General features: G+C 40.1%; 3 protein-coding genes across 12 annotated transcripts; 1 reads left to right on the forward strand and 2 right to left on the reverse strand.

Annotated features, from left to right (window-relative positions):
* Positions 1 to 16,671: 16,671 nt before the first annotated feature.
* LOC131459431 (aromatase) lies at positions 16,672 to 29,585 on the reverse strand. 5 transcript variants are annotated; one of them, XM_058629267.1, is made up of 12 exons: positions 29,333 to 29,585; positions 28,114 to 28,255; positions 26,133 to 26,211; positions 24,280 to 24,856; positions 24,043 to 24,193; positions 22,770 to 22,924; positions 22,053 to 22,217; positions 21,165 to 21,279; positions 20,919 to 21,030; positions 20,020 to 20,182; positions 17,210 to 17,451; positions 16,672 to 17,126 (listed from the first exon to the last, which is right to left on the reverse strand). In XM_058629267.1, the coding sequence occupies exons 4-12, from the start codon at positions 24,473 to 24,475 to the stop codon at positions 16,863 to 16,865; spliced, it is 1,563 nt and encodes a 520-aa protein (XP_058485250.1). In that variant the 5' UTR covers positions 24,476 to 24,856; positions 26,133 to 26,211; positions 28,114 to 28,255; positions 29,333 to 29,585; the 3' UTR covers positions 16,672 to 16,862. The 5 variants fall into 5 exon arrangements, with proteins under 5 accessions (XP_058485250.1, XP_058485249.1, XP_058485247.1 ...); XM_058629266.1 differs by having other exon boundaries at positions 28,114 to 28,261; XM_058629264.1 differs by having other exon boundaries at positions 28,114 to 29,115.
* Positions 29,586 to 30,041: 456 nt separating this feature from the next.
* gldn (gliomedin) lies at positions 30,042 to 35,178 on the forward strand. Its single transcript, XM_058629262.1, has 10 exons — positions 30,042 to 30,780; positions 31,490 to 31,541; positions 31,622 to 31,639; positions 31,772 to 31,870; positions 32,559 to 32,750; positions 32,846 to 32,962; positions 33,240 to 33,323; positions 33,411 to 33,536; positions 33,683 to 33,833; positions 34,162 to 35,178. The coding sequence occupies exons 1-10, from the start codon at positions 30,259 to 30,261 to the stop codon at positions 34,625 to 34,627; spliced, it is 1,827 nt and encodes a 608-aa protein (XP_058485245.1). The 5' UTR covers positions 30,042 to 30,258; the 3' UTR covers positions 34,628 to 35,178.
* Positions 35,179 to 35,729: 551 nt separating this feature from the next.
* On the reverse strand, positions 35,730 to 77,984 carry dmxl2 (Dmx-like 2). 6 transcript variants are annotated; one of them, XM_058629269.1, is made up of 55 exons: positions 77,600 to 77,984; positions 70,748 to 70,873; positions 70,454 to 70,525; positions 70,254 to 70,332; positions 69,912 to 70,056; positions 68,463 to 68,529; positions 68,197 to 68,369; positions 67,397 to 67,577; positions 67,122 to 67,305; positions 66,138 to 66,356; positions 65,778 to 66,049; positions 65,393 to 65,662; positions 65,034 to 65,263; positions 64,398 to 64,606; positions 64,124 to 64,245; positions 63,627 to 63,716; positions 63,052 to 63,160; positions 62,837 to 62,956; positions 62,521 to 62,748; positions 61,992 to 62,278; positions 61,703 to 61,875; positions 60,947 to 61,598; positions 60,533 to 60,862; positions 59,861 to 59,980; positions 59,489 to 59,624; positions 58,361 to 58,471; positions 58,079 to 58,248; positions 57,409 to 57,506; positions 57,133 to 57,298; positions 56,348 to 56,612; positions 55,843 to 56,045; positions 55,283 to 55,678; positions 54,519 to 54,701; positions 54,121 to 54,417; positions 53,828 to 54,019; positions 53,611 to 53,687; positions 53,172 to 53,302; positions 52,511 to 52,756; positions 52,005 to 52,193; positions 48,789 to 48,976; positions 48,555 to 48,688; positions 48,386 to 48,471; positions 47,513 to 47,714; positions 47,158 to 47,275; positions 45,665 to 45,730; positions 44,258 to 44,344; positions 43,632 to 43,753; positions 43,396 to 43,534; positions 41,338 to 41,398; positions 41,064 to 41,191; positions 40,847 to 40,924; positions 39,524 to 39,615; positions 39,373 to 39,425; positions 38,524 to 38,741; positions 35,730 to 37,723 (listed from the first exon to the last, which is right to left on the reverse strand). In XM_058629269.1, exons 1-55 carry the CDS (start codon positions 77,684 to 77,686, stop codon positions 37,514 to 37,516), a joined length of 9,387 nt encoding a protein of 3,128 aa, XP_058485252.1. In that variant the 5' UTR covers positions 77,687 to 77,984; the 3' UTR covers positions 35,730 to 37,513. The 6 variants fall into 6 exon arrangements, with proteins under 6 accessions (XP_058485252.1, XP_058485251.1, XP_058485256.1 ...); XM_058629268.1 differs by having other exon boundaries at positions 48,789 to 48,979; XM_058629273.1 differs by lacking the exon at positions 52,005 to 52,193.
* Between the last annotated feature and the right edge of the window lie 65,054 nt (positions 77,985 to 143,038).

The raw sequence follows: 143,038 nt of genomic DNA on the forward strand, positions 1-143,038 counted from the left end.
AAAAAAAAAATCCCATGACCGTTGTCACTCAGCCACTATCTGTGCCGGTCACATGAACTTCGGCCCGGTTACTGTTTGACTTCCTGCACCAATCATTAAATGGATCTGAACTGTTTACAGTCATTAACGTGTAAATGGGATAAGGGTTTGAGAGCGTACAGTTCTCATGCACTTATCACACCACTAAAGTGTTTGTTTTCTCCTTGGTTGCCGTCCCGTTTCATCCTCCTTTTTAAGGGTGGTGTTCCACAGCAGTTGGCATTCATAATGTGTGCATTACTGCCTTCCTCTGGATTTAATCATCCAATACTCCCCACGGGGGCGAAAGAAAGAGAGGAAGTGGTATTATGGTAATATTCAGTGTGTTACAAAACACTCACATGATTTAGAACGCACTGCCATTAAGCAAATACATAAAATGTAGGATTACTTGGAGATAATAAATGTCACCGGGGCCAATTTAAAGCTGTCTGTAATGAAACAAATGTCATTTAAATTGAACTCACAGAACGCTCCACATACACAGGAGTGGTGTTCATGTCCGAGGTCGCCCCGCGACATTCCCGCACTGCACACAGGAAGTGTTTTGTTTGATGTCAAGGCGGATGGAGGCAACAGCAACATTGCGCTAGTAGAGTGAGGCAACTGCAAACAGGTGAGAGTGTGAGTGAAAACACAAGAAAAGCTTCCGCAATAAAAAGATTCACAAGTGATTTTTGGTGGGATAAACACACCCGGCCCCACGCTGCTGCTGTATACACACAAACGCTCCTTCAGTAAGGTCTGATAGTATTGCTTGACAATTTGATCTGTTTTTCTTGTGGTTTTTATCCACTTTTTTGATTTAGTTTAGTTGTTTTAGATGTATCTTATCGCCTCTTGTGAGCTTCTATGCCTCTTATTTATTCTTCTGTACAGCACTGTGGTTGTTTTGAATTGCTTTACAGATACAAAGTTGGATTTGGAACAACAACCAAAGTCATTAAAAGTTGCCCACTGCACCTTTAAGCACTAAGAATGGAAAACATTGACTACGTGAAAGGTTTGAAAGATGCCCTTCCCCTAACTCTGTCTGCAGAACTTTTAGTTTAGTATTTTGTTTGAATTTTTTGATAAGATTTAGTCAAAAATGATATATATGAAAATATGATACACACACTGATTATTTTGCGATGTGATTCGCGATATCAGAGGGAACGGTAACTTTTTTTACATCATTATTCCTATTTTCATTAAAAAAAACATATTGAAAAGGATTAATGTGTGATATTTGTACAGCTCTGTGAGAAATGAAGATGTTCTCTTCAGTCTGTAGAATAAGATGTAAATTGTATTGCAATTTCAATAAAATTTGGATTAATTGCTCAGCCCTACACAACACAACGGCCAAAGAAAATGCTCTCATAGCCTGTAACGTCTGCGGAGAGCTGCACAGCAGTGGACTCAGCTGAATAATGATATGCACAGAACAGATCATTGACATCAGGTTCTGAAACTAGTGATCGAGACTACGCCTCAGGACGTTTTTTATTGCTGCTGTAAATCAAGTGAGAAGAAGAAGAAGAAGCTCATTTTCTAATATACTGTCATTCAAACTGACTTCTTTCTGCACCCTGCAGGAACACGCCCCCTTCTGGCTGACCTTCACTTTCCATCCTGATACCCAAGACTGTTTTTCTATACAGTCCACTGTCAAAACGCAGTTAAAAACCTTGAGTCCGAGTCCAGACGATCAATACTACAACAAGTGCAAATAAACTCACTGTTATTTTTCCCGAGAGAAGTAGAATGTAGGGCATCTGGACTGAGTTGTGAGAGCTTGGAGATAATTAGAGGTTTCTTCTTCAGTTTCTTACTTTTTTCTTTGCCACAGAAAAGTAGAAAAGTACATACAAATAAAAAGATATAAACTGCAGGAAGACAGTAACAAAGCAATCACTGCTGATAACATGATGTACATGTATAAAAACACTAAATAAATAAATACTAGTACTTGTATTTAGTTTTTATAGTTGCTTGTTTTTTTATTCTTGCCACATTTATTTATTCTGGCCGTGTTTCTGTTATTTATTAATTTATTATATTGTATTTTGAGACTTCAAAAGTGAAGCCTGGAGCACTTTTATCTTTTATCTCAGTCATTTCCAAAGACTGGGTCATGGGAGATTTTTATTTATTTATTTACTTATTTATTACATTTTGGAGTCCCCAAACAAAGCATTAGATAAGATGTTCTTCTTTAAAAAGTTGCACCCTGTAAAGGAACTTATCTTTTTTTTTTTTACTTTTATTTTAAGTATTATTATGTTCGTCATGTCTGTTGTTGTTGTCATTGTCTTTGTCTCGTCCTTTACAAGAAAACAGCGAAGGCGCAGTCGTCTGACTTGAGTTAAGGCCCTTTTTTAAGGTCCCAACTTCCCAAGGTGAACACAGTGAACAAAATACAAAAATTAAAAAAAAAAAAGCCAGATATTTACAAAAATATATCTAATGAACAGTTCTCCAATAACTCTTAATGTAACCAACAAACCAAAAAACAAAACTTGCAATAGAGATCTACCCACGGGTACAAAGTGACTTGACTTGTCCTGTTTATATTCAGTGTGTCTGTGTGTGTGTGTGTGTGTGACAACATAAAGCTCACATACAGAAGTGTGGGAGCAGGTGGGCGGGCAGTTGGTGGTCCGACAACAGTTGCAGGCTATACTGTCTCCCAGGTGTGGAGCTGACTGTTGCTCAGCGTGAACACCGGGCACCAGATGGCATTAGCCTGCCTGCCCGCTGCCCACAGGCAAACTCATCTTTGACACTGTGTGTGTGTGTGTGTGTGCGTGTGTGTGTGTGGCACTGCAGCGATGTAATAAAAAGACACCAGAAATCACAACAAGCTGAGCTACTTTGTTCCCTCACAATAAAGCGGTGTCTTTCGTTGACCTGTTGTCAAATGTGTATGCTGTGTGTTTGTGTGTGTGTGTGTGTGTGTGTGTGTGTAGAAACACTGACCTTGTTGGGACCGGTTGTCCCTATGGAAACCGAAATCCGGTTCTAATGAGGTAGAACCTCTTTTTTTCTGAGGAGTTTTTGGTCTAGGATCTGAATTGTGATGTGGTTAAAAGTTAGGGTTAGGCATTCACTGGTCAGGGCTGTCAATTCAGGGTCCTCAGAAGAATAGCTGCTGCACAAAGGTGTGTGTGTGTGTGTGTGTGTACACGTTTGCCCTGAGACAGTCTGCTCACTTTTCTACAAGGTCCAGAGTTATGAAAAAACAGTGAATTATTAAAACAGAATATGATTCTCAAGCACAGTGCAGTCCCTCTGGCAAGAGAGTCGAGGTTTCAATAATTCATTTTATTGATACAATCCATATAAAGCCATCGTCATAATCTCCTCTAGTTGCCCTGTAAGTTATTAAAGTTGTGTAAACTGCCAAGTCTATACTGTGTCTCTGTATTGGACGGGACAAAGCAAATACTCACATGAACTATTGGGGAAAGAGAAATTCATGTTTCCACTTCACTTAAAGTACGAAGAGTAAGTTTGAGTCTTGTATTTACTGTAGTTTTTTTATATTGAAAGTTATTCTGGAAAAACGGGCAAAAGCACTGACTCACAGGACGTTTTCTGTAGAAAATGCCTCGTAAAAAATAGTGAACTATATTTTTATTTGAATTAAAACAAACTTATAAATACGGCTCCATGCACTTGTTCCTGAGGTCTGATCGTAGTGACGTTAAAGCGCGCTCCTCTCATCAGGCTGGTATGAGGTTTTTGTGCCAGTGAGGGCGTCGGATCAAAGGCAGACTCTCACTTCACATGCTTTTCATGTGGTCCACTTTGCAGAGTCAGCCCATTTGTTTCTCGTTGAACATCAGAGGAGAGTAATGGTGGGGCACATTGGAGGAACATCTTCTTCTTCGTCTTGGGTCTCACGTTGAGGTTGAAAGTGTCACGTTTGGTCCAGCAGCTGATGCCGAACAGATGCTGCTACTTCTCTTTCAACAAGTGTTTTTTAATTTCTTTTTATTTTAATCTGGTGGTGACCAGCGTTTCCTAAAACCTCAAAACTGTGTCAAAATGATAATAAATCCAAATATATTCAGCTGAGATTAAAGTCAGAATTCTTACTTTTTTTCCCTCAGAATTCTGACTTAAATCTCAGAATTCTGACTTAAATCTCAGAATTCAGACTTTTTCCAACTTTTTGCTTGCGTGAACATGTCGCCTGCGCTACGCTCAGTGTTCAAGGGTTTATAAAGTATTTAACATGTGTATTATGTTTTAAATAACATCAAATTAAGCTGTAATTCATGAATTAAATGCACAGTACAATGCTTGGAAATTGCTCTTTGGCTGTAAAAATAGTCATTATGCACACGTTTGCGCAATAGTTCTGCTGTGAATTGCTTCACATCTTTAAAAAAAAAAAAAATGGTCCCAACAAAAAAAGATATGTAAACTGAAAAACATCCACAATTCTAAAGTTTCAATTCACAATTTCACTTCCTCTTTCCTTGCACTGGTTTTGCAGAGGCAGACAGAGCAGAGGACAAAGTGAAATTCTCTTGTATGATGTGTGTGTGTGTGTGTGTGTGTGTGTGACACAGCAACACTGCGACCAAGAAACATTCACATCAGCAAACGTCACGCGGCGTCTTCTAAGGAAAAATGTGTCATCTACACTGTCAATGCAGAGAGAGATGAGATGAGTACATTGCCAGCTTCTGCGACATGTTTCCATGGAAACCGAGGTTCTTTTTTTAAAATGAAGCGATATTCCAGCAGGGGACTGAGACAGAGAGACATTATGGCCACTGGCATTTGAGAATTTTAGCACAACATAATGTGGTTCCTTCTGTGTGTGTGTGTGTGTGTGTTTATGGGCAGTGGACAGCGTGTAATCAATCACGTTGTCATTTAGAGCAGGAGGCCGGACAGTCTAAAGTCTATTTTTTTTTGTTTTTTTGCTGCGAGGCTCCGACGCTGAAAGTTATTTTAAAAAGCTGTCTGGCATCCTGCCTCTGTAGATCTGTCATGGAGCAATAGAAATAAATGGAATGAGATGGAAAGAACACATCATGTGACAACGAACTCAAACCACATATGAAGAACCGTGGACTTGCAGAGGAGGAACAGAGACGGGCGTCGGATTCTGCAAGGCAAGCTGTTATTACGTAATACTGTCAGAAGACGGAGTTCTGCAGCTTTTGGAAAAAAATGTCTTTACCTGTGAAAGTGTGACACAAGATATTTTAACTTAAAAATATGCTGAGCGTGATACAGCGTATCTGTGTTCAAAGGAACAGACACGCGCGTGCGTGTTATCTCCATCCCATAGGCAGCCACAGCTGACTCAGCTTTAAAACACAAGTGTTGTTTAATGCACACACACACACACACCCACACATACACACACACTCACAGTCTGGTTTCCATGACTTCAGGGGACGTTACACTGACTGTCATTCATTTCCTAACCCTAACCCTAACCTTAATCATAACTACTATTGGCCGAAACCCAACTCCAACACTAAAACCAGGTCTTAACCCTCAAAAAGCTCATTAAATGGGTGACAGAATGTGAGGACCAGCCAGAACTTCCTAAAATGTCCTCACTTATTATGGTTTATTGATTTTTTGGTCCTCACAAACACACAGAGTGTGGTCCATGACTTCAGAGGACATGACTTTGGAGACATTTTCTAACCCTAACCTTAACCGAACTCTAACTCCACCCGTGTCTTCACCTTAAAATGTGATAATCTGCGTTATGGAGATTTTCTTTAATCCCCGTAAGGAAGACAAGTCCCCATCATGTGGACAGATTTACTGTTTTGCATTGCATTGTTTTAGTGAGATAACACAGAGACTTAATGCGTTCTCAAGCCCCTTAACCTTAACCCTAACCATCACAACTAAATACCTGACCCTTAACCCCAAATCCACGTCTTAACCCATTAACAGCCCAGTTTAATGGTCCTCAGAAAGATACAAGCACAAACACACACACATACACACACACACACAGAGTTTTGGACATCTATTCTTGTAAGGACTCGGAATTGTTTACCACTGTACAGTTTATATAAAGATTTATCCCTAAAGTTAACCAGTTCCAAATGTTTCTGCCTCATTAGGACCAGGTTTTTGGTCTCCATGAGGACTCCTGGTCCTGTGCACGGTCAATGTTTATGACTCAGACTTGCAGTGAAAGTTACCACAAATGTATTCTGCAGACGTCTGATCTCCCACAGTTTTGGAGTCAGCAGAATCTCATTAGCTCAGCGTGTGGAATTCTCGCCTCTTTATCCAATGTAGAAATATAAAACACTTTTATTTACAGTAAACACAGAGTGAAAACTTTCCAGTGATGGTAAGAAACTGTCGTGTTTTCTCGTGCGTGGCCTGAGAGTAAATATTCCCAAACTTCTCCAGTAATAGCTGCTTTGACTGCGAGTGTTTGACATTTTCAGTGAAATACCACTGTGTCCAGTGATGTGAGGATGACAGTGATTGACAGTTTTAGGCCTTTACGTGATAATAAAAGCATCACCCTGAGGCTATTTTTATACAAGTCAGTGCTATTATTCATGGTGTTACACTTAAGTCATTTATTGTTTTCTATAAATTTACAATTTAAAGCATCCACTCTGTTCTCCTCTTCCTTTTATTGGCCTCCACAGAAGAATGATTTTATGTTACCTTTACTTTTACCTGATGAGATATGACTTTGTTTTATGTAATGTATGAGATATTCAAACTTTATCATTTATACATTTTATAATTTTGTTTTAAGTTTAAGAAGATTATTTATAGTTTGAAAAATAACAATTTATTTAATTGAATTTTTTATTTTATTTTATTAAATTATTAATTATTATTAATTCTAATTTAATTTATTTTAATTTTTAATTGTAATGTATTATTATTATTATTATTATTATGTTAATTCAGTGAAAATACCACTTACACATTTAATTTAATTTAATTTAATTTAATTTAACAATGTGTTGTGTAAGTCATTATACGTCACTTTTTAATGTCTCAATTCTTAAGTGGCATCAAGCTTTACATACACTTTTGGATTATTGTTAAGAAGAATATTTTCCTCATGAATTTAAGAGAAATATATTTAATAAAAGACTGACATATAGACATAAGAAAAGAAAGTCAGTGAGAATATAACAATTCATTTGTGATGTCCCACCTACAAAAATACGAGGATGTGGTAAAAACAAACACTGAAGGTGAAATTGTAGCCGAGGAGGTGAAAAATTCTCTGTTGCAGATATTGATTTTCCTGCAAAAGAACCTACAGACTTCAGATTGAGACGTTTCACTTTCTTGCATCACTGACTGAAAGCTGATAAGAAAAAACTTACGAACCAAAGAACTTTACCCAACTTTCTCTGGGTTTTTTCTTCTTCAGTGCTTTCATCTTTGTTTCTCTTTCCTGTCAATCACACACAATCAGTGTTTGTTTTGGGATTTGGAGCTTTGTTTAGAAAGGTCAAAGTGAAGCATCATGTTTTTTCTGACACTGAGCAACTGATATTTGCTAATATCAATTATAATTTTATTTTTTTTTAAGGTGCATGTATTGGAAGAGGTAAAAGAAAACGTGTGTCATGTGCTGCACTGCCCTCTGCTGACAATGTGTTGCAAATACAAAGAGAATTTGTTTATTGATGTGGTTTTCAAAGTTGGAGTTTTCTTTAAAAGGGCAACATTTAAAAATTCCTGTTATGAAAATGTATGACTTTTCTGAGTGATTTTGGACGACATACTATACTATGACTTTTCTGAGTGATTTTGGACGACATACTATACTATGACTTTTTTGACTGATTTTGGACGACATACTATACTATGACTTTTTTGACTGATTTTGGACGACATACTATACTATGACTTTTTTTGACTAATTTTGGACGACATACTATACTATGACTTTTCTGAGTGATTTTGGACGACATACTATACTATGACTTTTATGACTGATTTTGGACGACATACTATACTATGACTTTTTTGACTGATTTTGGACGACATACTATACTATGACTTTTTTTGACTAATTTTGGACGACATACTATACTATGACTTTTCTGAGTGATTTTGGACGACATACTATACTATGACTTTTTTGAGTGATTTTGGACGACATACTATACTATGACTTTTTTGACTGATTTTGGACGACATACTATACTATGACATTTTTGAGTGATTTTGGACGACATACTATACTATGACTTTTTTGACAGATTTTGCACGACATACTATACTATGACTTTTTTAAGTGATGTTGGACGACATACTATACTATGACTTTTTGAGCGATTTTGGACGACATATTATACTATGACTTTTTTGACAGATTTTGGACGACATACTATACTATGACTTTTTTGAGTGATTTTGGACGACATACTATACTATGACTTTTTTGACAGATTTTGGACGACATACTATACTATGACTTTTTTGACTAATTTGAACGACATACTATACTATGACATTTTTGAGTGATTTTGGACGACATACTATACTATGACTTTTTTGAGTGATTTTGGACGACATACTATACTATGACTTTTTTGAGTGATTTTGAACGACATACTATACTATGACTTTTTTGAGTGATTTTGGACGACATACTAAACTATGACTTTTTGACAGATTTTGGACGACATACTATACTATAACTTTTTTGAGTGATTTTGGACGACATACTATACAATGACTTTTTTGACTAATTTTGGACGACATACTATACTATGACTGTTTTGAGTGATTTTGGACGACATACTATACTATGACTTTTTTGACTGATTTTGGACGACATACTATACTATGACTTTTTTGACAGATTATGGACGACATACTAAAGTATGACATTTTTGAGTGATTTTGGACGACATACTATACTATGACTTTTTTGAGTGATTTTGGACGACATACTATACTATGACTTTTTTGAAAGATTTTGGACGACATACTAAAGTATGACTTTTTTGACAGATTTTGCACAACATACTATACTATGACTTTTTTAAGTGATGTTGGACGACATACTATACTATGACTTTTTGAGCAATTTTGGACGACATATTATACTATGACTTTTTTGACAGATTTTGGACGACATACTATACTATGACTTTTTTGAGTGATTTTGGACGACATACTATACTATGACTTTTTTGACAGATTTTGGACGACATACTATACTATGACTTTTTTGACTAATTTTGAACGACATACTATACTATGACTTTTTTGAGTGATTTTGGACGACATACTATACTATGACTTTTTTGACAGATTTTGGACGACATACTAAAGTATGACATTTTTGAGTGATTTTGGACGACATACTATACTATGACTTTTTTGAGTGATTTTGGACGACATACTATACTATGACTTTTTTGAGTGATTTTGAACGACATACTATACTATGACTTTTTTGAGTGATTTTGGACGACATACTAAACTATGACTTTTTGACAGATTTTGGACGACATACTATACTATGACTTTTTTGAGTGATTTTGGACGACATACTATACAATGACTTTTTTGACTAATTTTGGACGACATACTATACTATGACTGTTTTGAGTGATTTTGGACGACATACTATACTATGACTTTTTTGACAGATTATGGACGACATACTAAAGTATGACATTTTTGAGTGATTTTGGACGACATACTATACTATGACTTTTTTGAGTGATTTTGGACGACATACTATACTAGGACTTTTTTGACTAATTTTGGACGACATACTATACTATGACTTTTTTGATTCATTTTGGACGACATACTATACTATGACATTTTTGAGTGATTTTGGACGACATACTATACTATGACTTTTTTGACTAATTTTGAACGACATACTATACTATGACTTTTTTGAGTGATTTTGGACGACATACTATACTATGACTTTTTTGACAGATTTTGGACGACATACTAAAGTATGACATTTTTGAGTGATTTTGGACGACATACTATACTATGACTTTTTTGAGTGATTTTGGACGACATACTATACTATGACTTTTTTGAGTGATTTTGAACGACATACTATACTATGACTTTTTTGAGTGATTTTGGACGACATACTAAACTATGACTTTTTGACAGATTTTGGACGACATACTATACTATGACTTTTTTGAGTGATTTTGGACGACATACTATACAATGACTTTTTTGACTAATTTTGGACGACATACTATACTATGACTGTTTTGAGTGATTTTGGACGACATACTATACTATGACTTTTTTGACAGATTATGGACGACATACTAAAGTATGACATTTTTGAGTGATTTTGGACGACATACTATACTATGACTTTTTTGAGTGATTTTGGACGACATACTATACTAGGACTTTTTTGACTAATTTTGGACGACATACTATACTATGACTTTTTTGATTCATTTTGGACGACATACTATACTATGACATTTTTGAGTGATTTTGGACGACATACTATACTATGACTTTTTTGAGTGATTTTGGACGACATACTATACTATGACTTTTTTGAAAGATTTTGGACGACATACTATACTATGACTTTTTTGAGTGATTTTGGACGACATACTATACTATGACTTTTTTGACAGATTTTGGACGACATACTATACTATGACTTTTTTGACAGATTTTGGACGACATACTATACTATGACTTTTTGATTGATTTTGAAACGACATACTATACTATGACTTTTTTGACAGATTTTGGACGACATACTAAAGTATGACATTTTTGAGTGATTTTGGACGACATACTATACTATGACTTTTTTGAGTGATTTTGGACGACATACTATACTATGACTTTTTTGAGTGATTTTGAACGACATACTATACTATGACTTTTTTGAGTGATTTTGGACGACATACTAAACTATGACTTTTTGACAGATTTTGGACGACATACTATACTATGACTTTTTTGAGTGATTTTGGACGACATACTATACAATGACTTTTTTGACTCATTTTGGACGACATACTATACTATGACTGTTTTGAGTGATTTTGGACGACATACTATACTATGACTTTTTTGACAGATTTTGGACGACATACTATACTATGACTTTTTGATTGATTTTGAAACGACATACTATACTATGACTTTTTTGACAGATTTTGGACGACGTACTAAAGTATGACATTTTTGAGTGATTTTGGACGACATACTATACTATGACTTTTTTGAGTGATTTTGGACGACATACTATACTATGACTTTTTTGAGTGATTTTGAACGACATACTATACTATGACTTTTTTGAGTGATTTTGGACGACATACTAAACTATGACTTTTTGACAGATTTTGGACGACATACTATACTATGACTTTTTTGAGTGATTTTGGACGACATACTATACAATGACTTTTTTGACTAATTTTGGACGACATACTATACTATGACTGTTTTGAGTGATTTTGGACGACATACTATACTATGACTTTTTTGAGTGATTTTGGACGACATACTATACTATGACTTTTTTGACAGATTATGGACGACATACTAAAGTATGACATTTTTGAGTGATTTTGGACGACATACTATACTATGACTTTTTTGAGTGATTTTGGACGACATACTATACTATGACTTTTTGATTGAAATTGAAACGACATACTATACTATGACTTTTTTGAGTGATTTGGGACGACATACTATACTATGACTTTTTTGACAGATTATGGACGACATACTATACTATGACTTTTTTGACTAATTTTGGACGACATACTATACTATGACTTTTTTGACAGATTTTGGACGACATACTGTACTATGACTTTTTTGACTAATTTTGAACGACATACTATACTATGACTTTTTTGAGTGATTTTGGACGACATACTATACTATGACTTTTTTTTACAGATTTTGGACGACATACTAAACTATGACTTTTTGACAGATTTTGGACGACATACTATACTATGACTTTTTTGAGTGATTTTGGAATACATACTATACTATGACTTTTTTGACAGATTTTGGACGACATACTATACTATGACTTTTTTGACAGATTTTGGACGACATACTATACTATGACTTTTTGATTGATTTTGAAACGACATACTATACTATGACTTTTTTGACAGATTTTGGACGACATACTAAAGTATGACATTTTTGAGTGATTTTGGACGACATACTATACTATGACTTTTTTGAGTGATTTTGAACGACATACTATACTATGACTTTTTTGAGTGATTTTGGACGACATACTATACTATGACTTTTTTTTACAGATTTTGGACGACATACTAAACTATGACTTTTTGACAGATTTTGGACGACATACTATACTATGACTTTTTTGAGTGATTTTGGAATACATACTATACTATGACTTTTTTGACAGATTTTGGACGACATACTATACTATGACTTTTTTGACAGATTTTGGACGACATACTATACTATGACTTTTTGATTGATTTTGAAACGACATACTATACTATGACTTTTTTGACAGATTTTGGACGACATACTAAAGTATGACATTTTTGAGTGATTTTGGACGACATACTATACTATGACTTTTTTGAGTGATTTTGAACGACATACTATACTATGACTTTTTTGAGTGATTTTGGACGACATACTATACTATGACTTTTTTGAGTGATTTTGGACGACATACTATACTATTACTTTTTTGACAGATTTTGGACGACATACTAAAGTATGACATTTTTGAGTGATTTTGGACGACATACTATACTATGACTTTTTTGAGTGATTTTGGACGACATACTATACTATGACTTTTTTGAGTGATTTTGAACGACATACTATACTATGACTTTTTTGAGTGATTTTGGACGACATACTAAACTATGACTTTTTGACAGATTTTGGACGACATACTATACTATGACTTTTTTGAGTGATTTTGGACGACATACTATACTATGACTTTTTTGACAGATTTTGGACGACATACTATACTATGACTTTTTTGAAAGATTTTGGACGACATACTATACTATGACTTTTTTGACTAATTTTGAACGACATACTATACTATGACTTTTTTGAGTTATTTTGGACGACATACTATACTATGACTTTTTTGACTAATTTTGGACGACATACTATACTATGACTTTTTTGAGTTATTTTGGACGACATACTATACTATGACTTTTTTGACAGATTTTGGACGACATACTATACTATGACTTTTTTGAGTGATTTTGGACGACATACTATACTATGACTTTTTTGACTAATTTTGAACGACATACTATACTATGACTTTTTTGAGTGATTTTGGACGACATACTATACTATGACTTTTTTGAGTGATTTTGGATGACATACTATACTATTACTTTTTTGACAGATTTTGGACGACATACTATACTATGACTTTTTTGAGTGATTTTGGACGACATACTATACTATTACTTTTTTGACAGATTTTGGACGACATACTAAAGTATGACATTTTTGAGTGATTTTGGACGACATACTATACTATGACTTTTTGACAGATTTTGGACGACATACTATACTATGACTTTTTTGAGTGATTTTGGACGACATACTATACTATGACTTTTTTGACAGATTTTGGACGACATACTATACTATGACTTTTTTGAAAGATTTTGGACGACATACTATACTATGACTTTTTTGACTAATTTTGAACGACATACTATACTATGACTTTTTTGAGTTATTTTGGACGACATACTATACTATGACTTTTTTGACTAATTTTGGACGACATACTATACTATGACTTTTTTGAGTTATTTTGGACGACATACTATACTATGACTTTTTTGACAGATTTTGGACGACATACTATACTATGACTTTTTTGACTAATTTTGAACTACATACTATACTATGACTTTTTTGAGTGATTTTGGACGACATACTATACTATGACTTTTTTGACAGATTTTGGACGACATACTATACTATGACTTTTTTGAGTGATTTTGGACGACATACTATACTATGACTTTTTGATTGAAATTGAAACGACATACTATACTATGACTCTTTTGAGTGATTTTGGACGACATACTATACTATGACTTTTTTGACTAATTTTGAACGACATACTATACTATGACTTTTTTGAGTGATTTTGGACGACATACTATACTATGACTTTTTTGAGTGATTTTGGATGACATACTATACTATTACTTTTTTGACAGATTTTGGACGACATACTATACTATGACTTTTTTGAGTGATTTTGGACGACATACTATACTATTACTTTTTTGACAGATTTTGGACGACATACTAAAGTATGACATTTTTGAGTGATTTTGGACGACATACTATACTATGACTTTTTTGAGTGATTTTGGACGACATACTATACTATGACTTTTTGATTGAAATTGAAACGACATACTATACTATGACTTTTTTGAGTGATTTTGGACGACATACTATACTAGGACTTTTTTGACTAATTTTGGACGACATGCTATACTATGACTTTTTTGACTAATTTTGGACGACATACTTTACTATGACTTTTTGTTTGATTTTGAAACGACATACTATACTATGACTTTTTTGACAGATTTTGGACGACATACTAAAGTATGACATTTTTGAGTGATTTTGGACGACATACTATACTATGACTTTTTTTGAAAGATTTTGGACGACATACTAAAGTATGACATTTTTGACAGATTTTGGACGACATACTATACTATGACTTTTTTGAGTGATTTTGGACGACATACTATACTATGACTTTTTTGACAGATTTTGGACGACATACTATACTATGACTTTTTTGAGTGATTTTGGACGACATACTATACTATGACTTTTTTGAGTGATTTTGGATGACATACTATACTATGACTTTTTTGACAGATTTTGGACGACATACTATACTATGACTTTTTTGACTAATTTTGGACGACATACTATATACTATGACTTTTTTGAGTGATTTTGGACGACATACTATACTATGACTTTTTTGACTAATTTTGAACGACATACTATACTATGACTTTTTTGAGTGATTTTGGACGACATACTATACTATGACTTTTTTGACAGATTTTGGACGACATACTATACTATGACTTTTTTGACTAATTTTGAACGACATACTATACTATGACTATACTATGATAGTATGACGACATACTATACTATGACTTTTTTGACTAATTTTGAACGACATACTATACTATGACTTTTTTGAGTGATTTTGGACGACATACTATACTATGACTTTTTTGACAGATTTTGGACGACATACTAAAGTATGACATTTTTGAGTGATTTTGGACGACATACTATACTATGACTTTTTTTGAAAGATTTTGGACGACATACTAAAGTATGACATTTTTGACAGATTTTGGACGACATACTATACTATGACTTTTTTGAGTGATTTTGGACGACATACTATACTATGACTTTTTTGACAGATTTTGGACGACATACTATACTATGACTTTTTTGAGTGATTTTGGACGACATACTATACTATGACTTTTTTGACAGATTTTGGACGACATACTATACTATGACATTTTTGAGTGATTTTGGACGACATACTATACTATGACTTTTTTGACAGATTTTGGACGACATACTATACTATGACTTTTTTGAGTGATTTTGGACGACATACTATACTATGACTTTTTTGACAGATTTTGGACGACATACTATACTATGACTTTTTGATTGATTTTGAAACGACATACTATACTATGACTTTTTTGACAGATTTTGGACGACATACTAAAGTATGACATTTTTGAGTGATTTTGGACGACATACTCTACTATGACTTTTTTGAGTGATTTTGGACGACATACTCTACTATGACTTTTTTGACTGATTTTGGACAACATACTATACTATGACTTTTTTGAGTGGTTTTGGACGACATACTATACTATGACATTTTTGACAGATTTTGGACGACATACTAAAGTATGACATTTTTGAGTGATTTTGGACGACATACTATACTATGACTTTTTTGACAGATTTTGGACGACATACTATACTATGACTTTTTTGACAGATTTTGGACGACATACTATACTATGACTTTTTTTGAGTGGTTTTGGACGACTTACTAAAGTATGACTTTTTTGGCAGATTTTGGATGACATACTAAAGTATGACTTTTTGAGTGATTTTGGATGACATACTAAAGTATGACTTTTTGACAGATTTTGGACAACATCTCTGATTGCCTTGTTGACGATGTAAATCTAAATTTAAATCTTATACTTTATTAATCCCCTTAGGGAAATTATTTCTCTGCATTTGACCCATCCTAGAATTAGGAGCAGTGGACAGCCACACTGAGGAGCAATAGGGTTTGGGTACCTTGCTCAGGGGTACCCCAGTCCTTTTGACCTGGTGGGGACTTAAACCTCCAGTTACAAGCCAAGTTCCCTTTTCACTTGGCCATGGGCTGCAAAGAACATTACAAATCAGAAGAAACTGAAATAAAATTCAATTTAATAAGTCAATCAGTATGTAAATAGTAAATGTGTTGTAAATCCACCAGATGTTTAAAAATATACAAATGAGAAAACACCCAAAAGACAACAACACACAATATTGAAACAATAATTTATTTAAAGTATAAATGAAAACCTTTAACACAGTCTACGATGCTCTGGGTGTTATAAAAACCTAGCTTTGTACATTTATGAGATAATATAATAATATAATAATAACAATCATGTATATATGTACAGTGTATGTTCTGAATAATCGTGCTGAAACACCCATCATGTTCAGTAACAGAATCAGTGCTGGAGAGTTTTCCAGCTTCCTCTCTGTCTGGGTAAGAATCTCATGCCCAGATGTTGAGCCTCCTGCGGATGCTCGATGGGCTGTTGGGACAGGTTGTTGGTCTGCGGGAGACAGTCCAGGGATAAGCCATCATGGAGGCACACTGAGAACTGCGAGAGCAACGTCACCAGGACGGACTTCATCATCACCATGGAGATGTGTTTGCCAACGCAGGAGCGAGGACCCGAGCCGAACGGCTGGAAGTGACGACGAGGGATCTGGAGGTACATTAGATGGAGGCAGACAATAAAAGACTATTTCAAAACACAAGACGTGGGCTGTTTGTTCAACTTTTTCTTACATTTTTCTCAAAGTTTTCCAGGCTGAATTGGTTTGGCTTGCAGAATAAGTCTGTGCGGTGCATGCGGCCCGTGTTGAGGATGATGTTTGTGCCCCTCGGTACCCGGTAGCCATCGATGACGTCGTCGTTCAGCGCTCGCCGCATGGTGATATCCACCACAGGGTGGAAGCGCAGACATTCGTTTATGAAGCTCTCGAGCACATGCAGCTTGGGAAGATCTCCATTCTGCAGCTGTCGCTCCCCTGTAGTGAGACAACGGTGATTAAGTTAAAAATGAATGCCATAATAAAAGTTAATGAAGCCAACCCTGAATACCTTCATGAAACTCTTTTATTAACCTGGTTCAGCGAGATGTTGATTCAACATTTTACAGATTTTTTATATAGAATTTGTTCCTCACTTGTTACCACATCCAAAGACATCCAATGACATTATTTTTTGACTGATTGTGGACGACATACTATACTATGACTTTTATGACTGATTTTGGACGACGTACTAATGTATGACTTGTTTTGTCAATTTTGGACGACATACTAAAGTAAGACTTTGTCAAATTTTGGACGACATACTAAAGTAAGACTTTTTTGTCAAATTTTGGATGACATATTAAAGTATGACCTTTTGGTCAAATTTTGGATGACATACTAACCTTTGACTTTTTGGTCAAATTTTGGACGACGTACTAATGTATGACTTTTTTGTCAAATTTTGGACGACATACTAACCTATGACTTTTTGGTCAAATTTTGGACGACATACTAAAGTGTGTCTTTTTTTGTCAAATTTTGGATGACATATTAAAGTATGACCTTTTGGTCAAATTTTGGATGACATACTAACCTTTGACTTTTTGGTCAAATTTTGGACGACGTACTAATGTATGACTTTTTTGTCAAATTTTGGACTACGTACTAAAGTGTGTCTTTTTTTGTCAAATTTTGGACAACATACTAAAGTAAGACTTTTTTGTCAAATTTTGGACGACATACTAACCTATGACTTCTTTGTCAAATTTTGGACGACATACTAAAGTATTACTTTTTTGTCAGAATTTGGACGACATACTAACCTATGACTTTTTTGTCAAATTTTGGACGACATACTAAAGTAAGACTTTTTTGTCAAATTTTGGACGACATACTAACCTATGACTTTTTGGTCAAATTTTGGACGACGTACTAAAGTGTGTCTTTTTTTGTCAAATTTTGGATGACATATTAAAGTATGACCTTTTGGTCAAATTTTGGATGACATACTAACCTTTGACTTTTTGGTCAAATTTTGGACGACGTACTAATGTATGACTTTTTTGTCAAATTTTGGACGACGTACTAAAGTGTGTCTTTTTTTTTCAAATTTTGGACAACGTACTAAAGTAAGACTTTTTTGTCAAATTTTGGACGACATACTAACCTATGACTTTTTGGTCATATTTTGGACGACATACTAACCTATGACTTTTTTGTTAAATTTTGGACGACATACTAACCTATGACTTCTTTGTCAAATTTTGGACGACATACTAAAGTATTACTTTTTTGTCAGAATTTGGACGACATACTAACACTAAAGTGTGTCTTTTTTTGGTCAAATTTTGGATGACATATTAAAGTATGACCTTTTGGTCAAATTTTGGATGACATACTAACCTTTGACTTTTTGGTCAAATTTTGGACGACGTACTAATGTATGACTTTTTTGTCAAATTTTGGACGACGTACTAAAGTGTGTCTTTTTTGTCAAATTTTGGACAACGTACTAAAGTAAGACTTTTTTGTCAAATTTTGGACGACATACTAACCTATGACTTTTTGGTCATATTTTGGACGACATACTAACCTATGACTTTTTTGTTAAATTTTGGACGACATACTAACCTATGACTTCTTTGTCAAATTTTGGACGACATACTAAAGTATTACTTTTTCGTCAGAATTTGGACGACATACTAACCTATGACTTTTTTGTCAAATTTTGGACAACGTACTAAAGTAAGACTTTTTTGTCAAATTTTGGACGACATACTAACCTATGACTTTTTGGTCAGATTTTGGACGACATACTAACCTATGACCTTTTGGTCATATTTTGGACGACATACTAACCTATGACTTTTTTGTTAAATTTTGGACGACATACTAACCTATGACTTCTTTGTCAAATTTTGGACGACATACTAAAGTATTACTTTTTTGTCAAATTTTGGACGACATACTAACCTATGACTTCTTTGTCAAATTTTGGACGACATACTAAAGTATTACTTTTTTGTCAGAATTTGGAAGACATACTAACCTATGACTTTTTTGTAAAATTTTGGACGACATATTAATGTATGACTTTTTTTTGTCAAATTTTGGACGGCGTACTAAAGTATGACTTTTTGATCACATTTTGGACGACATACTAAAGTATGACTTTTTTGTCAAATTTAGGACGACGTACTAAAGTATGACTTTGTAGCTTAACTACACAAATAAAGAAGAATTACGTCCTTTCTGACATGCACCGTAGTTCCCCGATGTGCTGGGAAAAGGGAGGAGTGAGTGAAAGAGTCTTTTAAATGTTGGTATACCTACATGAAGGGAGAATTTATTATTTTCATGGCTCTTGTCCTATTAGTACTAATGTATCCAATAAAAATGCAACTTAGAGTATTTTTAAAAAAATGATTTACACTACTACAACATTGAGTAGTAGTGTAGATTCTGTACTTAATTTTAGTTTTAAATGTCATTACTATGGTGGATAAAACATAGTCTGTATTAGACATAGTAGTAGTCGTGTTTTCAGGTTTGGTTTCTCACCCACAACGGTGTCGATCTCTCGCAGCAGCTGCAGCTCCACGTCTGGATGCTGTTTGAGGAGCAGCAGCATGAAGAAGACACTGATGGACATGGTGTCAGGAGCGGCGATCACCATCTCCAGCACACACTGTGTCACGTTCTCGGCTGACAGCTCACCGTGGTTCTGAAAAAAACACAAGCACACACTTGTGGATAAGTCGACGCCTTCCATGTGGAAGACGAAGTGCAGGAAACTTCCTGTTATGATATGTTATGTTATGTTATGTTATGTAGAGGGACGCCAAATTCAAAATGGCAGTCTTCCTGTTGAGTTTTTGGTCCCAACAGACTTTATTGTTCGGCTTGGACTGTGACATGTTTCCACCCAGTTTCGTGAAGTTTCGATTTGGTAGAGATGGGAATCCATATGGGTATCAGTTAGTATCGGTCAAAATCACTGGATCAGATATCAGACAGATGCAAATGTAATGTCCTATACTGTATATCACATGCTTCACTGTGCACAGACTGAAAAAAGGGTAAATAAAAATCAGCAAAAGCATTTTTAGCTGAGTCATGTTTGGGCTGTTTATTTCTTCTTTTTGGGAGATAAAATATTTGTTACACAGTTGGAGAATTGTGTCATTGAAAAATGTGTTTCATACGTTCATAAATGGTCTAAAATGACTGTGTCGGACTAATATCGATAATATCGGTAGCTACACAAGTTTGTGATATCGGTATTGGTATCGCACACAAAAAAGTGGTATCGTCCCATCCCTAAAATTTGATGCAACTTCATTTGGCTGATTTCCGTGCCAATTTTCGTCTTTTTTCACCAACGTTTCGGACTTCAAAAATGCATAAGAATGGAAATAATAATAATGATTCCATGAATTCAATTTGATTCTCACTCTTACCTGTGCAAATATGAGCTCTGTGGTGAAGTTGATGTTGTCCAGTTTGTCTGCCTGATCCACTTCTCTCCTCTTCTGCTCTACGAGATCCTCTATGGCATCGTGCAGCTCCTGGCTGTGAGAAAACAGACACATACTGCATTGTTTTTTTTTGTTGGGTTAAAAAATAAATAAAAACACTGGGCTTGTTCATATGAAGAAACACAATCGGTTGAATAACCGAGTGAGAAATAAAGAGAGGAGACTCACACTGCTTTCTTATTCCTCTGGTGAATCCAGGCAAACTTGAAGTAGATGTCGGGTTTGATCAGCACACTCTGCCACGTGTCAAAATACTTGTGAATCTTCAGCAGCAGCTCTTTCTCTGCACACACAGAGTTTACAGATGCATCAAAATATGCAACACAGGAGTTGACTATTATTAATACAAATGAAACATACAAAATTGTGTTCATTATAGTTATGTTATTTATGCCAAATTAATAATTTGACATCAAATCACAAAACTGAACTAGTATTACTTTCAAATCTGGTGATACTACACTTCAAATGAAAAATAACAAAAACAGCAGACATTGCATTGGCTGCACAGCTTTGGTTTTTAAAACTTGAAACAGATGTGCAAATGTGCACTAAATGTGCAATCTTCAACTAAAAAATAAAAAGAAATAACTAAAAGCTAATTAGATGTCTAATATGTCCATATGAGCTTAGTTTACTTATGCTAAACAGCAAATCACATGGCTGTAATGCATTTAAACATGTAGGTGTGGTCAAGCTGCCCTGCTGAATCTCAGTTTTTCATCTACTGGGAATCTCTTGGGTTTACAGAAAATGGTCTAAAAACATAAATATCCATTGAGCAGTAGTTGAAAATGCATTGTTGATGCTGGAGGTCAGAGGAGAACGACCAGCCGGCTTCAAAATAACCTCACTCAAAACACGTCAAACCTTAAAGCAGACGACCACGCCGCATGTCGCTCCTGACACTTTATGTGTACCTAATAAAGTGCAAATGCACAGCAACTAAACAAACTGCAGCTAATAAACTAAAATCACACAGTGTCCACCTGTGTTGAGGATGTTTCGGTCAAAGCAAAGACTAAAGTACACACACACACACACACGTGTACTCACCATCGACAGGAACACCCAGGAAGAGTCTGTTGGAGATGTCGACCACGGTGCAGCGCAGCAAACTGAGCACGTCCACGTGACCCAGACTGTCCAGGTCGTCCAGGTGAGTCTGCGTGGACGAGACACAGACCTCCACTGTCCTCTGCAAACCTGGACCTGTGAGAGCTGACACACACACACACACACACACACACACAGGACCACCAAATGTTTAAAATCAGTGAATAACTGGATGGACTAGACTATAACAAATTTAAATGAGGTTAAAGCTACACACAAAAAAAAAAGAAAACGGTTGGGTATAAAACCTAAATTAATTTAGTTCAGTCAATCTGTAAGTTATAAAAAGACAACCTTTTTCTTTTTCACCTGCTGCTTTAAAAATCCAATAATTAAACTTAACATCTATCTAAAATACATACTGTTCAATCACGGAATGAGTTAAATGCAAACTTAAAAATGATGTTTTAATCCAAATCTTTACTTTTGTTATCTTTGTTTCCTTAATTTTTTTGTAATATAAAGAGAAAAAGAAGAGAGACATTGACATGAATATAATAGCTAAATAAGCAGAAAATGTCAAAATCATGGCATAAATTTGAAGTTTAAAGACATTATTAAGTTCACACCTCTTTCCTACTCCTTTCAGACACAGACCACTGGTGTGGTTATATTCTCTATGTTATAAATGATTTATTTATATTTATATGCTGTTACCTTTGGTGAAGTAGAAGCGAATCTTCTTCCACAGAGTCATGTTGTTGTTGAAAATGACGCCTCTCTCGTGCATGCCGATGCAGCTCAGTCCCTGCTCGCTCCCAAAACGTGACGAGTAAAGTCCATTCTTCAGAACGTGGTGCACAGCTGATGGTCTAATTGTAAAAAAATGTACAAAAAAACAAACAAATTGTGAATCTACTCTTGGACTGTTTGACAGCTTCCTTTCTGAGAATTAAAGCTGCAGTGTGTAACTTTTCGCTGATGTTATTATTCTGCCTCTGTTTGTTTTTTTGTGAACAGAAATGATTATGACATTATTTGTGACTTTATCTGAATAAACAACACTTTCAGGCCCGCCTCTGTTTGTTGGAACATTACACAAATCACTTCCTATGTGCAGCGCTGTAATGTCGCCTGGTGACGCGTGATCTAAACACCTCTATACTGAGAAACACAGAGAGTCATGTGGAGCGGATACAATTACTGTACTGCCTTTTAATTAGTTTTTACAGCGGGTTTGCTAATTAAATAAAATAAAATAACTCAACCCAATTAACTACATAACAAATTATGAATGAATGAAAGTGCTGTATCAAAAACAACCTTGTATGAAATTCATTTACAAAGAAGAAAACTATTCACATTTTCGCTACAATTTTAGTTAGTTTTATAAACATACAATTGTTTCAGTTAGTTATCTTTTTTAAAAAAGTAAAGAAATATTATTTCAGTAAACGAAAATGTTTCAGTTTCCATTATTTCGTTACTTTTCGTTACCTATTAAATAACCTTGGTGTGTACTCATTTGACAGTAGTTTAAAGCTCCAGTGTGTAACTTCTAAAGACCTAAAGTTCAAAAACAACCTGGTGGAAGTCAAAATAAAAGCAGACATGAAGTGAGCTTCTGCTGTGAGTGACAGAGATGGTGCAGCTTTGTCACACACTCACAGAGACGGTCTGCATGAGGAAGAAACTGTTACATGTAGGTGCTTCTTGGGTGTTTTTTCAGCCAAGGAGTAAAATCAGTAACATCAAACTTTCTCCACTTTCTGAAAGAACAACTCTAGGTCCATATTCCAAGTGTTTGCTGCCTTCTCGCTTTTCTCATGTAGCTATTATCCTTCCACCTGTGCATCAGTGGTGATTTAAACATTATGTGTGCAGCGTGGGAATGTAACGATCGAAACACGTGTGGAGAATGTAACCAAAATGTAACAGATATTCACTTATATTTAAAAGTTACGCACGTCAGTTTTAGCAGAGAACCAACCTGCTGATTACGAGCGTCTCCTCTCCATTTATCCACACTCTGACGATGTCTCCATATTTGTCGTTGTAGTAGTTGCTGGCTGTGCCGATACCAGTCCACAGGAATCTCACATACGACAGAAGTGGCCCCAAACCCAGGCAGAAAGAAGGACCTGTTGTGGGAAGTGACAGTAAGTATAAATCAAAAAAGAAAAAGAAAAAGACACTTCCATTCAAATCTGTGCTGTGTCTACAGTACCTGGGACGCTTTTCTTCTCCGTGTGGCTCCACGCAGCCAGCAGGAGACACACGAGCAGCAGTAAGGTTCTGGTCGCCATAGCGACGCCCGGTGACCCCGCTGCAGTGACATTGGGGGACATGGAGACCAGGTCTGAAGCCATGGCGTCCAAACCTACTGGAGTCATCGCCAGGTCACACGCAGGCATCAGATCCATGAGAGGAGAGATTTTTACAAAACAAAACGTTGACGCGCGACCGCACAAACCCAGAGACTGGTCCAAAGTGATGGAGGCTACCTTCAACAAGCTCTGTCTCTTTATGAGCAGCCCGAGCTGGTGAGCAGCCAGGTCAGGGCGAAATCAAAAGTCACAACACAGGAGGGAAACAGTAAACAATTCACGTCTAACCTTGAGGAGTTTGGATTTGATCCAGTGCCCTTGAGGGAACAGGAATTCCTTCCACACGGACGTGTTGTGATGCAGCTTTGGAGCGAGATTCGATTTATGGAGTGTATTTGACATTTTGATGATGTGAAGCACTCCTGTACTACTCCTTTAGAACATCAGAAGAATCTGGCGGAGGCACCTGCACGGTCACTGATAATGAAACTATTTATGTCATCGGAATCTGCAAAATGTCTTTTTTTAGATTAACATTCATGGGTTAGACAGGGACCTGTCTGTCTGTCTGTCTGTCTGTCTGTCTGTCTGTCTATCTATCTATCTATCTATCTATCTATGTAACTAGATAGCTAGCTGTGTCGCTAGATAGATAGATAGATAGATAGATAGCTATGTAACTAGATAGATAGATATGTAACTAGATAGCTAGCTAGATAGATAGCTATGTCGCTAGATAGCTAGCTACGTAGCTAGATAGCTAGCTATGTAGCTAGATAGCTATGTAACTAGATAGCTATCTAGCTAGATAGCTATGTCGCTAGATAGATAGATAGATAGCTATGTAACTAGATAGCTAGCTAGCTAGATAGCTTTGTCGCTAGATAGCTAGCTATGTAGCTAGATAGCTATGTAACTAGATAGCTAGCTAGCTATGTAGCTAGATAGATAGCTATGTCGCTAGATAGATAGATGATAGATAGATAGTTATGTAGATAGATAGATAGATAGATAGATAGATAGATAGATAGCTATGTAGATAGATAGATAGATAGATAGATAGATAGATAGATAGCTATGTAACTAGATAGCTAGCTAGATAGATAGCTATGTCGCTAGATAGCTAGATAGATAGCTAGATAGATAGATAGATAGATAGATAGATAGATGGCAATTAACTCTTTAAAAATATACAATTTGATTTGAATACAAATAGCTATCTAGTTATCTGTGTTCAAATCAAAGTGTATATATGTTTAAAGAGATAATTGTTTATACTGTAAACAGCATAAATGTTCATAAAAAAAAATGTAAAATGTATTCAGTAAGTGAAAAGAAGGCAGGAACTAAAAGGTTGAAACGTTTTCCGGCTGCTTTTTTAAACAATTCTGTATTCATGTATTCATTGTATCTGTACTGTATTGCATTTATGTTATTGTACTATTTTACTTATTTCACATTTAATCTACCTTTCTAAGACATCATTATTTTATCAACCGCTTTATTTCTTTTCTACTCCTTTTATGTCTTCTCCAGTTTTGTCTATGCGCTTTTAAACATTGAATCCATAGCATATGAAAATTATTATTGAAATATTTGTTCGCCTCTGCCAGTAGATGGAGAACCAGAGCTGTGATCCATGAAATTAGATGTGCCAGGTTTTCTGCAGCCAAAGCTCATTTATTGTTATAAAAACAAAATCATCAACATAAACCGACTGTTATGAAACACACACTGTATGTGGTTCACTCACTTCATGCTGCTGCTGCTGCTGCTGCTGTTGAAGTCAGGACGTTACGTCATAATATCCACGGCACTGATTCCACTGCATCCTGTAATCATGAGATAATAAGTGTTTAGTGACAGATGCATATTTAAGCTAAAGAGAGAAAGAAGAGCTTCAAGGCTCTGCATCACACTGCATGCAAGAGGAAATACAGCAGGTGGAGTTACAGCTACTTTTCATCATTTCTTTAACATGTTCTATGAGTTCATTCTGAATTTGGAAAAACTGCTTTCTATTTTAGTGAAGATGGAAACTGCTACAATGATGAAATTTGGATATTATAGAATTTAACGACTGTTTTATAACTATGTCATCTATTTCTGGATTTTGTACATTTTTTGATTTACAAATTGTTGTGATCAAACAACTGTATGACTCTGTTCTTTGAGCAGTAGAATTCACCTGTGAAACCTGTCTTATTGTCGACATTTGGCTATGTTGTACATTCACAGATGTGAAAATGCACGTTTTATAATTTATTACCTTTATCTTTACTGTCTTTGCTGCTGTGACACTGTACATTTCCACACTACAGGACTAATAAAGGGTCCTAAGGACTAATCTTATCTTATCTTTGTGTTTTCGACCTGTTTGCAGACATCTGTCCTTACACAAACTGAATCACTTCCTACACGGTAACGTCACAGGGGGACACAGAGTGGAGCTGATGGACTTAATCAACATTATATGAACTTGAATTTGTTTATATTTAAAAGTTTACACACAACAGCTTTCGATTATTATATCAACGTACAATATCAGCTGTGCAAACACGCTGTTATTTATGTAACTATAAATGTGTTCATTAAAAAAATGAAAAGACATTTTCCACTTGGTGACAAACACCACGTCACATGACTGTGTCTCTGCCTTTGTTCCCTTCGCTCTCTCTCTCTCTCTTTCTGTATAAAAGTCTCTGTGAATTCACTCGTCGCCCACACTCCAGCCCAAGAATGTGAGACGCTCAAACGTCCGACTGTGTGCCGAGGCTCTACGTGGAAATCCAAGCCGCGTACGCTGCCTTTCAGGCTGCAGATTGTTCTGCGTGATTAAGCAGAGATGGCCCGCATTGTTCTGCCCAGAAACAGAAGTTAATGTAACCTTGCCTCTGACCTCTGTCTTGTGGTCAACCACATCTTTGTCTCCGCTGCATGTGAGGAGAGTTGTTCCAAAAGTGAACAAACACGGAGAACAAGAAACTAAAGAGGAGTTTAAATGTCAAAAACATGTGTGACGCCTCAACACGTTCACATTATTAATGTATTAATAAATGTGGCATATTCTGCCAATGTGTCTTTGGTGTGTTTAAATCATTTCCCTGTTGTGGGACCAATAAAGGATTATCTTATCTTATCTTAGGTATATTAACATACCATATGATGAAGTTACAGGGCAATGACATGTAGTTTCATATACAGTGAAAAAGTTTGTTGTGTGAAGAATTTTTAAACTTTTAAACTTTATTTTTTTCATTACTTCAGTCTATGTTTTACTTTAATTTTTTTGAATTTCAATAATTTTAAAGGGGAATTCTATTAGTATAGTATAGAGCCAAACTGAAAAGAAAAAACTATTTAATGTTTCCAGAATAAAGTCATAATATTACAAGAATAAAGACATATTATGAGAATAAAGTTGTAATGTTATGAGAATAAAGTTGTAATGTTATGAGAATAAAGTCAATTATTAATCAAGACAATCAGCTGCAACCTGTGACAAGATGAGAAACTTTTAAATTTAAAATTAAATTAAATTAAATTAAATTAAATTAAAGAAAGAAAGAAAGAAAGAAAGAATATTTGATCCTCAGTTTGAACTTCAGGAGGTCATTTTGACCACGTCTCTGTGTCTAAATGCATCCACCATGTGACTCCCTTCACAGGAATTTGCTTCGATAAGTGTCTAATAAAGTGGCTGAGAGATTAAAGGTATTTAAAGATTCTCTCACAGACTGAGGAGGCAGGTGGGAGGATGAAAGTCTGCAGGAGGACACGTCAGGTCATCTGCTCGTCCTTGGCTCGAAGCTGCAGGACAGATGTGGACCCATCGGCCGCGCGGTGAGAAGACAGATAAGGCTCTTTTCCTCGCAGCTGCATCTCAGGGAGGAGAACACACAAGCAGAAATATCACAGGAACAGTGCAGGTGGAGATGATTTTGACCTATTTACACATTTGGTTAATTTCAGTGGCGTCTCATTGGATCAGCCTTCCAGAACACGCTGATAAAATCACCTTTGTTGTCGGTCTCATCTGCGAGAGCGTGTGAGCGAGCGAGCGGGAGACAACAAAGGAACGACCTCGATGCTCTGAAGACTCTGCACGCACGTGCACGTCTCCTCTTCTGCTCAAGCCATTCAAGCCATTCATCTGTCAGCAGACAGTGACCTACAGCCTGAGGCAGGAACACACACACACTCCAGAACTCAGCACCTGAACAGTGGTGGTGCACGTCCACTTGGTTTCCTCTCTATCTCATCTCCCCATGTACTTTTTTTTATACTATTTTGTGACTTCTTTAGGACCTTTTTCTGATTCTATTGAGGAAGAACCCAATTTCTGAGGAAATGGTTATGTTGTTATGTTGATATGTAAACACAAAATTCAAACTTAAAGCTGCGGTGTGAACATTTTGGTGATTCTTTTGTAGTATGTTATTATTCTGCCTCCGTTGTGAGCAAAAACCATGTAATATAATTTGTATGATGTGTTCTTCATCTGAAAACAACCCTGTCAGGCAAAACTATCAGACCTGACTGAGGGAATGTGTGTGTATACAGCTGCAGAAACGTTTCACTCTCTGTGTGTCTTCCTCTCACTTTATGTTATTAGTTTCTACTCAGTGTATTTATTGAATACTGTTGACCTTTTGACCTTTGCTGTTCCCACTGCCTGTGTTGACATGGAACAATTCACTTCCTGTGTGCAGCTCGGCAATGCTGTCCGGCACGGACTATACTGAGAAACACAAATAGAGTCGAATGGAGCTGACAGACTTAGTGTGAACTCAGGTGACGAGTGTTTGTTTACATTCAAAAGTTACACAATCATTTTTTTTGAAAGAGCTTATAAAGCCGTCATAAAAACATTTAAATACAGTTTAGAACAACAACAAAAAGAAAGACATGTATAATATGAGGTTGGGTATGAGAATAACCAGCGACACCTACTTTACATGCAAATCAAAAGAGGCCAGCGACAGCCACCTTTCACCATGAATAATCCTTAAAACGCCCAGAGATGTTCCACTGTCGCGTTTCTGGTGAAATGTCATGTTTTTGTCTCAAATCAAAGCGATGGAAACGAGTCATTGTTGGATTTGCCGAATGGAAGCTGTGAAGATGTGACAAGGAGAGAAAGAACTGCGACTAACAGAGAAGAAACAGAGGGAGGGGTTACAGAAAAGAGAAGACATGAACACAACGTTTGATAGATGTGCAGTTACTTTAAAAAATAAATAAATAAATAAATAAATAAATGATGAAACTGTTCAAAATGTCCTGTTATTTTACTCCAAGCTCTCTGTGTGTAACTGTCTTTTATACATAGCATAATAATGATGATGATAAATCAATGAAAACTAAATGTGTTTGTTGTAATGCATGCTTTCACATGTTATGTTTTTGTCCTGCTTTGTGTGTGTGTGTGTGTGTCTGCCCACGGCGGTGCAGTAGAATGGACTGTGATGAATATAAATCAGGTGACTGAACAGGCAGGGGTTTCTTTCCAGACAAGCTCAGAAGATTGTGTAATGCCCACTCCTACGTTACTGGTTTGCATGTGCGCACGGACACACACACGCACACAAAAGCCCTTCTCCACTGGGCGAACAACACATCAACCACTGTATGAAGACGTCTGCCTTCAGACCGACCACCCAGCTGGAGGCCAGAGCAGCGACGCTGGACCTGGACTTGAATATCAGCAAAGTGTCTCCTTGTTGGATTAATTTTGGCTTTCATTGGTTTGAGTTGAGTTTTGGTGGCAGCATCTTGGACCACGAGGTGATACAACCTGGACGTTCTCTGTCCTGAGTGAGTTCTCCTCTTCTTCTTCTTTTGCATTTCCTGCCGTGCTGCAGCTATATCCCCTGTGAATGCTGACAGTGGTAGGAAACCCTCAGAAAAGAGGAGGTGACGTGGTTACCATGTGGATCCCGACACCGAGCATGACTCTCCCTCAGCGGGTGGTGCTGTATGGGACATGCGTTGTGGCATTATTGAACTCTGTGGGCCTCCTGGTGCTCTTAGTCCAGCAGAACCAGCAGCAGACCTGGCTGGAGCAGACGGAGGCGAGGCTGGTGGAGGTGGAGCAGAGCTCGTTGGTGGAGTTCCTCCAGGAGGTGCCCAGGGGAGCGGCGGGGTTACGAGCAAAGGCTGGGGAACCGGCGCAGAACCAGTACCAATACCAGTCCTCCAGGAACAAGAGGAGTGAAGGGCTGGAGAAGGAGTTCCAGCTGGAGGATGCGCTGCCGCTGCACCCGGACATCAGCCAGGAGGTGACGGAGGAAGAGGAGAAGAAGATGAAGACGAAGCATAAGCATCGACACGGCCAGAGTCACCACAAGGCGCATGTGCAGGACGACATGATGATGATGATGACGTACTCCATGGTCCCGGTGAGATGAGACACCTGAGGAGGAGAGACAAGCAGCACATCAGCCATTCACACACTTATAATCTTACAATCGGAAAATATTCTTTAGTCTTCAATAATTTTGAATGTGTTTATATCTACACTTTTAAATGCAACCTGTTCATTTTACTTACTGCATTGTATAAGGTCAGTAAATGTAACCTCTTTTGGAGTTTAATTCTGCAAAGTTTTAATAAAAACAAAGCCCTAAATTATCTATGAAATGTCCAAAACAGTCAAAATGAACTTGGACCGGAACTTTCCAAAGCAACTTTAATTGAAAAAAAACCAAAAAACATAAATATCCACATAATGTACATGTTATCATCTGGAATGAAAAATTAACATTTTTAAACCTAAATGAACCTACTCACATGTAGTACCTTCATTGCACACTAGGGGGCTGCGGCCCGCTCTGCTTTAGATTTACACGCAGGAAACATGACTGATATTGATAACCACGCAGTTAAGGGTCCAGGATGTTAGAAGTAGTGACATCTAGTGGTGACACTGCAAACTACAGAGGCCTTCACATACCAAAAACCACAGTACAAAAGTGCATTTATAAGTAAAAGGCTTATTCTAAAGCCACAAAAAACATCCCTAGTTAATTTTTAACTAAAGTCGGCAGGTTATATCAAGACTTGCTAACTGCAGTTTGAATTAACTTAACATTTTCTCTCTCCCTTCAGATTAAACTGTTGATCGACATTTGCAACAGCACCAAGGGAGTCTGCATCGCTGGTATGTCTGAGGGGTTTACTCTGAACTTTAAGTTGCTTATGTCCAATAAATTAATTTTTCATACTTCTTTGTTGTTGCAGGACCTCCAGGACATCCTGGTGAGTAAAAAAACAAACCCACCACTACCGTGTGTCCCTGTTCCTGTTCAGTGACCCTTTAAGCTGTCAGCCTACTGTACGTTTTTATTTATTTAATAATTTATGTGTGTGCGTGTGCGTGTGTTACTGTAGGTTTGCCTGGTGCTGATGGTCTGCCTGGCCACAATGGGACTGATGGCGTCCCCGGAATAAATGGACTGCCCGGGGCTGATGGGAAAAGGGGAAAAAGAGGTAAGAAAAAAGTGAGGATCTATTCTGTTTCAACTCACCAGACCCATTTTTTTATTTTAGTGATACCAGAGGCAACACTGGCCTTTTAAGAGAAGAGAACGTCCACTGCTGGTACAATGTAAGAGTATAAAAGGGGTCGAGAGTGACCTTAGGCTAAAAATCACTGAACTAGCTCACTCTCTCACACACACACACACAGACTTTCATTCATCAACTGTAAAAGTAAGTGTAGTGCATGACGTTTAAGTCGAATTGTCAAATGATGTTTACATTTCATTAAGAGAGAGGCAACGTCAACAAAAGAGTTGCACACCATAGCTTTAATCAGAACCAGAACCAGAACCCTAGCCTTAAATCTAACCATGCACATCTTAATCCTAAATTAAACCTGTCGGAAATTTCATTTTTTGGAACCAGGTTTTGACCCCTCACTGGTTTCTACCAGAAAATGTCCACAAACTCACACGCACACACTTTCAATTTATGAATGGCTTGAATGACTGAGGAAGACCAAACAGCTTCCTCTCACATTCTCAGCTGATATAATTCATCTCTGTGGTTTTGGGCTTCAGCTGAACGAACCGGGATGTTTTCTCCCACATCACTCTGTCCACAGCAGATGGTGTGATTCACCCCGGTCAATGGATCCATTCATGTTACAATAACAATAGGGAAATGTCCACCACAGGAGAATCTGGTGACAAAGGAGAGCCTGGGGAGCCTGGGGAGCCTGGCGAGCCTGGAGTGCCTGGAGAGCCTGGGGAGCCTGGAGAGCCTGGGGAGCCTGGAGAGCCTGGGGAGCCTGGGGAGCCTGGAGCGCCTGGGGAGCCTGGAGAGCCTGGAGAGAAGGCAGAACCATCCAATGATGTCATTACTGAGGGTAAATAATTATCTTGGACATTTCTGCACCCCCATCTGTGATATCTTCGTGATACAGCTACCTTTGAATCCCGATGTCTGTTGTTTTTTGTGCAGGTCCCCCTGGCCCTCCAGGACCTCCGGGACCCCCTGGACCCATGGGTCCTCCTGGACCTCAAGGACCTCCCAAAACAAGGCATCACAGAGCCAACCTTCATGCTGCTCAAACCCTGGGTGAGAAGTCTTTCTTTGCCAATTATCTATCTTGACTATTGTGGAAACTCTGGTTCCTTTGATCAAACTGAGCTGATTGGTTTCCCATGTTTCTGGGAAATGTAGACATTCCTATCTCTCATTAAGTTAGTGAGCTAGTCAGTCGGGTAGGTGGGTAAATCTTCTCACAGGGTGTCACAGACCAAGACAACAGAAGTCTTTGAAAAATTAAACATACAATTTATCCCAGGCACAAGCGTGAAAGCTAAACAACACAAGATTAATTTGTTTCCGACAGGGCAAATACATGCAATTCCAAATGATGAGACGTCATCAGTAAAGGAGGCTGAGAAACACCACGCGAAGCCTATGAAGAAGAATGGTATGTGTCCAGAGAAGAAGAAGCACAATATGGTTTAGACGTAAGCATCTAAAAGCTTGTTGTTATTTCATATTCTCCCCGCTCTAGAATGCCTGATAAAGTCTCTGATCAACCCCAGGAATGTGACAAAGATGGAGACCACATTTGGCACATGGATGAAAGACACCGCTCTGCTGGATGACGAGCGAATATGGGTGGCAGAACATTTCTCTGGTAGGTGCTTTGCAAAGGGCCATCAGCGTGGCTCAATCATCCATCCATTCTGTTTATTTTTGAATGGTCATAGGAGGAGCTGAAGCAACATGCACGCTGGACATTTTATTTTATTTTTTTAACATTTTGGTTGTTCTCCTTTCCAGGTCGAGTGGTGAAAGAGTACAAAAGCATCGCCTCCTTCCAGAACAACAGCAGTGACGTTGTGGATGTCAGAAAGTTCTATCAGGGCTGTGGCCACGTCGTCCATAATGGTTCCCTATATTACCATATAGCCGGTACTTCCAGCATTGCCAGGTAAGTTGAAATACAGCATCTTATGAAGACGATAACTCAAAAACAACATGAGGGAATCCTTTCAAATGTGGCACAAACATTGTCCGGGGCTCAAATGCAACAGCAACATTGCACTCGTAAATTGAATACACAAAGATCAGTGACAAAAAGTTGTAGAAGTGAATTCTACTGCTCAAAAAAACCTGCTCGTTCAGCAGGTCCTGATGATAAATGCTTCTGGTTCCCGCCCACACCTGTGCTGCCTGTGTATACATGCAAACGCTCCCTCAGTCAGGTCTGATGTTGACGACGACTGGGAAGTAACTCTCGTTTCTTTGTTGGGTCACAGATTTGTCTTCGACACCAAGAGGCTTCACACTCTCAGCATAGACAACGCGTTGCACCACAGCCTCGCCTACCTGCTCCACAACTCCAAGACCTACTTCAAACTCGCGGCGGACGAGAGCGGCATGTGGCTGATCTTTGCCTCGAGTGTGGACGAGAGCATCATGGTGGCCCAGCTGGACCAGAAGACCTTCTCCGTCACGTCCTACATAAACACCACCTACCCGCGCACCAAGGCGGGCAACGCCTTCATCGCCTGCGGCGTCCTGTACGTCACCGACACCAAGGACACCAGAGTGACGTTCGCGTTTGACCTGCTGAAGGGGAAGCCGGTCAACATGACCTTTGACCTGAGGCCTGCGGGCGGAGTTCTTGCAATGCTCTCCTACAGCCCCAAGGACAGACACCTGTACGTGTGGGACCACAGCTACGTCAGGCTCTACGTGGTCCACTTCATCTCTGATGAGTGACGCGGACACGCCCACCTGGCATGACCACCTACTCCTTACTCCGTCATTAGAAACTGCTCATATTTAGGTTTCTTAAGAGAAAGGAAACATATCAATCTTATTTTTCTCCCGGAAATCGTCCAATATAAAGACTGCTGTATTTATGTGTTTGCAACATACATGTGAGGTTTTAAATTAACAGTGTGAAAACGTGTGTTTTCTATTAGTATTATGTATGAAATGAATTTAAAACTGTAGTGCGTAACTTTAAATATAGCTGGAACAAAAGACTAGTGTCAAATGAGTTCATACCACCCTGATTTAAGATTTAAGTGTGAAACATTTAGGGGGGTTTATTGACAGATGTATGTCTGTAAAAGTGTATTATCACGTATAAATTAAGGACTCTAGGCAAGGGTCTTGATTTACAGAGCCACCATCTTGTGCTACCAGCCCAAAAGGGACAAAACAGTTGGAGCTGGTGTTTTGCATTTTGAAGTTAATGTTCACTCCATAAAGATACACACTTGACTTCAAGTCTATCAGTTCCGCATAGCCATCTCCGTTTCCCAGCATAGTGGTGTTCAGATCTTGTGTTGAGATTCCTGTGCCGCGCACAGGAAGTGATTTGTTTCACGTCAACATTGCGCTAGTAAAGCAGGGCGACTGCAAACAAGTTGGAGTACGACTGAAAACACAAAGAAAAAAAACCACAAAATGATTCAAAGAGTGAAATCTACTGCTCAAAAAACTTGATTGTACTTATAATAAATAAATGCTTCTTGTCCCCACCCGCCTCTGCACTGCCAGTGGGTACACACAAACGCTCCCTTAGCCAGGACATCCTTTCTGTTGACAAAAAAAACAAAAGAAAGGTAGAAAACAACAAAAGTTACGCACTGCAGCTTAAAATCTAAGCTTTTTATGATTGTCTGTCGTACGCCATGACATTATTGTGTGTATTTGCATGACACCCAGTATATTCCCTTTTATGAATCTTTTTATACAGACATGCGTGTTACATATCCTATCAGATAAACTGTACATAAGTCAGTCTTGTTATCCCTGATCACTCACTCGTCAAGTCAAACAAACCAAAAAATAAATAAACAAGTGTCCAATCTTCCTGATGAAATAAAAAGAATTTATTCACTTTACAAAGGTAAAACTCTGACCATGACCTGTTCTGTCACACACCTCCAGGCTCAAGTGCCCCAGTAAGTGTCTTCCCGTGATACTGGCTTCTTTTGCATCATTACATGCACACACACACGCACACACACGTCAGACATCAGTAGGACCACTGGTAAAACACAAAGGATACATACAGTACACGTAGTTGGGAAGGAGGGAGAGAAACACAAATCTCTTTTAATAAATACCATACATACACTTAACAAAAGGTACAACTAATCCAGCTGGTATGATATGAAACCAAAAAATAAAGAAATGCTTTTTATGTTTGTACAAGCCGTCATGGTACTTATGTGTATTTATATTAGGTCATTTATATATATATATATATTTATAATTCATATATTAAAACTATTTCAAACGTTTTTACTACTAGGCCAAATAAAGGCAGACATTCATTTGTATATAACAGTTCCTTCTTCGATAACCTTATTTATGTGAAATAAACCTTTTTTTTTGTTAGTGTCTCCAGAGTGTGAGTGCAAATATCTATTCCTTGTGGACGAAACAGTTAAAAACAACTAGCGAGGTAAACACACGCACACACACGCACCTTACGTACAGTAGACTGTGTTGCACGTCTCCCAGTCAGATACAGTAAAACCCCTTACATTCCTAAAATAAAAAGGCAATAAGTTAAATAGTCTTACAAAGGAAGGGGGCGAGCAAACGGATGCAAACACATAAATAATTTAAATAAGAAAATTAAAAAAAAAAAAGAATCTTGTGCAAAACGAGAAGTAAACCTTTGTGTTTCTGCCCTGGGTGTTTAGGTGTTTAAGGTGTTTGGACCAGACGGATGAAAACATTGAAATCACAGTCACAGGAGTTAAAACACATCGTCTTCCTCACAACAGGAATGTTCTAGCAGTGACGTCTGCCACACAAACAGGCATTTGAGGGCAGGTGACACACACACACACACACAGCAGAGTGAACACACACACACACACACACATGCACATCATGACCAACTCGGGCCGGGTGGAGCCGACACCAGGAGAGGCCAGAGTGAGTGATGGGGCAGCCAGTGACGTAGAGAGGGTGGGGTGTGGTGTGTGTGTATGTGTGGGGGGAGGGGCTCACCGTCAACTCTTCGGTCAGGGCTGAAAGGGGGTGGGGCCAAAACCATTGAAACAAAAATGCAGATTCCAACAACTCGATTCACACCGGAAACCACTGACTTAATTACAAACCACAGTGCTGGTTACAGTAGATGCTAAGAGAGTTCAGCTGTGGGCACAAAATGACAACAGTTACACACCTTTTTTTTTTTTTTTTGCTTTTTTTCTTCGTTTTAAAGTTTTGCTTGAGCACTTTTACAGAGCACTATCAATAGACCTGTGATTGCACCGCGTAACGAGAACAGGACATGCATAGCTTCCCTATGGACACACTCTAAGTAGAGGATTCTTTAATAAAATGACAATAAATCTAGCTTTTTTAAAATCAAGTATAACTTCTGCTTGTTACTTCGCTTTCAGCCTTTGGGGAGAAAAAAAAATAATTTGCAGCTCCGTTTCTCATTCGAGGGGGAGGGTTTTTTTGTGAACCCGTGAACACTGCACGCTCAAAGATGCCAAAAGCATGGTGCTCTTTTCACCGACTTGTCCCTTTATACTATTAATGCCTAGTGAGTGTTACATAAGCTTTTTATGTGTCATCTTTTTTTTGTCCCTTTCCTTTTTGGACCCTTGACGGTGGAAGTAGCCGCTACAGGGCGTCGACCAGGCTGCTGGGGATGTTGTAGCGGTCGGGCAGGACCCGCATCTTCAGGGTGCCGTCCGCGCCGCAGGTGAAGATGCGGTTGCCGGGCCGTGTCTCCACCTGCATCACACCGGCGCCGATGTTGCGGAAGATGGACTGCTTGGCATGCTCGTTGCTAAAAGAGTGCATGAGGCCGTGACCAGCGAGTTTCCACACCTGGAGACAGAGAAAGCATGAAAACAGACGTTACAAAATGTTAGTTTGTTTTCCTCCCTGTTTCCCCTTTGTTTTGTTTTGACTTTATTCATTCTACAATCCAGTAGCTCACATAAAAAATACATTTTTATTTTAACATTCAATAAAAATGCTTTAATACTTTCTGAAAATAGTGACATTTTCTGGTAACAAATGTCTCACCATGACCAGTATTGTACATTTAACACATTTATTAACGTTTAAGTCACAGCTGCTTAATGTTAACAGCATTGGTAATTATCAAAATCATTTTTTATGTTTCTGTAATGGTTAATACGCCAGTATGTAGGAGCTCTTTAACCTGCTTTAATGCTAAAATAGACTTATTCTTGTCCATGAATTTTCAAATTTTCAAATGGTAAAGCATCATTATTATTTCTTGTTGACAATGTCAAATTATAGGTATTTACTTGCATTCCTGAACAGCAAGATTTGTTTTAGTGGTTGAATATCATCCAATCCCAGCTCAAATTTGGGTATAAAAAGGTGAATTCAGTTTATAACATTTTTAGTTTTTGAAAGATTTCTAAAATATTGATGTTTTCTAGTTTTTATGAGAGGTGGTTAAGCATTGTAGATTGTTGTTTTATTCCTTATTCTCTGAATAACTGCAGTCTATGTCCTATATTTCAATACTTTATTCATATTCTTTATATAGCTTTGACACTCAGTGTGCAATCAAAGCACAACTGTGTCGGACTCCAAATCCAGTTCCATCAGGTCAGTGAGTGAGTGAGTGAGTGAGTGAGTGAGTGAGTCACCTTCATGTTTCCCTCAGCAGACCCAGTGACAAAGAAGTCCTCGAAGGCATCCAGTGCGAGGGCCTTGATGGCTGAGTCATGGGCCTGGAAAGTGTGGAGCAGCTGCCGCTGACGGATGTCAAACAAGCACACAAATCCCTTTCTGCCTCCGGTGATTAACAGCTGCTGCTTGGGAGCGTACTGCAGCACAGTGGCCCCGTTCTCATGGCAGGGGAATGCTGAGTGAGGGGGTGGGCGGGCGGCGAGAAATGTGACAGTGGATTACAAATCATGATGATGATGTTTTTTTTTTTTTATTATTTTCAGTTCAATTTCAATTTCATGTAAAAAACCTGAAGCTAAAGATTATAAATTCTGAATTTTCACAAAAATATGGCAAGAAAAGACCATTTTCCCAGCATGTTCAGTGCACTGTATGTTTTTAACTGCATTTTAAACCCCGTGAATGACAGAAAAGTATTTGAACGTATCAAATTGTGTTCATATCTTTTGCTTTTTTCCAGATATGAATGTTTCCTCTTAAAGCTGTCGTGCACATCTTTTAAAGATAAAACACACGTCTGTTAAATTCAAACCACCGAGTTCACACAGTGCTAATTAAAGTCTATCAGCTCCACGCCACTCTCTCTCTGTGTTTCTGTTCACGAAGACCAAACACAGGCAAAGAAATAAGATAACCAACAAGAGAAATCGCCAAAGGTAAATAACCTCAGGATATCTGGTGATTTTTATACAGTTTTCTACTAGATCTTTAAAAGTCCGTGTGTTTCATTGAATCACTGAATCATTGATTAGTTGTCTCACAAAAAAACAACAAAAACAAATGAACGCAGGTTTGTGATTGCTTACCATGGACCATGGTATTGCTTGGTGAAATCAGAGTATCCCACAGGCAAACATTTCTGTACATAAATGAAGAACAGTATCAGGCAAGTCTGTATCACCAGTAAAAAAAAAAAAAACAGCAGTAGTGGAGCAGCAGCCATGTGCAGATTCTAACCTGTTATCATTGGACTGGCCAGCTGTGGCGATGAGGCTGGAGGATGTGATAAAGGCAAAGTCACCGCAGGTCTTTGTGTGGCACTGCCAACTCTGTCGGGAGGAACAGGATAAGGATAGGGATAAGAAGAAGAATGAATATCTAAGTTAGGTTTCAGATCATGTAAAATTCAGTAATATTATCTGTTCTGAGACACTCGGGGGGGGCATTTCCGTTTATATTCAGAATATAAACGGAAATGCACCTGTAATCTAACTTCCTGTTCAACAAACTCTAGAGACCAGGGGTGTCCAGATCCGATATTGATATCGGTCCGATATCAGCCAAAAAACATGAATCGGACATTATACACATTATATGTTGGATGCATGTAGAGCCCACATGATCACAACAACAGCGTGGGTGTGCTACTGCTATTTCAGAGGTTAAATATTTATTTCTTTAACCTCTGAAATCAGAGGCTACGAAGCCGCACAGCGAGTGCGAGTTAGCCGTTAGCACCATGCTAGTTCGTCCTGAGGGGATCTTCTAAAACAACATTATTTCATAAACCAGCGCCACCTGTCGACTTTCAACAGCCTCCCTTTGTTAATAATACCTAAAAAAAAACAGCCATGCCAACAGCGTTCTGTGTTTTAAATGTGTCCTGAAACTACACACGGAGCTGAGTACGTCTGCGGGGCCGGGCTCCGGGTTTACCTGCGAGACGAGTCACTCACCCTGTGTGGGTTGGGCTAATCCAAAATAGTGAAAACAAGGGGGGTGTTCTCTGAAGACACGCTGTTACCTGTGAAACACGGGTGCTCTGAAAACACCCCTATTAGCACTTGGTACTTTCCTCCTGATGAAAATTAACCACAGACTGTAGGAAATTATGGCAAAAAATCGAATATTCTTATGATGAAGGTTAAAACTTATGTAACCCATTGGTTAATAATAAATGGGTCAGTTTTCTCATACCTACTGTTGCTGACTCTTGTTGTCTGTTTAAGTAATATCACTTGATCAAGCCGCTTCTTACATTCCACACTACAAAATAACATTACATTACATTACATACATACAAAATAAGTAATTAAAGTATGTATGATTCGTGCTGATATTGTATCGGATCGATATGGGTATCAGCCAATACTCAAGGCTGCAATATCGGTATCGTATCGTACGTGAAAATTTGTGCTCAACAATCTTGAATAAAGTGAGCTTTTGTGTTTTTACATTCTCATCCACCGTTTTCTAACATGTATAATGTGAGGAAACACGACTTTAAATGTAAAGACTTCTGTTCAATTTGTGCACGAGAGAGGCAGGAAGTGACCTCACCAGATAGGGTTTGGGGTTGGAGGACGTCTGGTTGACCTGCCAGAGACTGAGGAAGCCCTCTCCATCAGCAACTCCACACTACAAGAGTAACACAGAGACATTTTTAACGCTCACAATACATAGACAAAACACAGGCCTTGTTTGTGTGTGTGTGTGTCTGCAGTATCTGTGGGATTGTGTGTGTATGTGTTATCAGAGTCCGTGTGTGTGTATCTACCTTATTGCCCTGGGAGTTGAAATAGAGGCGGGTGACTCTGGCATTGCCTGCTTGTCTGAAGCAAATCAGCTGCTGAGGTCTGTTCCACTCAAACATTCTCACACTGCCGTCCTGAGCCCCCGTCAAGTCTGACACAAAGTCACAAGCGCGCACACACACACACACACACACACACACACACAAACAGAGAGGAAAATTGGGACAAAAGAACAAGGTAAATGGGTGGAAGATAAGAGAAACTGTAACGTGCCATGAACTCACTGCGGGCACTTACAATACTGATATATGGGGTGGGATGTCATTCTCTTCACGTTGTTTAGATTCCTTTTCATAATCTGAAAAACAAGAAGGGAAATTCAGTCATAGTTAAGGTTTTGCAAACTCTAAACTATGGAAACCACTCAACCACTACCCCATATAAAAAAACAGCAAAACTGCTGGACTCCTGCTGCCTTGTTTGGTAAGTTTGTGTCACTGAGGTAAATCCAAACAAATATAGTCACAAAATAAACATTTTACTAACTGGTGGAGACTGCCTTGATAAATTGATAAATTGCTGATTTTCTTTGGTATAAGTAGTTTATAAAGGGTCACAAATGTCAGTTTGAAATGTAGTTCCCCGACTAAAATGAAAGCCAATTTCTCTGCTCTCACTTCAGTTTGACAGTTCATTTTTAACATTTCAACTGCTGCTGCTGACAGTGTTTACGCATCATTTCAACAAACGTGAGCATTCTTCAAAGACTTTAGCCTTTTTCAGTTCATCAACATTTCTGCTGTGATTAGATTTGTCCAGTTTATCCAAACATTTTGGTCCCAGTCCCGCTTATAAACACAGTGTGAGTGGGAGTTGATAAATGTTACATAATGGCTGCATCATTATGGTGTTTATCATGCAAAATCAACAGATATTAACACTAGTAGTCGGGGCCGTGTCATTCTGCAGTAGACAATTGTGCTTGTAATGTAAACTCAGGGTTTTTGGACTTTTCTAAAGGACAAATACAAGCCCGTTCACTGCCCATTGTCAAGCCTATTCACGAGCACCTGTATGATCCCTGTAAACAGCCCGTTCACATGTCTCAAAAGTACATTTAATACTTAATTTTTCATTGACAAACAGAAAAGATCTAGGAGTTTCCTTCTATTTCAAGCGTACGCTGTTGGTGTCACATCCTGCACATGACTTCAACAGCTGGGATCTTTAATAACACACTGAAGGAACCCATCCCTCCACAATAAACTGAACCTGTACGACTCCCACTGTTCTGTCTCGCTCCGTGTATCGTGCTCAACATTTATCAACACGGCTGGGACATGGAGAACCCAGGCTGCGAGTGCATGTGACGCAGATCTGCACCTTGGGTCGCGGCCTGTCCTTTGCCGTGAGAGCTGCTGCTGCTATCTGTGTTTATGTGCATCCATCTCTGCCATGGAAACACACCTCCTCCCTGTATCAGCCCGCATAGACTCAGCAGGCCAGCTGTTTAGTCGACTCAGCTCAGTTTGGTTCAACAATGACAAGAATTGAAAAAAGGCACACTTCTTTCTGTCAAATGTGCAGGCGGCTGCAGATCTTAAACGTAAGTGGTTGAGTGCAAATCCTACGGTTAAGGGTTAAACTTTACATTAAAAGCTACTGGGTGGTAATACAGCAACAGCTGAAGTTTTTATTATGGACATTATCACATTTTCTGAGGAAATCAAAGTGTAAAGTAATTTTTAGCTGGTAATCTCCTGCATACAAGCTCTACAAGAGAGCTTAGTTCCCCCCTAGTGGCAATAACTAAACACTGCATGGACTGCTGGACTTGATTGTGTGTTTTTGTTGGAAGTAGGGCAGCATGATATGGTCCAAAAAAACCAAACATGTAATGATCATTTTATAATTGGTATAACTGCATTTTGTCATTTTAAGGAGAACATTTTTTGTATCTGAAGTGCAAGGTTTGTAAATCCTGCAGCACAATGCTGTACCGTCACATATTTCATTTAATTAAAAACACTCAGAATGACCTAGTTTGAAGTTGCCTCGTATGGTTCTCCTGTAGGTTTGTGTTTTACAGGGAGAGCTTCAGCAGCAGAACTTGCAGCAAATGGCAATAAACGGCAAATAAAAATAAATACAACACACTGGCTAACTAGTATTACAGAATTGCCTTAAGAAATTAAAGCAGCAGTGGTTACAGTGTAAGAATTGTTCAGTTACCTTGAAAACAAATATGGATTTATGTAGATATAAAGTGTGTTGGGGAACATTGAATACTCAAAAGCTACTGTACATATTCTATATTAAATCAAATAATTGCAGTGTAACAGAGTAATTACGTACCACGCTGGCCCCCATGCTGGTCTGCCCGCTGCCGAGCCATGGCATGGACGCAGAGACCGGCATCTGTGGCGGCGCAAAGGGGACAGAGCTCGTCTGCGCGATGTTGGTGTGAGACGAGCGATGGTCTGCGTCGTCAGAGCTGTGAAACAAAAACACAGCCGCAACACGGTCACTCGGAAGGTCTTAAGAAACTACCGTTAACTGAATCGGCCACAGAACTCTGCTCTGAGTCTGACCTGCGGGACTCTTTGTCAAATTCCTCTCCTATCCAGGTGTACGGCTGGACAGCCACCAGATTGGACACGTCCACCTCCTGGACATCATGAGTGGAGGCCAGCACTACCTCGTTAGAGTTGGCCTGAGGAAGAAAAGAAGCACGGAGGAGGAAAAAATGAGGTGTGTGGACAGGGCAATATCTGCAAGTTGTCTACAAATGTCATCAATTCAATTGCGTTCAATTTTATTTGTATAGCACTGAATCACGACATACATTATCTCAAGGCACTGTACATAGACTCCATCATGGAGAGCAGAGAAACGCAACAATTCAGAAACACTAGGCAAAAAAACCCTCCTTTTTAACAGGAAGAAATCTCTGACAGAACCAGACTCAAAGATGTGCGGCCATCAGCCATGACCGGTTGGGGGTGAAAGGAAAAATGGGGGACAGAGGAGAGGAGGGGGATTGAAAGGGGGGAGAGAAAAGACAAAGGAAGAAGACAGAAGAAAGAGACCAGGAGCAAATATACAACAATCGTATCAAGTTCTGAGTCAGTGATGACGTGTTTATAGAACTACAGTGTCATGTATACAAGCATCATATGACTGTAATGTCCTAATTTTAAAATCATAAACGACTGACCTTATTGATGGCAAAAGCCATGATGATATCAGACTCCTTGTGAATGATTTTAGCTTTGCCTCCAGGATACCCAAGATCTGCCTCCACCTGGAAAAAGAGAGGGGAAACAAAAACTACAAGGTTTACACAAAGAAATCAAGTTTTAGAAAAAAAGAAAAAGTCACAGGTTTTCCTCTGCCTTCATAAATCAATGCCCAGAAGCCTAGGATTTATGAATACATTAGATTCCATAATGAGAAAAACAGAGTCAAATGATCACTTGATTTGGGTCATTGTGTTGCTCTACAAAAAAAAAATCCTCAACTTCTGTTCAATTTTGAGTTCAACCACATTCCCAAAGACAGAGCGGGACAATCATAGGAGAAAGCAACATGTGGTGATACACCGGACAATCAAACACCGACAGTTCTGACTGTTGATTCGAGTTTCCTCACTGACGATTATCCTTCATGATTAGCAAGCTTCCCACAGTCCTGACAGTGAGCATGCAAGTTAGTAATAAGGTCTACAGTACACAATGTGCCAACTCTCTTAATGGGAGTCTTTTTTTTTTTTGCATTTGGTCCGTCAGAATCAGTCCAGCTACAAGAGAGAAAGGAGTGAGAAATACTGGTAGCTTTATGTTATTATTAAGCATTGAACGTGAGGTTATGTGAGTGGATACAAAAGGTGCCCCGTTGAAAGAAAAAGGATCAGACATTAGATCTTAGCGGAAGAGAGGCTTGAATAGATTTCATGGCAAAAGAAAATAAAAATAAGTTGCCAGTGGAATCACGTTCAGTCCAAGCTGGAGAGGAGACAATAAGAGCTTCACTTAGTTATCTGATACCTCTGATCAGAGCTGGGTATATATATCAATATCAGGAGATAAGATAATGTCATATTGCATCTGTGAAGTCCTGTGAGAAGCACAAGAAGAAAACTTTTCACAAGCTCAGAGAAAAAAGCTTGTATCCAGCTTTATATCGGGATATATCTCATCTATTAGTATTATTATTATTATTATAATAAAAAAATATTATTATATTAACCCATAGATGCATAAGTGGTACACTGAATCGTGTACTCAGATTCAGTGTAAACACTAAACCTGCAATGAGAGGTGGTCGAATGTCAGTATCACGATGAACAGATCTTATCCGTCTATATTTGCTAGGACCCCGCGGGCAAAACCGATGGAAAGCAGCAGTGGCACACATGCTATGCTTCCACTGTGAACCAGACCGTAGTCATATTGCCCAGCCCCACCCTATTTTAATAAATATAAATATATACAGCATATAAATAAATAAATGAATGTGACGCTCTTGCTCCTTCAAACTTGGCTTTACAGTGACTCCTCTGGACAGGCAGACAGCTGGACAGACAGAGCCAGGGCCTGTGGGCTGGTACAGTAAATGATACTACCTTATGGGGATGGCTAGCTCCTGCTACACCATTTTGGCTTTTACGGTCCACATGGATCTCTACAGACTTCACAACACAACACAACACAACACAATACACACAGAGGCAATATAGACACACAACACGGCACAACAGAAAACACATGCACAAACACAGGAAGAAAATAAATAAAACATGAAATGAAAAGAAAATGAAACATATTGACAGGATCTTTTGATGTTCACACTCGGTGATAAAAGACTCATTAGCATGGAGCAGCAGTTGTGTAAGGACACGTGAGCCGTGGAGCTCACTGCTTCAGCTAACTACCAAGAGATAGTAAAAATAATAATAAATAACGAATGATCTGAGATAAAATGCAGTGTGTTTTGTCTAATTCTGGACAGGCTGCTACAGCAACAGTGTGCCATCAAAGTGACACAGTCATGAATTGCTCCAGACATCAGAGAAGTGTTCTGTTCCTGATTAAAGATGTCTGCAGGAACAGAGCAGCGATAACGGCAATAACAAAAAATAGCAACAGAGATAACTGCTGAGTGAGCTCTTTTCTGTTCATCACAAATGAGCGTGATGGATTTAGATACATGGGTACAGACCTGGGTTCTTCATATACTTTATTTAAAGATCAGTGATAACATACAAATAACATAAGAACATTTTTTTGCAAAAGATTGTATCAATTAGTGGGTAGTTTCTGTTTTCCACTTGTGTGGATAACACACTGTAGATGTGATATGGACACAAATAAATTAGAATTTATACTGATTATAATTTTCTAATTCAATATACTTCATAATTATGGAATGACTTTTTAAGTTACTGTCTATACATTTGCTCTTTATGTGTCTACAGTCTGGAAAATATGTCAGGGAGGTTTATTTGGTTAATATTAATAGTAATATATTACTGATCTGCCCATTTTGGCTGGGCATATGTTCTATTCATAATAACTTTAATAACAATAATTATTAAAATAAATCAATATAATGTTATTTTTCAAAAACACTAAAATACCTTTAAAAAAACAACATTAAAATTATATTCTTGAGTTTTTGACAACACATTTCTTGGCTGCAAGTATCTGATTAAAATCATCAAGATGGGTGTCATGTTGTCTTAGGGTTAGGCCACCGTGCATGTTAAATAAACTGTATATGCTTTATTAATCCAGTAATTCATGTTGATTGTGGCACTAACACAGGTTAAAAGATTAACTTACAATGCTTAACAATTAACTTTTCAACCTCCAGTAGATAAAAAGCTTAGAAATTGTTTTAAAATTAATATTTTATACTTTTAATTTGGAGCAATACAGTGACTTCCTTAGAGCATGTGAGCATGAATAAAATAAATAAAAATAGGAACTGATGAGCCTGTTAAATAAAAATAATGGCACTTTCAGTCAAAATGAATGTTAAGATGAAAAGTAGGCAGAAAAAAAAGTGGGGAAATACAAAAGCACACGTTTCCTTGCGTCTCTGTGAGCCACTGACCTCACACTGCTTCCTTTTCTTAGTAAAGATGTAACGAATCAACGTCTCTTGTAGAACTTCCTGTTTGACCAGGAAGTGCCAAAGACGCCGGGCTGGGAAGGACTGGTGGTTCTTTGTCCTGAAAGAAAAAAATATAGACAAAAATATGTCAATCGCAAATGATTACGCACACTTAAAAGTTACTCTGGTGTCATGTATTGCCAATAACACTGAAAGAGAGTTAATGGTATGAATGTATATTCTGAATTTTAAAATAAAGCCAAATTTAGATGTATTATATGTCCTAAATGACCCTGACCCAGCGTGTCGTGATGTATGTCTATGTATTTGAATATTTTTATTTTTTAATACTCACTTAAAGGGTGTGTTGTCTGGCTCCAGCATGGCCTTGTGCCGTAGAATGGCAGGGCCACCTCCTGCGCTGAGGTCAGTGGGGTAAGTGTTAATGTAGTTGGGAGGCGGGCCGTCAAATTTGTTCATTCGCTCCAGAAGAAGCTGCTCCCAGTTCTCCAAAGTCTTTAGCACGGCGTTGCAGAGAGGGGACGAGACTGGCAGGTCTGAAACATAAAAGGTAGAGGAGGTCCAGATAGAGAAAATGTCTTCAACCGAAAGTCCAGAGCATAATGTGTAGCAAGTGTTACGATTCAATGTGTTATATATATAAACCTATGATCAAATGAAAAAATAAATGCTCTTTTCTCATTTCAGGTGAAAAATAACACGGGCCTGCAAAAACAAAGAATTCAAAATAAAGTGCATAGGTTGTACATTTAAAAAATAACTCTGTAAAATGAAGTGTGCAAGTTAGTTTAGTAAATGAAGCTACTACACTTTCTTCTCTTGTCTCTTCCTGGAGTGTGAGTGTAATTTTGAAAAAGCTGATCTGAATTCACTGGTTTGCTGAGTGGCATCGAGTGACAGTGTAATGTAATTGGTCTGCATTCACTGGACTCGGTGCCATAAAGGCTTGATAAAAAAATCTGTGCCAGTTAAAATACAACTGCTCTATCAAAGCATGGTAATAGTCAATGACTTATGATGATCTGTCCAGTTCATGATCGTGTCTAAATCCAGATCTGGACCACGGTCAGCCAATTAGTGACTTTACACAGCTACAGCTGCTGTATACAATCAACATCAACAGCAATAAATTGTTTTTTTTATGTATATTTGTTCAAATGATTCTCAAATTAAATGTTTTTTTGGGAGGAAAAAACAATTACATTACCTGTGAAGTCGAGGCCGGTCAGAGGCAAGAAGTTCTTGACATTGTGATGAGCCAGTTTCACCATGACCAGGCGGATCAGAGCCCAGCTATGTATCACACAGACAGACACTGAGATTAAAAACTGAAGTTACCAAACACCTGACATGAAAACAAAAAGGCTGGCTTCTACCTGTAGGAGTTGGGATCAGAGTGCTCCGTTATCTGCGTGTCAGAAAGGAAGGCGTCGTCGTCGTCTTCGTCATCTTCGTTTTCGCTTTCATCCGAGTCATACAGCACATTGCTGTCGGACAGCGGCAGGAAGGGCTGAAAGGAAGCAAATAATGGAGTGAAAGATGCGGCCTGAAGACTGCGATTGACAGATCGCATCAGGAGATTTCATATAGATAAACGTTCCGATTCTTACTTTGGCCACAAAGTAGTCCCACATGCTCAGCTCAGGAGGAATAAACTTCTCCCTGTAGGTGGGTCTCTCCATGGGCACAGGAGGAGGGTTGGCCGGCGTCTCCTTTACGGGGCGTCCAGGGACGAGCATCCTCATGTTGAACCTGCGCCTGTATCTGTCCACGTCCTCTGCTGGAGGCTGAGGGGAAGCTACTGGACCCGGAAGGAGAACGGAGAGTGAGTACTTATGAAAAGGCCAATTTAGCAGCAGCAGCAGCAGCAGCAGCAGCAGCAGACAACTGCTGTGAATAAGCCTGAGACTCAGTGTCACTTCAGGACGGTTGAGAAAAAGGGACCTGCTTCCATCCCACACCGCACACAGAGCACAATAAACGGTAAATCCATGTTAGAGCTGAATTTCGGTGCATTGAAAAACAATCACTCCAGTCGTATAACTGTCTAGCGATGGCTCATCCACTTATTTGGGGTTCGATACGATACAGATATCACAACCTTAATTTTCTACCAATACCAATATCAGTCCAATATAGTCATTTATCTCTTTTAAACAACTTGGTTGTTTTAAGGACTTTAAAGCCAAACTATGACCAGCAGAATCATTGGCACTGGTCAATTATTACTTTAACTTAAATTGGCCAACTGTTACACACTATTCTCTGAGAAATTCTTAGTCTTTAATTGTGTTTCTAAAACAAAAGGGTTGTTTTGTTTTTTGATGGTCTTTTAATGTATAACATAGTTTTCACTGCAGACACAAAATGCAGATTGATACAGACTATACGATTGTTTTAATAAATATAATATATTATATATATATATATATATATATATATTTAATAAATATATTAAGAAATGGAATTTTGTGTGTCATTTGTTATTATAAAACTTTTATTTTATCAGAAGATTGGCATTGGCATCAGCCAAAGAGCTACTCATATCAGTTGATCTCTACTTTACAGTCTGTAGCCTGTGTTTCATAAAGCATTTATGCAATTTTTTGTTTTTTAAGACTGTGTCAGATTTTACTTTTTCCCCCCGATACCGATATTCAGTATCAGACTGATATCGACAGTAGTATCGCATCTGCTGATCCTATGACTTTTTAATGGAGTCATCGCACAGAAAAGAAAATACACTTGGAAAAGAGGAGATGCAAATGCACAAATACAGACATTTAGGATGGAGACACAGTGCAAGACACACTTGGGTTGTGCACAAACCTGCGCCGTGATCCTGAGTGACTATTTCTGGCATCACACCAGACAAAACAAGACAAGACGCAAACCAGAGTGGAAAGTGCAGTTAGACACACACATACTACACAGACCATTACACCGAGTCAGTTCATAAAAAAATACACACAGAAAAAGGCATCAAACAACAGAGCCTTTGTTGAGCGGTTGTGTGCTAAGCAGGTTGTTTGTATCCACAGCCTTTGGAGGAGGGCAAACACAATGAGATCAGTGAATGTAACATGTTTATTGTGCTTAAAATGGCTGTTAATTTGAACATGACAAGGAGGCGTCAACAAATGAACGCCTGTAAAAAGGCTCATTTATGCTGCTTTTTGAGTGATAAGCGATATCAGATGACGATGCCGTCGCTGTCCGCAAGAAAAATAAATAAAAAAAGAAAAATATTAATTAAATGTTGAACATCCTCAGACTGATATATACTGAAGAAAATTACATCATGCCATATATTGTTATTGAATTATTGCCCAGCCTTACTGTCTACAATAAGAGGACGCTCCTGACATAAACCTGGCTGTACATTTCCACTAGAGGGCAGTCCAGAGTAGCAGGTTTTTGCCAATAACAAAAACCGTAGCTATAAACTTAAGGAACATGTGCACATAACCGGAGGAAAGACAAGCAAAAGGCATAATCTGTTCCTGTATTCGCATGTTACACTGAGCATAAATGAGCCTCAGGTTGTCTGTTCGTGACATGCATGTAAGTTTGCAGCAGTGCTAAAAAAAGGGTAGAGTCTTAACATGTAAGTAAATGAGTCCTATCAACAGGCTGGTATTTAAAATCCTCCTCTCATCCAGCTCTTCAAAAGGCTCTTGGCTCTGTCGAGAGCCGTCTCTAACTCTATACTGATACGGAGTCTAAATGCCAGCTCGTATCTTCCTCCCACACAAATAGTATAAGCATGGATTGCTTTGGACTAAGAAATTATGTAAATTTTATGTCAAACTCGGAGAACAGCAAAATCTTCTCAGGAAATGGCTTATTTTCTACAACTTCTAACTGGATAATCAATTCACACGGGAGCTGTTATCGGTCTATAATGTGGCCATTACCTCTCACTACTGTTACACAGTTAATCCAGTTTAAATATCTAATGCTAGAGAACAGAACTAGTTACATTCTACAGTAGGGCTGTCGCGATTATGGCAATACTGCAGTTCATCACAGCCAATCTCTGCACCACTTTTGACTTTAAGGTTTACTTCAGCTCAGCTTTGAGTGTCTGTTTTGTTTGTGTTTGACTCCCACCCCTCTCCCTGCAGTTACATGGTACGCAGCGCTGCAGGCAGAGCAGCTGATCACAGACGGAAGAGAAAATAACTTGTTTTTTTTAAATAATAATGTTTTGTATCAGGTTCAGTCACATTAGCTGGACCTTTGTTTTGTGTACCTTGTGTAACTGTGTGTATCGATGATACTGCAGATGCCAAGGCTTTGACCAAGCAACAGCACACGAGGGACATCACAGCAGTATAAATAAAAGTTTAGTTTTAGTAAGAGAACAGACAGTACCGCCACAGCCCCACTCTACAATGGGATTTCATGAGTGTATTAACTTCTCAAGTTGTACCTGGTTTAGTGTCAGATTCGCATTTAGCTTGAGAGGGTTGCTCAGCCTTCGCTTCTGAACAATCCTGAATAGGCCCAGCAGTTGCTTCAGTGGTACAGCAGAAATGACACAATGGGATGAGCACAGGTGTGACATTACAACACAGACATGCAATGCAATATACACACACGCTCACACTCAGACAACACACAGCTGCTTGCACCGTCATAACACACAGATGACTGTCTTCATAGCATTAGTGGGCTTAATTGTTTTGTAATGGACATTCAGTAGCAGCTGCACAAAAGAGAGAAGGCTAAGTCAAGCATCTGCAACAATGCAAACCTGTAACAATTACCATGCACTGCAATCCTGCAAACCAGCACTGCAATCCACCAGCCCAGTTACTCACAGCTGGCCTTAGGTGCTGGTGCCACAGTGCCCGACCCCTCTCCCCTTGAAATGGGAGGAGGAGGAGGTCGTTTGGGGCGCTGGGTTTCAGTGGGGATGGGAGTGGGGTTTGGGGTGAGGCTGCACTGCTCAGGTCTTCCTGTCTCGTCGTGAGACTCCTCTGGCCTGGCTGCCTCAAAGTCAGCTGGCACTGGGACACAGGGCAGAGGGCAAACTAACACAAAAGACTACACAGCAGCAGCAGCAGCAGCATCTGAGCATCAAAAGGACAGGCCTAGGTGAATATCTGTGTTTATATGTAGATAGAGACCTAAGAGGGATGACCTTCAGAGGCGTCTGAGCAGAAATAGGTCAGGATGTAGAAAGCCAACAAATGGAGAGGAAGACAACAGGTAGAGCAGAATAAGGGGTGAAGGAGAGGTGATGTCTAGATCATGGAAAAGACATAAGAAGACAAGGACATGATGGAAATAAAGATAAGACAACAACAAAATGATTATTTTGTACCTGGTGGGGTCTCAAGCCTCTTCGGCCTAATAATGACTTTGGCCCCTCCTCCAAAGACAGCGGCCCACATGCGGTTGTTGAGAGGATGTGCGGCCAGACGGAAGAGTTCATTGCTGCTGTGCGTGCCCAGGCCGTGAATGAGCAGCGCGAGATAAACAGCCACGACCGCTTCACACAGCAGGACGTTGAGCCTTGGTTGGTCTTCCTCCCTGGCAGACGTCAACAGAGAAATCAGGGACGACACACCTGCAGACAGAACACAGACACACACAACATGGTTTGTGCAATAGATAGATAGACCAGTCTTTTGCAAAACAAAACAATATCTCTGCACAATATGGAGCACACTTATACATTCGCATGGTGGCATGATCTGTCTCCGTCTTTCTGTTTCCTTCCCTGAGGCCATGAAGCTCTGATTATAGAACACCATCTGCCACTCTGCATAAACACAGACTGCCAATTTTGCTCTGCTAGTCCTCACCCTCTGCCTTTCATACTTTTCAAACATATATTTGATGCTCAGACATTCTGTCCATCTGCGTATTCTATGTGCATTCTGGAACAGTTTTATTGAATGAATAAAATGTACAAACAGCAACTGATGGTACAGATATTTACTCAAAAAAACGAGTAGCTGTCTAAGCAAGAGTCTTGTTACCTGGCCATTGTGCAGGAGCCGAGTTGGGAGTTATGTGTTCTTCAATACTTTCGGTGCGGAGTCGTTTCCTCTCACTGAGTAACAGACCTTGGTAAACCATCCCTGTAAACTGGTTGGCCTCTGTCTGGCTACTGCAAAGCCAATAACAGAAAGGTAGACAAGGAGTCCCAAACAGAAAACAAACAAACTGTACATATTCAACATATTGGAAAAAATTCTCATTGGTTTTCATTCCTACAATTAAATGACACAACAATTTATTTCTCGGTTGGTTTGTGGTTCTTTGCATCGAGCAAGTTTCCCCAAGCTACCAACTTTTAACTTCCCACAGGGAGAATGTACTCTGGAGACTGAATAGTGACAACACACTCCAAACTAAAGTATTGTAAGGTATTTTGTTAGTATCTTGCAGGCAGTACTGAAGTTGTGGCATGATTACCTGTAGCTGTGGCTGTCACACAGTGCCTGATAGATGCAGGCGGACAGAGAAGCGGCTAGTGTGTGTAGAGCATTCACCTACGAATGAAAAACAGACATTATTATTATTATTATTATCATTATTATTATTATTATTATTATTATTATTATTAATCATTAAAAATGAGTAACTTCACATTCGGTTAACTTGAATAACATTTTTAATTTTAAATTCTGACCCGCTCATCGATGATGTCGGGATGCGGCGGTGCCTCCATGAGAATGGTGGAGTGGAGGATGTCGTGGATGTGGTTGCCGAGGTGGAGAACGGGGTTCGCTATGACTGTCTTGGTGGTGGCGATGCAAGCTGACAGCAGAGGCAGTGTAGTGGGCAGAGGCAAAGGAGACTGCAGCTGTTTCACCGTGGTCTCCTACAGAGTGAGACAGGGAGAGGATTGACTTTGTTGAACAGAGATTGTTTACGTGTAAGCACATAACACATGTATAATATAACAATGGCGTGCATGGGTACCTGCTGGCTCTCCTGCAGAAGGAAGAGAAGCTCCATGCGAACTGAGGTGACTCCTCCTCCCTTGGCTCCATGAAGGCTACAGTAGGACAGAAACACTCTGAGCAGGGCCTGGTTCTTCCTCAGCCACGCCTTTCGCCTCTCGGAGTGCTGCTGCTTCGCCTGGAGGCGACGTCTCTCCATTTGGTGACGCTCGTAGGCCCCGGCCTCTAACTGCTCCAGGGCCTCATCTGATATGTCTACTGATGCTGTATGCTCTCCCCACCGCTCCACCTCCGAGTCCTCCTCCTTTCCTTCAACCTTTGTGTCAATGACGACATTTGTGGTTATAGGACAAAAATGCATGCATATAGAATGACTATGTAAATGGATAAGCAACATGAAGTAATTCCAAAGTATACCTTGTAGTTGCAGATCTTATGCATGGCAGCTATTTCCTTCTCCAGCCAATTGTAGAGCTGAAAGCGGAGCTTCCCACCATCCACCTCAAAGCCTGTGGCCAGTGTACGCAGCTCTGTCATCAGGATTTTCAGACAGGCACGGAACTTTAGCTGCTCCGCTATCACGTCCACCTCTGACTCGCCCTGAAACACATACAAGTGAGTTAAAGGGACATGTTGAGGATTTTGAGCTAAAGTCACACACACTAGTCCAATGTCAAGCCAATTCAGCTAATTTTATAAAAGATATTACACCTAAATAATACACCAAAAATTGTTCCAATAAAACTTATTTCAAGGTTCAACCTTGAACCCTGAACCTTGAAATAAGTTTTATTGGAACAATTTTTGGTTGCAAAACACCTCTATATCCCAGGTAACTGTTGACAGGAACTAACTTCTACAAATCCAAGGCTACTTGGATCACATGTCTCAACAGATTTTTTTATTTTTTCAGGACAGATTGTAAGTTGATTTTTAATATTCAGGTTTTACCATTATATATATGCCGTCTACCTCAGTCTACTTCCGTCATGCAATACTATCAGACCTCATTGAGGGAGTGTTTGTGAGTATACAGCAGCAATGCCTGAGACAGTAAACACTACTATATTGAAACACATAGAGAGAGCAGTGTGGAGGTGACAAAATAGACACCATCATTCTATTTTGATTCAAATATTTGCAGTTGTGAGATTTTGAGTGGATTCTAGAATAATTTCTACCTGTGAGTCTGCTTTCTGTAGTTTAGACCCAGCACTCTCTGGACCTGCATCTGCTTTGGTCTCAAACTCTGGTTTCTTCATGTTCAGACCATCATCTTCGTCATCTTCATCATCATATTCCTTATCATCTCCCCACTCCAGATTCAGGTCATCCTCCTCCACCTTGACCAAAGGCTGGCTCCAGTCCAACCCACCCACACTATCACTTCCTCCCCAGGCAGGGGCAGGGGCTGCTGGTGAGCCCCAGTCAACACCTCCCTGGGTGCCATTCTCCAGGGGCTGGGTTGAGTTTACATTGGCCTTGGAAGAAGCTTTGCTGAGAGGCGAGGAGCCAGACTTCTTGGTGACTTTGGGAATCTTGGATAGCACTTCCAGAGCCAGAACTGGACAGCCCACCTGCAGAAGATTCAGATACGATATTGAATATCCAATTACAGCAACGTTGAGTGTTTGTGTGTGTGTGTGCGCCACAGCATCCAGGGCAGAGAGGAGGAGATGAAAAGGAGGCATTATATTAAGTAGAAGTAGAAGCTAATGCATAAATTACTGATGCAGCCCACCTTGAAGTGTGCATTGGCAGTTGTGAAGAACAGTTTGCGCTCAATGAGGTTGATCTCGTCCGCGCTGTTCCTCTCAGCCGTGAGGCCCACGCTTGTAGTTGTGCCCTCTAGGTTCGCGAAGTGGCGACGGACGATCAAAGGGTGTGTCCTCAGGTAGTTATAGAAACTGAACACCACAGGGTTGCAAGATTTCACCATGTCATCTAACACACGGTGATGAAGAGACAGTAGAGAGAGAGAAAAAGAAAAAAGGACAATAAGCAATTATGTTTCAATGGATTCCACATCTTTTGATTGAGTGTCACTATGTGTGTTTGCACTGTTTCACTGGAATAGGACATAACTTGACCCAAAAACACAGTATAGCACTGATTTGTTCCCCCATCTGTGTTGATCATCTTCCATTTGGATCACAGCTTGAACTAAACTGTATAGCACAAACACGCTCACTGTCACACTCCTGCTGATCACACAACAGCGACTAAACCATCTGCAACCAACTGACCAGGATGCTCATCATCCTCTTTGGGGATTCGCTCCAACAGTGTGTCCAACGCTCGGGTGTAATCCTTCATAATCCAGTAGGATATGCTGCGCAGGAATGGGTCAGGGTGAAGTCTGGAGCAGTGGTAACCGCTTCCGTCCCGGTTACAGCCCAGCATCTTCTCGTAAAGGAGGCCTTGGCATGTGGACGAACTCTCAAAGTCGGCCTCGTACAACCTTGCTACTATCATAGCCAACTGGAGATCCTCCATCTTCTCCAACAGCACCTACGCAACAGGGAGAAGAGACTGGGTTAATAACACTGTCGTTTGTACAAGCAATGTGTACACTTATGTAAAGCCTTTTGAAATATCTATATCTTTTAAAAGAGGTAAAAAGTAATTGCCACTGGTACCAATACATACAGCTGAAACACCACAAGCTCATCCTTTCAGCCTATAATGAAAGGATCCTTTTTTGCTATCTCCATATTTTGACTGTGTGGTAGAGAAACCACAGGCCAAGGAAAACTATGCGGGATTTTTATGGTTCTTATCAGTGTAATTTAGACTTTGGCCCCCGGTGATTTAAAGGCTGCAGAATACTCTCTCAGCAACAGATTATCTGCACTGTTATTGATGTGGTGATTTACTCTCGCTCACACACCTCCCCAATCTATAGTGTACTTCAGCTTGTTTACACTGTGAGAGAAATGAATATTGAGGGTTGGTGCACACACAAGAGAGAGAGAAATACATTGTGTGTCTTATGTGTTGTTGAATGAAGTATGCGTGTACGTGTTCTCACCTCGATGGCGTCTTTGAGTGATCCCGCCAGAAGAAAAAACGCAGCGGACTGTTCAAAGCGCTGCTTTCCCAGCAGTGAGAAGGCATTTTTCAGAGCTGCCTTCCGCCAGCGGTCTTCAGTGAAGTTGTTCTTGAAGAACTGAGTCATCTTATCATCGTGCTGAGACCTGGGAGAAGAGAAAAATCACACAGCTCACAAATCCCATAATGGTGTTCTTTGAATAAAAACTATGGCTCAATTCAAAAATAATTGTGCGTTCAAGGAAGAGTGTCTGACCTGAAGAGCCCCCACAGCACAGCTTTCTTCTTCATGGCCAAGTAGAACAGAGCAGCATCTAAAGGGTCATTGTGTCTCTGGAAGGCAGCTTTACCTAACTGATTAAACGCAGACATCATAAATGAATCAGGGAATTAAATTTTAGTTATTATTATCATTAATAACCATTGGCTACTTGGCATTACCTTTTGTTATTGTCACATAAAGAAAATATATTTTTTTGTCCCGGCCGGAGGAGTTGCGTCATTATTCTGGCAACCCATTAGACTTGTAGTATTACAACCGAAACCCAGACGTTCATTATAAATGTAGAGTACACTGTAAGCTTAGCTTGATCGTACCGGGAAGAACGATTGTCACCAGATACAGCGAATGTCACGATGACTTTGACTCTTGCAAACAGTGCAGGTCGAAATGCAGTGTCTGCATAAATGACAGAAACACTTAATACGAACACTCAACTTTTGAACTGATTCAAATTTTTTAGACAATTTTTTGCCGAATGGATTCATTGTACGATGCTTAAGTTTTTAGAGATCAGTATATCAGTGTGCAGACATATTTTTAGACTTTGCAAAGCTGGTATTAGTCCTGACCTGGCAGGATACACAGTAAAATCATGAGGCGATAGTTTTCTATATATTTTTTGAGTCCAGCTTTGTCCTAGTACCTTCTCCACCAATTTCCGCAGAGTGTTGATGTTGCGGACCCACCAACCCACTCCAACCGCTCTGAGCTCGGACCATTGTGGGTCGCCTCTCTGCATGGCTGGAATCATGTGCAGCTGTTCCTCTTCTGCCTCTGAGTGGAAGGCCCACGCAAAGTGGCATGTTGACAGGCCTGGGAGAGCGACAGAGGATGAGGGTAAAAAGGACATCTCTATAGTTCCGAAATTCATCATAACAAATTTGGACTGTATTGAAAAATATTGAACAGCAGTCCTATGTTTTACCCTGGTGGAGCAACTGCATGCGGTAGAGAGGGGGCAGAGAGGTGAGCAGGCAAGTGTGAAGACGCATAGCCAGGAGGTACCTCAGCCCGCACTCATCCAGAGCCTCACCACCTATTCAAACACACCATCAAGGAAACATCAGCTTTGTTACTTTTATTCCACAGACAACACTCTTAAAAGGCAGTCGGACAGCATATACCTTTACAATTCCAGTATCACTCGTGTTCATTCAATTTTGTCAGAGAGAGTGTGTCTCTTGTCCCTGAACCTTCTCACCCCGCCCCTCCCCCCCCCGTGCTTACTAAGGTCTGGAACAAGCTGCTAACATCTTCCTCTCAAAAGACTAAATAAATAGAATGGAAAATTGAAGAGGAAAGACAAAAGATAATGGAAAAAGTGCTGTGTCTGTTTACAGACAGTTACAGAGGAACAGTATAAGCTCTGTTGTTTGTATTAATGAAGATTTGATGGCTGGAGATAACTGTGAGGAACACACAATCAAGGAAATGATGCTTAGTTTTGATGTCTACAACCTTAAGTCAACTTTAATACAACATTACCAAGGGCAACATCGGGTGCTAGCTCATTCTACAGGTACAGTTTTATTACACGTCTTTCTTTGAATAAAAACAATAATGAAAATATTACTTTGTTCATCCACATCCACAAATAATGATAAATCAGTGTCCTGCTCAGGCATATCGGAACACTTTAAGGTAACAGCTAAATGTAAAAGCTTCATCTGCAACAGCAACTGTCAAGTTGATTTAATTTAATTTAATTTAATATTTTTACAATGAAATAGATATCAGCTTTAATCATACAATAAATACTATAAATAAAAACTGTGTGGGAAGTTGGAAAGTTGTAGAATATAGATGCAACTGTGGGGGAAATAAAAGCATCAGTGTGTTTGGTGTGATATGAAATATAATTTGAATGTGGAGATAATTTATCCTTAAAAAAAAAAAACACAAAAAACAAACAGACACAACACTCTTTGACCTCAGTTATTCTTGGTACGATATTATTATTCATCTACCCAATGTCATACAATCCACTGTACATACTGTACCACAAATGCATGATTGTAACTTGTGTGACTTGTAACGTGCAAGCATTGCTAACCTGTGTATTGCTGATCGGCGGAGTTTGTGACCTCAGCGCTGGTGGTTGCAACGGTATCAGCCAAGGCCACCAAGAACATTTGCTCCAGTCTGGTCAGCCCTGGTAAGCTAGAGTGCATGAGGTGACTGGACAATACCTGGGCACACAGGGGAAACAGGTAAATAAAGACCAGTGACAAGAAACAGACCAGAGATGCACTGAATTATCGACCAATATTTTACCCTGTTCACCGTCATCGAACTATTGAGTAATAAAATTACTGTTGCTAATTCAGATATTGGTCTATATTTGTAAGTTTTACATGGTTATAACTGTAATATTACAACTATCTTTGATTTATTTTTAATAGCAAATATGAGAATAAATCAAAACCTGGGCATGTTCTGGTCCAAAGTAGGTAGGTCCATATTGAGAGAGGTTAATAACTCGAGACCTCTTCTCTGGTTTGTCCGTGGCAAAGTTGACAAAGTCGTCTGTGGTAACCGCTGGTAACTGTTAAGAGAAGAGGAAAACAGTTAAAAGCATCAGTGGATTACATCTGTACGATCAAACTCTTTGGGCCTGATCAGGGAAATCCAGAGAGATCTGATGACAAATGGACAGAGCTAAGTCCAAGTGTCCACACTTCCTGTGACCACGTGTGATCGGACTTCACATCTGCGGAGTGTATGCTATACACACTGAAGTCGTTTCTGTTTACAAGAACGAAAATTATTCATGTGATTCATGTGTTTGGCTGTTCAGATGTAGCAGGTTTCAATGTGTCTGTGCAAGTGAGAGGAAGAGATGGAGAGGAAAAGAGGGGGAAGGAACAGTGCGAATAAACACTATTGTAAAATAAAATATTATTTTAGCCATTAGAAAAAAAGACATTTGTGTTTAAGAAGTGTTAATATTGAAGCAGTGGCTGCAAATAACTCAACATATGGCCCTGAGAAGTGTAAAAATACTGTAAAACTTAAGACCTATACATTGTTGTGCATGTGATCAGATCATTCAAGAGGGATGTTGATACCAATTCTGATTAGAGTCTCTGAAACCTACCTGGAAAAGATCAGCATACTGGTCCTCTGCGGATTTCTGTGCCCTCTCACCATCAGCCACCGTGGATCCCTTCACAGCTTCTTCTGCTCCCTTGTATGAAGTGTCGACATCTGCCAACATGAGCGCGTAGAGCGGCAAGGGAGGGATGGAATTAATCTCAGTGTAGTCCCTGCCTCCATCGCGGCCAGCCACAATGGTGTCTTTTGCCGTGCTGCCGGTCACGCTGATGGTGCGGGACAGATGCCTCCTGGATCCACCCTCACCTGCCTCCACATCCCTTACTATGGCAACTTCCCCAGCAATACACTTCACCAGGTGAGCAAGGATGGCCTATGAAGAGAAAAGCCACGCATTATACAGTGTATACAACTACAAGTCCATTGTTGTGTGTTTAGTGACTTCCGAGTGACTCACCTTTGCACGGCGAACCTTGCCTAGGTCCATGAGTTCTAAAAGCTGGGTGGGATGATACTGCGGTAGGGTGGGCGAGAGGGAGTGTGCTGCTTCAAACAGTCCCCCTTCCTGAAGTCCTGCTGGGGCACGAAGAGCCTCATCCACTGCAGCACTCCCTTCAAACACACTCTTTGACCTGGCTCTCCCTTCAAAGACTGAGGGGAAACCTGTGCTTTGACCTCCAGCAATATCTGCAGATGACAGGTTGCCCTCATCTCCCTCTCCGGGCTTCTTGTCCTGATGCCACTGGGCATAAACGTGCATTTCACAGTCCATACCCACCACCAGGATGCCGTCCCTTACCCAGGACAGAGAGACTGGCAGAGACGGTGTACCATCCACTGAAGACAAGAGGTCCACAGATCGGAGCAGGATCCATCGGGAGCGGATACCCTGTTTGATACTGCCCCCTAGAGGAAGGGTGATGACAGCCACCCCCTCTTTGCTGCTAGTCTGCTCATTGACCACGCCAGAGATACGGCCATACATGAGAATGTTGGATCCAACCCCCACAGTGAGGATGTGAGATCCGTCCTCCTTTGACAGCCAGTCCAGATGCACATAGTGCTTTATGTTGGGGGAGCTATGGTCTCTAGTCATGTACAGGTCAGTCCTGGCAATGAAAAGAAATATTATTAACTTATGAGACACCAAAAGTGGTTAACATAAAGTGGCAGAGAGAATATGATACAGACAGTTTGGCAGAGCCCTCCTGACCTGCTGTAGACGAAAAGGTTGGAGTCCACGCTGACTCTCGGATCTAGAGTGGATGTAGGTCTGGCATAGTCGTCCAGGTGGAGCGTTTGCTCTAAAACCCACTCAGAGCCACCGGTAGACTCGCACTCGTAAATGGACACATGCATTGAGAAGTCCTTTACAGAACCCTGCAGCTGAAGACACAGCAAGAGTGTGTTGAAAGGTGCAGTTTCTTAGAATACATCAAACTTAAAGACACCGCAGACACTTGTAAGCAGTCAACCAGGCACTGCAGGCTCTAATGCCATACCTGTCCTTGTTGTTGCTGCTTAAAGGCCACCGCCAGTCTGCCAGTGTAGGAGCAGGACACAGCTACGGGCCGCCCGGACACACACACGGCACTGTTGTTGTCCTCCTCCTCATTCATCAGAGCCCAAGGCTCCCATCGGTACGCCCGGTTGTCGTGCTCATCCTCACTATATCCGTCATCGCCCTCCACAGCACAGCGCCAGAAACGCACGCGAGAATCAGAGCAGGTGGTGACAATCAGGTACGGAGCCAGGCACACGGGGTAGATAGACGAGGAACTAAGATGACCTATCGGAAACAAGAAGGCAGGAGAAGGATAAAGTCAATACGGTTTAGTGGTTTTTTAACCTGCAATTTCTTGCAATAAACTAATTTCTTGGCTTCTTGTGACAAATACAGTTTTATTTCTGTATCTTTCTGGCTTAAAAGCAGTAGCTTTCAGATTACATTGCTAAATCATCTGATATTGTCAAATGTTGGGGGGAAAAAACTTTATTTAGCTTTTAATTTAACTGTGTGCTTATCCGAACCTGCAGACGGGGTAGCTCTGGTAACCTCCACCCCATGGGGCAGGTCCAGTCGCTTGCTGTACACCAGCTTGGAGCTGAGGATGAGTTTGCTGGCTGATTGCAAGTTGGCTGAAGAGGCCGATCGTGGCAGAGGTCTGACAGGAGAGGTTTCAGGAGACGAGTCAGGATTCGCGACTTGATTGGGAACCATTAGCTGACTCTGGAAGCTATAATCCGGGCTTGGTTCATCTGGACAGAAACATAGGATTATTGTAGCTAGCCTAAAGCTAAAAGCATCTAGATAAAAAAAAAAGCAGGATAATTACCCTACACTTACCAACACAGGCCTGCACAGACTGGAGATGTAGATGCCACATCTGCAGGACAGAGTTTCTGTTGAGATCCTTTTCTATCACCACCAAGAAGAACTTCTCAGAGAAGGGCGCGGGTTGATAATCTGTATGTAAGTAAAATTAAATTCTTATATATTTGTTTTAATAACAATCAGGATTAATAATGTACATGGAATCAAAAGTACACAGAGTGCTGTACCTTCACCACAAGGAAAAGCCGGTGTGTATGCATCTGGTTCCTTCTGAGGCTTGTAACCTAGTATGAAGTCCTCTTGGAAGACATGCAGCAGCTGGGTATTGGCGCCACACTGGATGCACATGAACACATGATACAAAACATGTTACTATATCTGCTGAGTAAGGATGACTCAATATAGCTTTTCATGTCTGATACAATACCAATATCTCAACCTCAAGCTACCTTCCAATACCAATTTCAGTCCGATACAGTCATTTAACACTTTTTAAACTATGAAGCTGTTAAGGATTTGTGCTGATGCATTTACAACCGAGCCATTTCAAGCAATAACATAGACTCCAACTGTGTTCCCTTACAGAAGAAATAAACAGTCCACAACATGACTCTAAAATGACGCTAAAATGCTGTTGCTGATTTTCATTTAGATTTACAAGCGATATATAGGATGCTTGGATTGTATCGGGTTTTGCATTTTGACCAGTATCAGACCGATAGCAACTATCAAATGGGCTCATCAATACTTCTGACGAAAAGCTTTCTGGATTCCAAGCTCAGCCAACTGTAGAAATCCTTACCTGGTTTGTGATGACATCCAGCTCTATGATACATCCAGGTCTGGCGGTGGACTGTTGGCTAACAATGTTGAACACTTCGCCCACCAGTTTCTAAACAGAGACACGTGTGAAAACAGTTAGCTGTTAATTTGCGTTAAAGTGTACTACACAAACTTTTTGAAGACTGTGTACACCAGCCACAAATGTATTGGATGCATGGCTGGTGTACACAGTATTTTGTGTTTTGATAGCATGAATAAATAAAAGGCAGCATTAAAACAACACAATTCAAAAGGCTTGCAGACGATGAAAAGCAAGCCTATACTAAAAACATTTTAGTGTGACATGTGGCTATATTAGATTTGTGGCCATAAGCCTGCTTTCGCAGCATTTATGACTGAGATTCACACTGAGACATAAAGATATTGGTACATAATATCCACTGAACAGAGACATTAGAGTGGAGAGATTATCACACCCCAGTGAGCAGTAACATTGTATTTTGTGGGTCCACTCACAGAAGTTTCAGGATCTGACAGCTCATCCAGTAGTTTTCTTGCATCCACCACTGCTTGATAGAGACGCAGGTTTTTGCCATCTGATGCAACGAAGCAGGCACTGGCACTGTTACAGTAAGTTCCTGAGGGGCATTGAATATACCGATTACTTTTTGGACCATAAACACAGAATGATTCATAGTCATGTGCCAAAAACATGTTATAATAATTCAAAATATGGGGTTCAGTGCTCAGGCAACAGAGAAGCAGGATCTTTGCTTTCTGGTGTGTTTACCGAGTACAGAGCTGGGTATCAGTGTCGGCAGCCATGCAGCGTTGCTGAAAGCAGAGGTGTGGAGAGAGTTGATGCGGGCCAGTTCGGAGACCCCTCCAGTGCAGGACAGAGGTCCGATATGATCCACCCTCCACAAGATCAGCTCACTGTAGATGGCGTTGGGGTCGTGGAAGGTCCTCGTAGCTGCGTTACGAAGCTGCTTCCTGCTACTGCACAAGTAAAATACAGGATCAGAATTCATCTGTGGCTTTTCAACCATACACTCATGGCATATTCTTTTTTTCATCCTCATTCTCGAGCTGTATTAACACATACAAATACCAACTTATAAGCACTTTGTAGCCATTTGTGAACCATGTGTGTTGAAGGGTGCACATAATTGACAGACTCTTCTATGACTAGGTATTTGGCTCTGACACAGCTGATGTACCAAAGACAGAAGGAAGTAGTTAACTTCCTGATTGACAAGTTTGTTTCTCAAACCTAAGAATTTATTTGTGTTGGAGGCAATTCTGCTATTGTTTCTCTGGGCATTTAAAGACAAAGAGGGTGCAACGCCAAGTCCCAGTGACCATGAAAATATGCCTATCACGCTCATGATGGTTTTTTTTTCTCTGACTTTCCTCTCTCTTATACCTGCGTAGTCCCCTTGGTAGAGGAAAGGTAGGAGGCTGCTCTCCCTCCATACTGCCAGGAGCTGAAGGAGGTGTGAGCAGCGCATTGTGATGAGAGGACGTCAGCAGCAGTGGCAGCACCGTGTGGCAGGCTTGGTCATTGAGATGGAAGCGGTGGCCACAGTACCGGAACTTGTGCGAGACGGTCAATACGTTCGAGAAGGCAGAGCGCTCTGCAAACGTCACCGCCCACTGCACACAGACGGCATCAAGGAAAGTTTAGTAATATACACAAAAATTACAAATACACATCTGCTTCATTTGCAGTGAAGGGAACACACAAATTACAAGCTCTAAACTTGGTTTTATACCATCTTTTACCTGGTTGAGAGATCCATCAACGTGCTTGGAAACCATCATAACAGCAGGACTGATACCAGGCCGTGGGTTGAGAGCAGCAGCCAGTGCGGGTGAACCCAGGCTAGCGGATGCTGAGGCAGAATGGGCCACATGTTGGACCATCCTTCCTTGCTCCCCAGACGCAGCACTCTCACCCTCAGTCAAAGTGCAGGCGTACATGAGAATGTTTTTACTCAGTGAGTTGGCATCGCCTGTGGGAAATGCCACTGGGATCCGCGAGGAGAAGGACACCTGGTGGGAAAGTTAGAAGGAAATAAAAGTTGTTCAGACAGATATGACATATTAGATATTGTATGCGAGTGTTCATCAGTGAACTTAAAAGGACCGTTTTTGAGTTTCTGCTGACCTGGACCTGTCTGAAGATTCCCTGGTTGAATTCATCTAAGTACTTCACGTGCCAAACCAGGAAAGAGCCGTCTGTTGGGTGGATGGTGAACAACATGTCAGGGCTCTTGTTCCACTCTAAGGTCAGATTCTCCAGCTTCCTCTCCAACAACATGGATGGCAAGGGCATGCTGGAGCTAGATCCCGGAGAGGATGCCTTGGTGCTTCCCTGCTCCCCCGGCTCGCCCTCTTCACCGTGTTCTGAGGACGCTTTCTCCGATATGTCATCCAGGTCTATGGAGCCAGGAAGAAATGTTTTAATATGATTATGCTTAAACTACAGTGATAAGGAAATGTGTGTGAGCCTGGGTGTGGGTCATACCAAAGTCAAACTTCATAGGGGATCCCTCAGAGTCCAGGGGGTCCTCCGCAGTCTGGTCCAGCTGTTGTTCGGAGAACTTTCGGAGTTGCAGCATAAAGAGGTCCATAGAAGTTGTGAAGCTCAGGTCCTTATTGTTGAGCCAGTGGACCACGAAGCCTCCGCCACCAGTGCCATCATCTGGATTGAACACTGCAGAGTCAGCCAGTACTGTGGGGATATCTGAAAGAGGTAGAACGACGCGAGAACAATGTTAAATAAAATATTATTTGACCTTAATTTGTGGCCAACTGATGTCAGTAGCAGTATCTATTTCAGCTAAATCACTCCTTTTCTTACAAAAATTACACTGCAATAGACCAATGCTCAAGTTAATTTTAATAAGATGAATATCCAGGTTCTCTTTTATTAATCAAGGTGTTTTTAATACATTTTTGCATGATGTCATTGCAACAGAGCAAGACCTTTTCTTTTTCCATACAGCTTTTTTGCACGTTAATATTTGCAAACCTGTACTTCATCAATGTGAGCTTCCACAGTAGCACTGAAAGTCAGTTGTCAAGGCTGCAACAAGTACATAACTAACCTCATAATTGTTAATATGACATTCAAATATTCAAATAAACAGCCAAGCCATTTAATGTGGATCCTGGAGCAGTGAAATGCTCCAGAACCAAGCAAGTCCTCCTCTCTACAGTGCTGGCAGGTATTTATTTTTATTTTTATTAAGTAAAGAGAAAATTAACCTCCAAATTATTCGCAGTTTTGTGTGTGAAAAAGCCTCAAGTCGTATTCATTTATGAAAAACCATCAGTGATGAAGAATTTAAGTCATACTTCTGAGTAAGTTCTCTTCAGTAGTTTGCAAGAGGCGAAACGTCTTCTCACTGAACTCAAAGCAACTCCAGTCGCCACAACGAACTACTAAAGATGTCTCCCTGAATGACTGAGAACCTTCACACACACCTTCTCAATCAAGACAGCTTACCTGTGTTGGGGTTAATACTGGCAGAGATATGGAAGTGACACAGCGCATTGGCATGGTGGGCGATGTGGCGGTGAGTGTGTGTGTCCTGCGTGCCCAGCTGAGAGGGCAGCAGCAGCTCATTGTGTGCCACCAGAGCAGAGGACCGTCGCCGGCCCCGGCGCAAATGCTTCAGGTGGTGAATTGACTAAACAAAGCAAAGCACAACAAATAAAACACCGAGAATGAAGTACTTGGTTATTTCACATCACAGAAAGTACATCCGTCAGTAAACGAACCTCCAACGCATGCTGGATCTTGTCCTTATTACCAGCCAAGCCTGGCAGGCTGGAGCTAAAAGAGTGTGTGTTCTCCGAGATCTGTGCACCGAGCAGGCTGTCCTCTGGTAGCAGGGTCTCCGACCACAACCTACACACGCCATCCTCGCAGGACGTCAGCATCACATTGCACACAGAACCCCTAGGAAAAAAACAACAGCAACATGGAATAATCAGAAATAACTTACTCAACACACACATGCCACATAGTCTTTAGAGATACTTTCTGAGGAAAAACAGTCATTTAGTCCTTTTTGTAATATGGAAGTAATATTATGGTATGCGATCTTATTTCATGAAATAACAGCTTGGTAACAATTGAAAATGGAGGAGGATTCATTTCAACTTAATCAATTTTGATTTACAAACACTAAAATGTTACTAATGGCAGCCTTGAGAAAATCTCATTACCAAGCTATTATTTTGAAAATAAATGGTATGACTATAATATTACCCATTACCAAGATGTTGTTGTACTGTAACGTCAACTTTTACCAACAAAATTACAATAGAACAAAGTTCATTATAGATATAAGTCGACTACAAATTATTCAAACATAAAATTCAAATTCTCATTATGTGCACTGTAACTAGGGTGGAATATCTGTGGACATGCTCTTGATGACTATGCTAGATGTGATGTTAGGAGAAAAAGGCTTTTCTAAGTCAAAAACATATATATATATCATGTCATGCTTGAGTAGAAGCGGTTAAGATATTGATGTTTCAGTGTGCATGACAGTGTGAACATGTTTTCTTACTTGGGCATGTACTTGCTGGTCTTCCTCCATGACATACCAGTGACAGAACGAGGATGAGCCAGGTAAACAAAGGAGAAGTGAACAGACGGAGGCTTTTTGTCGGACGGGTCCTGTACCACCACGGCAGATCGCCAGCCCGTGGTAGGATACCACACCTTAAGCAAACAGTCATCCTGTGTATTCAAATACACACGTGTAAACATACTTTGCAAGATTTCATCACGAAAAAAAAACCCAAGTTGAATTATTTGTGACAAATTTTATACCTTCCCAACTGTTGCAAAATACTCCCCATCAGGAGACCACTTTGCAATGTGAATAGACGCAGCAGTTCTAAGAGAAACACAGACACAGACAATGATGTCAGCTATATTTACTTCTCTAAAATGGACTTGTGGAACAAAACATTGAACAAAACACATCTGCTGTGTGTTCATGATCTACTGCTGGTACTTTCTGAGACTGCACTTCCCTGTTCCCTGTGGCTTTCCTGGACACATGTGTCATCAGATAACAATTACAAACAGGGTATCATATGTCTTCTCTGTGTGTTAACAAAGCAGAGTCAAAGAGTCAATAGAACGGCTGACCAACAATGCATGCAGCCTTTCATGCGAGACTTTGTGTGCATGTGTTTGGATAATCAGTAACTGTCCATAGGTGTTTATTAGACAAAAACATTGATATAATTTAACAAGCTTCAAGTAGAAAAATTTAAGTTAATAAGTGTCCGCACAGGGAAAGGACAACCTCTTCACTGAGTCATGGCAAAGGAAAAAACAAAGACGAAACAATGTTTTCCTGTTCTGCTTTTTTAAATGTGCAAATGTGCAAAAAGCTGCACACAGACCGTGACTACCGCTACATAAAAACTAGAATTACAATCACAAAACTTAACATGATTGAGCAATTGCATTTTTCACTTACATGAAACAAACTTGCTCACAAAAGGTTTTTTACTGGGTTTGTTTGTATAAAGCATTTACCAGTTGACCATTTACACCACAGCTTTAGCTAGCTGAAGACCAGGGGTGACAGAGCCTTTGCAGTGGCAGCTCCCCGGCTCTGGAATGCCCTGCCCTGGCACATTAGAGGCGCCCAGACTGTTGACTATTTCAAACCTACTTTCACTCCATTGTGTTTAACACAGGCTGAGTTGGACTCCCATTGTTTTTTGTTGGTTTGTTTTTGCTCCTTATGTGTTTGTACTACGCTCTATATCGTTTTTAAATGTTTTATATTTTAAGGCTTTCTATTTTTACTGTTTTTATTTTGGCATTTGACGACATTCTGTACAACACTTTGGTCAACCTTGATAGTTAAGCTGAGTAACAACTTGTAGATAGCATGCATTTATTTCAAAATAATTTATAAGTTAAGCTAATGGAGTATAAATTTGGGGTTGTGTCAGTCAAAAAATGCACCCTTCTTCTTCATCTTGCCTCTTGCTTCTATTAATTTTGAGTTACAGCTCAGGATCGGGAGCTGTGGAATGTGCACAGAGCACCTAGGCCACTTTGGGTCCAGTTGAACATATACATACAATTGTATTTTTACCCTTAACCGCATTATCTAGGTGTGGTGGTTCAAACTATTTCAGTCAGACTAACAACAACAACCTAACAACATGCTGATTGAATTGAATCATTGTGTCGTTATGCCACAAGGATTCTTTTTTTCACGTCAGTCATACAGAATATGGACAAATAACATACTTGCACTGCCAGACACAGTTCCAGTCGTTGAGGAAAGGGTGGGGCTTGTCCTCGATCATCAGCCCATCCTCCTCCTCGATCAGGGCATCTGCCAGCGGGGGAGCCCACAGCTGGAGCCGCTCAGTTGCTGCTAGGATACGGTTCCCTGAGGATAAAGAAGCAGTCCCTTACACGCCTCACCTCCACTGCTTATTACTACAGTAAAGACAGCCACATGCACACTCTGACTCTTACATAATCAAAGTCATTCCAGACAAACCAGAGGGAGGCTGTGAGTTGGAGCTGTGCTTACTGTGTGGATTGATTTAGTGAGACAGTTTAACACAGAAAGCAGAGGTGTACCTTGCGGGTCCCAGGCCAGGTTGTACGTGATGGCATCGAGGAAGAACTGTCCTGTCTTTTGCCACTGATAGTTAAGCTGCTGTTAGTGACAGAAAAGCAACAAAAAACATGCAATGTTATTGGCACACAAGTGTGATTAAAGTCACCGTGTAGTGATTTAGATTTACAGCACTGCATCAGCATATCTGAAAAGAACTCACCTTGTGCCGTTTGTTAGGGTTGATGGAAAGGGGTTCAAAGATGCAGACTGTGTTTCCATAGGATGCAGCAATCTAAAAATACAGAGATTCATTCACAAAGGACAGCAGCAGAAGGGGAGTGATGCAGGAGAGCAGGACAACAAGGAGAACAGAGTACAGCCGTACAACCAGCACAGGAGCAAACACAGCTAAGTATCCCTCTTTTGCGCAAACCTAATTTATCACATCTCCTGGCTACATGAGGAAATGAAGATGGCGAGTAGGAGTGTGTCTGAGTGTGCACTCAACACTTACCCTGCCAAGCTGGTGGGAGCACTCCACACAGCCCACCTGTATGTTTCCATTCTGAGCTCCAGGGATAATCTGCACACACTCAAAATCACTGGCCAAGATCACAACATCACAGCCAGAGCCATAGGCCTGAAAACAGAAGAAAGACACATGAAGAGGAACCCAATCAGATCATTACGTTACCCTGTAATCTAATCACAGAGGAACTGAAACTAAGCATGGTACGTCACCGCAAAACGCATTTGTGCTTTTAATGCACAAATGCATTTCCTGACAAACATCATATTTCATAAAGTTTACTTTTTTTTTTTACAGATCTGTCCAGTAGTTTTCTTACATATTCACATGTTAAAGTGTACATATTTTAACATCAGGTATAATATTATGTCACATGAATAACTGAAAGCAGAGCATTGTTGCACTCAATGGCCCTGATATGAATATTGCATTAGCAGAATGAGATATTACAACAGGCTGAGCACAAGAGTAGCAGTTACATTCATCCATTAAAGTGTTGGCAGACTTTGTGGTAATAATATTAGCAGAGAAACCACACAAACAGAAACAGGGCAGTACGACTAACAATAGATTATGTCATAGAGATCCACTGCATGAAAAAATAACCTATATAAGCAGACATTGCTTTGTTGCCCTCACATAAAGGCCAGATGTGTTAAGATTTGGATAACTGCCAGGAAAGTAAACTGATACATTGGTAGAGAAGCTTCTGACAACAACAAAAAAAGCCATGTGCAAAATGGCAGATATGACAGCGGCAACTGGGAGACGGACAAGCTCGCTCGAAGAAGCGCTACAGTCAGGATGACAGGCTCGTCTTTCATTATTCACGAGAATAGGAGGAGAGGCTTAGAAGCACCGGCTCACACAACAGGAAGTTACTGCCAGGTTTATAATGCAAAGTGACAGATGGGGATTAAATTATAGTGAAGGCTGTCATAGGAGTATACTTTACACATTACAATGTAATATTTGGGAGTAAGGTAGGGGGAGAGCAGTCAGGGAGATGTGTTCTGTCATTATCACGACACCATTTCCTCTTGCACATTGCAGCTGGAAATAAAAGCAGTCACCGTCACGCGCCGTCTAGGAATGATCTGCACCTCTTTCTCATTTATGATCGTTCACACACAGTACACACACAGTACACACACACACACACACACACACACACATTAGAGAAGGTGCGAGTCCATTCTACTCTCAGTAATTTGGACCAGAGAGGATCTTGATCCAGCCTAATAAGCTTGAGTGCATCTGCTCTGAGCTGAATGATTATGCTTTAAAATAATTGTGTACTTCCTTTGGATATGTGTCCTGTACTTCTTTCTTTCACTATACATTAAAACTGAAGGACAACCTTTCCAATTCAGTTAATGTTTAGTTGGCTGTCAGGATATTTGGCTGATTCAGCAAAGGATGCAATAAAGAGGAATCAACCGATTCTTTCAGTAAGTGTCCTAGGATACGTAAACAACAAACGAGTGACACACACCCCCAAGCAAAGTGTCCTCCCTGTCAGTCATGTACAGTGTGCGATCTGCACACAAGAGCGACGTTGACGGCATTGGATAAACCCCTCTTTAAACACATCAACAATGACAAAGCGGCTGCGTCTAAGAAAAGCAGAAAAACAATGAAATGTAACTCCAGTATTATATAAGGTGTTTAACTGTATCTATTTGAACATTATCTACTGGAGATTAGGCTGACTTCCCCAGAAATACAGGATGTGAGAAAACAGATATGATGATGGTGGAATTCCAAACTGACACCAAACCCATGTTTTCCATAATTGTACACAATTTGCCCATACAGTTACTGATATTCACTGTTCTTATGAGGCATTCTGACGCCACTTAACCTCTTATTCAACTCCTGCAAAATGTATTCAGTTTACATATCCCAAACAACATCAGTGCCTGAATACTACTAGCTGCTCTTCAGCGTAAATATATAACAAGTGAATATAGTCATGTGTTGCGGTAACGAAAGTCAATAAGGGGAAGAGAGAGATAACACTTCTGCCTTCACTCTATCCCCCACACGATCACGTGGATCACACAGTCACACATCTGCTTCCATGTGTGCTGTCATGTTGGGACAAGTAGCTAACTGACTTTTCAGCTGCAGATATATTAAAACTGTGTGGTTGTGACCTGCAGTGACCCTGACAAAACCTATAGCTCAGGCCTGTACTTTGATCCCACAGTCTACACTCACTATATATGGGCCTTGTTATTCTCTGCAGCATGACTGCAGTGAAACAGCAGACATTTACAGCCAAACTCCACCAGGTCCACCCTACATTATGGTTCTTGGTTAAAACATATCCAAACCTAATCAATGTTGGCAGCCACACAGGCTGAATTTGCAGTAAATTCATGATGTCCAAAATGGAAACTGACAAAAGAAAAGTTCTGTTTATTTGCTCGTCTATGAATAAATGACGGATGCACATGGGGTAGATCTGGAGCTATTGACCATGTCATTATTGATAAAGCATGCTATGTTTTGGCTAATAACAATCTAGAGGTATTACAGAAAATACACAGAGGTAATTTTACAGTTTAACAGTCAGTTGCAACCATTCCAACTTCTTCATCATTTTGAACATGATACATATGTACTATGGTAGTACATCATGGCTCACTCCTACTCTGATAGGCCATAAACAATATCCATCCATCCATTTTCTACCACTTTATCTTCAAATTTAACTTTTAAGGTCAATGTCCATTTTGTAAATGGAAATACACTCACTGCACATGCAAATATCTACCTGAAGAAAGTCCACAAAATCTGATGGCATTAAACCTGAGGGTGTGACCCCAGGTCAGTGGCCATGATGCTTGATATTTTGTAACATCTGTACTTGCAAAAATACAGAAACTTGAACATTCCCAAAGAGGATTAGTCATTTTTAGAAAATTCACCTCCAGCCAACTGATATTACATTGTCTGATGATATATGCATTATGATCCAGATGCATTAAAATCTTCATTAAAAATTTTGTCTTGTTAGGGTTCATACACACATGCACTCTTGCTCTCTCTCTCTGGGCTATTTTTAGCTGATCACACATCTGTAGCTTTGCATATCAAACCCAAAAGGCTGTTTGTGGATAAATTCACCACATCAATCACATGTGAGAAGGCAGTGTAACAGAAAAACAATCTCTCTAATGAGATTTTTTCTTTTACAAGCTTTTCGAGAGGACATTATTATCTAGTCTCTAGTGTAGACACAGTATTAAACAGTTATTATGTCATTTTGTTTGTCATTTAAATAATACACTTGAATATCTTCAAAAATCTGCAATTCACAAACCACTGTGAAAAGAAATAGTATATAGCCTAAATAATGAATAGATGTCTTCATCTTCGTTTAATTTTGTTTCATTATATTCTTCATAGTTTTGACAATTCTTACAATGGATTCTTTCAAGACACATCTACATCCACCTCAACAATTATGTCTAGAGCTGCAACAAACGATCATTTTCATAATCGATTAATCAATTAATCGTTTGGTCCATATAATATCAGAAAACCTCAACAAATGTTGATTGTCAAACCTGGAAATGATGATGTTCTCAAATGTCTTGTTTTGTCCACAAACCAAAATGATTGACTTTTAATGATTTCTATGTTATCCAGAGCAAAGAAATGAACAAAATATTCACATTTAAGAAGCTTAAACAATTGGAATTGTTTTAATCATGAATAAAGCTTCAAACCGATTGATTAACAAAATACTTGTTGATTAATTTAGTAATCCATTAATCAATTAATTGTTTTAGCTCTAATTTATGTCCACTTGCAGAAGCCATGAAACACAGAAACTAACGACACGGTGAGGGAATGATTCATTAAACTATGAAGCTCAAGACTACTGCTTGCTCATTTGAACTGGTACACTGGTTGCTCTAGGTTAGTAGAGTGTGGGCAGGGTCTGGCCTAATGGCCCTTGAGGTCAGTGTGACTGTAACTGAATTAGACATGATGTTTCCTGTTCTTCAAATACCCTCTCAGACACAGAACGAAAACACCAGGCACAGAAATCAGGGCCCTGTAGCAACGAGCCAGGCTGTAGCTGCACAACGAGCACTGTCCTGTGTCGTTGAGGAGATCTGACCCTGGGTACAAAGCCTGACTATTTGCGTTAGGATGGCTTGATACCACTTTTCCCTGTCACATTCTGATATCACAAACTATAAGTATCTACAGTACCAATACGAGTCATATTTTTAATCCTGTGTCACATTTGTCCTGATGCATTTACCACCTTGCCATATCCAGCCAGTTCATACAGCATATACGCCACTGCATACATTTTTTTTTTGCTTTTTTTAATTAAAAAAATGCATAAGCAAATCAAAATCTTTTTTGATTTCAAGTAAGCCTACACTGTTGATAGGAATGTTGCGTGTGGCAACTGTATAGCCCTCACTCACATTCTGGTCACATGGTGGTAGTGGCACATGTGCTTAGTGATAGTGTTTTTGTACCTGTACCTTGGTGTAAAGAGGACTTTTGGTGCAATTGTCCACACACTCTTGATAACAACTTGGTCAGTTGACGAATGCTTATTAGGTTTCTTCAAACTTAGAAAAAACATATTCACAAAATTGGACAATACAAAATGTCAATAACCACGAGAAAAAGTCTGTTTTTTCCACAGTAAGACAACGATATTAGATACATATATATATATATTTTTTTTTTACAACCTTTTCCAAGAATGTGTTAAGTTTAGGGCAGTTCCAAAGACAATGGAATGTCATCAAAGCGATGCAACAAAGATGGAGTTATGTATGTGTGCAAGAAACATTTAAAACTGTAACAACCTGAATCCGTTTTTTGTGAGACTCAGTTACAGAGGCTGAAGAACTAAGCCGTTGTGGATGATCTCTGTCAGCTATTTTTAGGTACAAAATATTTTGTTGATTTAGAATTATTTACCTTGTAACCAGTAAAGCCAAAAGTCATAAGCACAAGTACGATGTAATCTGCATAAAGTCTGCTACGATGTTTATAATGTCCAATTGTTATCTTTGTAAATGAAGTGTGCAATTTAATGTTCATAGAAAGAGGCAGAATTGTCATACAAATAACAGAGGCGATACCAGGCACCCTTGGCACATTCCTCTTAACAAATTAAAAGGTTTGGATACAGTGGTGTTGGTCAGGGCTTATGTTGCTGCACAGCAGTTTTATCCACTTAATTATATTTTCCTAAGGCCAAATCTGGAGAGTATATCAAATGAGTACAGCCACCCTTCCCAGTCAAAGGCCTTCTTAGGATCCGGGGATAGAATGGCCACATCTGGTGTGTTTGCCTCTGAATAACCTGCCTGTCCGTTTATGTAAAGTAAAATGGGTCAATAGGAAGTCGACTTACCAGGTTTTAGAAGGATTGTAATAGAAACTCTAGTTAGAGGAGGAGGCAGGAAATGTGTACTGAATGGGAGTCAACAATCTACTTTTAAATGTCTTATATACATCAATCTTGCAAGGGCTTAAGATAACTCTGGAAGCTCCATTTACCTATCCAAGACAAATTGCCAAAAGGGACAATAAAGTACTGATTGAATGATTGAATGATTGATTGATCTTAAAGTTCTTGATCTTCAGGAGAAAGAGTGGGAAACACAGGGCTATCACGCTCCCGATCGGGTGTCTTAACTGATACATTTGATTTATAAAGTTTTTTTCATTGTTTTAAATGTTTAATTTATTTCAGTTGGATCCACTGCAACACTTCCATTTCAGGTATCCCCTGGATTTTTTTTCTCACAAAAGACAAAAAAAAATTCAATCGCAAGTTATAGTGTCATTGCAATATTCAACAACGTAATTGCAAATCACTACCTGTTCTACTTTTGTGCAACCCAAATCTTGAGGCTCAAAAAGAAAAGTCATGTCATGTGCCAGACAAGCAAATACATCTGTTGACAGTCATACAGTACTCTTATATTCCGTTTTTGTTTGATCAGCATTATGCACAATACATAAGGTCAGTGGGGATTTGCCATGAGCTCCCTATACAACCTGAAGAAACCAAAGCACACAAGGAATAAAGAAAGGAGTGTATGCATATTTGAATTCAGTAGTGACAGATTTCTCTTGTTTTATAAGCGTTCATTTCAACACAAAAACACAGCCATCCCTCAGCTCTCTCGAGCTCGTGTATCCATATATGGCTCTCTACGTCACGGGTGGCGCAGCTGATGCTGGGATGACAGCGACCTAACGATCCGTGAGGAGGATTTAACGCCAAATGGTTGCGAGTTGAGCTACTTCTGCAATCACGCACTGAAATTCAAGTGTCCGGGTGCGCTATTGTGTTTCGCCAAAACTCCGGGCTGCAGTCACCTGTCGTGTTGCTCAGCAAAGATTTCACCGGAGCGTGTGTCCCATTGCAAATATCCTACGATAATGTTATGGCTGCGCAAAGGGATTCCCTTGCAGTAATATAACGTTACTTGGAGCAGCTAAAGGTCATTTGTGTGGCTAGCGGTTACTGTTTAGAAGGCTATAAATATCATAACGGTACAGTTGAGCATCTCCGTGAGGGCACTAACTTACCTCGCGAAAGCCGGACTGACTGGGAAGTCAGGAAAAACAAGGGCTCGTAATAAGGACCTGGTATTTGTCAGTGCAGCAGTTTTAGCTAGCACACTACCCGGCTAGCCAGTGCCTATGAGCTCGTTAGCCAGCCCGTTTACAGCCAATGTAACGCTAGCTAGTCAGGTAGCTAGCCAGTTAGCTAGTCAGGCGTTAGCTTCAGTAGGTGTCGTCCTGAGTAAATAATATCAAAATAAAGCTTCTCACCGTGAAAGGAATGTCATTCACGCTTCCCACCGAGTAGCAGCAGTCTCCGGGGTTCACAGCTCCCGTCAGCACCTGGTGCAGATGCATTTTTCTTCTATTTTAGCAGCAGAAGGGTATATATTTTTTAGGTTCTTTAATTATTTATAACGAGTCCACCCTTTCGGTTTCTCCGTCTAGTAAGGACCGGGGATTCCATCAGTAAGACAAGCGCTGTCCTCGGCCTGGCAGTGTCGTCCCTCTCCGCAGCGACGGATTTGTGCTCGTCCCGTGTGAAAGCGATCTCACCTGGCCCTGTCATCGATTTAATCATGTAAAACTAGCCGTCCGCCGCCTCCCGCTGTCAACACCATCCTCACGATTAATCGTGGGAAGCCGAGGCAGCAGGATCTCTGCAGCGAGCGAACCTGACATGCGCGTTCACGACGTTTTTCCAGGCACGACAGAATGGTTATAGATCCGCGTAATCTAGAATGTGGATTACCATATTCTGTCTTTTACCCAGTGCTAAATTAAGATTATGCCCTTATTAAATCCATTTTTAGGTTGCCTAATGTATTATTCAGAATTAGCTGAAAAAATATCTCTCAAGGATTAGTCGTGACGTTATCTGGGACACTGTGACATCTGTTCTAGTACTGTTTTTCTATCTTTACACCACGCTAGTTGCGTAGTGCAGAGGTTTCCACACGGGGGAGCGCGGCCCCTGCTAGGAGGCATCAAAGCTTGCAGAGATTCAGTGGATTTCAAATAAATTCAAGGGAAAAAGGGTACCCCACTCATATTGATTGAAAAAAAATGTATACAATGGCAAATTTTTGACATGTGTGTATATATATATGTTCAAATAACTTAACACTTAGCTATATTTTCAGCCCCATCTCTTGATTTTCCAAACTCTTCTAGCATCTATAAAAACCTACTGACAACAACCAAATTACCAAATAAATAGGTGTATATGTAAATGTAAAGTTGTTTCCTTGCACCTTCAGCTGCTAATTTTGACTGGAAACAGTGCTATGTTTATGTTCTTTATAGGTTTCCTATATTCCAATTCATGTGCATTTAACTGTGAAACAGTAATCTAAGATTATCATAGCATACAATATATCTGGCTGTAGTTCTGCGTACCTTGAGTCTCATTTATATGACACCTAATGTGATATACTGTGCCAATTATGTACATTCTTATTTACATTTTCCACACAGAGAGTGGAGGAGAAGTGTGACCGAGACCCATGTTCCTCATCTCCTTATCTACTCTGAGTGATGGGATTAAATGAAGCAATCCTCCTGCTCTTTGGTACCTTTTCTTGCATTTCCATTGTCACATTCTCTGCATTGTCATCGTCTATTGTTCCTGGAACTGACAAGGAAAACTGACAAGGATCCATGGTAGTGATACACAACCACACATCATTGTATTAGCGTGGTTATTTAAGGCACACTAACATCAGCATGTCGGGCCTGCCTGCCAGCCAACATGACACACGGGATGACAGAACAGAAAATTGTGAGGCAGCAGCCTCGAGAGAATGTGACACATACACATAAGCAGTGTCAACAACAATGGCCTGGCACACTCATCATGGAGGATGTGTAATACTGTGTCTGTCCCTCTAGCATTTACTGACTGTTGCTTTCTCGAACGGCAAGTGTAAGTCGTTACAGCTGTTCTTCATTCAGTGTTTGAGTAATTCACACAATCAGGTAAATTGAAAGGCCTGAGTTTTTGCCAGAAACCTGTCTGCTTGTCTTTTTTGTCTTTGGGCAGACTGCAGTGGCGCCATGTGAGCGAGACTTTGAGCGCATTCCCTCCCAGCTGTAGTTTTTACCTTGAAGCGCCTCTCTCTCCGGCTAATAAAAATAAATCTAGCTATAATATGTCTGACTTTATGATCGTTTGTGCTTCTGCTCCTTTTTTATCAGTCTGAAGGGGAAAAGACAGACAGCTTAATGCAGATTCCTAGCCGGTTCATTCATGTGTGGTGATGATTAGGAAAGAGGTGTTTTTTTTTGGTAAGTTTCAGAGATATTTTGTATTCAGAAGAGGATGTGCAGAGCAACGACATATATATATATACATATATATATATATGTATATATATATATATATATATATATATATATATATATATATATATATGAGATTGCAGTAGCCATAGCATTTATAACCTGTGAAGACAACAGTGTAATTAGAGCAAGCAATGAGCTTACACAAGTGTGAAAGTCAGAGATGGTGAATAACAGCTACTGTACCTTTGGATATTGCAGTAGGGTTGTAAGAAGGTTGATGCAGTGTTGTGGTAGTCCCTGCACTGCCACTGGGGGACATAGCCTTGATCTACAGAGAACAGAATTAAATGCATTATAGATTTTCTCATTTCATGGATGGCTGCTAGCTGGAGTTCTCCAGAGTGGCCCTGCCTTACAAGACATTCTGCCCCACAGGACAAACACATAGCGGGGCCTATTTTGCTATTCAAAGTGACCAATCCATTTAATATTGTTGGCGTGTAATAAATCATTATATTTACTTAATGACGCTTGAGCGCTACGGTGTCTCGTGGCTGCACATTCTGACATTTCATCAAGACTAAATGATTTCATTTCAGAACTTTTATTTGTTTGACCAACAGAAATGCCACTGACTCCTGTCAGTCCTGTCTTGCAATGTTAAAGAAATGGAGAAGTTATGAAGTAATGCTATTAGTCAGACAACTGAATGAGACTGAAAACACCCACCTCGACGCTGGTAATTAAAGCTGCAGTGCGTAACATTTGGTAACATTTTTTGTCTTTGTTGATGTTATCATTCTGCCTCGATTTGGTCTCGAGGCAGAATGCTTCATCCTTCGTCTGAAAATGGACTCTATCAGGCAATACTTTCTGACCGGAGCGAGGGAGCGCTTGTGTGTATACAGCCAGAGCGCAGAGGTGGGTGGGGGCAAGAGGGGTTTCCCCCCCCCCCCAAACTACTGAACAAGCGTGATTTCTGAGCAGCAGAATTCACTCTTCTTTGTGTTTCCGTCGAAATCCAACCTGTTTGCAGCCGTCTCACTTTACTAGCACAATGCTGCTATTGCTTCCATCTGTCTTGACATAGAACAAATCACTTCCTGTGTGCAGAGCGGGAATGTCGCCCGGTGACAACACAGAGAGGCACAGAAAGACAGATTTCACAACTGTTCGAATCTGACGGACATTTGTTTACCTGGAAAAATACACACTACAGTTTTAATTACTTTCTAGCTAATTGTTTTGGCTCAGTGTTTGAAGTTCTGATAAATGATGTTACAAATGATGAGATACAAGCATTGAGATGCTTTTCATATAGTGCTATAGGTGTGGCCAGATACTATAACGTATGTTACCAAAAAAAATCTACATGACAACTCTAAAAACAATGTTTATTTATTTATATGTTTATTTATTTATTTATTTATATGTTTATTTCGGTCATGTCAGTTAGATCACTCATCATCACACATCATCTTAGTGTAGTTCACACAATACACATAACCGAAAGGGAAAGCGGGAGAAGCAAAAGCTTATCTAGTTCCGCCCCCATTACCCACAGAATACATATATTCATCGTTGCTGCTACAACCATAGCCCTGGCATTTCATCGCTATCCGCTTGGAATGGAGCTAAACTGCAGCATGTCAGTCGCAGCCAATGTTCCAATTAGGACAATTTGTATGTGATTGGCTAAGAACCCTTATCCAGTCACCCGTGGTGGGGATATTCCAAAGACCCTGAAGGACAGAGAACAAGAAAAAAGGATTTGGGAGCAAGCTCAGAACAAACCGTTCAAGTGCTCAACCATTCACTCTATTCATGAACAGATGTGCAGCACATGCCTCTGGTGTCAGAGCCTGCTGCAGTCTTTGACGTTGACAAAGCTGATTCTAGTCAAAAAAAATAAAAAAATACTAATGACAAACTGATAAAATAAACCAACAATATAACACATTTTGAACGTGAATGTCCAATAATTCTCAGCAGACACATCATATGGTTTCAGCAGGACTGATAAGAAAATACAGTGTATATGCTAAATTATGACCTGTGTTAAAATGGTAGTTACAATTATTTGCATCCATACTGCGATCCGGATTATATATGGGGGCAAAACATTTTGATTTCACCGTTTTCCTTTGTTTATTTTACCAATTTGTGAACACATTGTTATTTCTAAAGATACACTTTGGGAAATTGAAGCACGTCCTCACTAAGGTTGGAAACATGAATGGATGAATGGATGCTAATGTTTTCATGTTACTGAGGGGGGAAACAATTACAGCAATAACCACAATTTGAAGGGAATCTTTCTTTATTTTCTTGCTTTAATCAGAAGGTGTTTTCAGGGCCATGATTGAGTTTAATTACTGCTTTTCACACTTTGGGCCGCAGTAATTTCCTCCTCCACATTATGTGATTTTGGTGTGAATATCCTTCTAAGCTGCACACACACCTGCTTTTACAGTAAGCCTCATCTGTTCTCACTTGCTATTTCCTCCTCCTCCTCCTCCTCCTCCTCCTCTATCTCTGTCTCGCACATACACACTGCAGTCCTGGCCAGACTCACAGATTTCTGTGTCTGCAGAGATACAGAAGATTGATGACAGCTATTCCACGGCATCGTCTTCGTGTTTGACGCCGTTCTTTCTTCTCTTTCTCCCGCTTCCCTCTTGTCACTCCCCCCCCCCCCCTCCTCTTCCTCTCTGTGAAGAAGGTCAGACTCTCTTACTGTGGTTAAACTCGTCCATCTGTCTTTCCTTCATTTGTGCCCAGCTCAGCCTTGGGCTAACTGACGAATCTCTTACAGCCGCAGTTGTTTCAGCGACGGTCCAAAGACACTGTTGGTGTGTGTGTGTGTGTGTGTGTGTGTGTGATTGAATTATGACTTTCTTTCATATTCAGGGTTTCATAACCAGCACTCATGTAACAGGGTAATCATGTTGTCATCGTCACCCTGACTGAGCTTTATTGTGTGTTTTTTTTTTGTTTTTTTTCATCTTATCCACATTTGAATCTGTTCTATTTTTACATTTTTTTATCAAGTGCCAGGGCTCAACTGTGCGTGTGTGTGATGAACTGTGGTGTATATGTTTTAGACACGCTGCAAGGTTTTAAATTCAAAGTACTGGGAGGAGGAGAGAGGGCCAGATGGTGGGTGTGAGCAGATTTCTGAGGTAGAGCTGAAAGAAGAAGATCAAGGGCTTGGAACGCACACACTAATGAACACGCATGCACACACACCCACACACACACACACACAGAGATCTCAGCACAGTTGCAACAAGTTACTGAATAATTTTTTGGAAGCAGGAAGCAAAAACAACCATGTATTTTTATTTATTGAAAATGTACATTCATCAGCCACTTTATTAGGTACACATTTTCAATTGCTTCTTAATGAGAATATTGAATAAAATGGCAGCAGCTCAGTGAACCATGGATCTAGAGAATGTTCAAAAAAAGACACAATATCCAATTAGCAACAGTTCCTGAGGTCAGAGGAGAATGACCAGACTGATGTGAAATGGTGGAACAGGCATCAATAACCTCTCATTACAAACAAGGTATGAGGAAGACCATCCCTGAATGCACAACTCATCGAACATTGATTCACTTGGGCTTCTGAAGCAGAAAACAAAACTGGGTGCTGCTCCTGCTACTTAATTAGATCCTTCTTTAGCAACTAAAGTGGCTGGTGAGTGCACATGCTCTTCAGGCAGGTGCCTACACAATTTGCATGTTCAATTATTTATCTCCAACCACAAACATTTGCTTGTAGGATTATGTGTATTCTCATCATCATGGTGTTTTTGCAGTTCCCCTTATCTTCTATGAGGATTAGTCATATCCTCATAGAAACTTTTACAGTTTTACTGGTAAAAGTTTGAGAAGATCATGAGGTTTTCTTTTCGTTTTATTTTAACTTGGATTTTTGCATTGTGTTTTATTGGTTTTGGACACACATAAAAACTGAGAAAAAGCAGCTGAGAGATCAGTCATTGACATTGTGTTTGCACAGCAGGGTCAAAGGCTGGTGCACAGAACCGGTGTAGGCTACATGTTGTTCTGTGTAAACAAAAGCCAGTGGAACGATTGTTTTAAAATGCCAAGTACAACGTTCCTACTTAGTCAGTGTCCGTCTTGTTCAAACACATACAGTAGTAGACAGTAGACAGTATTTGTTTAAAGGATATTGCTCCTTAGTTTGCTTAGTAATAGTGCGTTGATTTGATGGCCTGGGAGCTGTTCCACGGTCAACCACCAGATGGCACCATGGAATAGCTCTTACATTTAAAAAAAAAAAAAAAAAATATATAGATGCTTTTCACAGCATCTATAAATCCAGGTCATGTAACATAACATGTAAGTAAACAGGAAGACATTTTTGCAAACAGTGGCAATTACATTATTGTAGTTAAATTGTGAATTTAATTTCCTGTAAATCAACTACAAGCTCTACAGTATTTCTTTTTAAAATAGTTATTTTGTGTATGTAATTTATATTGTGTTGTTTGTGTTTATATTAGGATAAAGACAATTTTCCATGTGGTAGACAAAACCTAACCTAACCCAATCCAACTTAACTTAACTTGACTTGACTTGACTTGACTTGACTTGACTTGACTTGACTTGACTTGACTTAACTTTGGATAAAGGTGTCTGCTAAATGACATGTAACTTAACTTAACTTAACTTTGGATAAAGGTGTCTGCTAAATGACATGTAATTTAACCTAAACTAACCTAACCTAACTTAGATAACATTGAAATTAAAACATTATTGTTGCTCACCAGTGAAACTTCAATATAAATAGTCATGACCTCAGGTTAAATTTTAATAGTACGGTAATTATTATTGTTATTATTATAATAATAATTTCTTTTTGCCTCCTCTAAGCTAAACCTGTAGTTTCTCCAAGGCCCACCAATGGGCTGCCGGCCACAGTTTGGGACACGCTAATTAACAGTCTTTTTCAACTCCAATATCCTATATAGGACAAGGAACCTTTTTGTCTAGTGTCGTTTCCATCCTACTATTTCCTGTCACACACTCTCCCTTCAACGGTGCATACTGCATCATGTCATAAAACTATATTTGGCCACGAAATACCACAGCGCTATTTCGAAGAGGGCCTTTGTTTAATTTCAGCCAAAAGTCATCAATGTGATTGATGCTGTTTTATTAGGAGGACGTCAAAGATTATGACTCTGGTAATTCATCATGTCCCTTCACAGTCTCAGGCCTGAGGCCACACAGCATTGTGCTCATACAGTTATGTACTGTAGATGTAGATTGCTGATGTTTTTTCTTGTGCTGTGCTGTGAATCTGTGGTCATTTCACCTCAAAAACAGAGCAGATTTTATTTGAGTAACAGTGGTGACATTCACAGTTTCCCATTTAAATTAAAAAGGCCAACAATTGGTGGAATTAAAGTGTGATGATTACTTAGGGACTGAAAGTGTTTTGGATTGCTCTGGATTTAAGTGAGTAATGGACAAAATCCAAAAGTGATGACACTGAGCATGAAGCTATAATTATCATTTCACTATATTGTTCTGAATAGCTGTTTGTTTCTCTCTCTCTTCTTCTTATATCTTGAAAAGGGTTTAGTGATTATTTCATATGATGAAATTGCCAGAAGAGGGAGCTGTTGATCTGTGACAGTTCCACTGATATACTGTTATGGCACTGATAACCTGCCCGCCTAAAAAAAGTAAAAATACTCCTGCTCAGGGACTTCCTTTGGTTGTAAACTACACATACGTAAAAGCATCTAAAAGTGTGCATGCTTTTTTCCTGACATGTGTTTGCAGTACTACTGTATATATGATTTACTATTTACTGTAGTTGAGTGTGTGCATATTGTATAGCACAAGCATGTGTGTTATACATTTACATGTCTGGCTGAAGCAGACTGGTGAACCCTAGGCATGTAGGATCCTATAGAGCAGGAGGAAATGATTATACCACACGGTGCCACTGATGCTGCTGCTCAACCCCTCCCTCCATCCCTCCATCCCTTTCTCCTCCAAATTTACTGAGAGCTACGACCAGCTACAGTGAGAACAAAAAGGATTCCACAACGATAAAAACAGACTGTTGACAGCACAAACATGTGGCTGTGTTTTGCAATTAAACATGAAATGCACATGAACAAAATAATAATAATAATAATAAGAAATAAAAATGTACAAAAAACAACAACGTGTTGTCTTTAATATAAAGTTCATGGCTCTGGTAAAATGGAGGATGACACAAATATTGGTCTGTATTTTTATATAGCGCTTTTCACAACTCAAAACTGCCCTACACTGTTAAAACTGTAAAAAAAACAAAACAACAACACTGATTTGGTATGTATACTATGGCATGCCATTCAGGAAGTAAATTTAAGAATATATTGAATGCAAGTCTGAATAAAAATAAAGAAAGTCTGAACATATGAAGAAAGTCTGAATATATAAAGAAAGTCTGAATATATAAAGAAAGTCTGAATATATACATATAAAGAAAGTCTGGATATATAAAGAAAGTCTGAATATGTATAAAGAAAGTCGGAATACAGTATATAAAGTGAAAGTATATACAAAAACAGGGATAATAAACATTTAGTTTCATTAGTGTCTATTTTTTTTCATTTTGTCCTTCATATGTATTTGTTTTTTATTTATGTTTTTATTTCACTTGTTCGAAATAAAGAATTCATTCATTCATTTATTCATTCATTCATTCAGTCAGTCATTCATTCATTCATTCAGGGGAGGATGAAAAGGGTCAGATTTCCTCTCTTTGTGCCAAATAAGGGTTCAGTAGTTCCATGTAGGACTGAGACATAGGTTTAGTCGCTTTTATTCCTCTTTTCAAGTTATACAATAGTCTTTTTTTAGAGCCAGGGAGTGAATTTAGATGTGAAAGGGAGTTCTTCTTCTTCTTGTTGTAATGGAGATTAGATTTGAAAGAAAGGACCCTCGGTAATAAATGGTGTTTTTGAATTGTGCCTGATTTAAAAGTGGACTGTTGTAAATGGTCCTGTCCGTGCGTGTCTTTCTGCTCTGGCTGATCATTAATCGGAACTATCAGCATTGAAAAGATGTTTCTAAAGAGAGGTGCAACTAAAACATCTGTCTCTGACTCTGTGTGTGTATAGGAGACAGAAAGAGAGTGTGTAAAGCTATTGCACTTTAAACGACCTTGAGTTTGATGACAGTCATACAGCACTCTTGTATAGTTAAAAAGAGCCTCATAATAGACTTCTTATCGGAGCTGAGGAGACAATAAAAAGGGAACAAGGGAATGAGAAATGGTGACAATTTGTTACTTGTTCAAACAAGAACCCTTAAGCACAGCTATAGTCAAAGCTATGATCTTCATGAGTTCTTTTTTTAACTGCCTGCAGGATTTTGGAGTAAATTTCCACTTAAGCAGGTCAATACGTTATTCAACAATTAAAAAACTGAAAAATAACACAGGCACATCCAGTAAAAATATTTAGAATAGTTCTGCGTCAATGAAAAATCTTTAGAACTGTAAAAAGAAGGACACAATCCACACACATCCACTCCATTCAAATGTTTTTTTTTCTGCCAGTGACATGTTGAGTACAACAGATTCTTCCTCAGACCTCAGATTAATAAATGTAGATTTCCCAATGAATCAAGTTAAAATATACATAAATACAAACATGTCCAATTTCTGAAATAGGTAACACTATTTCTGTTCCTAACCCTGCTATTTCATTTATTTTATTTGATATATTTATTTATTTACTCATTTATTCATTCATTAATTGATTATTATTGTTTTTCTCTATTAATCCCACCTCAGTAGAATAATATTCTGATTGAGGTCAACTTTACTTCTGTAACTGCCTGTTCTTTACTGTATTATTTTCTTTTTTATTCCAATCCAATATACACATATAGACTTAGACTTAGAATGTCCCACTATTTCATTTTGACAAATATCTGCTGTGAAATAAAAAATACAAAACTCTATGACACCAGGTTTGTTTTAAACATGTATACACATACATATGTAATGCTTCAGGCTTGATATAGCCATCATAGATATTATCAGCGGCACCAGCAGTGTATTGAATTAATAAGGGAGAATATGAATGAGATGATATAACCAGCAATGATATCACAATCAACAATAACAGAAACACTCTCTGACAAAAATGACTGTTAATCAACTGATTGTTACATCGTAACATGCCTGCAATACAAGACCGATGACTTAATTACTCATCACAATGATTTAAAAAGCTAATTATGTCAATATTATTTAAGTCTGGATGAACCTTCCCCACTAATGTCATTGTAATCACAAGAATATAATGCCTCTGTATGAACACTGGGGGGCAGTAGAGACCAAGACAAAAAAAACAATCTTAGATGCAAGTGAGCGGAAATGGCATTTCAGGGTTGATGCATTCTCATATTTGACAACTCTTATCTCATTAATAAAGGAAATAAAAACGCTCATTAGCATTTTTGTCACATTTTGTTGTTTGTCCTTCTCTTTTACATTGAGGCGGTCTAATTAAAATGCTTTAGTGAATCAAATGGGGGATTAAAAAAAAATAGAAAAGTGACCTGAAACAGAGTGAACACACACACACACACACACACACACACACGCTCTCTCTCTCTATGTGTGTGTGTGTGTGTGTGTGTGTGTGTGAGGGAGCAGCCTTGGCAGCCTTTTCAGCTTTGTATTTATGTCCTGGTTGTGTGCACTGAATGACATTGTTATGATTGTCTGTAATAGTTTCTGCCAGTGATATATGAACGAGGGATTCAGCTGCGGGACTGTTCTCCACTCGACCAAATATTACTCCTCTCTTCTCTCTCTCTCTCTCTCTAAATGGCTGCTGTCTGACATGTTCTTCAGTGTAAGTGTGTGTGTGCACACGCGTGGAAACTGTACACACACACACACACACACTCAAAGAATATTCCCATTTTGACGCCGGAAATGTACCTTTAATAAAGCACCAGAGAGTGTAGAAAGTGAATTAAATCAAAGGAACGAGCACATTGTGCTATTTTCACCCCTATGGTACAGATTCATTCGCACATTTTTATATTTTAAAATGTACATTTTCATATTTCTTGATGAAAGTAAATGATCTAAATATACAGCAGTCTTATTGTATTGATAACCGTAGTATTGTAAAAGGTACATATATGCCTTTTAGGTACTCAATTGTACTTTAACTGAAGCAGTGACTTTCACAAACGGGGACAACATTGTCTTTATACTCTTTAATGAACATATCTGTGCTTCTATTTTTGAATGTGTATGACATTTGATCCATGTTCGAAGTAAGCGTTAATCCTCCTAGAGACGGGTAACAGAATTGACCTATACTGGTGTGTGAAGAGCATCATTGTGGCCAAAACTGAGGAGTGAAATGTCAATTTTAGAATAAAAAAATGTCAACAATCATCTCTGCTGTAGTTCTCCATAATCAGCCTGTGGAGAAGGTTGCAACAAACTGTCCTTCGAGTATCACGGGAAGGATGTGTGCCACATATCGTCTTCCAATTCTCCCGAATATTCCAACGTGGAAAAACAATTATACTGAATAGCCACCAGGGGGAGACTTCACTGGTTGCGAAACGAAGCAATTTTGGAATAGAAGTCTATGTAAAAAAAAAAAGGGGGGGGGGGGTTTCTACTATTCTACTACTACTCACTTGATTTATAACCTCAGTTAACATTTTTCTGAGGAGTTAATGATCTCAATGTGTAGTTTAGTGTCATCTTCAATTGCACACAATGACAGTTTTTTTTCAAATTATGTTCCCATTCAGAGGAGAAAAAGAACAATAAAGTACCACAAAATACGGGTGGACACGAGTGTGATTGATGATTCTGGAAGCTTCCAAACGGGAGTTCAGATTCTTACGGGTGACGTCACAGTCGGTTGCCACTTTGAAAAGGTTGAATTCATCTTTTCTCACCTTCACTTTTGTCTGGATCACTTTTCTCTTCACAGATCTCCCCCTAGTTGCCGAGTACATATTTGTATGAAACCACCGTAAACATTCATCCATCCATCGTCTACAACTTTTCTTTTTTGCCGCCTCTACCATGATGAACATCTAGAATAACACTATCGCTGCCTTGACCTTATTAGTCGGTTATAACTTTGCTCCTGATTGTGAGGACTGACTTTCTCTGAAAATGACTTTGGTAGAAGTTGAAGTCACTTTTTTATAATATTACTGAAGTAAAGTCTTAAAGTATATGACATTCACTGTACTTAAGTATCAAAAGTCATTTTCTGATATGAAATGTACTTAAGTTTTAGAAGTATTAAAAAAAAGTGAGGAGATAGTGTTGAGTCATGGTGGCTCAGAGGTAGGGCGAGTTGTCTTTCAACTGGAAGGCTGTGGGTTCAATTCCTGGCTCTGCTAGTCTATATGTGTCCTTGAGCAAGACACTCAACCCCGTGTTACAGCGTGTGAATGGGTGAAAAATGTAGCTGTAAAGCAGCTCATCAAGACTAGAGAAGCTCTATATAAATACAGACCATAATACCAACTCTGATTTTATTTGGTAGTAACAGGTAACAAAGAGCGTTAGAGGAAATGTAGTGGAAATGTCGCTTAAATAACAAAGAAAAGTACAGATACGTGAATGTTGTACTTAAGTACAGTAACAAAGTATTTGTACGCACCTGTGACGGCACGTGATTTCCTCCTGTGATCACCCCAGAACAACGACGACCCAGTCCTTCCCTCCCTTTTGGCCCCTGCACCTCTTCTCTACTATATCACGGCATCTTGCCTCTTTCCTCTTAATGTAGTGCATCCTCTCAACCTCTCCCCCCCCCCCCCCCCCACCCCTCCGGTATACACCTGGACTATAAGAATGAGCAATGAGCGAGAGGAAACTGTGCAACATGTTGTGGCTCTGGGCACATGGTAGCCATTATGGGGCTAAAGCACCAGCAGCGTGCTTGATGAGGGGGAACAACGGAGGCTCGCCTTGGGACACCCCATTAAACTCCCCCTCTTTGTCTTTCTGTCTCTGGTTTATGTGAAAACACACACACACACACACACAGACACATTTGTTTTTGTACCTTTGTGAGGACACATCATTGACCTGGTGCGTTACTTTCACAACTACATGCCAAACATTAACCCTAAAAACAGGTCTAAAAAAGCACTTAAAGTTAAAGGGACCCAGAGAAAATGTACTTTTTTGGAACTCACAAAGATATAAATATACACACACACACAATTCCATGTAGGCCCAAATGCGTTCTTTTACATGACCCAAAGCCATAAACACATCTTAAAACATTTTTTTATTTGATTTTGATTTAAAATTGTCCTAATATGTTTGCACAGAAAATACTATATTATTGTATGTTAAAAGGGAGAGAGACTTTGGCAGAATATGGCATTATTGTGTGTTTATATACTATATTAACTAGTTATTCATTTTTAAGTCATAAAATCAATACACAACTTTTCTTTTTACTGTAATTCTCTATGTATTGTTGTTTCATGTATTATTATTGGTTTTCTTGAGTGAGTGTGGTGACTAATTGCATACGCTCTCTTGCCTAATGTGTTTTATACGGTTTGTTTTATTGGAAACATTTGAAATCGGGCATTGTTTTTCACCCGTCTTGGTATCGTGTGTCATGTCTGGGCATCTGCTTCATACGCTAAAAGTATTTTAAGGCGTGAACAGCACTCAGGCTCTGCCCATGAACTCCAGAGAGAAGACGAAGCACACAGAAAAAAAAGAATAAAATAATCAATCGAGCTTCTAAGAAAGGTTTTGGAAGATCACATTTCATAGCGGAGCATTATTGATTGCGAATGACGCTTGTTTGCAAACAGTGAAGCCAGGTTGGGCTGACGCAGCTCCCTCATTATACCGACAACATCATTGTAGCCAGTTCATCGTGGCTCGTCACAATTTGTCTAAATCACGCGTAGATATACAGTGAAACGTCATCTCATCTCGTTGAAAGACGACACAGTGAGGCTGAGAGCGCATCCCTCCATGTGCCACTATTGGTTTGGAGTAATTAGAATGCTGATGGGTTAATAAAAGTCTCCTGGTTCTACTTTGCCTTTTGCAGTTGAAATATGACTAATGAGAATGTGCTGGTCTTATTGCTTTTTATTGGACTCATCTTTCATCGTAAAACTTTTATTGAAAAACTTTCTTTTTTTCCTACAAAGGATTTCTGTATCTCTTTCTGAGTGGAATAATTGAGTTCGACCAAAGAGCAATTGCAGATTTAAATTGGACTGCGAGGCAAAAAAAGACGTTAACAACGAGAGGCGGGGAAGCATCTTTGGCACGTTCTCGACAAGGAAGCGGAAAAGGCCGTAGTTTATCACTTACATTTTCAATCCCTAGAACTAATTTTTACACCGTGAGAAGTTGTTAGTTTTCTGGGGGAAAAAATCTTCTAAACAGTTACATCACTGATTTTGATGGAGCCCAAGTAAGAATGTTGGTGGGTTTAGGATACATTGATATATAGTAAGTTTGCAACAACACATTGATTAATAATTAATCAATCAACTATTCAACTTATAGCCAACTATTTTCTATTTAAGTTCTCTGGTTTCATCTGTTTTTGTTGGTTTATTTGCTCTTTAATGACACAAACGGGTATATCTTTGTTTTATACTAAACACGACATGTAATACTGTCGCCATTTGAGGTTTAGGAAAAAAGAATTTCAGTATTTTCGGACATTTTATCAAACAAATAAGGAATTACTTCATTGAAATTGAAATTATATCTAAGTGAGGACACATCATAGACATAATACATTCCCTAGCCCCTCACCCTAACCATGCCCTAAACCCAAATCTAACCCTAACCCGAAAAACCAGGTCTTAACCCACAAAAAGCCCTTTAAAAAAGACAAACTGTCCTCAAAGTGTCCTCACTCCAAATGGTTTATACTCTATACACTTTTTCAGTTTGAAGTCACCTTTGTGAAAAATGCCTGCCGTCAAATATGACATTGTGAAAAAAGGTCCTCCTCCCATTCTGCATGAAAGTTGAAAGTTGAAAAGCCTGAAAAGGCTACACATACAAGAACACACACACACATGCAAACACACTCACACACACATGCAAACACACACACACACACAGGTTTGGGCAGCTATTCTTCCCAGGACACTGCATTGACTCCCATTCATTTGGACGACCTTAAACCTTAACCTTAACTTACCCACAATTATCCCTAAACTTATAACCAGTTCCCCAGAAATGAGGTTCTGCCTCTTTAGGACCAGGTTTGGGTCTCCATGAGGACTACTGCGCTTGACAAGGTCAGTGTTTATGCCAGAATAAGGTCCTAAACACACACATTTGTCATAAAACACAATAGGTTTTGCATATTCTTTGCATATTCTTTGCATATTCTTTGCCTTTTTTAATTGTATCCACATGCATTTCCATAATCCACAAGAAAACATTGTTGAAAGCTGATGATAAAAAATGTCCCATTCAATATGCCATAGAGCTCACATGACAGCCTCCGTCTGACACTTGTACACCTGCGATCCTAACAGCATTTGGCAAGTGGAAATGACTTTTCAGGGGAAATGAGTGAGGTCTGCATGCACTCCAAACATATCCAGACCAAAAATAGCCACAACAAAAAACAAACACGCTTCTTTTGTGCTGTTCAGTCTCACGGGACTGTGCAGTGTAGTGTTTGGTTTGACAAAATCACACAATATTATGTGCGCTTCCACTTGGATGTCGCACTAATTTTGTGGTATAGGGACATACACCTGGAGAGCTGGGAGGACATACTGTAGAGGACATCAGGGGACATCAGTGTTGTTCTCGCAAACCTTATCACACCATGCTAATTTACACTCTTGGCAAACACTGCAGTAACAAAATTGCCTCCATCCAACAGCACAAGCTGCTGCTGTCATCGTCGTGGCCTGTGGACAATGACGTCTACGTCGCTCGGTGGAAACTAGATTTGGTGAAGGTCCTTTTTAACAGTTTTTGCAGAAATGGAATTATCAATTACCAAACAATATATATTATATTGTTTGGTCTTGAACATGATTGGTGTCCTTCATCTTAAAATGGCCTCTGTCAAGCAATACTATCAGACCTGACTGAGGGACACTGATAAATGTGAGGAGCTGAACTGAGCTTATTCATCCATCATCTATCAGACTGGTAAACTCCAAAAAACACCCCCCCCCCACATCTGTGCAATATTTTAATTGTTATTTTTTCATAGATTGTTTGCTTACAGTTTTCTTTCCTGTTTTTAAGTTACACTACTTTTATATATATTTATATACATATACACTTATTTTTTCTTGAATCATAGTTTACATTAACTACCTCACAATTCAATGCTGTGTTGTTGTTTTTTCCGGTTGCCAAGCAACGAAATTTCGTTGCCAGTTTCACTGCTTTGTTTTCTGTGCATGACAATAAAAGGAAGTCTAAGTCTAAGTCTAATTTAACAGACATTTATCTACTTTTAAATAGTGATTTAATACAATTTTATGCATTCCAAAGTGAGGGTCTTGTGCCAATAACAATTTTTCCATCTCTAACACTTAAGGTTCACTATATGTACAAAAGTATTGGGCCACACCTTGAATTCAGGTGTTTCAATCAGGCTTTGGCCTCTAGGCCGCTTATCTCCAATGAAGGACAATCTTAACGCTTCATCATGCCAAGGCATTTTGGACAAACTTCCAACTTTGTGGCAACAGTTTGAGGAAGGCCCTTTTCGATTCCAACACGACTGTGTCCCGGTGCACAGAGCGAGGACTGTAAAGACACCAAATGGACAAGTTTGGTGTGGAAGAACTTGACTCGTCCACACAGTGCTCTGACCTCAACCCCCATCGACTACCTTTGGGAGGAACTGTGTGGAGGAACCAGTGCTTGACCTCATGAATGCTCCACAAATTCACATAGAAACACTTGAGAAAAGTCTTCCTAACAAACATAAATACTGTACATGTATTTGAATACGTCATTATATCCATACTGGTGTAAAGGTCAGGTGTCCGAAAACTTCTGTCCATCGTGTGTGTGTGTGTGTGCCAAAACCATCAGGCAAAAGCTAAATATTCTTCTTTTGACACTTGGTGAACTTTATGCAAAATGATTACACTCCAGAGGAAACTCATGACGCAACATCTGACCGCGGCTTGGCAATAATATCGCCGTTAAAAAAAAAAAAGAAGAAGAGAAAAGAGCAGAGCTTAATGTCATTCCTTCATATTTACATCTGAATAATTCTCTGTCATGAGTGCACCTGGGCGAGGACCGGTTGCTTGACACCGAGTTCCTCCACTTATGAAATATTAAGTCGAGGTGAAGAGTGCCAGAGCCACTGATCCTGACCGTGTCTTTGAGAGTGCAGCATCTAACGCGGCGCTGCTGGCGAGCGCGACACGATAGGCACATTATCCGCGTTCCACATTAATGGACGCCGAGAAATTTGCATTGCAAGGCACCCGCGACAGCCTTTCTTCTAAATACAGGGGAGTGAATCTGTGTTTGGGACATCAAACTGACAGCTGTGTGTGTGTGTGTGTGTGTGTGTGTGCCAGAGAGGTGCTCCCTCAGCATCTGCTGGCTCAGCAGCCACTCAGGTCTCCACTACAGAGCTTTCTTCACTCCCCTGGTAAAGATAGAACACATTTTCTGAAATGGCTGCTTGCTTTAGTGAACCTGCCATGACACTGGGCTCTATTTTAATGATCTAAGCATATGGTCCAAAGTGGTATTTAATAGCAGCTATATAACAGGTATTTAGTCTGAAATTTGTCCTCAAAGGGTTATGACGCACACGCACACACACACAGTGTGTGTGTGTGCGTGTCTTTGTCTACGTCTCACTCACAGACACAGTGCAGCCCTTAAGCCTCTTACCTTAACCTTAATGACCTCAACTAAAGGCCAAACTCCAATCCTCAACCTACCCTTTACCCTACAGCAAAATCTAATTCTGTAAAACAGTAAAACCAAGTCACCCCAAACGGGTCATGTGTGTCTTTAAAAAATTTAAATGTGTCAAAATGTCCTCATGTGTCCAAATGTCCTCATGACAATGGTTTGGAGCCAGAGTTTGCCCATCAATGCCGAACTGCATTGTGGGTCTGTTGCTTAGTCTTGCTCGCACGTTAAAAGTTGAGTAAATTTCAAATGCCAACCCATTAAATCTTGTAATCCCATGGTTCTCAAGCTGTGGGACGTGGTACCACCAGCGGTACATGAGCGTCCTCTGGTGGTACATGGAGGAAAATCAGAAATCAAAAATGACACAAATAACAGAAAATGATAATGAACTTAATATTAACAACTAGAGTCGCCTTATCTCTCGCTCCATCTTAATCTAATGTCACTATACCAGTGTGTGAAGTGTATGTGAGGAAGAGGAGGATGATGATCAAATGATCTGATTGCAACTGACTTTGCTCGACCTGCAATAATCTATAATAATAGATAATAATCTGCAATAATGGTGTCCCTTCAGGTGGTAACATTACATTACGTTACATTATAATTATAATGTAATGTAATGTAACATCACTTATCATCACTTTAGCAACTCTAACTATGTATCAGCTATGACAGACACTGCTCTGCTAACGTCACGGGTTAAATCGATGTGAATGTGTAAGTGGAGGGTGAGAATAACAGACAGACACACTCACACACACACACACACACACAGGAGGAGGCTCATTGTGAGATCACTCACCGACATTAGTCATTCTCCAGCCTTTTATCTCAACACGACTAAGTGCCTGATTCTAATTCTAACTCTAAAACCTAAAGGAGAGACATGACAATGAATAAGATCAATTTCCCGGACACTTATAATGTATGATCACAACCTGAACCTTAACTTAATTTGAGGACATGTCTTCTCTTTAATGTGTAATGATGCATATCATGGAGACACGCTACACAGAGTTTGCTAATAAGTTAAAAAAAAGCTAGATACAATCTGAATATCCTTAAGAATCAGATTTGGGCATATGTGTCGACCCTTGCACTAACCCTAATCTAAACCCAATTCTAACCCTGACCCTAAAACCAGGTCTTCACCCTGAAAAAGCCCTTTTAAATTGTGAGGCCTTGACAAAATGTCAAAAGGTATACACACACACACACACAGAGAAGCCAAATAAGGCCACAAGTGTTTTCTCTATGATCTAAAACATCTGGTAATTGCAAAGACTTTGTGCCTTAACACGATTAAACACACCAGGGTTGGGATGTGAAGAGCAGCAGCAAGACGGGACAATATTTATCTGTACAGCCGTTTGTATCTTAGCTGCAGAGACAGAGTAAGTCGAGGTCACTGAGCGCACAAATGCTCATCCTCAGCCACTAATCCCAGTTTTCCAAAACCTGAAAGGAAAAACATGACACAGAGACCGAGGTGATTAACGCGATCAGCAGACGTAGTCCAGACATTTTAACACAACAGTTTCCAAGAGTTGTAATTTGTTCACTAATCATGTCATGACGGGGACGCTACAGCTTTTAAAATCTTATCACATTTAATTCTCCGCTTAATTAAGTGTCTGTTTGAGTGTGGGTTAAGTGTCACATGGAACACTTAAGCAGTAAAGATTATTTTATTATTGTTTTTTACGAGTTGGTTTTATAATGACGTGCTGCCGGTTACCACATTTAACTTCATTGAGTGCTTAACCTTCCTATTTATATTGATGAATGCATAGTTTGTTTGTTTCTCGGCTGCTGCAGACGATCAGCATATTTGATTTGGCAGTTGTTTTTTTTTACTTACTCCGGACGTCCTTCCTGATGCAACAATCCCATTTATAGTTAGTGTTTTTGGACTGGATAAAAGAAATGGTAATTTATTAAAATGTATTGCTTTGAATATGAATGTAGAAAACAAAAAAACAACAAAAAAAACTGCACAAAACACAGCTAAGTGTGCCTCCAGAGATATTTGTTTATTGTGTCTCTTGTTATAATGCGTGTTCGTGAAGAAAGAGACAACTTTCGGAGCGCATGAGGAAATAAAATCCAGGTGAAGGCCGGGTCTGTGTTGGAATGTGCTCAAAAACATTAACGGGTTGAAATGATGAACCGCTCTCACGTCTCTCCGGGTCAGCGAACGCAACTGATTAGCATTTATCCAGTGATCTCGAGTGGAGCTGGGTCAAAAGGCATTTCATCTTTATGGAACGGCTCACATTCGTGCACTCCAATTAGTCTCAACGCGCACATTTTCACTGCTCTTCGCCGCTCTTGCAACGTAAAGCATTAACGTGACACCGGCTATAATGTAATGTATATATAAAAATGTGATGTAGTCAGACGTTTGAGTGGGAAAAACACACTGTGTGAGGTACTTTTACACAGAGCAGCAAGAAATGCTGCGTTCCATCAGCAGAAACTAAAATTAGGCTCGACGGTTACAGAATATAGAATCGCAGCCTCATTTCATTCATCATAACGTGGACACACTTTTAAAAAAAGAGATAAACTTTGGAAGTTATGTTTTTTTCTTTTTTTTTTATCCTGTCTTCATACTCAGGGAATGAATCAAACATATTTTAAGTACAGCAGTGGCGTGCACAGACATTTGGAAGCGCAGGGGCAAGGTCTAAAAGGGAACCTGCTGTGGGTCAGGGGCCACTATTACGCTTAAGGCTCACAGGGCCAGAGTGCAACCTGGGGTCAAAGGCAGCACGGCCTTGGGGAGTGAATTTCATGTGGACCTCCACATATTATTGTGTTATTAACTCTTAATGAGCACTAAATGGTAATTTGCTGTGGGAATAATACACAACTCCTTATATGGACAACTTCCTATGTGTGTATTGAGTGATATAAAGTAGCAATAATTGTGCAGAAGTCACAAAATAGTACTTTTTGCTCAGGTGTGTTTATATTGTTGGTCTTCTAAGAGCATCTTCTGTCCTGGCACTTAAATGTTAAATGGTGAAAATTATTATTATTATTATTATTTTTTTTTTTACATCAGATTGCTGTAGATTGTGCTGAAAAAAAGGATATAAGACACATTCTTATAACCTCTGTATAGGCTGTCCGTTTAAACATAGTGATGAAAAATATATACCCAACTGCAGAGGTGTTTTAGTCTCTTCTGTAGTGAAATTAACATAATACTTTATGTCTTATGTCGCAGCAGATCCAATCCAAACCAATGTATTTATGAAGCACATTAAAAAAACAAAAGGGTTGACCAAATTGCAGAAGAAGATGTACATTTCCTTCATTGAGCAAAATAAAGAAAGGTAAAATAATAAAAAAGAACAAGTTGTAGAGGATGCAAGGATAGAAAAGGAGTTGCAGCCTCGTATATCCGACTGTTGGAGTCATTAGTCATCTTGGCAGATCCTGGTGTGTTTGCCAATATCCGATAATACATTTGAAAGCCAATATCTGCTGATATCATGCCAATAATATCCCTACTTGGTATGAGTGTTGATAATCGGATATATTTTTTTAAGGTTTTCATATGTCACGGGAAAGAAATCATTTTTTTACCTGATGCAAGAAGCAGCTGCACAGTTTGACGTGACCTCATCTGGCCTCCATTCAAAACCCTGGCTATTCATTATGTATAATAATGTAGAATAAAATGGTCGTTGATGATTCAGATTGAAATTATGTTTTTCATGTTTTTTTTAACCACTCTTTAGGCTACTTTAGCGTGCGACTCAAGATTAGAGCGATTGCCACTGATGTTTCAGAATTGTCAAAAGTTCCATTTCTCATATCGCAGTAATAGTCCCGAATGGTACCTTTTGTTTTTGGATGAAAAGCATGTAAATGCATGTTATAGGCTTTTTCCCCGTCGTGTTTAGACCGTAACAGTTGCAGTCTGTGTTGCACGGATCATCCTCAGTTCTGCTGGGATTCACTCGCGTCTGTGTGCTGACAGGCCACAAGCACAAATACCTAAAAGGTGTTTTCCCTCCAGATTCACTCACTGTGTGAGGGAAGTCACAAATTACAGCCTTTCATTCTTCGCCTCTGTCTCTATACACGGCTGCCAAAGTGGAAACTGGGAGCGATCCTTTTGAAATATTCATGTACTGTACTCAGCGTCGGACTGAAACTGTAATTCAGGCCAGGAATTTAAGTCAATCTCACAAAAACTATCAGAGCAGTAATTTAGTAGGCTAACCCTAATATCACGTACAATTTGGCCACTGTGTAACTCAGTAAATACAGAAAATTATGCAAAATAAGTTCAATTGTAGATATTATTTAAAAACAGAAACCCATTGTATGTTCAAATGATATAATATGTCAGTTAATTCATCTCCTTCATGCTCAGAACGAGTGTAAACAGCTCAAATCCTTCATCAATAACGACTGATACTGATGATGATGATGATGATTATTTTTATGTTGAGAGTCATCATCTGAGACAAACTCAAAGTGTGAAAAAGACAGGGATGATGGATGGAGGGTAGCTCGGTTACCAGAGCTGTTGCCCATGAGACAACGGTCCTCTTCGGTAATTACACATTCATTCTGGCTTGGGGCTTTTTTTTGTTTTAGGTGAATATTCAACCAAAAAAAATAAGTCAAAATGAGAATATACACATGCTTGTAAGCCTTAGCTGTCATTTGTTGTCAAAGTATTGCAAATTTTAACCACATTTTTAAAGAATTTGGTTCAAAAAAGCAAATTTTTGAGCGTTTCCATGAGGTTATTTCGGCATAATATGCAGTATTATGAACAACTTCAACTTTCTTTAGGAAAAACTAGTGCAATTTAAGCCTAAATTTACCATTTACACATGTGCATTACAACTTACAGATCACAGTGGATGTACATTTGACACCCCCTGCATTAAGGCAAAAACTATAGAATTAGATTTGTGTCAATATTTTCAAAGAACACTTTTAAAGAGGCGACATTTTAATCATTTTTATTGTTTGAAAATACATTGCGTTCTCTGATTTGTTACTTATTGCTCCCTGGTTTGTTCTTTGCACCATGGTTTTTGTTTGTGGGCGGGCCTTATGAAGTTGCCTGCTGATTGGCTACTTGATTGGCTAATTGGCGGGTTTTTTTCCGTAGCGATCCGACAAAATAATTGTAAACATCTAATATATAATCTGACAAACGTTAGAATATTTACAATTGTCTTGTCGGATGTCGACGAGGAAAACTTGGGGAACGAGTTCCAGACGCACAGCAACGCCCAAACCTGTGACGACTCCGGTCCAATGAGCTGTTGCTCCAAAACTCAGTAGCTAATCAGCAGGCAGCTTCCTAAGGCCCGCCCACAAACAAAAAAACCCCGGCGCAAAGAACAAGTGCATTTTCAAACAATAACATACCACACTTTTCTTCTTAAAAAGTGTTGTTTGAAACTATTGGCACAAATTTTATTCCATAAAAAAAACAAAACCCTCAACAACATTTGAGCAACTGGGACAACAATGTCCTCTTGAAGCTCAGGAGTCGTAGTAGGGGCCAAGTCATGCTTTCCATGTCCACGTGTGTGCAACTGAACGCGCGGGCAAATTCCTGACGAGAAATCGCTACTGCTGGAACGGAATATGAGATTGACGACGCACACATGGAACACTAGACCCCCTGTGTGACGGATTAACGGATGTGCAGGCTTGTACGGGCGTGAGGATATGGGAACCGGCTCTCTGTGGATGGAACCTGGCTCATCCACACTGTTGCTCAACACGGTGTAAATCAAATCACATCGCTCCCTGTTTCGATGGTTACTTTTGTTGTTGTGTTCGCATGTTAAGCATGTTTACACACTAAAAAACATGTTTACATGTCCCTGACAAAGACTCGGGCAAAATGTTTTTTTGTGGCCAGTGAAACACCAATAAGCCGCTCGCTTTATGTCATAAATAACAGATGTCTTGGCTTAAGCAGCAAACTCAATTATTTATCAGCCTGAGTGTCTTGAAAATGGGGCTGACAAGGCAGAGGTTTAATTTTAGCTCTCTATAATTTGCAGTGTAAATGGGAGGTTTTTGCGAAACAGCCAAACCTCATTAGGAAACATCATCATGACTCACTGTGGAAAGAGTGAGCCACCGAGACGCAGGGAGAAAATATCAAATGGCGCTATATCCTATAAATGCACTGCGTGTACCCGATCAATTGTGCCCTTGGAGAGTAAATTAAAATTGTTTTTTAAAAAATCTTTCATTAACAATGTGCTCCCGAGATAGTGCCATCGCGCTTTGATGATCCTCAAAATATACCTCGGGCAATGACACAAAGTAGCACTCATAAGAATCCAGTTAGAAACACTTTTTAAGGAGTTTTTGTTGCAGTTACTCTGACAACTACAGGTAAAGCTAATTGTTCACTTTGTTTTTAGCAGCTAAAATAGTGTAAAATCTAGCAGCAGTGACAGGATTCAGTCAGTGGATTTAGTAAAAGCTGGACTAGGGAATTAACTGGTACAAAATAATCCCACTGTCATTGGTGAGACGGTAATTGTTAGATATTAGGATACACACACACACACACTGGTTTCCATAACTTCAGAGGACAATGCATGTTCTTACATTCATTTCCCGGAGACTTATTCTGACCTTAACCATATCTACTACTGGCCTAATCCTAATCCTAACCCTTAACCTAACCCTGACCTCAACATAATTTTAAAAAGTCAAGTCTTCACCTTAAAATTTAGTAATTTATGCCATGGGGACTTGATTTTTGTTCCCGTAATGTGACTGTGTAAACAGATTTAGGTCCCCACAACATATGGAATAAAAAAACAGTTATATACACACCTTGGGGCCGACGTAGTGTTGCCAGATTACCATTGACTGGACACTTGGTGATTTTACCTCTGGTGATTTTCCTCTTTCAGAATAAAATAAGTGGGTATTCTCCACATCTGAAGTGCAAAGAACAACACAAAGGAGCTCAGTGACAGCGTTACAGCCATTACTATGTTTTCTTTCCCTTTTATTTCCATTCTTTTTTTATCCAAACCCAATTTTAAGGTGCTAATAATATTCAATAAAACAAAGTAAGGTAAAAACAAATAACACCGAGTGCCGTTCCAAGTTGTAAAAAGTACAGTTTGCTAAAAACAAAAAAAAAAACACCCTGGCTATTAGCCACACTAGCAGCTGAAAGACGATAGCCTTCTGCCAGAAATGACTCCGGAACTTGCACCGCGGCCAACAGTAAAGAGGAAGAAATCTTATGTTCCCACTGATGCCGTTTGGCGCTGAAGCCAATAAAAACCCACACGCTTTGCAGAGTCATTTAATGTGGGAATGAATGGCGATTAAACACATCCGCGCGAGTCAAAAGCTCGTTTAATCCCCAGATTAAACAGGATTTCTGACCAGTGGAGACCGGGTATTACATGTGCCTGCATGTCCTTTTTTTAGATTGAACATATTTATATGCACATGGTGTGTAGTCAGTATGTTTTTATATATATATATATATATATGTTTTTATATATATATATATAAATATATATATATAAATATATGTATATATATATATATAAATATATGTATATATATATATATATATATATATATAGCCTTCAGCTGTTTTCTTTTAGAAGCACTTAATTGTCTGTTGTTCTGTCCTCGTGCAATAGTCCGTGTGCTGTTATGCTTCCATATTTATAGACTATAACTATTTTTGCACAGAGCACCTGGACTCAGCAACATGCATGTTTCTGAAGATTAGAGACCCAGAGACAAGGAGGACAGAGAGGACCTTTTAGCAAACTATATATATATATGTATATAAAACTGAAACCCTCTACAAATACAGACATTATGACTGAACTTCTAAGTATACATAATAAAAACAACAACAACAACAACAAAGAAACAGTAATAAAACATGGAAATATGCTTGCGTATCACAAACATTCAAAAACATGTATTACAGCAATCACGCTGCAGTGTTTTAAGCCAACAGGAAGTGTTGCTTGTTGATCATCGTTTCTGCATAATTCATGGCTGCTGATCGCCAGCCAGGGAAAGACACTAATGTGAATGCATTACGGGGCCAAAACAGCAACGCTCATTTGTAGGAATGTGTTGTCATCATCGTGCGGCACGTCATCCGATTCTCGTATTCCATCCATTATTTTTGATAGAGGTTCAAATATAGACGGCGGCCTGCTTCCTGGACAATGTTAAATTATGAAGTAACCGTTCCGCTGTGTTATTGGCCGCTGCTACATCTTGACGTTACAGCTTGGAGAAAGTTGAAGACTTCCCAGATGAACCTTGTGTTGTGTGACTGCCTTAAAGGCACACACACACACACACACACACACACACACACAAACAAACTTGTTTTTATATCTTAGTGAGGACACATCATTGCCATCATGCATTCCCTAACCCTAACCCTAACCTTAACCATTACAACTAAGTGCCAAACCTTAACCCTTACCTAAGTTAAACCCAATTCTAGCCCTAACCCTAAAATCAGGTCTTTACCCTTAAAAAGCCCTTTAAAGTCGGGGGTCCAGACAAAATGTCCCCACAAAGATAGGTTTTTATGTTTTTGAACCTCACAAATATAGAAATACAAGTATACACACACACTTTCAATGACTTTTAGAGGACGTTAGATGTCTTCCCCTTAAAATGTAATAAGTAACATTATGGGGACTTGCTTTTTGTTCTCATAAGGACAACAAGACCTGATAATGTGACTGTGTAAACAGATTTAGGTCTCTACAACATGAAAAGGACCACACACACACACACACATGCACACACACACACAGGTAACCCAACCCAACCCTTGCACAGCTATCCTTTAAAGAGCTCCCATTGACTTCCACTAATTTAGACAGCCTAACTAAAGCTTTAACCCTTACCTTAAACCACAAGCAGCTAATGCCTAACCCTAACTCACAGTTCAAATGTGAGCCCTAAACCTAAACCAGTTCCTCCGAAATGAGGTTTTAGGACCACACACACACACACACACACGCACACACACACACCCTCTACCCTCCACAACAAGCAAATATCTCTCAGCCAACAAGTTCAACAAACAACCAGGAAACAGATGCCAGTGACAGTAGAAGCCACGTTTGCTGAATGCTGTGCCTACAGTGGTACAGTAATGTCTAAATTCATTTTTGGTTAATATTGTTCAGAGGTGAGGGTTGGGAATATATTATAGATGAAAACTCAGAGTTCATCAAGGCTTTTTTTCTTTCTTTCTAGTCCCAATTTTTAGTCCCAATGCTCAGGTTTCTGTCCCCCCAGCGTCCAACCTCTGCTGCTTAAAGAGAGCGGTTATTTTTACAATAACCACGAGACGCGACTTGTCAGGAATATGCAATAACAATTATTCGAAGCTATAACAATCCTCAAACGTTGCCATTTCGTCTTGTAGCGGTCGCCATACCTGTCGTGTTGTTTAATCATAAAACCAGTAATAATTAGGAAGAAATGGGGTTGAGCTCCATTTGTTTCCTATAAAACTGAAACGATGACCGCGCTGATGACGAGTGGCCTGTAGCTCCCGAGGCTTTTACTCTGCTCAAGCACAAAAAAGAAGGGAGAAACAAATCTGTTTCATATTACCGGCGATGCACACCGACACCCTTAAAGCCATTGTGCCCACACACGTGTGAAATGAAAGCTATCACAACCTTACATCTGACTGAGAATGCTATATGTCTCTTAAGACCTTTCAGCTGGGGACGTATCAGCGAGGACACGTATTGCTGCTTTTATGGCTTGCGAGTCACAAGGGTAACAGCGACAAGATGCATCTGCTTGTGCGGCTGCTGCGCTCAACGGATAGAAATGGAGCTGGAGTCGGTGTGAATGCACACACTCAGTACATGTGTACACGATTTCCTGGGTGTGTACGTGTATCCATATTCATTAGACGTGCCGAGGGGAACGCAGTGGAGCAGTGGTTATTTTTTATCTGTGTTCTTTCTGGCATAATCACTGACCTTGTCAGGACCAGTCATCCTGGTCCATCCAGAACCTCATTTCTTAAGGAACTGGTTAAGTTTAGGACTAAGAACTGATTCAGACATTAACTGGTTATGTTTATGGTTACGGATAAAGCTTTGTTTAGGTTTCTAAATGAATGGAAGTCAATGTGAGTCCTCAAAAGGATAGCTACACGGACCTGTGTGTGTGTCTGTAAAGCGGGGTCAGATTTCAGTCCAGATCTGGCTTTTCCGACAACTAAGGGTGTCTTCTGATTTTCAGCTGATTTGACCAGATTATCTGGCCAAATGATCCTGTAGTGTGAGGGATTAACAGACGCGATTTTATCATCAGATGCATCAGAGTCTTCCCAATTTACAAATTATACATTTTTGATAATTATGACTGAACAGCGATTGGGGGCGTGAGCAGAACCCAACAATAACCAATGAGAGTGTGTTGACCGGCAAATGGATGTAACATACTGTTGTTTAGAACCATAACTTGTTCAAGCCAAGTCTTCTCTGCCACCATGTCAGTTCATATTCTAAAGTCACGTTAAATCACGCCAGTTTCTGTGAGGTCCCAAATCCCTGGAATCTCCTCCCTGAAATCGCCAGTGTTTTTTTCAGGATGAAAACACTGAAAATTGCTTCCAAACGTCATAGTGTCTGTGGTCTCCCATGATTTTAAAAATCAAGTCATAGATGAAAATCTTCCAGAGTGGAGCAGGGGAGTTCTTCATGGTGAAGCAGAGTAAGCGGTAAGACGAGAACAGTGTAGTGTCATCGGCGTATCAAAGCACATTGCTTCTCATGGTGAGTGGAGTCTTCTCCAGGTTACGCCACTTGTTTTTTTTCTGCGGGTGAAACCCAAGTCGTTGTTGTCGGAGATGACTTCACATTCATCCTGAAGTTAAGTTTAAGGAAACTGAACACTGACATATGATCGTCTTCTCAGGTTTGTTATGTTGGCAATCCATTCTTCAGTGTTCTCTGTGTCCACCTGGTCCAATATCCATTCCACTTTCACTTTTTTATCTGATCTCAACTCTTTAAGAAGGAAATATTGAGCTTCTCAGCAGAATCATTTCACTGAAAACAACTCCCATGACATTCATGAAAACTAGACTAGAAAATCTTTTTCGTAATCATGTCACCAAACTTATAAAAGTACTACTTCCACTTCTTCTGAGTGCCGTAATTCACGTTCAAATAGAAGTACCTATTTATTTTAATAGATTCCAGGTGATGGCGACCTCTGATTTCAATCCAATACATCTCATCTATACATCTCTTTGTATTGGATTTCAAGTGTTTTCTATTATGCTGTTCTTTCACGCTGTTCATCTCTCTTACCAAATCTCTCTTACTTTATCATTTGTGCTCTCGGAACAGCTGGATATGGTGAAAGCAACTCTATTCCAGGGACACTTAATAGAGTTTTAACTCGGACAACACACTGAAAATGTCGCCGTGACATTTCTCCTGCATTAGAGAGACAGAGCTTTTGGGTAGTGAGCCCAGACCTGAATTGGCACTCAGGAAATGAGGAGTCTGTTGTCTCTATGTCTCAGGCAGTAAAGAGAGTGGTCATTATTTTGTGTTTGTGGAAATAGAGGGGAACAGGATACAGTCGATGAGAAACTCAAATGGGAATCGAGTTTCACTGGAAGGGTCAATGACGTACCGTTATTAATATTTTCACCATGACCTCGGCGATGGATACATAAAAAAAACATTTTATGATGTGTTTATCTCGTTATTTCTCTTCAATCTGGGTGTCATTAATGGTGTGTTCCATTTATAGTCCGAACGCAGACGTTTTAACTCCCAAATTCCAATGTAAATGGAACACGGCATAATTCCTTCTGTCTACTCTGCTCTAGTCTCATGTGTGGCGAATCCATGGTCCACAGTTTTTCCCAATCAAGATAAAAACCAAACGTTCAATCATCAAGCAAGTATGTGTTAAATTGGCATTCACTCCTGGACCAAACTACTCTGTAATTACCATCATAGGCGCCAATCAGCATTGGTGGGAAAGCAAGAACATGCCAATTTAATCTCCCTTCACTTCATGTTTTTGCGGTTCTGCCAATTCACAACAAAGACATACATGTATCTTCTGACCCATAGCTTAGCCTGTAGCTATGCATGTAGCTATCTTTTTAGCAAACCTTACTTTTTACAACTTGGGACATTGCCCATTATTTTTTTGTTTGATTGAAACATTTCATTCACTGACAGATAGTTGAGTTGAAGGCAGGTAACTGTGTCATCGTTTTCAAAGGTCTCCATTTCTGCCCATTCAGACTAAAACGCTCTCAACTGTTGGCGCTCGAAAATGCTGGGGTTGTGTCTTGAGCAGAATTGATTTTATGATAGGCAGATGGACAAACATCGAGCCCAAATGAAAACCAGACCAAAACATTTGACTTTTTAAAAGGCACTGCATAACCTGAAACTGCCAATATAAGCTGTATTTGTGTTCATGTGAGACCTGTGACATATGACAGCTTTACCTGGATATCACTTCATAAGAAAACGAAAAAAAAGCATCCAGAAAGTACAGCCCTCAGTGAGCCAGAGGCAGTTTTTGATAATGCCAATGCACGATCAATACATTTCTTCCTTGGGTCATGACCTACTGTACGTCCTCCAAATAATTCAATCCAAATCCATCTTTTTACTATTTATGTTATGTTGCTTAAAAAACAGACAGACAGACAAACATAGACAGAAACATAACCTTGGCGCACACAAACCATATTTTTTTTTTTGAAATTCCAAATCGCAGTAGACCCCGTGTGAGACGCCGCATACAAAAACACAGCCATACATTCAGAGACCCACTGAGAGAGCAATAAGATCCGGTATCATGCTTTGAAAATATTGTGCACGTCCCTGCTGTATTCACGCCACCGTTGACCTTTGATGCCAATACAAAAACAATAGCTGTGCTTGCATGCGCTGAGCTCGAGCTGACTCTTCTCTGACCTTCACCTGCCCTGCTCCTGTGTTGCAGAATGAAAGTAACTGGCGAGAATCAATGTTCTCCTCTCATCTGACACACACACACACACACCAGACACACACACACACTCTCACTGCCACAAGTGAGTGTCACGTCGAACTTGTGGGGACACAAAGCCGGTGTTTGTCCCCCTGGCGTCCCTCCAGCAGCCGATACGTCCTCCGTCCGACAGCCTGACATTCGGCGCAGCGGTAACTCATCGATTCACATACAACAAGGGGGACAGGGAGTGAGACCATGAGAGAGGCTGAGGAGGGGAGAAGATGCACCGCAGAGCTGATAAAACGATACAGCCGGAGCAATAGATAGCATCAGAGAGCTGATAAAGAGCTATCAGGAAGAGAGCAGGGCGGAGGGGATGCCGGGTGATAGACAGACTGACTGGTGAAAGGAGGATCGCATGCCACCAGGCTCTGACAGCAACTTTGAACAAAACACTGCACCGGTTTGTTTACAACTGCTTTGAAATGGTATTTTTTTATGAGGAAGAGGAGGAGGATGATGATGAGAGAGCAAATGATCTTATTGGGAATAAATCTGCCTCCTGTAGATGACCTTGCCCTGCCTATTTACGCCACGGTATTTTAACGTTGGCGATAATGGAGTATTTTCCAGTAATTTAAGGAGTTTGGTTAAAAAAACCAACATAGACTCAACAAAAGGACTTGTGTGTATCCATCCATCCATTTTCTACTGTACCTGTGCCGATCTCAGCTGACATAGGGCAACAGATCCCCAGTCCATGACAGGGCCACATATAGAATCAAACAACCATCCACTCTCACACTCACACTACTGTGTCCAATAACCTCTGCTTGTTCTGGGATTTTGGGAGGACGCCGGACAACCCGCAGAAAACCCATGCACACACGGGGAGAACATGCAAACTCCATGCAGAAAGGCTCTTGTTCCAACCGGGGCTCAAACCCAAGGCAAGAGTGTGTGTATGTATCTTTCATGCTTTTATTTTGAAAATAATGTTCTTAAAAAAACACTGTGACAAAGTCATCTCCAAGTCTCCTCATTATACAGACGTATATAGAGTACAGCAAATTGTGTTTTCATGACTAAAGTCATTTGAAGGAGACTTTTTTTTTTCCACACAGTGAAACAAACAGAACAGGGCAACTTTAAAAAAGTCAAGACAAAAAAAGGACGTGAATCTAAAATAGAAGCATGGTTTGGATGTGGTTTTGGTGTCAGTACTGTACTGTACTTTAAAAAGTATGCCACAGATGACTCATACACCCATAACCTCTTTTACCACCTTTGCAGGAAGAATGTCAAGCGGCACAGAGTCCACAGACGACGGCCACAAGCGCAGTTTAAGCGCTCAAAACAAAGCCCGACAAACTCGGACGTGCAACAGCACGCAATCCTGGGAATGGGAAGCGGTAACAGCTGCTGTTGCCAACTGAACATGTACAAAGATATGGCGTTGTACATGTACAGCAGTGCACGTGCATGGTTTTTTTGGAAATGAAATGACCTCTGGAATATGATATTTTAGTCATAGCGAGCTCGCCATCTGTGAGTAAAACAAGCATTGGCCGTACCTGTCTACAGTAGATATATATATATATATATATATATATATATGTGTACGAGTTGTTGACACATAAACCGTTGGTCCACTGCTGCATCATTCAGTCAGTTTAGTGTCACTTAGGTGAAGCCGAATGAAGGACTGCACACACATAAGATAATATGTCTGAATTTCCTCATGGAGGCAGCAGTGGGTCAGAAACTACGGTGAGCTGTGAGGTAAAAATGCTGATTTTCTCTATGGACTCTGGTGCAGAAAGTGAGCAGTTTACAAACATCATTTCCAAGCCGCCTCGTGTCGTTCTTAAGATATCGATTTCTATCAGGTGACTAAAATCCGATTTTCCTTCTGTCCCTGCTGGCAGGCATGTTATCAGAGAGAGGGGAGTGTCCTGCAGGTCCATGGACAGCAGTAAGGTCAGTGTGAATAACCTCCAAAAGCCTGAACTATCACTTTAATTATTCGGGTCCCTCTCTGTGTGTTTCGTTTTCTCCTTGACACTGAATGTGTTTGCACACGTTGACTTGAAACTGACTTTTCATTGATGGTTGAGGTCAAAAGCCTTGCAGCCCGTGCTGAGACACAGTAATTATCACGTTAATGGAAAACAAACAGCAGTTCATTTAAGTGCTCGTCTCATACAGAATGCTTTTGAGTGACATTTGCGTCACAACCAATGGAGTTCTATAAGAAAAAATATAAGAAAAATGTTGAAAGAGGGATATTATAACTCTAACTCTTAACCACCTCATGCATAAACATCCTCACATACATCACCACACACATTTAATTCTTCTTTCCAGTATATACACTGTTGTTTAAAGAATTCTTCATCACGCCGGCTTTGCCCGTAATTTACTGTGTGTTATCCACACAGCTGTTTCTAAAGCTCGCTGCCTTGATCTTTTTTTTCATTTGTCTCTTTGTTGTTTGCACTGAGATGTTTTTAGATACCCTCTGGGCTTTAGTCTCCCACACACTTATTATTGACTACATCTTTCTCCCCTTGATGGTTTTAGCCGTCATGATTTATCACTGTTTTTCCTGTTCCTCTCATTCCTCACTGTACAAACAGGGTAGAAAACAACGCAGAAGATGTGCTTTAAATGTTAAATTCAAGGAATAATACATAGAATGTATTGTTAAGGGCAGTAATTGCAAAATTCTGTCTCTTAATCTCAGAATTTCCTGCCGTCTCTGCAGCTGATCTGGAGTTTGTCTTGTTAGCGTCACCTTTGGGTTTGAAACCAGAGCGCTGCTAATGACCACTGCCGGTGCCATTCACATTCATCCAAGATGATTAGGACTGTGACCTTTAGCAGGACCAGGTAATTCACGGCTTAGTGATTTTTTTTTTTCCCTCTCTAAACTCATCAAAAAAAGGAAGGAGGAGCAGATCAGGGAAACAGGAGTGTAGAGGAGAGGACGATGAGGATGAGGGAAATGAAGAATAGGAAGGAGCGTGGAGAATCACCCCGGAGGCGCTGACATTATCGAGGACAGACAGGCATCAGGGAGAGGGGGAAGTGATGAAAGGAGAGGGAGGGAGAATAAAAGCAGCGGAATAAAAAGAAGTTGAGTTGTAGCTTCTGACATTCCTTAAAAAATATTTGACATTTACCTGGTTTTTATGTATCGAGGCGAGACTATTGGTGTCCAGTAAAGGCCACGGGTTCTCTCTCGCTCTCCCCGCGGCAGGAATGTCACATGTCTTCTAGGATCACTAATTGTCAAGGGTTTTCATAGAGGACGACAGAGCGCAGAGCAATATATACAAAGTTATGCTTCATATTAAAGTGGCTTTAAACGTGACATTTTGAATTTACCTTCAAATAACTTTAAATGATTATATTTTGTGTATGTGTTTTGTGTATCCGGGGATTCCACTGAATGCCTGTGTTCTATTTTTTGACAAATTGCCAGATGGCGAGCAGGACAGGAAGTCAGACAATATTTTCAAAATAAAAGCCCCGGTTTTGTTATATTTAGTTTTTTGTAACGGTTATCCATATCCATAGTCGTAGTTGAAACACAAATTTGGTTAAATTGCACAGCCCTACTTCATACCACCATTTATTGTGGTGATTATTATGGTTTATGATACGTTTAAACGTGTCATCTTGTGTCTTCGCTGTCCTTCACTCCAGGAGTGTTAGCGGTTAACAAACCTCAGTTCCCTGATGAAAAATGCTCTCCAACAATAAGATAATGTGACATAAATCTTTGAGATTAGCACACATAGTTCTTATTGGGGACCAAACTGTTTGTGTTCTGGTTAGCTCTGTTGCCTTAGCGGCAAAAAAACCTCTCTGCATGAAGTTTGCATGTTCACCCTGTGTGTGCAAGTCCAAAAACATGCCGAGGTTAAATGGACACTCTAAATTGACTGTAGGTGTAACTGTGAGAGTGAACGGTCGACTGTCTGTGTGGCCCTGACTCAGCTGGGATTGGCACCAGCGGCCCCCGCAACCCTCATGTGGAGGATAAAGCGGCAGAAGGTGAAGGAATTCTTAGTGAGTCAGCCTTTTTGCTAAGTGAACATCTGTTGTGTTTATAAGGAGTCAAAACATCATACAAGCAAACTTCAAAGGGCGTGAACCATTCACAGCAACACTGTTTTGGTTGAATGTGCCGTCACCGTAGCAACCACTAGTTGTTTTGTTTTATTTCTGATGACTTCTAAGTCTTAAAAACTAAACCCAGGTTCAGGTTCAAGGTTAATCTCGAACTTTCAGGGCCTGATTTTGACCGTTTCAGCTCAACAAACTTGCACAATATTTCCATTCTCCTTACTACAAGTCACAAGTATTGCTTTAGCGTTCTCTTGTTTGTTTACTTCACAAACTGGAATAACTTTAACGTTTCATGGTTTATTACCTCGGCACGTTTCATTAAATACTGTCACATCTTTGTTGTGTTCTACAGCCACTCGCATCCAGTCAATCTTGATAAAAACTCATGTCTGATGCAAATATTTTTTCTGTCTGCAGCCAGAAACCAAAGAGGCTGGGAAGTCGTCACAGTTCATGTGACGGTACATCATTAATTGCATAGTTAATTTGAAGGACAGGAACCCGGCTGACCTTCACATTTTGTGGCGGAACAGCTTAAATTCAAATGATGCTTTATTATAAACAACTGCAGTCAGCCCTCATTAACCACCTGTGCAGTTCCGATTAATCAGCACTATGGATGGACCTGTTGAGGAACGCAGCTTTACTTTAACTTGCTGCAAACACAATCATAGTTGTGCTTCAGTGTGTATCTCCATCCATAAGGAGAAACTACTGATCTATAGACACCACTTTATTAGGTACACCCATTCAAATATCTAATCAGCCAATCACACTGCTGCAACTCAATGCATTTAACTTATAGTATCATAATAATAATGACTTGTCAAAATCAATACAAAAGACATGCAGTTAAAAACAAGTATAATGAAATAATATAAATACAATATAAAGTTACAATCAAGCTTCAAATGAGGCCAATTGCTCATATGAATCTTTTCATAAAAAAAGATTTGTTTTTAAAAAAGACGTCACAGATTCAGTGAGTCTCAGATCCTCGGAGCGGCGTGTTTCCACCTGCTCGACTCGCCTCGCCTTGCACGGCGCGGTTATTACGCGTTATTTTTTAATGCCTGCTCTGGCGAGGATCCAAGCACTCTGACCGATCAGAGTGTCACAGGAACACTGCCGAACTGTGGATCAGTTAAAAAGACTTAACAAACCTAAAAATGTGCGTTAATCTCCAACAATTACCAGGGAAATGTGTAAAATCGCAATATTTAACAGAGGAGTCTGGTGCTATTTAGCGACAGCACTGCTGATCCAGTCCAGTGACTGTGTCAGGCGGTTAATGGAGGAAGTACTGAACAAATCTTTTTAATTAACTGATTCTAACGATTCAGTTAGACTGAAAACAACTGCTTTACAAGTCACGAGTCACTCGTTTACGCGTGTAAAACAAAGTCACGGCAGTTTCATGCAGCCGTGCAGTGATACTCGGTACTATTTTGTAGTGGAAAACCAACCTAAACTGTGCCGTGCCAAGTCGAGGCGAGGTGGGACCATAGGTGGAAAAGGGGCTTTAGACGTTCCTGTGTACCTAATAAAGTGGCCACTGTACATGTAAATACTGATACTGTCACTCAGAGGCACAAAACAGGTCTACTGTGAAGACTGGACCTGTGGTACGTTCAAAACTTTAAATTCTGTAAATGATCCAGCGAGTATTCAGTCACAGAAACACTCGATGTGAGGCAGAGTCAGCGAGTTGTTTCTGTGGTTGAAGTTCTGTGCTTTTCTATGTTTATGTTTCCCACCGTCTTTTCAACAGAACTCTTCGGCGAGGCAGCCACACAGTGAGATCGTACGGGTAGAGCGCCGAAGTACAGAGGACCAGATGTTTCACGCTGACATTGATTACCATAGATGCAAAAAAAAAATGTTTTAAAAAATGCACGCGATCCATTTCCCCTGTGCTAGTGACACCACGATAAGCCGACTTCTGGATAAGGGAACGTTTTGCACTGACCACATGGGAAGGTTGTCATGCAGGCAAAACACATTAGCATTTTGTCAGAATGATAAATATGGATAATGGAGAAAACAGAATTAGCATAATGGATGATACAGATAAATGGCTGCGAGGAGAAACCAGCCACAGGTGGAACTTCGGTCAGAGGTTGCATGCCATTAGCTGAGGGTCGTCCATACAATCATTTTCATTACACTCCACCACTGCTCACCGATATTTACAGAGCGAGAGCTGCAGCCCATCAATCTGAGCCCCCCCCCCCCCACACACACACACACACACAAATGCAGTCTCAGCAGTGCCCTCTTTCCCACTGCCGCACCTGAAGCACAAGACGACTGAAGGAGTGTGAGCCAAACATTTTCAGCCGTCTTGATAGTAAGGAACGGAAACAAGTCCATGCAGTCTGAAAACCTCACCATCTCTTTTTCAGCATCAGCTGTAATGACTGTGTGAAGCTTGGAGTTGTGAAGGCCATCTCACTCCGTCCTCTGCACTGCAAAACAATCACTCTCAGTGTTAAAGAAAATCAATTAGCAATCAGAATTCAGAGGTTAAAGTTCCACAAAAATGCGCCCATCACAAAAAAGTCAAGGTGATTTCAGTGTACAACACAACATAACATGGTTTTCTTCTAGATTATTGCACATCATTCACGTCATTACTGCTACTACTAACTACTTCTCTTCAGGCCCTGCTATACTTCCGTGCACACGTAAGTGGAACCAGGGCCTTTAGACGTCTGATGAAAACTACTTGCTTGTTTTCATGGCTTGGAAAGAAAAATAAATCTTCTCTTGGGTAAAAAAAACCCAAATAAAAATGACTACTTTGAATACTCTGTACCCCAGTGTGCGACTGTGTGAGTCTTGGCAGTCGCATGTCGCAGTGAAGAGAGCTGATTAGCTGTTCAGAGAGGGGAAGTCATGACATGCTTTCTCGGCGGTTGCCATCACAAGCCAGTTTATTGTCTATTTTTAACCTCAGTCCACACGCAGGCGGGTATTTGTATAAAAGCATCTTTTCCTGTACGAGTTAGCCTTTCCTACTCATGCAAAATGTAGGTTAGGGCTCTGAAAATGCATGTTTTTACAAAACTGAAGCACAACCCCATAAAAACAAAACGAGTAAAGGGAGAAAAAAAATGTTAATGTGATAACAAGCGTTTGAATTCACTCGAAATACGTACATGGGCTTGAACTGGCTTTAACAGGGAACTGCAGCAACATGATAGTGTTCCGCTTTGATACAACCCTCTCGCAGAGGGAACCAGAGAGAGTTAGCGACTTTATATTAAAGCACATATTCAACAGTGGCCGTCTTCAGGGAACTGAATAAATTACAGCGCAAAACAACCAAACTTGTTTGGGCTGGAAAGTGAAATGAAATCTTTGTGACTTACTAATACAGCTGAGCTGCTGGCAGGCGAAATACATGATATACAACACTTAAAGGTCATTTTTTTTATGAGTGCATATACTTTATATATATATATATATATACTTATGTCTGTTTTACAGGAGCACTGCAGAATTAATTCTTAACCACATTATGCATGCAGCCAAAAAAATTTCAGATGACACACAGACCAGAACTTCTGCATAAATGTTGTAGTAAAAAGGATATGAGGTCATTTGGAGCTCAGGTTTATACCTTCAGGGTGAACTCTCTCTCTCTTTCTTTCTGTGTGTGTGTGTGTGTGTGTGTGTGTGTTTGGTGGGCATGTCAGTGTAAACACAACCCCAGCAGCGCATCCATGCTCTGTGCTCTGGTGAGTAATGTTTCAGAAGCGAAGCCAGAGCAAAGCAGAGTCAAATATCTGTGTTGACCCATATATGCTGTGAATATGTCTGTGGCCTCTGAGCAGTGGCCCTCTGCCAGTTGTAGCAGCCCACACAGTGTAATCCTATAACTGCGGCGAATCCCCACGTGGTAATAGACATTTTTAATAATGCATGCTTTATCAATTCTTATCCGTCTGCCAGATGCAACACTGTGAAGTCAGGGGAAGAAGAGGAAATGATGTAAGGCTCTTCCCAGTATCTCTTTAAAGATGCAATGCGTAACTTATGGGTTATTCTTCTGCCTCGCTTTAGTCTTTGTGAATAGATATATCGTCATTTGTATCCGCCAGACTCGGTTCATTTGGGGGTTGCTTTCATTCAGCCGGTCTGAGTTTGCATTCACACTTTAGTGAAACAAAACCGAACCTTTTGAGTAACGTATTCCCCTCCTTGCCTGAGGTGGCGCTGCATCAAGAATTACTGAAAAAGAAGACGAGACAAACAATGAAGAAGAAAACTTGCTCATCTATTGGTTAATGCTAGGGAAACGCCCGTTTCCGCCACATAAGAGCAAAACATGGAGCTACGACAATGGGCACAGCCATTTCTTTCGGCTATTATTTTACACGTGCGCATGTTTTGGTTGTGTTTACCCACAATGCTCTGCGTTGTAGTTCAAACCGAAACCTACACTGTTAGGCGGACCAGAGTTGGCTTCTTTGAATTCTTCTTCCTCTTCACTCCTCCCCAAACAAACCGGACTTTCAGAGCAAATAAACTAGGGATTAAGAACGGCTGGTGTGAATGCACTTAGTCAAGCAATACTATCAGACCTGACTGGAGCCGTTGTGTGCACGTACAGTATATAGTGGCTGTCCAGTTGCAGGGGATCCCTTCAAACTTGGTTTTTTGAACAGAAGATATGACTTCTGAAACTTTTTGTGGGTGCTTATTTGTTTTGTTTCCCCTGACTGTCTTTCCCATAGACCATATAATAAAAGAAATAGACCATTTTCCTTGGTGCATTCATTCAGGTAGTAATAATATATTCAATGACCACCAGGGGGCTGAACCCTTTTAAAAGAATTTTTATGTCATTATATATTTTACTGTGGAGTTAATGATCTTGATGGCTAGTTTCAGGTCTTCTTCAATAGAACATAATGGTTATTTTGTGAATTGAAAAGTGGACCATAAAGAACGTCAAATTTGAGTGTACGCCAGTGTGATTGACAGCTGTCGTCGTGCCTGGTTACAGGTGACATCTGTGAACCTCAGCGTGCAAAATGTCAATATTGTGCCGGCCAAATCGCATTATTTCCTTGGCTTCAGAGCAGGAGGTCAGATTGTTACCAGAGACATTATGACTGCTTGCCACTTGTTCTTGACATAAAACAAATCACTTCCTGAGTGCAGCGGGGAAAATGTCACGACACGCGATCCAAACACGGCCATGTTGATAAAAAACAGAATGGATCTGACAATGTTTGACAATGAGAGACTTGTTTTCATTCAAAAAGTATACACTAACTGATATACTGTAATATAAAGAATAAAGTTGTGTAAGGAAAAATTATGATCAAGTTTGTAACTGTTGATGAAAAGGGGTAAAGTTTGGGGTGTGAGCACTTATTCAAATTTAAAATGACATAACTCAAAAGGAACATCAGGAATAAATGTCACAGCTTCTGGGGATAATCTACAAATGATTGCCGAGACAGAGTGAAGAAGAGAAACACACTCAGGCACTGCAGTTGTGTTCAGGTGATCCCAGAAAACCAAGGTATCTCAAACCTCTCAGGACAAGTTAAAGCAGAACTGGCAGTGCTTAAAATTAAGTGCAGAAATGATAGAAAAGTAGCTTTCTTTGCAATTTGGCTCGGCTAAGCCTTCACATTAAAGAATCATTTCAGGACTGAGGGAACAAAAACCTTGTCTGTGCGTGTCAGCGTGTGCAAATGCGCCGCGAGAGATTGGTGTGTCTGTGTCTTGGATCCAGTGACATGAGACTCATTAACCTGTGACACAAGATTGGTTAAAGATGGCTGTCTGCTGCTTCGTTACAGCTAATTCTCCCCCAATCAGAAGCCGTTAGCCTCCTTTCCAGCAACGAGCGAGCTGTCATGGCGAGATTTAACCACTTTCTGCTCAGATGTCAAACCTCCCCATTACTGATAATTTGGACTATTAGTTGGGGAGTGCCATCTGGGCACTCTAATTATCCTCTTATGTTCCCCAGCTTCTCCTCAGACCAGCTCCTATCTTTCCATACTTGTTCATTCTGCGACATAGTTTCAGGCCGAAGAGTGGATCTGAGGAGGAATGAGTGAGCTGTAAAGAAGCGCCGGAGATGAAACACAGAGAAAAGTATTAAAAGAAATCGGATTGTAGACATTTGAAATTTAAATAAATTTGAAACTCTTGATCTTGTTTTCCTAAGCTGTCTGCGGTGTTTACTTACAGTTGCTCAGATGATGTGCAGGAAAACTACACTTCAAACTATTTTCCCTTTTTTGTGATGTCAGCGTGAGCGCGTGTACAGGTTTTACTCAGCGCATAAGCAATACATAGAAAAACACACACAAATACAGACACAAGCAAACAAACCCAATGCTGCTCTCTTTCTTAAATGGCTTCCAGATCTCACTAAATTGAAAAAATTGTAACATTTTTGGATGCAATTTTAATACAATAATGGATTTCCACCAGAGACCATACATCAAATTTTAATATAGTCTTTCAGTACCTCAGGACAACATGGAAGTAAGAAATGACTGAATACCAGTTCCAGCAATACTCTGTTTGAATGGAAGTCTCAGGAAAATTGGGTTTATTTCTCACTTAATTTGTAGTTAATTGTCATAATCTGTAATGACCACAGCACACTGAGTGGGCACCAATGTGATTGACAGCTAGTATTTTCAATTACCGGGCTAAAAAATGGGCGTGATTGTGGGTGATAATACTACTGCCACGATTGGTCAAATTCAAATGGAATTACCAGCTTTGTAAAAAAATAAAAAATAAAAAACCCAACAGTTGCAAAGTCATACACAATTCCTCGGGTGAATTTCTGTTATTTTTTGAGACTGCAGCGTCCTGGAGGGGCTCATTTATGAAAACATTCCGAAGACTAATTCAAACAGTTCTGTGTCTAACGGATTCATCCTCTGAGAAAGAGGACACAAAGCTCGGTCTAGTTTTTTTTTTTCATGCACATATCTTTTGTACAGACAAGAGACATGCTCTATGATTCAGCATCAAGGTAACAAGTACAGGTGTACCAGGCCTGTCTGTCTGTCTGTCTGTCTGTCTGCTGACTTGAAGCCTGAGACAACGAGCTGCTTGCCCTCTCTCTTTGGGCACAATTGTCTGCTTTATGCAGCTTAATGGGCTGAGGACAAAGGAGCACAGCTGGATCAATGTGATGTCTCAGAGGAGTGGGGACTGAAATTGATCATGGTAAGTAGAGTACACACACACACACACACACACTTTTCTACATCACATGCTATTCTTCTAAGGACATTGCACTGATTCCCATTCATTTGGACATCCTAAACTAAGCCTTATCCCTGACCTTAACCATAACCAGGTAATGCCTATAACACAAAATTCAAATCTTACCCCTAAACGTAAACAATGAGGTTCTGCCTCATAAGGACCAGGTTTTGGTCTCCATGAGGACAACTGGTCCTGACAAGGTCGGTTTTTAAAGAGGTGACCTTTAACCTCACCCTGACATAAACCCAATTTTGACTCTAGCATGAGAACCATGTCTTTACCCTAAAAAAAACCCTTTTAAGTTGTGTGAGGACCAGCCAATATGTCCTCATAGAGACAGGTTTGTCCTCACAGACAATGACAATGCACACACACACATGCAGGATTTCAGGTTTGATATGAATTGTTCCGTCTGTCTCTCAGTTGTAATTTTTTTTTTATTTCTGTTTTATGCTGCCAAAAAACAACAGTTTTTTTTTTCCCACCTTCAATCAAACAGCTCTGTCTCAGATGCACACATGTACTTTCACACGTGCACACTCACACACACACACACACACACACACAGCTGTCAGAATTCTCTTATAAAATCCCTTGGCTGAATTATTGCATCTGTCAATCAAATCCCTTATTATTCTTGTAAGTTTTGCATCTTGTCACAGGAGGATCTGTTTTGTGAGGGTGGACAAGGGGAAAAACAGAAAATCTGTTCTTGTTCTTTGATTGTTTTTTTCCCCATTCACAACAGCGTTGTTTACTATACTGTATGTATCATCACATATCCTGCAACTTGCTCAGTGTCAGCAGGTCTTCTGTATTTCCAAGTCGCGCTGTCATTGCACGTCCCTATGTTGTCTTTTTTTGTGTGTGTGGCGACATCACCCACAAGACCTTCCATGTCAGAGCTGCTGCTTCTCTCTCTCTGTAGACCCGTGTGTTATTAGGCCCTCTTTTCTTTTTTTTTTATTTTCAAACGCGAGGGTCAGTTTCAACTTGCCCTTGGCTTGTGACTGACACATGCTCACACACACATGGCCCCAGTGGCTCTGCTGTATTACACAAGCAAAGACATGAGGTGAAGGGAGGAGAGAGCGGGGAAAGAAGACAGAGAGTGTGCAGCAGTGTCTGAAAAGACAGTTGTGAAAGCAAGAGTGTGACCTTGTCCATTGATGCACAACCCAGGACAACACACTGCAAAAGAGAAATGTCTTTGGAAAGTAGAAGTGCTTTAGTGTATGTGTGTGTGTGTGTGTGGAGGGGGGAATTTGACAGTTTGACACTTTTACCCTGAGCTCATTTTCAGATATTGAGACTGGGTGGGTGGCTGCACTTACAGATTACACAAGCACTGGGAGGGGGACTTGATCAGAGAGTAGGTGCTGTGATACTGGAAGAAAATATGCAATAACAATATTAAAAAGGTGTTTTTTTACGCATTGACTACCTGCTTCGTTTTGCATATATTACCACAAGGTGGCAGTACAGGCAATTATTTGTTGAGCGTTTGCAGAATTATTGAAATTTACCCAAACAGGCATTTGCTTAAAGGTTCATTCAAGGAACCTCATGAATGTCATTACTTCTGCAAACACATGTGCCGTCTCTAAGCATTTACATTACATGTCATTTGTTGAAAACTATAGCCTTGCAACTGGATCTGGATCCTGCAGCCCACCTTTAAGCTCAACATGCTATGGACTCACACAAAAAGTGGCCCTCAAATGAGCAAATGACCCATAATTGACCCTAAAATGTGCACAATGGTTGTTACTAGCCAGTAGCAACCAAAGCTGTGGAGTGTTGATGCAGAGTGATTATCTGGAGCCATTATCGGAGCCAAGGTCCGCAGATGCTAATCGCTTATGAAATGTCCTTTCTGAGCCGATTCATTGGCTAAATTGATTCATTGGCTAAACTCTAACCTGGCTCATACATTCTTTATCCAAGTGGTAATTTCAATGTCAATGCCTACACAGTGAATGTACGCAAGTAACTCCAAATTTGTGTTTTGGTCAAAAAAAAAGGAGACACAAACCACAGGTGTTTGGTTGAGGTTATGCGAGGAGCTACAGTGGAACCCAAGCCAAGGTTCAAAGAAGACAAAGAACGTTTTTGTGGGTGACGTTGTGGCGAGAAATCACAACTACTGGAATAGAGGAACGCTACACTGACACGGACCGTCATTTTAGTGTGAATGCAACTGTGGTCATCAATTAAAAGTGTAGAGGGTCTCTTTGGACATGGAAAGAAGAAAGTCTGGCCCAGGCCTGAGGTAAAAGCTCGTGTGGGGATGAGGAGAGGTGGTTGAGAGTGCTGTGGAAGCTTGTTTGTGTTTGTGAGGGTGTGCGGTTTATAAAAATCTGGGTTGTGTGGCTGTGCAGAGCAGCAGATAGAGGCATATCTCTGGGCTCCAGCTCAAAAAAAGCATATTTCAATCGTTTCCACTGGCTTAATAACCCTGCCAGAACACACAGCTGTTGGCATGTAGGTGTGTGGGAGCTTGTGTATCTCCTTGGGCCTGTTTGTGGGTGACTGCTGGTAATTTTTGGCAGCATATTTGGGTCTGACAAAAACATGTGGCAAACCAGGCTGTTATTGAGGTTTAAAGCATCCTCTTGAGCAGGGTCATGAAAACAAACCTGCTTGTCCGAGGGCAGCTTAAGAGACTGATTCCGTTTGTTTCCTGCAGTTCCATGGTTATACAGTATCCGCAGCAGAAATGTAATCAGTGTTATGTGTGTCTGCTGAGGCTCATAGTGAGGGATGTTGCCGCTCGGTGCCGAGCAGAGGAAGCTGGTTTTTGCCCGAGATAGCCCGATCATTTATATTGACACTGATGATGCTATTAGCCAGCTGCCAGGAAGCCTGTCAGACATGTTTCACTGCGCACAGTTCTGGTCGCCCAGTCGCAGATTCTTGAGTCTGTGCTCATGTATTTTATGTTGTAAATGAACATATTTAGGAACGTAGTCGGTGTAAAGGAATTGAGGATGATGCTGCTGCTGCTGTGGTCACCTCCAACTGAAAATTGTTTCAACTAGTGAAACCAATGTAGAAGAGCCTGAAACCTGTATTCTCTTGAATGTCCACTAGGGGGCAACTTAACTGATTTCAAAAAGATGTCGGAAAATGACCGTACTTCTCACTTAATTCAGGAAAGAAAAAATAATAAACAATAAAATAAGTTTTTAATGTCACCTGACACTTCACATTCATATGCACTACAGGTGTAACGCGAGTGCCCTCTCGAATGGCAAGCACACGCACGCTAATACCTTTTTGCATGCATCATCAACAACAGAAATCATATTTGTGAGAGCACTCAGTATAGAAGAAGGAGATCGAAGCTATCAAAGTGAATTTGTGGGTGAGATTTACCTCCAGAGGACGAACTCTCCTCCACTGTTATTTAATTTTCCTGCTGAAACGTCACAGATCTGATTTCCGAATCCTAACTGATCATCGGATTTCTTTTGTCTTCATGTCCCTGAGAGGCTGGTATTCCAGTGATGTTCACCTGAACATCAGAATGGAGGAGAAAGTTGATGTTAGGGAAACCTGAACCATCTTTTAGTTCTGCCACTATTGGCCTGGACTGCTGGGAGAACTCCTTTGGTGCACGCACACTGGTATGAATATGACATTATTGCGCATTCATTCATTCCTGTCCTCTCTCTCTTTGCCCTCATCTTGCACGCGACGCCTTGGCTGCAGGATCCAGATCCAGTTGCAAGGCTATAGTTTTCAACAATCTGAGCTACTATGTGTGTATACATGACATTGTCGTCCGATAAAAATGTAAGAACTGATTCTAATCTAAGCCTATAACCTAATGCAACTGTTATATATCTGCTCCTGGACTCTCTCTTCTGTCTCTACCTCTTCCCCCTTTCTGTCCCCCCAATTTTTCATTTCACCCCAACCGGTCGAGGCAGATGGCTGCACACCTTTGAGTCCGGTTTAAAATGATTGGAAAGCAACCATAATTAAGAATGTGTAATAAATAACCACTCGTTACAACCAAGGTTTGAAGAAAAACATCTCTGAACACACATCACTTTGAACCTGTCCTGCATTCAGTGAGTGTGTGTGTGTGTAGTAAAGTATAAGTACCTGTAGTGAAGGACTTTTTCACGGTCCATGTACTCGGGTGTTAGGACACTTGCAAAAACTCATTTCATTCAGCTTTATGTCATTGAATGCCTCATCGTCCAGACTCTGCAAATAACCGCAGTTTTAATTGTAAAAACTGTCGCCGTTGTGGGAGGATTTGTGGGGGTGAGTTTAATTTTAAAGAGATGACTCATAGCTGAGCCATGTTGTAAAATAAAAAAAATGACTGGGTGAACTTTATTGACATGAAATTGATTTAAAACGGATTAACAGTTTGTCAAAGCTCAGCCACAGCAGGATATAACGCATCATAAGTCTGTCCGCTTCATAAAAGCACTGATGAAAGTTTGAGGTTATAATCACGGTGAGTCACAAATAACCAACAATCGAAGCCAAGAGCTCTGGTTGTGCTAGATAACATTTAAAGTGCGGTATCACGGATTCATTTACCTGCTTTATAGACTCAACGATAAAGATTAGCACTAGATTTACTGCATTTGCCGCATTGTGGTCATTTGGATCGCAGTCGAAGCTGACGAACACGTCAGCTAATGCGCGAGCCGATGTCCCTTTTTACCACAAACAAGTGAACTATCAGGATACACGGTGTAGTACAGCATGTATTATGCAGCCTGCGAGTCTGCAGGTCTTCCTCCTAAGGGAACCGTATGGTCCATTATAATCTGCAGAAGCATCTTCAGTCCATGCAAATTGAGACACGGCCGTGTCCGCGAGGGCAACAGGGACATTGTCCTGCTCTCTATGCCCATTAAAGAGGACTCCATTATGTGCACTGTGTGCCACACACACACAACAGCAATGGAGAGTACAGGCCCATAAAGTAGTCCACCTTAAGTAGCTCCCCTCCACGCCACGCCATGCATATTTTATCACCGCCAGCATTAAAAGCCAGAGGAATAAGGAATGCCTGGCTAGGCAGCTGGGTTAGCGCTTCATCCGACTTCTTTTCCAGTTCAGCCACTTTTGTTTTTGGAGCAAAGCACGCAGAGGACTGGACAGGGGAAGCGCCGTGAGGGCGGAGGTGAGATTGGCGAATGTGAAAATCACAGGAGGAGGAGGAGGAGGAGGATGAAGATTGCATTGTTGCCTGCAGTGACATCTCATTCAGCATCTCTTTTCACCTCCTCCTCTGAGCTTTCCTACACCTTCCCGCTCCTGAGATGTCATTTAAGTGGAGGCAAGGTCACACTACAGAGAGTGCGCTGACAATTTAGCCGAAGGAATGGTTTTACTGTTGGACGTGACAGGCAGGAGGACACGAGGACTGTCCTCCGCTGGCTAAACCAAAGTGGACTTTGACCAAAACACACATCCATCAAGTTTCTGGTGTGGTCGTCTTCTGCTTTAAGAAGAACATTCAGAGATGTTCTTCAGCATAACTCGGTTGTAATGAGTGTTTATTTAAGTTAGTGTTTTCTTGAACGTGTCATGTCGTTCTCCTCCGACCTTTGGCATCAACACAACACTTTCCATCAAACTGAATATGACTCTTCTTTGTCAGTTTTTGTGCAAAAACCCATACCAGATTAAAGGAGCCGTATGTAAAATGATCATATATTAATCTTATTTTTATGCTGAAGTATGAACACACCAAACATGATCAAAAAAAGTATATTCACTGTCTAATATTCAACTCTGGAATACTGGAATCAAATATCAGCATCATTAAGACTCATCACTTTACATTAAAAAGAGTGGTCTTTCGTCAAATTTGAGGCTTTGTGTCATTTTGGCCGTGATTATAGTGGAAGCACAAATTGTTTAATAAGGTTTTGTGTCGAGCAGGACGGCGGTTTGATGTCTTGTAATACACAATAATTTCCAAGAGAGAATAAACCTGGCAGTAGGCACCTCCAGGATACAAGGCCCTGACTCCAGGTTGGCTCCGGAGGTGTGTGCGTGTGTGTGTGTGTGTGCGTGTGCGTGTGGCTGGCACGTTTGTTTGCCATCTGCAAACTCCAGGGTTCCAGGAAAGGTGGGCACACACACATAACACACAAGGTGTCACACACACACACACACACACACATACACGGATACGGATGTGTGCGTATTCTTCGACACACTCCCCTGCAGCCTCGCTACCGTGGCTTATCGAAGTTCGGGTGTGAACAAAGTGAACTATAATCACTCTCAATGCTAAAGATCAAAATCCTATTTCAAGGAAAGCAGGCAGTGCTGAGCGGAACAAAGCCTCGAGCAGAAACTCTCTCTCTCTCTCCCTCTCTCACACACACACACACACACACACACAAATGAATACGTCCTGATATTAAGGAATGTGAGTAATATTCCTGTAGGCTAATCGGTTGCATTGGCCTGCTTAGATCTTTCGTGATGTATGACTCACATCGTCTGATTCCCTGTGATCAGAAATGTGTAAAACATGAAGTATTACTCACTGGAATATCAATGAGACCAGTTGGTGTTTGTTTTCCTTACATTTTTAAATGTACATGTGGACTTAGTGGCTGCAACCAGTTTCTAGCTAGAAACAATTACTCGATTAATAGATTATTAATCAATTACTGAATGAATTGTGAACAATTTTGATAATCAAATGAATTGGTTTTTCATTTCTGATTGTTTCAGCTTGTTAAATGTGAACATTTTCTTCATTTCTTTGCTCCATATAACATCTAACATAATATAAATCATTAAAACTCAATTTTGGTTTGTGGACAACACAAGACATTTGAGAACCTCATTATTTCCAGGTTTGACAAACACGGATCCACGTTTTTTTTAACATCTTCTGACATTTTATGGACCAAACGATCAATCGAGAAAATAATCGTTTTTTGTGCTGAAATCTATATGTTATTGTTGTTTTCCACGTGTGAAATACTCATTATACCTGCGCTAACTGTGTTTTTGCCATTATACATATGCAAATAACAAACATCTTGAGCGTCTTAGAAGTTAGCAGTTGATGTTGAACTCAAAAAAAACAACATTTTAGTGATTTGACAGAGATCCATGTGGGGATGGAAACTCCATTGCGCCAAAGCTATTACTTGAGAGTTCAGATGAGCTCCTTAACACCGCAGGTCTATTGATAGAGATTATGAGCTTAACCGGACAAAGAAATTGTGTGAGGAAGTGATGATGACGCCACAACAGGACAGTCAGTTCTTCTTTTATGTCGAACCACTGATGAAATGCTGATGCAAATCAAAATATAACACCACTGAAATAACACGTCCCGCCTGTGTTCATGTTCTGTTAGAGCTAGTGCTTGTTTGTTTTGCTCAGACGCAAAGTGAAAGAGTATAGTTATAGATCGCACGCTGGAGCTGATTAGAGAGGATGAGTTTGGCGGGCCAAAGCTGCTTTTCCTAATCCTCAGATTAGTCAAATATAATAAGAGGCCTGTCTTCCCGTTCACACTCGCACAGAGACAAAACGGTGCTTTTGGATTGGGCCCTGAAAAACCGAGCTGGTATCTCCGCGCTCTCAGATCACTCCCTTGGCCACAGTGGTGACAGTCATCACTGGGAGAGCCACAGAAATCCTATAAGACTTCATTCCAGACCAGTGTTTCCAGTGAGAGTCGTTTCACAGCCCAGTTCTAGGTTGAAGATTAACCTACTGGCACAATTGAAAAAGTTCCAGCTCTTTTTCCTCTCAGACACTGCTGCAATTATTGTGTTGCCAACTCCTCTTTCAGTTCTGCCCGGAAACATTCACACAACCACAGACACTGTCCTCAGGGGAACCATTCAGTTGTAGGCGACATGAGTTTCTTCATTTTAAAAGGAAAATACACATGTATACAATTACAAACCATTAGTGTTCACTGCAATTCAAGTTAAATAATCCAATTTTAGATGTAATAAAAACAAAAATGTCCATACGTTCTGACCAGGACTGACTAGGTTGTGTTCAGGACATCTATCACTACTACCGTAGTGTATACTGTGCCGCTTTTGAGGGATTTCAAATTAAATGTCCCATATTCGCACTTTTTAATCGAAAAATCATCAACTTTGAGATGTAATAAAAACAAAAATGTCCATAAGTTCTAGGTTGTGTTCAGGACATCGACGACTATCAGCATGCAGCAAAGTTTTAGAGAAATTTCAAATGAAATGTCCAATATTTGCACTTTTTAATCAAAATGATCACATTTTAGAGAGTTGGATGCCAAAGTTTTCCAGAACACCGCCATCATACTGTGTTCATGTATATACACATACATAACTGTCTGTTTTATTTTTATAAACACTGAACTGATTAAAAGAATAGAATAAAAGTGAAAAATACACCAAACATGCAAAAACCCATGCACACATGGGCTAACAGCGCTAACCACTATCCCGCCGTGTGTCCCTTATTTCTTGCATTATGTACCTTTAATCAGTGACGCAAATGCATGCAAAAGGTCTAAAAATACATGGTTGACAATCTTTTATGTCAAATAAAATAAAGGAATGTTCATATTTTATTGTTCCTGGTGAAAAAGGAAATAAATGCAAACCAATGCTCATGCATAAGCAAAGGGAGAAAAAGAAGAGAGGAAACATAAGATCCAAATCCCTGTGTCTGTTGGACCCGAGGAAATTCAAAGTATAATGGATCTAATTCACTTGCAGACGAGTTGAGAGGGATGTAAAGCTCGATTCACGGCAGACTCAGACCATGAAAAAGCCTCTTTTCCTCCAACCTTTCATGCGGACAATGAGCTGAAGCATCTCCACTCCATGCGAGAACTCCCAGCTTTGAATGTGCGCGTCGGACAGAGGAACCCCGGCGAAAACAAACACTCACCGTGAATGAATATATACTTTTGCTTTATACCGAAGATCCTTTCACCAAAAAAAACTAAAAAAAAACAGTGTGAAAGACGAGAGGCCAACATACGCTTGTGAGGACCCAACTTCAGAGGGAGATCAGGCATCTATTAATGTATTCTTTTTAACAACAGCTACTCAGTGGGCTGTGAATTAAGTCTTTTCACAGGCGCCCATCACACACTGCTGTGAAACGAGGTGAAAATAAGCAGAGTTAAAAGAGACAGCTTTGCGGGACGTCTTCACAAATGTCTGTGGAGGTTTTGCAGAGGTGACCCAAACAAATCAGCTTTTGAAAGGGAGTCAGGGGTGAATTTGGCGCACTGGGGAAACAAACACACGGCGGAGGCTCCTCTCGCTGTCAGTGGATATGCATGTCAGAGCTGGCGCTGTCATCTTCCCATGGCATGGCTCTCATCACGTGGCCCCTCTCTGTCTTTGGGGGCCCAGCGTTTGCGGGACTCCGGCGGTCCCCGCACTGCCAACTGTAACCACACGACACTAGATCCTGTCAGACTGACCGCCGAAAGACACCACAAACACCGTCACACTGTCTCGGGTTTGATTTGAAATTCAAGATACACAATATACTTATGACAATTAATAAATTGTGGGGAGCAGAAGCTGTCACCTCTTCCTGCAGCAGAGAGCTTTGTCATGCGATGGCGCCTGTGTGCTGCATATTTATCAAAGTGACAGCAGGCATCAGGGAGACAGGGGCTCCAACATAACCACTTACTCACTAATGGCTTACACAGCCACGGATCATTATCCCTCACAGCACAGCACAGCAACACAGCAACACATAACACAACAGTGCACTCGCACAGCACCACACTACACAGCAACTCCCTCGTTTTCTACTACTACGCCGACATAACTGCAGTGTCAAGAGTGTGGGAGGTTGATTAGATCTATTTCCAGGATTCAACCTCAACATATTCACGTGAGTTATTTGTAAGTTCAGTTTGAAGTTGTATAAACTGTGTCTCTGTTGTTGAGGCCTGGTGGTTTTGATTTAAACTCTTAAAATAAAAGTGATTACTTCCATGTCAAGACAGATGGAGGCAGGGGCAACATTGCACTCGTGACGCGAGGCGATGTCGGGGTATGACTGAAAACACAAAGTTTCAGAACATTACATTTTTCAGCACGTCGACTGGATAAACGCTTGTTGTCCCCGCCCTCCGCTGCACTGCTGCTGCTGCTGCTGTATACACACAAACGCTCCCTCAGTCAGGTCTGATAGTGTTGCCTGACAGCTTGGCTTCAGATGAAGCAGCAGCAGTCCAGTGGCGTGTATAGCCATTTAGAAAGGCAGGGGCAGAAATGAACAGGGCACCTTAAGGCAGGACCAGGGGCCAAAGGCAGCTCCACCCTGGGGATTTCACTGTCCAAACCTTTTTTTAATGAGGGCCAGATTTGATCTCTCAGACCTTTTTCTAACAGTGCACTATTTTATGATCATCATTTTCATTGTGAGGATCAATTGCCATTTTTTTTTAAAGGCAATGTAACCAAATCGAAGCCACGCAGGCAGGAGTGAAAATATGAAAAGAAATTATAGCCTTTCTTTCACATCTGGAGTCAAATAACATAATAGACAGAATCCTCTGTCTGTCACAGGTGGGTTTTTAAGACACATTCTTCCCAGACCACAAATAATACATTATAAAACTGCAGCTGAGGGCCATACGACATCTTACCGAGGGCTGTGATTGGTCCTCGGGCCGGACCTTGGACATGCCTGCTCTATACGGACCTGCACACATTATTGTTTAATGAAGCAAGTTCAAGTTGTCACCATTTAAAGTGCTGTGTCTTTGAAGATATGCAAGAAAGCCGTGGTATGTTGGTTGATTGTGGTTATCCCAATGCACTGTTGATTTTACAAAAGGTGTGACTTCATTGTGAGGTTCTCCAGGACATTCTGATCGAAATGTGTTTGAAATGACAAGTTATTGTGTATTAACAGATACAGATGTTTACCTCACTATATAACAGTCTGTTCCTCTGTGTCACAAAAACAGCTCCCACTTTACCAACAAACCACACACACACACACACGCACTCACTCTATGTTTAATTTGTGAAGGGACATTTTACTGTTTATCTCAGGGCTACCTCGCTTTATTCTGAGTGAAGTGACGGTAAACAAATCTTACTCAAGGCTGACATTGAGAAGGAGAAAACTGCATTTGTATTAGTATTTTGTTCCCCTTTTAGACCAAAATAAAAACCCTTAACAAAATCCACTCAAAATACAACCCTGGATTATCAGATGCTTCCATGTATTAACTCTATATTTTTTACAGAATTATATTATTTTGAATTGTATTGTGAGTCAAACTGAGAATGTGAATAAAATCTGTGACATGAACATGAAACAAAAACAAAATCAGTCAATGACCAATCAGATTTGACTGATATTCTGGCCACATAATGTCATAGTTGTGGTGTGTGAGCTCTAACAAAACTTCTACTTTTACAACTTCTAGTTACAATCAGAATAACTTCAACCAACGATCCAAAGCGTGGCAAGGTGAGGTAACTTTATTAATCCCGTGAGGAAACTTGTTCTCCCCATTTTGCCCAATCTCTCGATCTAAGAACCTTCATAGATCTAGCAGCAGGGGGCAGCCACTAATCACTCCAGATGGGATTACCCTAACACATGTGGTGATGGTGGGAGAAAACCTGCATGAAGATAGACAAAGGACATGGGACAGACTTCAGTTCAAAGCCTTGACCTTCATGCTGCGAGGCAACAGCGCTTACCCCTTCACCACCATGGAGATGTCACCGAAACCCTTGGTTCCCAACGTGGATTTTGAGGGGTCGCCAGAGAGCACGTGATATTTGTGCAGATTCAATTTAGAAACATCCCATTCATTGGATAATCAGAACTCATATCACCCAAATTAAAACCCATTTTTTTGGTCCACCTTTAAATTGCTTCAGCTATTTACCACCAACACTTCTGTGACCTCTGACCCCCCCCTCCCAAATATACAGTATCTAAAAGAATTATGGATAGTTGTTGGAACAGGTGAAAGACTGTGTCACATCCAGTAAACTGACTGATGATGTAGCAGCAGTGACAGCGTCAGATGTAAAGGAAGAACGGGCAGATGATGAAAATGGAGGAAGCGGCAGTGCCCCATCTGTTTGCTACAGGCAAGAGGAACATTGACGGATTCATTTTTCAGACAATTAGAATTCAGAGAGAGAGAGAGGGGGAGAGAGAGAGGTTTTAGAGCTCCCGTGAAGAGAGTGTGATTTCACAGGCCAAGTGTGAATGGCTAACACTGCTGAGCTGCAGAGGTGGGGGTGCTGAGTGTAAACCCTGAGGTGAGAGTGAGAGAGAGAGGGAGAGAGGGATGTTCTGTGGAAGGCTGGGGGTTGATGGGGTGATTCAGGATGAGGAGCTAAAACAAGGCGGAGACCGCTCGTGTCCACGCTCGTGTCCAAGCTCGTGCATTTTCTGCATTCGTCCAAAGCTGGAGATTTTCCTCTGCCTCAAAATCTGACATTTGCAATAATTGCCACTGATTGAAAAATACACCTGACGCGGTGGCGTGGACGGAAAAAGAATGAGTCCATTGAAGTGCAGGAGTCTCGTCGTCAATATGAAACAGCTGTACCGCAATAGCTGAATTTAGGAGACAGTGAACAAAGACAACGAATGGAAAAATTGTTCAACATTTTGTGAAACATCATTCGCGTGTTTGTGTCTTTTATGGATAGTTAAAGACAATGATTGGACACAAAAGCAGCTGTTTCCCATATTCTTCTGCATTACATTAATATATCTATACAGGCATGATATTTTGTTTGATATATATATATATATATATATATATATATATATATATATATATATATACGAAGAGTCATTTGATCAGTTTGATCACACTACAGTACCAGTTTCCATGATACTACTCGATTCGACTTGACTCGTTTCTTTTTGCTTTAATTTAGGTATGGCACCTGGTATCTGCTCTGGCCAGGTTCCAACCGAGCTGTGCCGATACTAAAATGTGACCACACCAGACTGCTGGCCACTGATTGGTCAGAGACGTCCAACACAGGAACCAAACTGAACAATGCCGAACAGTAGATCATCCGTGTTTCCCCAACCCTGGTCCTCAGCGAACTTTGCCCTGCATGTTTTAGATGTTGCCCTGCTCCATCACACCTGATTCAAATGGTCAGCTCTTCATCAAACTCAGCAGAAGCCTGATAACGAGCTGTTCATCATCATCGTCAGGTGTGTTGGAGCAGGGCAGAGTTTCCCTGAGGACTTAAAAATCTTAAAAATGTGTTCATTTCCGTCATTTTGCAAGGAAATTTCTTAAATCTCAATAATTACCAGAGGAATTAACAGGAAGTACTGAACGGTTTTGTAAACAAATATTTTAAACTAGCTGATTCTCATGATTCCGTACGCTGAAAACAACAGCTTTGCCCGTCACTAGTTTGTGTCCCGTATAAAACGACATCATTGTCAGCAGTGTTGCGTAAAGGAGTGAAAGTGAAAGATGCAGAAAGAAACAAAACAAGCCTATAGCTTTTAATCTATTTATTTTTTTACTCACAATATTCTTTCTCTACAGTTCGACAGTTGGAATCCTCCACTGACCAAGTTAACCATTCAAGCAGTTGCTCTTTGTTTGTTTAATCACTGCTGAATGAATTTACCTGCGTCTCACCAGTTGAATACTTTCCGTGTGCACTAGAATAATGCTTAGTTTGCATTAGCAGCAACTCCAACCTGCACGCAGTGTTTGAAACAAAGCGTGTCTTTAATTAAACTGCTGAACATTAAGCAAAATGAAATAAATAGAGAAATACATGGGGAACAAGCAGAACAAGGCTAAAGAGAACAGACGACAACAGATGAACGAGCAAAAAACAGAGCGACTACGTGCACATATGAGGAAGGAATAAATGAACACCAATGAGGATAATCGACAAACGCTAAACACCACAAAATAATAGTGAGTTCAATTTGTATTCGGAACTCGGAATTTCCAACTCTGAGACTTGGTATGTTCCAACTGCCGAGTTCCGATGTGTTCCGACTAAAGACGAGACACAAACATGTTCACTCAGAAAAACTGCAAAACACCAATAAATAAAGGCAAACGTGTCTGAATAGATCAAATCTAGGGTCAACGTGCAGGAGTCATGTTAAAAATGGTAATAACAAAATGGCACCGTATATGCTTGGTCAGCATACAACACACAGCCACAGTTACAGGGAATGCTCGGGGCATGGAAGCTTCCTGCCGGTTTATTAAAGCACTGCAGCGTTAAAATTCGAAAAGTTAAGCACAAGAAAAAAGTTAAATCCAGTAAAATGTAAACGTTAACCACGTTAAAAGTTGCAAACAAGCTTCTGTTTATGCATATACACAAATTATAGAATGTAAATCCATTTAAATACAGAACTAATGCAAAATGCTGCTCACACATGCAGCCACACACACAAACCCACCTTCTCACACACACTCCTGTTCAACTCTCCACAAACCTGGACTTGCACCAAGTTGCACTAAACTGCACTTTGTAGTTTTACATATTTTACTTTGCACACACTGTAGTTTTATATATTGTTGGGTTTTACATTTCGTTGTGTCTTATTAAGTGTTAAGTCTTTTGTTGTATCTTATTTAAGGGTTAAGCCTTTCGTTATGTCTTATTTAAGTGTTAAGTCTTTCGTTATTTTTGCTATTTTATTGTGTACCTCAAGCCGGGAGTCTCTGCAAAAATGTCATTATGTCCTCATAATGACAATAAAAATTCTTGAATCTTGAATCTTGATATGTTGCATCAAGAAAACGATTTTTTAAATAACGCTGAACAAATGTTTCAACATACTGCATAAAACACAATTACGGAGCACGGATTTGCCCGGTGATGTTAAAAAAAGGGGACAAACGATGAACATTTATGTTTTTATAAAAACAGGATTTAACTGGTTGCCCTGGTGATGTCCCAAGTGCAAAGATTATAAGGCTCTTGGAAAACGAGGAAACAACATACTTAAAAAAAAAAGCCTCTCTAAAAGCTTTTTAGGTCTTCATTTTTTTGCTATACTCTGTCTGAACCTTCTTGTTTTGATTTTATTATACTATTGTGCAGCTGCATCAAGCCTCCGTTCACGTTGCCTTTCTTCTACAAACCACCACGAAATGAACGCGCTGTTGTTGTTACGAAATTGCCAGACGTCGCATTTAAATTTGTTTGTGTTCACGAGCTGGCACGAGCGCGTGTGTGCGCTAAAAAGGACTGCTGGTCTCTGGATCTTAGTAAGTGTTTGGTCTCGAAGCCTCCTGATTTAAACAGAAACAGAAAGTGCCCGAGGGGATAAGAACAAGCAGGTGAGCAGAAGGGTGTTAGAAGACGATGAGTGTTTTCTGCAGGAAGGATACTTGTAAAGGGGGGGAAGAGAATGCCAATGGGACGGAGAGAATTAACAGCCCAGCCGTGTTTCTGACAGCTCTGCCCTCTCCCTGCTGACCACAGGAGGAACATAACAATATACGCTTCCCCGCGGAGCAACTGTGTTTCACTCTTAACGCCGTTCCGCGCTGCAATCGTGGAGACCGTATTGCTGGCACAGCGCTTTCCCACTGAGCCTGTCAGTGTTAATTCAATTAACCAGGCGTTTTGTTTGGTCTCCGCGTTACACATCTGTATGCAAATTGCCGCGCTCACCTGACTTATGAATTCAAAATGATTGCATTTGCATGCCGTTGCCGCACAGATGGGTCTCCACGTTACAAGTTAAGGTGTGGTTGTGGCATATACTGATTAATATTTCACAGCACAGGGTCTTAGTAAGGAAAAAGAAAAAAACACATTACAACAGACTTGTTATGAGCCACAACAGGTTACCACAGGCAGATGTTTGTTTATTAATCTCCCAGCCATTCATTACTCCAGACAAAGAGGGAACAATATGACTCTATAATGCATTTACAGGTCCTCAAGGTCCAAGACTGGAAAGCAGTGAGAGAAGATCCCTCTCTGTGAGCAGCGAGCCTTGAAAAGTAGACAAAATGACCTCTAAGAGCTGCTGAGACATTGATGGAGGAGAAAGAAAGGAATGGAAAAAGTTGCAGAGGGAGGAACTTGAAATGATTTGGGCTTTGTGAAAGCCACCACTGAGGGGAAGAGACACTAACTGTGAATGCTGATGCTGGCTAAAGAGGATTGGGGGCGGAAAAAGGAGATTTTGATATGTCCTTGAATATTTGAAAAAGCTGAGATCAAATACTTTGCATACATTCCAGTTTTGCACATTGTTGTGCATTCCAGTTGGAGTACAAAGTCGGAAATTTCGACTCAGAAGTTCCCGCTTACGAGGTTCAATAGGAACGTCGCCTCAAGTCGAATTTCCAGTTCGGAAAGTCAGAGCCACCTCACAAACGGCTAAGATCAATAACAATAACAAACACTCTCTAACTTTTCATAACAGTTGCTAACAATGGGAAGCCATAAGATATTAAGATATGTTTGCATTATTTTTTTTAATCATCTTCTCGAGTAGGGCTGCAAAGATTATTCGATTAACAACGTCGACTATTTTGATAATCGATTGATTATTTCCCCGATTCTTCAGCTTCTGAAATGTGAACATTTTCTTGTTTATTTGCTCCGTGTAACAAAGAAATAATTAACTCCAACTTCCCATCTAAATGGAATGCACCATTAGTAAATAAGTTGTCATTGAAGAGTTCACTGGTAGAAATTGTCTATCATTGCTTTAAAATACATTGATTTTCGTTGTTGTAGCCTTTGAATAAGCCTTTTATAATGAACTTTATGTAAGGGCCTTGCTTAGAGGCCACAACAATGTTTCTCCATGAGACCGAATGAGGGAACTAGCCTGAGTTTGTGTTTCACGTTTTAAAGAGAGAATCTTGCTTCACAAAAACAAAATAATAGTATCCTTTCTGGTACGTGAAGGCCACCGTAGTTCCCTGACATGCTTTGGAAATGGAGGGGGTGAGTCCTCGCCACTAGATGTCAGTAACTCTTACACACTGGACCTTTCAAGCCAGCAAATATATCGTATTTTTGATGAATTCTAACGATTTACACCCTTTTTCACGCCACGTGCTGGGCAGCAGTTTTCCTGCCTTCCTGTCTGCGTTGCAGGTGTTAATTTGCACTGGGTTCATCGTACCTGTCTTACCTCGCGGAAAGCCACCTGTTCACGCGCACACGTCAAACCGCCCGCTCCTGAGGAGGCAGAGCAACAGCTGGATCTGTCGAACAAAGACACAGAGTATGTTTGTCAAGTAAGAAACAGTTCACAAAACTGAGGCATCAAGATGGTAATCACGCTAACTTTTGCGAGCGAGACGAGCCCCGGGAGTTTTCGCCGCTGAGAACGTCAGGCATGATGAATCGCCTGCACTCCAGGAACTTTGGGCCTTGTAGTTTTAATGGACGACATATTGCAGACTGCCAAACACAGATGTACGTCCTCCAAAACTGCCTCCTTTAATCTTTCCCTGACGGAACATTTTCTTGCGGCGTATAGCGTTGCTGCTTGGTGAACATTGCTGGTCCATTATTGTAATTTCTGAGTGTTTTGTGAGATTTAAGTGGCATTTTTGGCAGGAAAAATACACAAACACATAAGTGCCTTTACTTTAAGTCTTAGGAGAGTCTCTCAAAGTAGCACAATGCAAGTTGGCAATTCAATTTTTTTTTTTTTTTTTTTTTTTTTTACCTCTACCTCTTATACTTCTTATCCAAACAATGTCAAACACACTGGTGCCCTTTGTTACGTCACCTGCAAGATTAAAGTGATAATGATGTTACTTAAAAAACTCAATATTTCCTCAGGTCGCACATGCCGTATAAAAAAGTTTGAGAACCACTGGAATAGACTTCATTATTCTTCCACTTTTTGTGCAGTCACTACACAGAAATCCAACCGGCAGATAAATGAACCTGGTGACAGATAAAAGCAGCGATAATTAAGCAAAATAGCAGATAAAAAAATATTAAATAACTATGCAAACCATCAAAGGATTAAAACAGCAACTTTTTTTCGAAAGGCCAGTGAAAGAGCGACGATTAAAAACTGTTTTTTTTTCTTCTTCTTTCAGCTTCTCCCTCTCTAGGGGTCGCCACAGCGGATCACCTGCTTCACTGATCCACATATTTCATTTTGGCAGAGATTTTTTTTCACACTTCCTGATGCAACCCTCCCATTTATCCAGGCGCGGGTCCAGCACGATGACTAATTATATTAAAAAGCTAATGGCTGAGGGGACAAAAAGCCTGAAGATGCAAGAGCTGATAAACATGCAGACAAAATTATCCAATTTCCAAGAAATTATAATCGTTCGCTGTGTTGTTTACAAAACTCTCTCGTCTTTGGTTTCATCTTGAAATCCATGGTTTACTGGCGGTTTTAAGTGGGACTGAAGGTGAAAGAGCGGGGAAAACAAAGACAGACAAGGACAGTTGATGACAGCAGACGGAGACGGCTGGAAGAAGAAGAGCTGGAGCCACAGTCGTCCTTGCATGGGGCTGAAAGATAATCTGTATCCAGTGGCAACAAATGAGGAGAAGCAGCGGAGGATTCCTCATTTCACTGCATTCTACACTCACTCAGCAGCAGACAATGTACTCCATCACCACTCCACGGCCATAAAATGCACAGCGACGGCATTTTTTGACCAATAATTGCATTAAAACCTTTTAAATCAAGTGACCCGAGAGTGAACGACACTTCTGCACCTCCTCTGGAGACTAAATCTGTGGACTCATGGAATGATCACAGATGTCCTGAAACGAGGATCCACAGCAGTACGTTCCCGAGTATTTTCTCTGTCGCGCCCAACAATGCGTGAAAAATGGGTGATAGAAGCCAAAGTTTTCTGTTGTTTTTTTGTTTTGTTTTTTTAACCTGGGAGCATCTGTCGTTACTAGGCAACCACAGTGTGGGAGCTGCGGAGACGACCAGCTTTATACTGAGCTAATTAAATTCAAACTAAGGGGAAATAATGAAAACAAAGACACTGGATAATCAGCAGCACATTCCCCCTCATAGCCGCTTCGCTGTTTGTGCATCCTCCTCCTTCACCAGATGATTCAGCAGCTTTATGGAGACCCGTGGTTCTCAAACTGTGGTATGTGCACCGAGAGTGAATGTGCGAACAGTTAGGGTTTCATTTACATTTTTAAAAGGATAATTATTACAATAAGTGATCATCAGTGCCAGAGGCAAGGTTTCAAACTATTCTTTTATCAGTTTTTGGGAACATCATTAACTTCAGGGCGCAACTGAAACCAGTAAAAAACCTAACTGTGATTTATAAACTGCTTCGTTTAAAACTTTTCACTGAGACAGAAACTCACACAGATTTCAAGCAGAGAAAATCACAGGGGAACAAAAAACATGTCCTTCTCCCTTTAATAAGCATTAAAAATGAACACCTGCGGCTTCCTGTGATGAGGCAACGATCCCACTTCATGACCACTAATCTTAATTAAGTTATAAATGACTCTGGAAGTGGGCTGCAACGAAACATTCAATTATTCCTCCAGTGGTGATGAAACTTTGCTTCACTTTTGAAGATTTTGTACCATTTCTGACTTCTGTGGAAATGGACATGGTTAACGTGAATCACACGGGCACATTATAGTGTTTCTGCTTTCCATTTGTTTACAACACAACAAAACAAATCTGAATTAAATGATGCATGTACTGTATTTACAAATCTTAAAACGAGTATTCGATTATTAACGAACGGAAAACAAGCGTTCAGATTTTTCAGCTTCTTAAATGTGAATATTTTCTGGTTCCTTTGCTCCGGATAAAAAAAGAAATCATTCAAACTGAATCATTTTTGGCTTGTGGACGAAACAGAACATTCGAGAAAATCATCGTTTCCAGGTTTGACAAACACTGATCAATATTATTCAACATTTTATGACATTTTATGGACCAATCGAGAAAATAATTGACACATTCACCGATGACGGAAAATAAACGTTAGTTGCAGCTCTGCAGGTGTGGGACAGACAAGGATTAAAATAGAATAATTAAAAACATGAAAAATGACAAATAAATAACTTTAAATTCCAGTATGTAACAAGTACGACACTGGTAAATCAAATTGGTAAGGATATCTGTTTAAAGCAACATCATTTTTACAATTTATCCTGTAAAATATTTGCATCTACTGGGTAACAATGATTTTTAAGTTAAGTTTAAGCTACATTTTATATCTGCAGCACGTTCACTAACAACGTCACCTGACCAATGTGCTGTTCTAACAACACAAATACACATATAATCAATAAATAAATAATTACAGATGTGCGCACAATAAAAAGCAAGGCGTCCTGCTGTATAGTTCTTAGTTTTATTATTCAATAAAATATGACGTCAATCTTGTTGTGAAAAATCAAAATAATCCTTTTAACCAAGCAACACACTGCATCTGAGTAACCGTTGTGTTGTCTTTGTAAGGCACACGCTCCACGGTGTGTTTAATGGATTGTGCTACAGTTCCCGTCTTAAGGCTGCCGAGGATGAGCCGTAACAGTCTGTCAGCGACCTTTCGCGCCTCGCCGTCTGATCAAAGCCTCGGCTCGGCAGCACCCGCTGCTGCGGGTCCCAACCCTCTGTCCTTCTCACTCCATGTAACTGAGAACAAAGGCGGGCTGGAGGAGGACAGACAGTGGAGAGGAGGAGAGGCGAGGAAAGTGAGACCCGAAGCCGGAGAGGCCACGCTGTGAGGTCATGTTTGATGAGAACTCTGGATCTCCTACTGATCGACAAAAGAGGGCAAGGTCGACTGAACTCGGCCAAAATAGCAGCACAGGGGAGGCGGCAGAGGACAAAGGAATCAGGTAGAAATGGAGAAGGAGGAAGAGGAGACAGAAGGTGGACCCCGAGGACAGGAGTAGTAGATCACCACATGAACAGATGTCCTGTGTGTGTCTTTGTGGGTCCGTGCCTGCATTTGTCACTAATTGTGTGAGACTTTAAGATAAGTTAAAAAAAAGTATAAATATGTTATGTGCACATAAAATGTGTGTTATTGCACATAAATATGAATAAATGTCTGTTAAATTCAAACCACTTTTAGCTCCTTTTTGCTCTCAGAGGCAGAAGAAGAAGAGCACAGCGTGAGTAAAGCTCGCCGCAAACACAGAGAAGCACCAACAAAAACTTTCAAAAGTTTATTCTACTGCTAATATATATATATATATATATATATATATATATATATATTTATATATAAACCTGGACATTCGCTCGGAGTTCAAGATCAAACACTTTGTCACAATTATGATTTTAGCTTCTCACACGTGTGTTTATCTGACATTCAAAACAAATGCTCTGCATGTGCCGCTCTGCCTGCACGTCCAACTTTCTTGGACGCAGGAGAAGACGTTGTACATGTCGATTTGAATGGATTGTTTGAGGGTTAGGGTTAGAATTGGGTTTAGTTTAGGTTAAGGGTCAGGGTTAGGCATTAGGTTGTGATGTTAAGATTAGGGTAAGGGGTTTAGGGAATAGGGGTTAAGGCGAGTGTCCTCACTAAAACGGCCGTGCAAGAGTGTGTGAGGGCACGAGTGGAGCGACGAAACTAGGTCAGATAGACCACACTGTTTTGGTAATTACTCAGAAGTCCACAGGGGGGGCGATACAACAGGTTCCGGCCCTGGAGTTCTGCATGAGTACTGTATTTACTCTATATTTCTGCTCCCTGGTGCTTAACGGTGGTAAACGTAGAGCATCAACGTGTGCGTTTGTGTTAGCGCTCGGACAAAAACCAACACGTTTGCTTCCCCGTCCATGCAAACGTGTGTTTGAGAACACGTTTGCTCACCAAATCAACAAAACACAACAGCAGCAGAGCAAACTGTGGTTGGGTGTAAGAGCTCCTATCAACGTCGACACCACTTTTAAGTCCATATTTAATTGAATGTGTTCTTGTATCTGCTGGCATGGGTCACTTTCTGTTAAACAAAAACAAGCGCCTGCAGGGTTATGTAAAGGTGTGCAGCTAAAATTGCTGGCACGTCCCCCCTGAAAGGCCTCCACGACCTCTGTAAGGTCAGAGCTTTGAATAAAGCCCAAGTATTTCTGGCCGATCCGTGTCTTACGGTGTGAGTTCATGTTGCTTCCCTCAGGGCACAGATACAATCTGTCAGAAACAGAACCAACACGTTCAGAATGTAACGTATCCTGGCTGCTAAATGTCTTTCTGAAGTCGTAAAGTGATTTGTTTTCATTCGTTGTCTGTTGTGGCTGTTGGCTGTGAATCACATCGCACCACAGGGATGTTCTGAACCTTGAATCTATGCTTTCTGAATGTCAGTGAGTTTGTTTTTTTCTATATTTACTGCATATGCATGCATTTATATGCATAGTGCACTTTTTAAAACCATGACTAAGCGGAAAATATGAAACAAGGACAGAGAATTTAAAAAATCGGTTATGATTTCTAAGATAAGCGGGTGTTTAGATGCAACATGGTTGCGGTAAGCCACTATCAATGTGTCTTATTACACTCTGGCCAAATAATTAGACAAAACTGGTCTCTGTTCACTTTAAAATAAACTCTGGACCTCCACCGTTTACATCAGTGGTTCATAAACCTTAAAAATCTGGCAAAAAAATTTTAGCCCTCAAAGTAACAGAATTATCACCAACGTTAAAATACAGTGGCGTAAATAAGCTTAGTATAAAAGGTTTGAGAACCGCTGCAGTAGATGATTGGAGCCGAGGATCGAACCTCCAAAGACGGAAGGCGACCCATCCGTCCGTCCGTCCGTCCCACCTCTGAGTCACAGCTGCCCCCGTCAACGGGACAGGACACTGGGTGAATATCAGACGTCCAAGGTGAGGCCGAACATACGAGCTGGCATTCATTCTTCTTCCGTGAGAGACGTAGCTCTCCGCACAGCTCCCGCAGCTCCAAGGTTACATACAGGATATCCAAGTCCAGAAATACCCGAGTGCTGTGCTTGCAGTGTGTTTGTCAAAAGAGTGTTTGTACTAACATTATAAGTGCTGAGCCCGACAAAAGAGGGCCGTTGAGACCTGCACATGTCGGTTAAAAG

Source organism: Solea solea, chromosome 5, assembly GCF_958295425.1.
Source record: "Solea solea chromosome 5, fSolSol10.1, whole genome shotgun sequence".
Lineage (NCBI taxonomy): Eukaryota > Metazoa > Chordata > Actinopteri > Pleuronectiformes > Soleidae > Solea > Solea solea.

Bases quoted from the DNA above. Each gene is read 5' to 3' on its own strand.
- LOC131459431 (XM_058629267.1), bottom strand. From the start codon at position 24,475: ATGGATCTGATGCCTGCGTGTGACCTGGCGATGACTCCAGTAGGTTTG. The intron at 22,218-22,769 runs GTAACAGCATAT...TGTGTGTGTCAG, and splicing joins TCGCTTCTACTTCACCAAAG to CTCTCACAGGTCCAGGTTTG. The intron at 17,452-20,019 runs GTGAGAAACCAA...GTCTCACTACAG, and splicing joins AGAGATCGACACCGTTGTGG to GGGAGCGACAGCTGCAGAAT.
- gldn (XM_058629262.1), top strand. From the start codon at position 30,259: ATGCTGACAGTGGTAGGAAACCCTCAGAAAAGAGGAGGTGACGTGGTT. The intron at 31,871-32,558 runs GTAAGAAAAAAG...TGTCCACCACAG, and splicing joins TGGGAAAAGGGGAAAAAGAG to GAGAATCTGGTGACAAAGGA. The intron at 33,834-34,161 runs GTAAGTTGAAAT...GTTGGGTCACAG, and splicing joins GGTACTTCCAGCATTGCCAG to ATTTGTCTTCGACACCAAGA.
- dmxl2 (XM_058629268.1), bottom strand. From the start codon at position 77,686: ATGCATCTGCACCAGGTGCTGACGGGAGCTGTGAACCCCGGAGACTGC. The intron at 62,279-62,520 runs GTTCGGATAAGC...TGTTTCCGATAG, and splicing joins CAGAGCTACCCCGTCTGCAG to GTCATCTTAGTTCCTCGTCT. The intron at 52,194-52,510 runs GTACAAAATAAT...CCTGTGTCCCAG, and splicing joins GAGGCTTGAGACCCCACCAG to TGCCAGCTGACTTTGAGGCA.